This window comes from Nipponia nippon, unplaced genomic scaffold (genome assembly GCF_047370975.1).
Source record: "Nipponia nippon isolate SJK-2023a ecotype South Korea unplaced genomic scaffold, ASM4737097v1 scaffold_1, whole genome shotgun sequence".
Classification (NCBI taxonomy): Eukaryota; Metazoa; Chordata; class Aves; order Pelecaniformes; family Threskiornithidae; genus Nipponia; species Nipponia nippon.
In genome coordinates, this window is record NW_028262290.1 from 1,828,943 (window position 1) to 1,952,502 (window position 123,560).

Consider the following 123,560-nt stretch of genomic DNA (forward strand, 5'->3'; position numbering starts at 1 on the left):
CTGTGATCCCCTTAACACAATTACTGGTAATAAGCAACTGATGAAGAAAAGGATTAGACCAGTAATCTCTTGCTGTATGATGCTTTATTGGAAGTGCACCGAACATCACGTTTTGATTTTTAATAGATAACTTCTCTAAGTAATTGATTAATCATAAACTCACAGACTGCAAGAGCCAGAGATAATTTTATGGCACCTAAAAAAAGGAAAGGATCTAGATGATGTAATAACTAGCAATCTAGAGGCAAATAAAGGAGGGGAATGTTTGATTAAACATTCAATATATTTTTATCGCTTTGTGTGTTATGGAACTGCCTTCATTGGTTTATTGTGTGGGAAGGAACATCATAATAACAGCCAAGGCAGGTGGTCACAGAACCAGATGCACCCTTCTGTGAGCAGGGTGCAAGGCTGGCAAGAGGGTCAGAGGAGCGATTATGAGGATTATTTTAAATCACTCTGCCTCTGTAGCTGAGATAAGCTGTGAAAAACGAAGCCTACAGCAGGTTGTGGTGCTGTGTCACACCGCAGGTAACATTTCAATGCCTGGCTCCTAATGGTGATGTCCCCAGCCCAGAGCTAGGCAGCTAGGTGCCCTGCAGAGTGTCCTAACCAAGGTTTCCTGAATATTGGACTATGAGTATTACATCTTGGAGTTAAAGTGGCCCTGTTTTGACAATAATAATAGCAATAATAAATGGTGCCAGACATGACAGAAGTGCTTGGGCCTTTTCAGAAACATAATGTGAACTATCTTGAGAACATCAATACTGGAAATTATGGTGTCTCCAGAAAAATATGTTTCTTCTAGGCCAGGCAGGTGCAGGGCTGGGCTTTGGAGCCTACAGAAGTAATTTCTCCCAGGGTCTAACTCAAACCTTTCAAGCAGTGGAGAATCTCCCATTGACTTTAACAGGCCACAGGTGAATCCCTCTCCATGATTATACGGGTGTCCCACTGTTTTGTGTGGGACAGCAACAACAAAAAAACCATTACAGAGTTATTTGATGAAGGATAGTGCCAGAAATAGGAGAGAGAGGTTGCAACTATGAGCTCTGACATGAAACGTCTTGCTGCACATCAGTCCTGATAATTGGTCATGGATATACTGTTAGCTTATGTAAAACAGTTTTAATATTTTCAAACCAAGCTGCACAAGGCAAGGAAAATTGTAGTTTAGCCAACAGCCCTGCCCCTCACCTCTGCCCACTGCTGCTGCTGCTGCTGCTGTCTTGGCCCACAGGTCCTCAGTGACCACAGCTGGAGAGAGCAGGGAGCAGGGGTGGTGATGATGGAAATGGGGAAGCCCCAAAGGTATCATTTCACTGCCACTTTTCAGTGTTGCCAAACCCCATGTGCAGGACAAGGCAATCTCAGCATGAGCAGGCTTTGAACCCAAACCCCTTGTCTGCAACCCACCACAGCTTTTCTGCTGGAAATCATGTGCGCTGTCATCAACAGTCAGCCCTAGGACAGGCCATGTGGGTGATGGGATTGCCAGCATGATTTTGGTGGCTGCTTTCTGGTCCCCAGTGTGGTGACAGGGAATCGCACTGTGCTTGCACAGGACTGAGGAGAGCTGGAGTCTAACCTGTAACTGCCCTGCTCAGGTACAGAGGGTGATTCGTAGCTCCTGGCATAGTGGTGCGGTGCTTCAGCAGATGTACAAAGAAGAAAGGTGTAGGGGAAAGCAGGAGTTACTGCTTGAAAATTCAGTAGGAGCCCATAAGGTTGTAATACAGCTTGTGCTTCCTTTCTGCAATAGGGAGCACTTTGTGGTGTGCCTAGTCCTCCTCTGCAGTGAGCACCATGCCATGCAGAGTCTCCTCTGGTCCCTAGGAAGAGTTTTCTGGGCTCTGTGACCCGGCTGGTAGCTCCCTGCTGCTCCCTGCAGTCTCTCCATCTTCTAGCAGGAGCTGCAGGCCCCCAGCTGTGTGCTGTGGCTCTTCCTCTCTGCTTCCCAGGCTCAGGTGATCCCCAAAAGCAGCTCCTTCAAAGGGTCCCACTTCAGCTGTCTTTTTACAGAAACGTAAAATAAACAGGGAACAAACAAACAGCAGAGAAAATGCCCAGTGCATCTTATCACACCATCAAGGGTGAGTGTTTTCAAGGTGACAGAAGTCATTAGTTCAGGGAAGAACTGGGGAAGTCCTCCTCGTTGTGTATGCAGGTAGGCATGAATATGACTAGCACAGTGCAATTTATGTAGTGGCACATGGACTTTTGTTCTTTCTGTACCAAACTTCCTCCAAAAACTTGCTTGGAGGCTGCTCTGTACATGGAAAGGCACTTCAGAGCCAGGCTTGAGGGCTGGACATAAAACAGGTCCCAGGTTCTGCGGTCTCACCTTCCTAACCTTGCGCTGGGGCTGACGTGTCGTGGGTACCATCTGCTTTGCTTCAGCCTATTTCAGCTCTAGACAAAAGCCAAGGCTTATAAAGAGTATGTAAAAATCTATGTGCTGTCTCTGAGGGCTACAGGTAGGAAAACAACCTGAGGCAGAGGAAGAAGAGTTAATGATTGGGGTGCAGGGGAAGAGAAGAAGGGGCTTGGATTACAACACAAATAATAGATAAATCAAGCAGCAGGAGACAGTTTCTTCAGTGCCAGTTTATTTATCATTGTTTTCTCTGGGCACTGACAGGCCGAGGAAGATGGGGTGGGCAAACAACATCATCTGGCTTGATGGATGAGGTGTGGAGAGGGAGGGAACCTGTGCCAGACCTTGGAGAGGAGGCAGGCAGGAGGCAGCCTGGGGAGGGGTGCAGCGATGCAGTGGGGAGTGCATTGTGCTTGGCATTGGGTGGCCATTCTCCTTCCCAGCCTTGACCACCTCCTCAGAGAAAGGAGCAGCTGGTACAGCAGGCAGAAAACCAAGACCAGGTACCAGGTACTCATCATTTCTGGAGATCTCTTGCAGAGCCAGGTCTGAGATCAAAGCATCCTCAGAGCCAGGACCAGCATCCTCACTCCCTACTGCCAGGGACCTGGGCTTTACTTACATCTTTGCTGGACCCTAGAACTCTTTAGCCACTAAAATTCCTGTCTTTGTAATATATTATTTTGATGTTCCCAGGAAAAACTGTGCTGTATTCAGTCTTCTGGGTGCTGTATACACTGGGGAAAACACAAGAGCCCAGATTCCTAAAAGTCCTCATGTCCTCTGTGCCTTTTGTGGATATTCCTCCTAGTCAGGCTTTTCCAGAGCAGATGCTCAGCTGCCGTTCGCCCCCAGAAATGCTTAAATACCCAGTCTCCCAACACACTCTGTTTCTGAGCTGCTTAGAGCCCTGGCTCACCTAAAAACCTTGGAGATCCAAAATCTACAAACTCAGTCTAGGGATCAGGCACTGGCCTCATGTGAAGGGCTTAAAACTGGACCTGTTCTCCAGCGAGGAGCACTCACCCAGAAAGCCAGACATGGGAGCAGGGGCTGAAGGAAGGTAGGAGGGAGAGGAAAAGGCACATGGCTATATCTGCAAGGATCCTGGCTACTTAACTGTTTGGCCCAGAAAGTCTTGGAATGCATAGAGGTCTGTCTGCAAAAGATCATGGAGATTTCACCATCACCTACTGATGCCTTGAGTGTGCAGTTAATGCTGATATAACAAACCCACAAGATTGTGGCTGTTACTTGAGCACAACTTTTACTTGGTCAATGTTACTGTTGGCTTCTTCTGTCAGGCATTTGTATTTTCTCCTCTGACCCTTCTCCTCATTGCTTGAGTGCTGGCTGGTTTAGCTGGCCACCTTCCAGAAGCCCCTCATCAAGGATGAACATCCTGAGCAGGAGGCATTTAATGGCTTCTCATTGCTGTGTCAAACAAAGCAAGAAGTCAATGTAGCTCTGTTGGCCATGCTCCAGTCCCCATGGATGAAATGTTTAAAACTTACCTGTCTTGGTTGCAACTCATGCTCAGGACTCTCAAACTATGCTTGGGATATCTGTTAAGAAGAGGCTGTGTTTTATCTATCTGTGCCTATGATCATCTGCCCAAACCTTCCCAGGATAAATATGGCTCTTTTCCTTGACCCATTATGCTCTGGACATTGGGGTTCTTTGCTGGAGGGTTTCCCTTGAGGGGAACATCTGCCAGAAGACCTTGCAAGTCAGGTAGGGTAGCTTCATCCTCTACTGACAGGCTAAGTCCCATCTAGACTTCTCAAGGCAAGGAAAAAAGCAATTAAAAAAGATCCAGTTAAGAGTGCAACAGGAACGTGAGCCACTACGAAGATACTGTTCCCTTTTGAAAGAACCAGGGTTACTTCCTCATCTGCATTAAAGGAAAGCAAAATGGGTGTAGCAAGCTGAGTAACTTTCTGGAGAGTGAGCTGATACGCACCAAGTGGGGCCTCTTTCTGCTCACTGTGGACCAGGCTGGATCTACCTCCCCTAAACACAGAGGTAACGAGCCACGACTGTGGCCACAGATCCCAGTCTTACGATAATTTCCAAGGGGCTCACAGATCCCTGCATTGGCTTGGGCAAGCAAGGTCTCTGTGACCTTATAAACAATGACAATTTTGGTTCGGTTTCTGGGATTTTGTCACTATTATCAGAACCCACAGAAGAAAACCAATCCCTGTAAGGGATAAGGGGAAGGGATGGGCTGGGGGTTGTAGCAGTCTTATTGTCAAGCTTCCAGGCTCCTCCACAGCTGTGGGGGACTCATTTATTTAGAGAAATTCCCTTCCCCTGTAGCAGTGCTTGCCCCGTGCAGACTCTTGTTATGCATCGTTTGGCTGTGTTCGCCTTTCCCCATCACTGGGAACCAAGCAAATCAATGCAGTCCTTTGGCGGAATTAAAAATAAAGGAGAACTTTCTTTTAATGTCCCATTAAAGACCAAAGCAATGCGGCCTGGCTTACTCCTTTTTTTTCTAATTTTTTTTTGCTTTTTGGTCGGCTGCGAGGAAGCTTTCAGAGCGAAGAGGGATTTCAATAATTACCTTCCGATTCTGCCCCCGATACGGTACCCTATCCCCAAAGCGCAGGCCCTGCACGCCTGCCCTTCATCTGCAACTCCAAGGGAAGCAGTTTAACATGAAGCCACATTGATATTCAAATAGATTATCATGCAGGCAAATGGAGGTAGCATTCCAGCCAGCAGCGTGTGAAAGAGCAACTAATGGATTAGTATTTATGGTCGAGTATAATCCACATTTTAGGATACTGCATCTGCAAGGGACATATGATGAACTCCTTTTTTCCAGCCCCCCCTCTTCCATCCCCACCTCACCCACCCCTTCTCTTCTTCTTCTCCGCATCTCCCTCCTCCTCTCCGAACAGGATACAGCAGCCTCCTGGCACCGCTGAGCTTGGCAAAATTGATGACAGGACTTTAGGATCCATTAGAAAAACAAATTCTTAAACAGTGTCTTCTAAAATCAATCACTTTTACCTTTAGTGGGATTTATCGCTAGCCTGCCTGCCCCTTATTGCAAAGATTCATGTCTCCCAAGAAGAAAAAATGACCGAGTGGCTAAAATCAAGGCTAGAGGCACTGGCCTCTCCTCTTCTCCCCACGGAGGTGTTTTTGGGTGCGTGCAAGGGGGATGTCCGGGCTTGTAAGGGCTAGCAGTGGAGGCAGTAGATCTGGCTTTGTGGGGGCTGATCCAGCGCAGACCTCCTAATGGAGATGTGGCACATCCCTCAGCTAGTCTCTCCGGTGCAGAGCTGGTGACCAGCAGCGCTCAGGAATGAGGAGAAAGATGCTGCAAAAGTAATCAAAATAGAGAGATGGGGACATAACTACTGAACATTAAGGTGGGAGGATTAGGAGCATTTCTTCCAACCTAATGGGTTTCCTGAATTAATCCCTGCTTGCACCAGAGAATTTCTTTTATATCAAACATCTCCTGATGTGAAATTTGTAAGGGATGCACAAGACAACATGATAAATCCATGGGGAAGAAAAACAACCAGTTAACCAGAGTAGGAAGGGTCATAGCAGCAAGAAGGGGGTTCATGGCACTGGGTGCCATGTGTAGGTGTACGTGCACATAGTGGAAAACTTGCCAAACAGATAGACATACACAGGAGAGGGGAATAATCTCCCCAGGGAGCAACTTCAGCAGCACAGGGAACAGCCCTGGGTGGATTTTGAGCTGCAACTGAAGAGCTGATCATGCCTTGTACCCCTTGTGTGGGTACATTTCTTTAGGTTTTGGCTCTTATTTCACATTTATGTGGGCTGTATTTCCAGTGGCACATCTGGAGATAGGCTGGAAGAAAGGGGATTGTGGCCACCTAACACGAAGGCAACCAAGTCAGCATGAAAAATATCTTCTGAGGTCTCCTTCCAGCTAAATGTTGCGAAAGGTTTGAGATTTCACATCCCTGGGGAGGGAGAGAGTCTTGTTGGAGATACTCTCCTGGCTTTTCCCCCTGAACTGTTTCATTTAGTGATCAGAGAAGTATGGATAATGTCTCTCTCCAAGGACCTATTTTATGAAATGTGGAAAGTTTACCAAAAGTATGATCTATTCTTGCAAATTTTAAGGGGCTAGGTTGGTTTTGAGGGTCCCTGGATTTCATTTTGCATTGGACTCACTGGTAAGAGAAATGACAGGAAAAACTCTCAGGCATCTTTTTCCCAGGTGAGCCCTGCCTCCAGGCATCTAACCCAAGCTGGCATAGGCGAGAGGCAAATCCAGCCCTTGATTTTAACCTCATGATGCTTCTCAGGGTCTTTTCTTCTCAGCTTGCTCTTGTCCAGCCCAGCACAGGCAGGCTGGGCTTGTTGGGTGACTTGAAAGCCAAGGAGGTAGAAGAAGTATAAACCGGGAAGAAGGAGGGTAACAATGTAAGAGGCGAGACAGAGCCTGAGTATCCGCCCTGTCTTAGCTTCAGGGATGGGAGGGGATGATGCCAGAACATTAGTAAATTCAGAGAGGAGCTCATAATTCCTATCGATTCTCAACCAGCCAGTGCGAGGTGTATAAAAATGCTTGTTCTATCATTTAGAAAAATGGCAATGTTATGATAGAACTGATTGATTTTCCTCTTTAGGAATATTCATAAACACTGGTTCCAAGAACTGATAAATCTCCTTTCCCCTGCACAGAGTAAATCACTCCCCAGTGCTTCCCAGAGCACCAGGGGCAAGGGAGGTTGTTATTTCTAATCCCTTGCAAAGGAGCTGTAAATGGGAAGAGTCTGGGGGTACAGGGGCTTGGTGGAGAGGTCACCCACAGCCCATGAATGCCAGACCTTCTTTCTAGGGGGACTTCAAAAGCCAATCTCTCCCCTTATGTCCCTGGCTGGGGAAGGCTGGTGAAACAGGATTAAGAGCTCCCTCCTTGGCCCCCAGCTGGGAAGTGCCTCTCCCTCACACTTAATTAGCTGCATGCATTTTTGTTTTGGCTGCAGTTTCCAGTTTGTGCCGCCCCCCCCCACCCCCCGCCCCGCATGATAATATGCAAATTTGAACTCCAGCTGGGATGTAAATCCTCCTTCCTCAAGGAGCCTGCCCCATGGAGCATGCCATCTCATTGTGGTCTTCGTTCCTCCAGGCACAGGACACTTCAGCCATTCTCAGAGACGGGACCACTGCCTGCATGTCTGGTTTGAGCCACCCTGCCAACCCCTAATCTCCTTCTCAGAAAGGGCAGATAATAATGGTCCTGCCCATGGGAGCCTCCCTGAGCCCATCCAGAGGATCCTGGGTACAACTGGCCTCCACCTCCCACTCCCTGCTTGGGTTTAAGGTAGGCAGTTCTTCCACTCCATGGCTTTACAGGCCACCTGCAGGCAGCTGCCCCCATCCAAGACCCAGCATGGGGCCCTCTGAGATGGAAAAGGCATGATGGAGCCACACTGCAGGTGCATTCCCAGCTGAGCCTCCTCCCTGCTTAGGTCAGTGTTGTCTGGGAGCTCCCCAAGAAGAATATATCCCAATCAACCCCATAAGTGCCTGGTCCTGCTGGACAAAGTATGGTGGGCTAAATAAAATGTCTCCAACTGCGTTAGCCTGCTGTGGTTGAGGGAGGGCTTGTCCATCCTCTTCCCTGGGCTTGTGGTGGCATTGACTGGGCAGAGGATCTCCTGCCTGCTGATGTTTTCAGGCTGCTGCTGGCACAAGTGTCTCTGGATGTGATGGCTGTGCACACAGGCAGCCCTTTCAGACTGGCAGGAGACCACGTGCTGACACAAGTCACCACATTTATGCTGCTTGTCACTTTTCCGGTCAAGCACCTGTGGTTACAAGCCATCAAGCAATGCTCCTTGCATGCCCTGGAGGTAACCCCACGGGACACGTTTCTTATGGAAAGAAGAAAAAAACGCTGGGGAAAATTAAAAATTCTTGCATCTCTTTCATCAAGGTGAATATTTGGAGAGGTAATAGCTTTTATAGGGCTACTTGATATGATTAGAAAAAATAGGAACATTTTCAGGTTCATGAAGTCTCTCCCTAGAAACCCAGTCTTGCTTATAAGCTTTAGCTCATCTCAACTGCAGTCACATCACTACATCGCCTGTATAAATTACTAGAACTGCAAAAGAAGTAAAAGTAAATGCATTCTCACTTGTCCAGGTCACTACTAACATGTTGCGTAGAGGGTAATACTGAAAATGTGGATTTTCAGCAGCAGGCAGGATATTTTGATATCCAAAGAGGAGCTTTTTCCACTGAGATACAGAGGGGAAAAAAAAAAGAAAATACATGTGTGTCCCAGTAAAAAATATTGGCAATTTTTATTACCTTTTAGATTTTACTTCTGCAGTAATCTATTTTAATGAGGTCAGCCTGCCTGGCACCAGGTACCCAGTCTAAGTGGAGTAGTTTAATGTCAGGATCAGGGAGGAGAGGAGCGCTGGGGGGGGGGGGTCTGGCCGCCTGAGACACAAGGGCCCTATATCACACAAACTTACGGTGTAAAAATTGACTTGGTTTGCACATTTTTAACTGTATTTGAAATCGACAAAAAGTGTAATTATAAAAAAGGATATATCTGCTGGGATAGGTGGGGAATTTGATGAAGCCACTTTGAAAGCACTGGCTTTTCTGTAGGAAAAAATATGCTTATTAGTGCACAGTGAAGATTTATTAGATTATATGATTATTTATTAGAATATATGTTGCAGAGAAGGGACTATATTATCTATATATTTCCTGTATTATAGCTATAGATAGCCAATATTAATATTGCTGCAATTTAAGATTAGATTTTAGAAAGCCACTTTTAGCTATGTTGTTCCTGTCCTTTAAGGAGTAGCTACATGTATTGCAGTCAAAGATGGGAACATAAGGAAATTCTTCCTTTACATCTGCAAAACTAAATCTACACCAAAAAGGTCTCTCCTGCTGGAGACAGGGCTTGGGGCTGAGCCCAAAAGCTGTTCACCATGAGAGGCGTAGGGTCCAGCTTTCTCCAACCAGTCTTCTGATCTTCATCATGAAAAATGATTTTTGTCTACAGTGTCTGGAGGTATCCTGCACCCTCCCTATTGTAACCTTTCAGGTAGATGTGGACAGACCTTGAACTCTCAATGTGGACGGCCAGGCTACCCCAGGTAGGACACATTTGTCAGCATGCTGCCTTTCATGGTCAGCTGAAAAAGGACAGCTCCTTTGAGGGATGTTTCTGCTTCTCCTTCCTCACCTTTTGCACCCAGTTGTTGGCAATACAACTGCTCGGTGCAAGCTTGGCCCTGCTGTCCTGGGCTTCGGGGTCCACCTGGGGCTTTTCAAGTAGGGTGTTCCAGGCCATGCAGGACAGAAAAGAGGCTTTATTGCCATTACCAATATGATATATGCTAACACGTTGGACTGTTCCTTACCATTGTATGTCTGGTTGGTGTTATGTGCCTCGGGGACACGTAGAAGGGAGGGAGATTTACCGACATAAAATTTGATAGAGAAATTGATAGAGATCTATAGCGGAGATGGGCAAATGACTAGAGGGAGATTTGAGAATAGATAAATATGCTTGGGAGATAGATTTGGATGGATACTATCTGTCTCAGATAGAGATCAATATATCTATATCTCCTTTACACCCATTGGTTTACCATCAGTGGCTACCTGACTTATTTTATCTTTTCTGTTTTGCAGGTTGAAAGAAACATTTTACCTGCATCCACATACCCAAGAGACAGATGCTACAGAAGCCCTAACCTATGCATTTACCATCTCTCCTGCTTGCCCTACTCCCCGTCACCCTTTGCTGCCAACCTGGTGTTGACACCCATGAAGCCCCGCCAGCAGAGAGGTGCCCAGATCCTGGGACACCGAGTTTGAGAAGATGGGATCCATCTGTGCAGCAGTATTTTATCCAGGACTCTCACCCCTAACAGCAGCACCAAGTCTTGCTGTTACTGTAAAGTCCAAGTAATAAGCCCCTGGGAATTGTGCAACAAATTGCTTAACTTGCTGTTTCCACTCCATCCTCTCCCTCCCATTTCTCCCACCCCCAGCCCCCATATATGTGAGCCTCCCCCTGGGCTTGGCTGCTTATTGCCAGTGGAATCAATTACAGAGCGAAACCCTTCGGGATGGTTTCCTCCCCCTTCCCTCTGCCCCCATCTCATGCCCTCTCTTCTCGCTCCCATCACCTCTTCCAGCCCTCGTCAAACCCCCCTCCCACCTCCTCCCTCCCCACCTTCCTCAAGCTCTGGTGAGCCCGGTCAATTCATCACCCTGTCAGACCTGTGTGACAGCCCTTCATAAATGCACCACAATGAGCCGAAATAAGCAACGGAGCAGCCCTCAGCCCAGCCAATTTAGCAAAGCAGGCAACATCTGAGAAGCTGAGTCCCAGCATGCTGGAGATTGAAATTGGGAAATTGGTTCTACTCCTCTTTGGCAGTACATTTTTATTTTTTTTTAAGTATACCTATATATTCTCTCCCTATATAGATATGTATTTAAGGTAATTCTCTCCCACTTAAATCTCCAGTGCTTATTACACACGGACACTGCGGCCCAGTTGCTCTCTCTCTCTCTCTCTCTCTTCCCTGAACAGTGGTAGATTACGAGAGGGTTTTATTGGTAAACTTGCTTAGTCTGCAGAAACGTGCTGGCTTCAGCAGATTGAGTCTGTAAGCAGGGCTGGGCTCCTGGCTGCCACACTGAGCTCCCCCAAGCCGTCTCGGGCAGCAGGGAGGCAGGTTGCTGGTCTCTCCTTCTGGATGCTTGCAATCATGCGAGGCCATTTCTCCCAGCGCTGCTGAGCCTTGCAGGAACAGCCCATGTGGGGTGCAAGCACTTATTCCCACCCGGAGGGCAGAGGATGGAGCTAATGCACATCCTCTAGCCGTCTACAGTGAAGGCACGGATATCTGACCTCACTCTGGGACCACTCTGTAGTCAAAGGGCAGTGACTCAGTGGAGATCATGTCATCCTGAAGCACGACGTCTGCACTGCTCAGATGAATGATGACCCGAGCCCCATTGACTTGATCGCCATCAACCATAATGGGTTCAAAGATAACTGGCATGGATGGACATACCCCTTTTGTAGGCACTTAGGGGAGATGAATCCCACATGCAGTTTGAACTGAGAGCTTTTCAGAGCAGAGATGACCTTGTCAGAGTGTGTTTCTGCAGTGCTTGGCAGGAGGGAACTCTTGGTATTGCCTTCTGGTAGCTCGCTGGTGGGTGAAGCTGAGGGAATGAGTTTCATGGTAGCTAGATCCAAGCTGCCAGATGTACCTTGTCCATGGCATGGACAGGATGCAGACTTTTTTTTTCTGAGCTAGCAGAAAGATGAGGTGACAAAGGTGAGCTCACAGTGATGTTCTGACTCCAGTCTTGGAGGCTGAAGATTAACCTTTCCCCAGGGCTACAGCTATCCACGGCGTCTTCCAGTGGAGGGACTGTGGGACGTGGCATGAAATCAGGAGATGGCAGGGTTCAACCAAAACACAAAAGCAGTTGTCATGCTTCAGACAGAACACAGTTAAGCCATAGAAGTACTTGTCATGGGATGTTGTGGGTGCTACACCCTCACAAGGGTTAAAAAAATAGAAAAAAGAAAAGCTGGGTAGATAAAGCTGGGAAAAATCTGTAAAGGGCTGTGAAATACGAGACTGCCTCTGGCTCAGGAGTTGCAAGCTGTAGGTTTTTGAAAGCTAGGATGGTATTCTGGGGAGTTTTCACTAGGACCAGCTTGTGCTTATACCCTCTGTGAGGTCCTGCTGGGAGACAAGCTCTTAGTCTGAGCTGGTATGGCCTTTCTTATGAGCTAACCTGAATGCCATGAGATGCCTGAGCTGTTTAATGTGAGTTCACCTGAAAGGAGACCCTTTACTTTTACTAGTTCTTATGCTGTGACTCCTGGCAATGCCACCACGTCTGATGTGTGCAAATCTCCTCTTCAGCACTCAAGATAATTCTAGGTGGCCACTTCCCAGCCAGACAGGTTGCGGGACACCATTGACTTGTGTTCAAAACAGGAGTTAATCTGCATGGAAAAGGCTCCATCCATCCAGCTCTCCTCCCAGGTGCACAGCACCAGCTAAAAATTAAACCATGTGGAGCTGACCTCTCACCAGTGGAGAGCATGGACTTGGATCTCACTAGGTCCCGGCTGACACCTACGTACATATTTTCTGAACATTCATCTACCTACATGGGGTATGGGTGCTTTTCAAAGCATATAATGACCTGAATCAGTCGCTACCAGAGCAGTGTCATGCAAGGAAGCTCCTCACCAAAACTGCAGAATGTACTTCGTTCACCTCTTGCCATTTCAGCCATTACACTATCAGCTTCCCTAAGAGCCCAACGGCCTCTCCCTGGTGATCATTCATCCCAGCAAATTGTTAAGAGGCAGATAATTAATTGTTGCGAGTCACTAAAAAAATGATCATTCTTTTCAGAAAATTACCATGATGTTCTGCAGAAATGTTAATGCTTGCAGCCATAAAATGAATGGTGAGCTACAGCACCAGCTGCCAGGAGAGCCATGAGTTATAATTCCACAACTGGATGCAAAGAGGCAGAGCTTCCAGACGTTTCTGAAGAGAGGAAATACATATTCACTGGATAGCAGTTTAGTTTTATGATTATTTTTTTCTGCCCGAGTCCGCAATTGACTATTAATGACTGAATCAGGGATAAGATCTGTTTTGCTGATACCAGGTTGGTATAAGAGAGTCTTCATATTTATTTTCCATCTGACTATTGGGATTTTACTTCAAACAGTTGGAAAAGAGGACTTGGAAGGTCATGGCAATGCTGGTCAGACCATCAGGGATGTATTCCACTGCCTCCTGGGGCTAAATAGCTAAGAGTTTAAGAACAGCAGGGAGAGAAAATTGAAATTACCAGGTCTGAGAGTTAATTGCTGAGAGTTAACAATTTTTTGTATGCTTTCCAACAAATGTCTAGTTGAGGGAGCTGGAAAGGTGGTCTGAACACAGTCCTTGTCCTCATATTCCAATAAATCCTACCCAGTGAGGCTTAGGGAGCCAATCGGGTAGGTCTCCAAAGATTTGGCTTTGGAGTCAAGATGACTCCTGACTGCATCCAGCGGAGTTCTCATCATTCACAATGCTAATGCTGCTTATTCAAGAACCCAGATAAAGTGGTCAGTTGTAAAGAAGGACACAGGGTGTTTTTGGAAGGCATTTCTCTCATGCCTCTGCTAGATAAGACCTGACATATTTATTGATTTCCATTTGTTATGGACTAGCATTTGCATCACTTAGTGTTACTCTACAAATGGAATAAGGAGATGACTCAGGTCACAGCTGGTTTCCCAAATATGGGTTGTTTTTTGTTTAAGAAATGTGTAGTTTCCAAATGACTAGCTCTTGGCCTTCTCTTCCATGCTTGTATTCCAGTGACTTCACCTCCTAGCAATGAGGTGGGTTTCCTGGCTCTCAGAGCACTTGCCTGCACTCCTCTCTTCTCTTCCAAGCAGGGTTTTGTTTTCCCTGTTTTTCACACAGCTGGTTTTGAATCTATCTGTCGACAGCAGATCCAGGGTAGAAGGAAATGAACTATCTAACCCCACTCTTGCAGCAGGACTTCATGACCCAACATATCCTTGTCATATGCCAAGGAAAGCCACTAATCAGGATATGCCGTTGGTTAGATGAAATTTGCTGAATGGAGGTTGAAATTGCACATTTATGCCTGAGGTAAGAAAAGTACAGAGAACAGAAGTGTTTCTGCTTTAGATGAACATTTCCACATAAGGTTTTACCTCCCTTATGCCAGTACTAGCCTCTCTATCTCCAGTATCAACTGGCATCTTTCTAACAATGTGGGTACACCTTTTAGGAAATGCCCAACTCCACCCACTGGTGGATTGTCCAGTTTGGGGCCAAGGTGGTGAGTTCAGAGGCAAGCAACCAGTATGATCAGGGAGCTACAGGGCAGGAACTACAAGAAAAGACTGAAAGAATTAGGGCTGTTTCTCGCCAAGAGGAGACTGCCTTCAAATCAAATAAACAAAGCAGCAAGAGGGAGGGAATAGTTTGCTCTCTGTGTCCCTGGTGGGCAGGTTTAGAATACGATGCGGCAAGAAAGATTTAGGCTAGACATTAGGCAAAGCTCCCTAACTGGAAAGAGTGAAGCAATGTCTGGGGAGGAGGGGGATCTCAAAGACTGAAAGAGTTCAAGCCCAGGTCAGGCAAAACACCTCTCAAGAGCAATATGGGTCTCGCTACTCCTACCCTGAGGAGAAGGAATGACTACATGACCCTACAGTGCCCATCCCAGCCTTGTTTTCCAGGGATTACAGGCTATGTTTCCAGGTAACCAGAACCTCAACTAGGAAACAGCCTTCACACAGTCAGACCTTTGGTTTCTACTGATCAAAGCAGACTCAGAGGACGGATTGAGAGCTTACTGACTCCATGGCTGATCACTCTTCAATGCTTTCAGCTTTAATGAGCTGTCTGTGAGGAGGAAAGGGAGACATGAAGGTGCTCTGCCATATTGAGGTGACACAAACATGTCACTGATGCCTCCTTTGATGGCCTCTTACTTGGGGGATGTGCTGCAGGGAAGCCCAGCTTGTTTGGGGTTTGTATTTTCTGCCCCTCATCATTATCAGTCTTTGACATGTGACAGCAACAGGTATCACCCTATGGAAACAGAAATCATGCAAAGCCGCACCAGCAAAGAAGCAAGGATAAATGCAGCAGGAAGCCCACACAAGAAGGCCTTGTCTGCAACCCATCCACCTCTGTTCAGTGCAGGCAGGTGGCACTGAAGATGAATAGCAATGGCACGGCTGGCAGAGCAGGCAGAAATGCTCAAAGACAGTGACATCAACCGTCACAGCCAATTATAGCAGAGCCACCGAAAAGGAGCTTCTCTACTTACGCTGGTCTTCTCCAGATGGGGCAGTCAGCAGGTCCCAAGACTGTCTCCTCCACAACATGTCTAGATCTTTTCTCTGATGTGGCAACAATCCGTGCAGATGTCATATTCCTCTCTATGTATACAGATCCATCAATATTTTCAGTAATTTCCAGCCCAGGACCCAGAGTCCCTGTTACAGGCAGCCTAAGGAAGGACAGAGATATGTTTGGCAGTTGAGGTCATGTCTTCCATTAAGTCCAGGAGAGACACCACTCCCAGAAATCCACCCAGGGTACACCACGTGAAACTCCACCTATACACCTAAAGCATATTGGGATCGACTATGCTCCAGCCAGAATCCTGGAAGAGCTGAAAATAGGAAGCAACACAAGCTGAGTAGCAGGGTTGTGAGCCTGAGTGGAACCGTTTGATTGGAGACTGGCAGATGTAGTTGCTGGCTTAAGAATACACTAAATTGGGCAATTACAGGGCTGTTAGCCTGGTCTCAGGGGCATGCAAGGAGCCACTTATTGAAGAGCTGGAGCAAATGATAAATGAAAGGAAATACATTTATTAAAGATAGGTAGTGTCCTTCTCTCTTGAGATCTTCCTTGGATAACAGATTTTCCAGGATAAAACAGAATGCAGTAGGTCTCATCTATCTGTATTTAGCCAAGCATGTGATGTGGCACCTCATGGATAATTAGAGATGAAGCTGGAGAAGATAGGATCTGTATGAGAACCGTGAGATGGGTAAAGAACTTGCAGACAGTGAGAGAACAGTGGCTGAGAGGGGAAATATCAGGCTGAAGGGAAGCGAACTAGTGGAGTTCCTGAAAGCTTTCTTTGGAACCGCTTTTATTTCATAATTTCATGCATGACCTCATTTCAAAGAGGAGGAGTCCGCCGATGAAATCTGCTGATGATATGAGTTTAGGAGGCAAAACCCATACCCAGGAAAGTGCTGGATGACCTTGAGCAATTGCAAAAGGAGAAATGGGATGAAATGTAGTTATGCAAAGCACAAGATGATGCATATATGCACTTGCAACAAGATTCTCTGTTATAACCTGGCAAAAAAAAAGAAAAAGGAAAAGCTGAAGTTAGTCACTGGCCTGATGCTATGAGATGTCACTACATGCAACCATGAAAAAAGGTGAATGTGACTGTAAGATATACCACAGCAGAGATTTTTCTTAGAATTGGTCAATAAAGAATGCTTTTGCTTGAGATGACTATGGCAGAGCTGATACGAACTGGGACAGAAGGATGAGGTAGGGCTAGGGGAACGAACAACACAGCTTTAAGGAGTAAGCAAGAAGATTTTGGCTTGGTTAGTCAGCAAAGGGTGATCTGAGAGAACTTATGGCTGATTTCTCTCAATGTGCCAGGGATAAACATGAGGAAAGGAAAAGAATGATTTGGACTGAGCACTGTAAGTAACATAAAGAAATGTATATAAACCGTCCAGAGAGGTTACAGAGAAATTGGATTCAGATTCTTCTTGGATATGCACAGTGATAGAAGGAGAGGCAACAGATGGACGTTACAGTAGATGAAATTTTAACTTGATACTAGGATAAAAATTTGCTCGTGAGGGTGATCAGATGGTAAACTAGGGAATCACAGAAGGCGTGGGATCTCCATCCTTGGACGTATCCAGACCTCAGCTGGAGAAGGCCCTGAGCATCCTGCTCTAACTTTGAAATTGAATCTACCATCAACATTGATACGCTTTAAGCAAAGGTTTGGACAGGAGGTTGCCAGAGGTCCCTTCCAGCCTCCACTGTCTTTGTATTCTATGATTCCAAAAAAAAAAAAAAAAGCCTGAAAATTCAAAGCTGGCTTTTGTCAGATTAATGAAGATCTTGAGTACTGGGCCTTCATGGGTATCCTGCCTACCCCAGGTTAAAACATGTTTCTGAAATGCCTGCCCACCTCAACGTGTGATTCTGCTAATCAGTTTGCATTTCCTTAGGATGCAATCACATCTTATTAATTTTAAATTGCACGGATAGTCATTACCCTTGTAATTGTCTGCTTAGTAAATACACTGATCCCCAAGGGCTTATTGAGGCTTATCTATTCCTAGGTGACCTGCGTTCGTATTGATTATTTGCTTGTTAGTCTTCCTAAAGCATGGTTTTTAATAAACCACTGGAAGATAATCAAGAAGCAAGCAGAAGCTTTTCTTGGGAAACATTGCACACCTACTTCAGATGGTCCATCTGAATAAACAATCATGTTCATTTGCAGTTCTTCAAGGGAGAAAAACTGAATCTTGGATTTGATTTCCTGACTTTTTCATGACCTGGGCTTATTTCTGCTTTATGGTGTCCTCCAACAATGTCCCCCAAGCAGGAAAACGTCCTCAGAAATGGTACCTGAATCACAGAGTTTGCAGCCTCTTAGAAAATTCAACTCACTTTCAGTGGGATCCCTGGCCTTGCCAGGCTACATGTGACCAAAAGTCACTGACGCCCTGTGTCTAACAAGCTCTGCTCCGGGATTAAGGGAGTATCAGTGCTAATAAGGCCCTTTGTTCCAGGGATGTTGTTGTAATCACAGAGGATGTAGAAAAACCTCTGCCCTGGGAGAACAAGTGAGCTCTTCTTTTTGTCCTTTGCCTCGGTCACCAGCTGGTGGGACTGGACTAGCACCTCCTGAGTCTGCAGGACCCAGAGGCAATGATGGTGCTGGATGTGACTTGAGAGAAGTGAACTCAGCTCCTGCCTCTGCCTTTCCTCCCCAGAGCACCTCTCTCTTCTGCCCAGATGTTATGGGCTCAGTTTAGAAACATAGGGCATCATGTGTCATCTGAGTTGCCTCAAGGTATCTGGGGCACCCTCCTGAGGCCGGCAGATGTTTTATAGGATCTATAGGGAACCCTCTTGACCCTCTCTGGATCAGAAGCTGGAGGTCAAGCTGGGGAATGGAAATGCATAGACAGCTGAAAGGCCCATCATTCCTACCTCTTCTCCTCTTGCCTCTCTCCTTCTTATGATCAAGAGCAGTTCTACTACAGGCCAGCCTGCTGTAAATGCCCACCTCACTCAGAGAGAGTTTGTGTTTGGGGTGCACTTAGCTTGTGAAAGCACGAGGCATGAGGGATCTGTGCACAAGCTTTTTGGAGATGTATGGGTTGTGCAAAACAGGTGATGGGACTGGAAATGAGTGTGTGCACACGGGTGAGGGCTGGCAGGGTGCACATGGGCAGGCATAGAGGTGTCTGGGCATCTGCCTGTGCACCCATGTTGTGAAAGAGCCAGGGAAAGGACACAATACTCCGCTGCAAGTGGAGCTATGGCCTCTCATCAGAGCATTGCTGAGCAGGGGCAGTGCAGGGTTTCCTACCTGGAAGAGGCAAGGGGGGATTTCTGAATGTGAGTTTTCCACCTCTTCCTTCCCAATGGCACTGGGAAGAACTGACTTGCCTTGCTGTCCAGGGGTGCATTTAAAGACAGAATTATGAAGGAGTGGGGGAGAAAGAAACATTTCCCTTTTTTTTGGGCCAAATTAATGAAAAATCAATCTGGCCTCAAAAATCCATTAATGATGATAATGCACTAGTTACGTAGCAGGAGCAAGAACTGCAGCAAAATCCAATAGTACAAGTTAAAGTGGGCCTCTCACACCTTCCTGCAGTCATAGTAATTTGTGGGGGATCGTGCAAGGGGCAGCAGATTCAGAAGAACACAGCAGCTTCTTTGCCTCTTTCTAAGATGTTCTGGCTTCTCGCTGTGGCCATGAACAAGCCTCCCATGCCAGCTCCCTCCTTGCCCAGAGCATGATGCTGTTGTGTACGTGTGTTTGGAGGAGGAAAGTCCACATGTGAGTCCTTGTAATGTTGATGAGGGTGATGTCCCTGAGCAGAGGCAGGGCTACAACTCCCATCCTCAAATTAACTGCAAAAATTGTCTCACTCTTTACGCAGCAGGAATTACCAACTAACTCAATCCTTTCTTGCTCCTTACTCCTTCTCATCATGGCTGTTTCCATGCAAGCAGAGACACCTGATGACCAGTTAATGTTCACAAGCAGGCTAATCTCTGCCCCGTCTCCCTCCCTGATGGTGTAGAGAGACCTTTGCTTGGCTGGTGAAGATCCCTCAGGTGTGTTTGCTCTGCAAGACTTTCCTCCCCTAACCCAACAGCCAAGTGGTCCATGGGTCAATAAAGGGATGATGTGATTCATTTTCTAGAGATGCACTCTTACTGGATGTACCACGGTAGAGACAAGTCCACCCTGCCCTCAGTTTGGGGCACCCTGGAATCTGTCACAGGCTGGATCCAGGCTGTCCCAGAGTCCTAGGGTGTCCCAGACACCCTCAGGGAAACAGGTCATGGTCTGCTGCTGCTTCTCTGCTTGGCTGACTTCCCCGAGGGTAGGATACAACTTTTGGAAGGAATGAACCTCGGATGAGGGCTGCCCCTCTGCAAAGCATTTGAGACCATGCTTGGAGAAGTCATGAATCCTTGATGCTTAGCCATCAGAGCCTTTAACCAGGATGCCCTGGGCTAAACACAACATAGTGTTATGAGCTTTCACCCCTGTAGAGAACCTTCCACAGGTGCAAAATTTTGGGACAATGTGGGTCACACTCACCAGCTGAGCTAGGCACATGGGGTCTCTGAGTAGGTCCCAGCGTACCACACCACTGTCCTACATATGGATGTACAAGATCAAGGCTTGGGGAGACAAGGTGGGCTCTGGAGCCCATCATGGAGCCCATGATGGAGCCCATCAGCCTCTGAAGACCATCAGCCCCCACAAAATTGCACATCCATGTGTCCCCATCCTCTATCTTCCCTTCATTACTGATGGATCTTTCTGATTCCACATGCGATGAAAGCTGTCTGGCAGCTCCATCCAGACCCATGGAGGTTCCCCCTTTCCCTCCTCCTTCCCCCAGCCCAGTCGGCTCCCCCACACCCCACCTCACCAGATCACTGAGATTTATGAGCCAGACTTGCATTATGAGGTGAGTGACTTATCGGTCTGTCAGGGGGAGCGTTTTAAGACAGAATTATATGGGAGAGGGAAAAGATTTTTACCAAATTAATGAAAAATCAATCCAGCCTCAAAAATCCATTAATGGTCATAATGCACTGGTTACAGATAGAGAGATACCGCAGAATCCAATAGTGCCTGTTAAATACCTCTCCTGGAATGGAGTGTCTGGGATATAACTCATTCATTAGGCTGCCTATGTTTACTTTTTAAAGTGACACCAATCTCTGTCCCTGCAGGACTCCATGCAGCATTTATAAGCCACGTTCCCCCAGTGCCCATCTCCGGGGCCAGCCTGGCCTCTGCGCTGAAGGAATTGATCCTCCGTTCCCTTTCCTCCCCCTCCCCAGGACAATCCCTGCTGAGGCAGTGCTGGGCTGACTCCGTTCCTACGACTGATGGTTTCCACCCTTCCCTAAGCACTGGCTTTCACCCCAAACAGCTCTCTCGAGGTCCGACCTGCAGCTGAGTGTTTCTCTTCTTCACTTTCCAGGTCTTAGCTTAGTGCTTGACTTAATCTCTTCCCCCACCAGCCCAGCCAGCAGTAGCAATGCTGCTCATCCTGGGGACTGGCCCTGCTCCCAGCCCAGCGTCATCCAGCTGTGGAGATGGATGATGGCTCTGGGGAGACACAGTGATCTCCTGCCTGTGAACTGTTGCTGGCACTCCCTCATCTCTCAGCTCACTGAGATATGTGCTCAGCCTCTCAGCCAGATGAGCAACTTGACATCTGGTTTGAAGGGTCAATGTCGGCCACCTCATCTTTTGGAGAGCACCCTTGCTTCTGCATGTGGGGGCTGTTGTGTGCTCTTTGCCCTGCTCTGCCCCACACTTCAGACCTCTACCTACCCCAGTTGTTCTAGCCCCCATGGGAGGCAAAATACACAGCAACTCAGGGCCACAATCAAACTAGGAATTGCAGATGTCTGGAGGACATTACAACCTCTCTAACATAAGCTGCCCCTGCAGTGGTGAAGCTATGTGTCTAAGAGACCTTAACAGAGAGCAGTACATACCTTGAAAGAATGGTTCATATCATTCCTCCTCCATTATTGGATGTCCGTGGAGTGGTCCAGTCTTCTACATGCTGCAGAGGACGCTGCAGAGGGCCAAGTCTTGGAAAATGCATGGCACTGTGGTGTGTCATGGGAGCTTCAGGGTGTTGAACAGTCTTAGAGATGGAAAAGAAGGTGTCTTCCTTCTGCAGAGTGATTAATCTCCAGAGTAGACAACTTGTCTAAGAAGATAATTGCTCAGCCTGAGGGAGGTTGGATGAACCATTCCCACTCCCCAGCATGTCCTGACCGCAGGCTGGAATGGGGTGGGAATTCTGCTTTTCCCATGAAGCTGAACCACAGTGTGGCCAAAGATGTAAGTGCTAGGCAAAGTGAAGTCAGACAAGAAGGACTCTGAATCTACAGACTCAAAATGAAGATGTTTCCCTGGAGGGTGGTCTCAGTTGTATCTTGGCCTTTTGATCATGTTATGAGGATCCTCAGAGGTCACTTGATCAAATGCATCCAGCTCCAGTTGTGCACTGACATATCAGAGCATAGCTCTGTGCATTGAATGTGTATCGCGTGTGCATTGCTATTCTTTATCAGGCCTGGAAAAAATCTCTTCCTCCCACTGTCATGGAAAAGCGCAGAATGTTGAATCTTGACTTGTCTACAAGCCAGAGGTGAGTTGTGCATTTGATGCTACTCTGATCTCTCCTCCCTTTGCTTTACAGCCCTGGGATTCCTGCACCTGCCACATCCACTCCTGATTTATGCTGGACTGAGTAAAGGTGGGATCAGGACCCAGCATGTTTCGGTGTGATGCCTGGATAGAGTCAGATACAGATATCGACCCTGCTAAATGTCATAATGCACTAGGGTTTTGTTTCCTTTAAATCTTTTAAAAAGCAATAAAAGGACCCAGAATACTCGAAGCACCAAACATCTAGCAAAGTGACAGGCTGTCAAAGCTGCCTCACCAAGAAACCCTGGGCCAAGCAAATTTTAAGCAGGAAAATTTATTCCTGTGTCGCTCATCTCTCTGAGTGAAAAATGGCCAGGGCTCCTCTTTTGCATGAAGTCTTGAAACCACCACAGTGCTCAAACAAGCGGATCGGCCTGAAACAGAACCATTCATCATCTGGAACAGGCAGCCGCGACAAGCACCAACACCAAAAAGAAAAAAAAATTAAGTTGTGGGTTTTATCCAAGCTTAAGTGATCCTGTCCATTAATATGACACGATAGGCTGCAGAGCACGCTTCCTTGGCTTGACCGGTAAACGGCTTCACTGGTATCTAACGGAGGTCTCCAGGAGAGCGGCTCTATTAGGTAGTCACATTTGCTGCCGTGTACCTCTGCACGGGATTTCCCAATTCCAGTCCCCCACCAGGGAATTTTTCCAGGGGATTTTGGTGACAGACGTCTGCTGCCCAATGTCTGTGCTGAGTTTGTGTTGTGTTGACTTCTAGCATGGAGCTCAGAGCATGAGGGCAGGACAAGGAGTGGAGAACAAGAAGATGTGGAGGGAGCACTTTCAGAGCAGAACTTTCCACCCCTGGAGATGGGTTGGGAATTGGAAATGGATTTTGCTGCAGATGGTTTTGAGTAAGCAGGTTGACTCCAGATTGGCTTTTTTTTTTTTTTTTTTTTTTTTTGCACTGCCTGTGCCACACTTCCAGCTTGACTTTTGTTTGACTGCCTGTGCTTTGGGATGGACTGCTCTTCAGCTTGAAGGAGATGATCCTTGTAAAGCAACTAGCTCTCATGGACCCCTCTTCTTTTCAAGGCTGTATCCCATGGGATTCTTCCAAAGAGTCCTAGGTCTTCTCTCCACATGTTCAGGGCTGTGATGCTGCTTTTTGTCTTGTTCTCTTTCCTCAAGATCCTGAAGTTCACCATTTCATGGTCACTGAAATGCATGGTGCACTCTCCAGCTCCCTCAAGAGAAAAAACATTTACTCAGAGGCTGTGTGTGGCTTGTCCATCCACCAGATCTGAAGCTTAATCTTAGTTCAGGAAGGTGGAGACCAAACAAAACAGCTTTTGTTTCAAGTTCAGACTCCAGATGCCCTGCCAAGGCACCGAAAAAAGCCACATCATGTGCACGCTCTTGGTCTATGGGCACTGCATTGCTGGTGGTGATTCCTGAGCTAAGCTTACCATTCCCAGGACACTGGTCAGCGACACCGGTCAGCGACACCAGCCTTGTAACACAGCCTTAGTTGCCAATTGAAATGCTGAACTGGTGATACAGATCCCTGCCCAGTCTAATCTCAACCCCTAAGCCCAGCGGAAGGTTGCAAAGCAGTGTTTGAGGTGGGGACACCACACCTGGGACTTGCACAAGGTGTTTCTATCTATTCCCTGTTGTGTCCCTGCCAGTGAGCAAGAATAAGCTCCATAGAGATGGGCCAGTGGTAAAACCAGTTTGTTCTTGCTGGTGTTACAAGATGGTAGTGGTGGAGTTTGGCAAGGTGGACTTTTCCAGGAGGTGACAATGATGCAAGCAGATGGTCGCAGCTGCAGCCTGAACATCTGACCTTCGTTCCGGACAGGGGTGCGATGCTCTTTCCTCCTGCCCTGCTAGGACTTTGCCAGGTCCTCACATATGGACTCGTCGCGTGTAACACAACTGTGGCCACTTGCAGGGCAGTTCCACAAACTACACGTGGATGTGGATCATGTTTTAATTTAGAAATGCTGACAGGTAAGGAGCTTAGATCCAGCATCATGGGCAAGTATATCTTGTGGATCTTAATTCCCATGGCAGTTTCGAACGAAAAAAAAAAAAAGAAAGAAAAAAACCCCCTTCACTTTCTTCCCTAAGTCCCCTGCTCTCAGAGCTGTATTTAAAAGGTTGGGTTAAAAACTGTCTTTAAAAAACAGACTCCCCAAAGTATGCTATTGGTCCACCCAGTGTCAGTCACGCAAGATGAAAGGACTGCCATTTTTCACTCTGTTGTCTTCTCCATCTTTATTTGTGTAAGAAGCCCTCTGGAAGCACAAGGGAGGTGAGGAGATGGGTGTTTCTGGTCACTATGTGCCATCCTTGCCCAGCCAGTGCTGTGCAGGAGGTCAGCTGAGATCTCAATGTATCCTTCTGGCCTCAAAATCTACTACCCTGTCAGCATTATTTCTTGCCTCATGCAAGTCCCCTGCTAAAATCAGACCCCAGCTGTGCCTGACGTTGCACAAAACCCAGGTCCCAGCCTCACAAGCTGTCCTGTGTGTGATGACAGAGATCTGAGGGGGCTGGCAGGGGATTTGTCTCCTGTAGAGCTATGTGCAGTGGATCTGCGGTGACGTGGAGCTACCTGTGGCAGATCCACGGTGATGCTTTGTTCCCCAGCCGGCTGAAGCTGTCCCATGTTTGCAGCCCCATGTGGTGGCCTCTTTCCTCCTTGCAACGCCACATGCATGTATGATGCTCTCAGGAACTTGCACGATGATAAAAAGCCCAAACAGGAGCCTTACAACAAGTTTCCCCACTGTGATGTGACCCATGGGTGCAGACATATTCCCACCACCCCAACCACCCTGCTTTGGCCCTTCCTCAATCCTGGGGAGACCATGGAGAGGTGCAGGTGCTGCAGCCCAAACCCAGACATGCCACACAGCCCCACCACTCATGCAGGTAGAAACATCACAGGCTTCAACATCTGCAGGGCAGATCTTTCCCTCCCCTTCCCTAGGACTTTGCAGCTCAAACAGATGTAGGATCCTCTTCAGTTTATGGTCTTTTTCTTCTCTGCCCTGGTCTTTGCGAACCCAAGGATTCACTGATTGCAATGTGTTTTGGGCAGAGCCTGGCATCTTGCCCTTGGCTGCACTGTGCGGGGTAGAAATGCTGCTGGGAGAGGTGGACAGGGAGCATCAGCACTGGGAACGGCACCGCTGATGAGATTGCTTTTATCGTGTTCCTCTGCTGTGTTAAAGCACATAACAAAAAAACCAGTCCAACCTTTTATTTTAAAACAAAATCTATACGTTGGGCTTAGCCAGACCTGAGAGCACCTCTTAATTTTTCTTTAAATAACAAGTTGAGTGCTTGCCAAGACAAGAGGAGGAGAAAAGGGAAAAAATCAAAAGCATCTTCCTAACATGTTTGGGAAGCCGAGAAGTCCCCTATTACACAGTCGTGGTATCAAACAGCCTTTTTCCCCATGCAGATAAAATAATTCCCTAGATCTAATTTTAGACGATTTGCCGTTTTGTGTGGAAGCTTAAAAAAAATTTAACTGGTGTCTCATGAAAGTCAAATCGAGTTGGGTCTTTTTCTTTCTTTCTTTTTTTTTTTGTCCTTAAAGATGATTTTCCCCTTTAGATTTTAATACATCTTGGTGTTCTCACTAAGTGAAGCCGTGAACAAAGTCCTTCAGTGCAAACTGAGCTCCTCCTTGGCTGCTTTCATGCTGTGCTCAAATATGAGAAGGAAATACATATAGATATATGTATATGTGCATGTGTGTGAGCAAGAGATACTTAAGAGAGTGGTTTTCTTTTTTCAAATATTAATACTTAACCCGACCCACCTTTACAGTCCACCTCATTATTCATTTTATCCAATTTAGAGATGGGGAAACTGAGGCACACCGACTGCCTGCATTATGAGGGATCCTGCTTGCTCAGCTCATGGCCTTGCACCTTGGCTCTGCGTTTTGGGCTGGATCCTGGTCTCAAAGCACCCTTGACAGGACAAACATCCTCCAGTGACAAGGTACATGCCTGGACATCTGGGGAGTGTCATGAGGCAGAACCGCTCAATGACACTGGCCCCACACAGGGAGGTCCCCGTGGCTCCTGAAGTAATTTGTAAGCAATTGCTGACCAGTCAAGCATTTAAATACCTTGCAGACTCAATTAAAAGGTTTGGGGGAGTTGCTGGTTTTTGGGTTCTTTTTTCCTAAAAGCTTTTTAAATACCAATAAGAAAGTCTTTATTCATTTCCGCTTGCGTGATTGGCAGAGCAAGGATGCTGAAAGCCTGGGGTCATTCGGTGAGCCATTAATCCTGCTGGACATGAGCTTTGTTAGCAATATTTTCTTCTCCAGCTGGGTGAGATCCAACTATCACCGAGAGCCTGGTGGAGTCAGACCCACCTTTGGTCTCAAGCTGGGGCAGCAAGTGTTAAGGTCATAGGCACAACACCAAGTTGGGCATATCTTTATCTCTCCCTGTGAGAAACAGCGTAGAGCCAAGACACGAGGATTTTGTGACAGCAGTTTCTCCTTGCTGGGCATTTTCTTCACTTTTCAAGCACTGCTGCCCTCTCCATTTGGTAAAACACAAAGATCTGGGCAAGTCTTGGCTGTTGGTTGATGACAGACAAGACGTGCTTTGAAGAGCCCTGAAGATGGGCAAGGCTCTTCCAGTTGCTCTTTTAGCTGGCCCCATGAATTTGGGTCTTTCAAGTGACTGCTTCAGCTTTCCTTCCAGACCATTAGATCCACAGGGAGTATTTCATTTGCAGCATCATGTGTATTTCACTCTGTGTTGAACCCCCTGGCTTCATGGAAACTAAAAACTGAGGTGTCGCACCTCTCAGCAGCTGCCTACTGCAGGCGGAAGGCAGGACACGCTGTGTGATGGCTCATGCTGCTGAGGTCCTCGCAGCAGCCAAGAGGTTCTTGGCTGGCCAATCATCTCCTGGGCTGGAGAGGAAGGCAAAGCCTCCCCAGATCCTTGCCAATCTGCCCTGGTGAATGAGGTTGCGCCTCTGTCCCTCTCCTGGGATCAGTCAGTCTCTGAGCACCCGCCAAGTGGTGGGAGGATGCCCTGAGTTCACCTTCGCTTCCTCTCCACGACATCATCTTTTCCACTCGGGCTCGCTTCTTGCACTTCTGGCAGTTTTGGAGTATCTTTAGGAAAAGCAAAGCTTGCTCTTTGCCCTCCGCCACCCTCCACCACAGCCATCATCCCAATCAGTCCAGGATGCTGTCCATAGCAATATTCGTCATTGTCAATACTGTCTTTGATGGCTGGGTTCACCAGGGTCAATATGGTCAGAATTCACCCCAGAATATTTTACAGTGGTTGTTACAGATAAAATCAATCAATCCATGAATGACTCATTACCAGCAAGCATGGGTTGGGCCTTCTGCATCCCACTGTGATGTGAAATTGTGGGATAAATTAATTTTTCCTTTTTCTTGCCCCACCTCATTCCCCCTCCCTTCCTTCAAACATTCATATTTCTCATCCCAAGCCTTGGAAGGTGCCTCTAATGAGCCAGCTGGGATTCATAAGCTCTTAAGCAGCTCTGGACATGCCCACGTCACAGAAGCCATCGCTGTGATAGCAGAGGTGAGGAGGACAGATTTTCAGAGGAGCTCATCTTCCACCGTGATGCTCCAAGACTTGGGCAGACGTTGGATTAGGTTGTTATTATCCTTCCCCAGTTATAGCAATGCATAATCCAGGGATGATGCTTTTGACAGGCAGAGATGAGCGAGTAGACCCATCCCTCCTGCCACTAAGGCGCTTCCAGCAGCTCTGTAGCCAGCCAGGCTCCCCATAATCCATGGGGGATGCTGCCCCAACTCTGCCCCGGGTTTAGCTTGCTTCTGGTGAGGTTCACAAGGGTCTGCACCCTTGCTGCTGCTGGACCATCTCCCTAGCCTTCAGCTGGAGAAAATGAGCCCCTTTGACCCCCTATCAGAGTTGTGAAAGGGTTTCCAGTGGGACCAGAGGATTTCCAGCAAACAGGAGGGACCATATCTAAGCACCCTTATCTCGCACCCCTGGGGATGGTGGCTTTGGGACACAGCAGCAGGCCAGCAGCTCCTCAGATTTTTCCTCTAGTGCAGCAACTGACTTGGCACTTTTGCATCTGTGTACTAACGAAGCAGTGATTAATTTCACTGGGCCACGCTGGGATCTTATTAAAGAGAGAGCAAGCACATCCCGAACCTGTCCCCGGCTCCCCTAGAGCGGGGCTGGGCTCTCTCCTCCCCCCCTCCTTGCTTTTCCACTCTGCCTTCTCTCTCCTACTAAATTAATCTCCATTGCTCCAAAGGTCTCTCTCGCACACACCGCTGACCCAAGCTCAAATTGATTTTTTTCCCTTACCCCTCACCCCCTGCTGTTTTCTGCCAGCAAAGCAGAGAGAGGATTTTTTTTTATACTAGTATTATTTTTATTTTTTATTTTTGGAGTACTAAACTTTGACCTTCCGGGCTCTGGAAAAAAAATAATTTAGAAGTGAAAACCAATTATTTCAATGCAGGAACGTGGGGAAGGAGCCTGGAGGGTGGGGGCCCTTTTTACTGACTGCTTAAGGGGTGAAGTTATCAAGCCAGCTGCTGGGGTTTCATTCTTTCTTGGTTGCTCCCTGCCTGCCCCAATTCAGCTGGGGGCTGGGGCCATTTATTTCTTCTGTTTCAGACAGATTGGGGCAGCAGCGTCTTGCCCTGTGGCTCTGAGATGTTATGATGGTCCTGGCTTTGGTAAGCCCTTCAGATTCACCCTCTTTGGTGGATATGTGGTGATTTTCAGCAGAGGAGCCAAGCACAATGCTCTGAATTATAGTGATGCTGATTGCGGTGCCTTGGGAAAGTTCCTGCCTCTCTCCCCCGCTCTCCACCTCTCGTTAACAAAGAGGGCCATTGCAATTAGGTCATCAGCCTGGGAGCTGGGGATCTGCTGCGTGCCAGTCTCTGAGCTACCTGGGAGAAGTTTCTGGCAGGACTCAGCACCATCTGCAGTCCCGGCGCTTGTCGGTTTATCGGCTCAGTGGAGCTGGTCTCTTACCGCATCCCTCCTTAGCACCCCACTTCACTGGGGGCTTCTTGATGTGGCCAAGAGAGAAACGAGTGCTTCTGCAAAGCTCCCTTCAAGTGGAGATGCTCAGAAATTGCCATTCAAATCCTCTTGCTGACAATAAAGAAGGCTACCTTGGCAAGTGCCTGCTTTTGATGAAGTTTTTCAGGTCTCCAGAAAGAACCGGCAGTGGAAATGTTTCCTGCAAGAGGAAACCAAAAGTTCACATTTCTTTGTGACAAAAAGACATTTAAAGTTTTCTGTAAAAGAAGAAATCTTCATGCTAGTGTGTGGCAGGATGGTGGGGATGAGAGCTGGTCAGTCTCCACTTTCAGTCCTCTGCATAGAGAATTTACTGGCAGAGGCAGCAAATGCCTGCATGAAGGAGAAGGAAATATTAGCAGTCCTGTTCAATAAGTTCTGGCTGAATTAGGCAAGTAGCAGGCTCATGGCGTTTTAAGAAAATCCACAGGACCGAGGGAAGAAGAACTGGGCATGGGACGGGGAGCGGCAGCGGAGTGGTTATGTCGGTTAGGGTGTTTCGGATGATCTAAGACCGCCACCAGCCTGAAGGGGATGGCTTTGCTGATGGGGCAAAGCTGTTGGTGGTCCACAAGTTGGAGGAAACCCTGCAAGGGCCTTGTCCTGATGCATTGGGGCACCTGAAATGCAGGGTGTCCCTACAGCACCAGCCAACAACTCTGTCACTGTCCTTGGGTGTATGTTGTCTGCTGAGGGCAGGCACAGACTGGTGGCTGCAGAGAGCAGGAGGACAGAGGAAAATCAAGGGGTGACTCTGATCTACTGGTCTCCACCTTGGGGCTGAGGCACCAGGGAGTTTTGTCTCCTGGGAAGTCGGAAAGGGATGGAGGGATGGATGGGGCAGCTGAGATCAGTCAGCGCAGCTTCTCCTGGCTTGCTTTGTCAGCACAGCTGCATCTGCCCTACAAGTGTCCTCCCATGAATTCCCCATCTCCTGTGGGGTCAGGTGTAGCACAGGGTGTGCTGGATCCTCCCTCTCTCCTCTTCCTCCCACACCTGAGCCTAGAGGTGCTGCAGGAACCTGTCCCATGGAGAAGCACGTGGGAGCTTTGCTTTACTTCTTCATTGGGTAAAACATATCACTTGCCATGGCAGGGCCTCTTGCCTCCCTCCACAGCATCCCCATAAGGAGTTTGCAGGCTGCTCCTGGGCATGCAGCCAGGATGTTCTGGGGTCTGTTACATGCAATAAGAGGACCGTTCTCAGCCCAGTGCATGAAACAGTTGACTCACCTTGGCCAAAGAACAGAGGAAAATATGTGTCCATCTCTACTGGCCCTATGGGTCTTTCTTCTCGTTCCGATGATCGGACAAGGAGACAGTCATGCTCTTGGCAGGTGCACTGAGGGCAGTGTTAGTTAAACCGCATCAAGGCCCAAGGGGTTTTGTGCAGATGAGGGTCATTCTGCTCTTCCTTGGTATGAGTGGGTCTGAGAAATGAGTGGGAAAGTTTGAAAGCCTGGCCTGATCACACCACAGACAGAAGCTCTGGGAGCAGCATCCCGGTTCTCTGCAGCAAAAGTCCTCCCTGGCAGGGACAGGACAGTCAGCCTCCTTCCAAGGGTCAACCTGGTGTTGGATTTCAGCTCCAGGGCCCAGGTGGGGAAGCTGGCCCCAAAATGCCTCCGTGCGTGAGCACAGCCAATGCACCAAGTCAGCAGCTTTGGAACTGGCTCCTCAGCAGCTTCTGGGGGACGTCTCAAGGACGATGCTCCTGCAGTGGCCACATGGGGCTGGGACGCCAGGATGCCACACACGGAGTGGTATGGCCAGTGTGTGGCAGGGGTGGAGTGGAAGGAAGAGGGCAAGGAAGAAGTGCAAGGAGTTTGGGATGGACTCATCCCTGAATCTGGTGTACGAGCAAAGCTGGGATAGGTGGGTAATGGACGAGTGTATGCTCTGAAGTGCCTCCAGGCCATCTGTTCATCGGACAATTTGCCTTCCTGCTGAGCAGCACCTTGGTCAGGGAGTGAGAGGTTCAGGATACCCCTTACCACACCCATAAGGCAGGACTTCTGGGGACAGCCCTGCATGGGGACAGCCCCTGCTCCAGGGACTCCCAGTGCTCTTGAAAAAGTGGAGGGAGATGTGACCTTGAGGAGGGAGACAGAAGCGACCAACCCATCACACAGGGACTTTGAGGCACCAGGGATGACCACAGTCCCAGCCTGGCACATGAACAGATGGGGAAGAAAAAGGCACCAGGTTGATCCCAGGCAGCACTGCTATCCTTGACAGGAAGATTTGCCCTTCTTTTGCTGAGCACTAAAGCTCTGGTGCCACGATGTTGTCAAAGACAAAGACAGTCCAACAGGAGAATGAGACTGGACTTTCTAAATATTGAAAACAGCCCAAATTCCAGCCTCCTTTCTAGACTCAAATGCAGCTCAAACAGAACTTTTTCCTGCCCCTTCTCCCATCCCCAAAAAATCATGGGAAAACATTTCCTGATCGCCTTGGACACCAGACGTGTTATTCACAGCTTCTCTATCCTTCTTCCTTTAAAGAGGTCTCGTGGCCTGGAGGGCCTTTGCTCCTTGCACCCCACCAGAATCACCTCCCAGCCACCACCATCTTGCAGCAGCCCACGAGCAAGTACAGGAAGCCAAGGATAAGAAAAAGGAAGATATGGGAAGCAGCAGGGATGGGGTCAGCCATTCCTTGAGCTGGATAAAGGTCCTTGCTTGGAGCTGGAAGAAACCAGCTCCTTCTCCTGCGGTTCTTTACTGTTGGCACTTCACAGCCTGGAGGTCGGTGGTGTCAGAAAAGGGTTGAAGCATCCAGAAAGGAAGTGCTTTGGGGGCTCATCTGCTGGGTGAAACATATCCACGTGGTTATGTTGTGTCCTCAGAGGCTGCTCAGGTTTCTTCTGCTTTGCTGCGCAAAACAGCCTGGCGTTGGATGGCAGGGGAAGGGAGAGGTGGTAGCTGGGGAGGATGTTTCCCAGCAGAGCTGCTGGGGAACATGTCCAGCAGCTGAGCAATATGGGGATGCAAATGCCTGTGTGCTGCTGGCCCACAAATTAAGGGATCCACCAGCCAGCAGGGGAGTCTGCAAGGCAGGATGGAGGCCATGAGCTTCCCATGGGGCATGGTGGAGCCGGAGGAGTGGGTGTCAAGGTCAGTGTCTGAGGTGCATCAGGTCCTTTGGGATGTGTCCACATCACAGCCACGTGTATCAGTGCAGGCAGTGCGGGTGCAAAAATAGACACAGCCCCTTTGGCAGAGCCTTCAGAGAGGCTGGGAGACGGTAGGAAGGCAGTTGGTCATGCAAGGTTAGAGCCAGCTCAGGCACGCCAGAGTGATGCTGCAATCCTGGCAGATACATCAGTGTAGGCATGACCTTCGCCTGCCCATTTGCCCACATCTCTGCTGTGCATTGCAGCCAGGGCTCCCGGGAGGCCGGGTGAGAGCACGTATCTGATTGCCTCCACAGCATGTGAAGAGCAGTGGGATTTTGGGGTGGGGGTCCCTAGGTGTCAAGGCAAGGCTTTCCCGTTCCTTAGCAGAGCAGCTTGGTTTGAGTCGATGGGATCCACTCAGATGCCTGCAGCATGTGCAGAAAGGAGAAACAAAAGAAAAAAAAAAGAAAGAACAAACCAACACACCCAACAACACGTTTACCCAGATGAAACATTTATACGCCCATTTGATCTTGGAAATGTAATTACTGCCGCTTGCCCATTGATTGCAGCGAGGCGTATTGACCAGCCCCGGTGCTTGTGGAGTCCTTATCCGACTCCACTGAGATACGTATCGCTGAGGCCAAGCCCAGAGCCAACTCTCCCCATGGCTCCAGCCCTTTACGGTAACCCCACCTTCATGTGCATCACCCTAGGGGCAGCAAATGCCTTTTTGCTCTCAAAAAGCTTGTTTTAGGATGTGGTGGTGTTTTTCTTCCGTCACCAGCTTGGCTTCTCGGGGGGCTGGATGGATTGAACCTGCATCTCTCTGGGACAGGAGTGTCTGGGGTGAAGCTTGCTGTGAAGCTGCCCAGCTGGAACCAGGTCGAACCTGGAGAATGGCTAGTAAACAGCATGGGGTGCCAAGTGGACAAGCTGGGACCACTGGGCACTTGGGCTTTCCATCTGAGGAGAAGATGCCTATTGCTCTGGCCCCAAGGATTCAGGAAACACCAGCCTTCTTGAGGGCTGCCCACGCACCTATGGCATCCGCAAACGCACACAGGGATTCCATGCATGGGGATGTGTAGGGGACAGCTCTCTCGTGGGCACCAATGCTTTTGGGGCAAGTGGAGGCAATCACACCTCCATGTGCCTCCATCTCCCACTCACCGCCAGCAGCCCTGTGGGGTTTGTGCCCATTCTGCTGAGCTGGTTGCACTTGCAGCTGCGTGTTGGCAGGGAGAGCAGCAAGCTCACAAGCAGAAGGTGCTCATTTCCCTCTGGACGTATGGGTGCATCACTTCCCTTGGGTTTAGGATGGAAAAACCCAGAGTGAATTCATAAAACTCCCCTGCCCCAAGGCAGCCATCGTTTCTGCACTGACCTCTATAAGCTCTCAGCTGCCCAAGGGTGAATATGCACACGCATGCACACGTCCAGCGTGATTCCTATCCTCCGTGCAAAGTCACAGTGCAATCAGAAACAGGGAAAAGCCCTCTAATTTCAGCCTCAAAAACCCCAGAGTGGATCAGATCAGTCACTTTTTGCGCCCCGTTTGCACTAGTTTGTAAATTCGGTAATGAGGGCATGAAAATCTACAGTTTTAATGCAAGTGGTGTTTTCTCTCACCAATGTTTATTTTCACTGAAATTCTCCACGTTTTCCATGAGAAAACGAGACTGCAAAGCCTGAACTTCCAAGTTTTTGATAAATGAAAACACTTCTTAAAGCCAATTTGATAGTTTTAAACAAACATACCTAATCTTAAGGGTCTTTTCCAACCTTAACGATTCTATGATTCTATGATTCTATGAAATAATGCTTTGAAGGGGTCAGTGGGATTTGGGTTTTTAAAGAAGACCATCCAAACACCACTTTTGCTGGAAATTTTTCATAAGTAACAAACTCCATTTCCCAACTCCTTCTTCTTCAGGTGAAGGCTTATGCAGGCTCCAGAGGGTTTTCATCTTTTTTTTCCCTTTCCCTTTCTCTCTTTTTTTCTTAAAAAAACCCAATAATCTTTTCATTTAATATTTCTGAAGGAAACCTACTGTTAATCTGTCCAAATGCTTCAAGTAAGGGCCGCCCGGTGTGTGGTAACAGCCGTCTACCTTACAGCAATAATGCCGCAAATGGATCCCCGAGGGGAGGTGAAAATCCTGATATACTATCGGCTGCGGATCTCTTTCAGCGGAGACGTAACCGCTTTACAACCAGGTAGGATTGTGGAGAAAGGGGGGGATCAAATTGGAAAGGGATGAGTTTCGGGATGAGCGCATTGCTACTCCATAAATACAGGGTTGGGGCAGGGGACCAGGACCTCTCTGGCTGTGGGTTTTTGAGATTGCAAGGAATATGAGCAATTGCACTTGCATGGTGATGTTGGGGGACACCGTCCAGTCTCTTCTGGCTTAAATCCATGCAAATTTGGTCATGCCACAAAAAATATCCCTCCTGGTTTCCACCAGTGAGCCCTGCATTAAGCAGGAATGGACACAAGGTAAAGACCCTGTGGGGAAGGCTCACATGGAGGATAACGTGAGTGGGGTTGCTAACAGGGAGAGGGCAGGGTGCTGGGGTTCATTTTCCAGCAGGGCTCCCCCGAAAAAGACCCCCTTCTGCTACTGGACACTTTGGGAAAGTGGGTTCATCCCTACCCTGCACCTTGGTTGCAGAAAGGGGTTCACACCGCCGGCCCTTGGTGGTGATGCTGCAGTACATGGAGCTGTGTTGGATGTGCTCTGCAGATGCCTCTGGTTTCTGAAATCCTGAGTTTGCCCTCTCTGAAGCTGCTCCCAAAGCAAGGCAGCCCCATGGGGGCGCATGGGAAGGTCCGAGGATGTGCAGGTCTCTTAGGACCATTCCTGGTCACCACCACCCTGTTGAGCTGGACATCTCTGGTCTTACATTCTCTGGTCTGGGTCTGGCACAGGCACTTTATGCTCTCAGGATGCAGAGGGATGAGGAAAGGGTTAAGATGATTGAGGGCTGCTCAAGCGTCCCTGCTGTGGGGCTGGCAGCCCCCCACCGTGGTCTCAGGGTGGAAAAGAAGGCTGAGGGTTAAGGACACCCCAGGGAAGGCTGCCTCGCATGCAGCCCATTTCTAGAGGCTTTTTCCAAGCCGTGCTTTATTTACCTGTTCAATATCAGAGAGCAATTCCCACTGCAGCCTTAACATTACACGCTACAAAGTGCTAACTCTGCGAAACACGGCTTCCTCTTAAAGGAGCACATGCCGTAACACCCTGCACCCCACTGGCGCATGGGGCACCCGTGCACCCCCAAAAATGCCCCACGAGGGGCCCACAGGCTACACAAGAGCATCTGCATATGGATTTGCACACACAGCATCTTCCCACATTCACACAAATAGCGTGCATTTGCACGCTTGGAGATGGATGGCAGCTCCACGCGCACGCCTGCAGCAAAGCTCTGTTCACGGCATGTTGCAAGCATGTCCTGTGCACACACACACACACACAGAGCTGGAGGGGAATTTGCTCAGATGCTGCCTGGAATTTGCTCAGATGCTGCTGGGGGCTCTGGTGTGCTCGTCCTGTGCCCATCTGGCTCCGAACCTGTCCCTTGGAGGCTATCCAGGGAGGTATGGAAATAGGAGCCCACCGCAGCAACAGAGTGCAAGGTAACAGCAGAGGACAACGCATGAAGGGGCACGGAGATGCATCCCAGAGTTCTGTGTATTGCTATTTTATTTTCAGTGGGGTCTGGTTAAGCTCCAGTGAGAAAAGGGACTGAGAAACCACTGCCAGGATGAGAAGATACTACTACCACCAGCAACATGCCTGTGACCCACAAGGGCAAGACAAGTCTCAAAAGACCTTGCTGAGCCACAGGTCCCCCCTTAGGTGCACCAGCCTCAGAGCCCACGGTCAGCCCAGGAGGCCTTGAGCTACCAGCGGGCCCCATCTGCACTGCGACACCCCATCCCTCCCCAGCCCACTGATTTGCACCACTCTTGACTGAGTCTTCTGTGGTACTGGCTCGTGCGAAATCCCATCTCCATCCCCACTGTCAGCCTCGGTCATGTCCCAAGGTAAGGAGGAGGATGGAGGCTCAGGGGCATCACAAGCTGCGATCCCTTGCTGCAGCCCCATCCCCAAAGAAGTGCCACTCCCTGGGAACTAGGATATTGCCCAGGATTTTCTGGTACAGGGGAGGCCCTGGAGTCCCCCCTGCCCACTGATGACAGATGTGCTCATCTGCTGGTGGCTCGTGCTGCCGGTGACTCCCCTCCTTGTGCCGGGGTGATAAATGGATTTACCCTGCATGAAATTGCTGGCAGCAGCTTGGCCGATCCATCAGCTGCTCCTTGCTCACCACTTTTCAGTTCCCCAGGTGAGCTTGGTATCCACAGCCTTTCCCCGAGGCTTGGAAAGCCTGGGGATGGGGACAGGGACAGGAGGAGCTGGGGTCCAGGGGAGCTGGGACATCCTGCTGGGGTTCACCTCATGGGCTCCCCAGGGCTTGACATGTGGATTCAGTGCTTGCAAACCAGCCAGAAAGCATCTTCAGATCCATATTTTAAATTCCAGATTTTTAATTTGAAACTCCAGTGGGTATCACCCCAGTTGTGTGATGAGTCTTGTCCCCTTGGAGAGCCTGATCCAAGGGGGGTGGTCAGCTCTTCCGTCAATCCCTGAGGCTGGTAAAGGGGTGGGGAAACAGGCTGTGGGGTGATGGAGAGGGACGGTGGGGCTGGGGGCAGGCGACGGGTTGGGGATCATGCTGGGGAGCTGCTCCCTGCCTTGAGCTGATGCCTGTGCTTGGCAGAGCCCGACTCCGTGGAGCCCGAGGATTAATGCTTGTCCTTGCATTTCCGATGGAAACCCGTCTGCTCCGAAGGAGCCGGCTTGCCTGGTGCTTTTCCTGCTGAAGCCTGGATGCTGGGACAGGGAAAATCCTCCCTGGGAGAACGCTGCAAGGTGATGGGGAAGGTGGTGGGGCTCAAGGCAAGCCTGGTCTTGGGTTGTCCTCATGGCATGGGACAGCAGCTATGGATGTCAGCGCAGTGTGGACGTTGACCTGGATTTGGATGGGGACGTTCATTCAAAGGGATGGGGAGGGTTGACAGCAGGGTTGAAACCTGCAGCCACAGCCAGGAGAAACATGAAATAAGTCAGGTCCTGCTAAATCATGGATGCCCAAACCCCCAGCCAGGGCTTGAGGATATTATAAATGCCTCCACCGAGGATCCCCTTGATTCAGTTCCATCTCCTCTCACCCTAGACATGCATTCAGATGCTGCCTGCCAGGGCTGGGAGCTGTTTCTTTCTCACCTGCAGCAGCAGAAGGGAAGGAAGAGCAAGGACAGGACAAAAGGAAGATTAAGCTCATGGACCAAAGATTGTACAAAGTCCCAGCCCAGCTGTGAGCAAAGACTCTCAAGTTCCCTGTGGCTGAGGTTTAAGAGACCAACTGGGCTGTTCTGACAGCTCACAAAGAGCATCCTGGTGCTTCAACAAGGGTGGCCCTGGTGAGGGACCCCCCAGGGTGCTGCACCCACACAAGCATTGCTCTTTGCCACCGTAGCATGGTGTTGGGTCTCAATCAATAGCTCTGGATATAAAGAGCCGCAGCAACAGCATCGGCGTGGGCTTGGGCAGGGTAATGGATGGGAAAAGCCAGTTCACCGAGAGGAAAAAAAAAAAAAAAAAAGAAAGAAAAAATCAATGGGCAGGATTGAGATGACATCATATCGCCATTATTATATCATCAGCCCTGCGCTGTTGATTTATCGCTTGGGTAATCACTCTCCTTCCGCACCCGCTGGCCTCGGCTCGGCGTCTCCTGCCTTACTTACACCAGAGCTCTCAAAAAGCAGCTCTTGGGTTAAAAAGCAGGGACCAGGGCCATTACGGGCCCTGTGACATCCCTCTGGCCTCCTCATTCTCTGCAGATGTCCACAGAGGGATTTGGGGAAAACAACGCTGCTGGTTCTTCACTATTTGCCTTTTGCCAGGGCACGCTGGTGCATCCTTTGGGGATGAGCCTTTGCTCGAAGGCTTCCTGCGCCTGTGCTAATCTCTTTGCTCTAATCATGTTTTCATCATTTGCCTTTCTTTCTGCAGAGGGAAACACGGAAAGGAGAGCCCAGTCCCCTTTGAACAGCCAGATCCTCGGTGAGGGGATCAAAAACCTTCTTTCAAATCTTCTGATGCATCATCTGTTATACCTATCCTGGCACCAGGACAGAAATTCAGCTTGTTGACTTTCCCAACCTCCTTTTCCATCCCTTTCTGTTGAGTTTTGGTGGAGGTCACATCAGCACAGCACAAGGCCTGCAGCCTTTCACTGGGAATATGGAAGGGAAAAGGCCATGGTGAAGATACCACCTCCAGCTACAGTTTTCTCTTAAATCACAGAAGTAATCATGTTCGCCTCAGTCTGATTTAAATAAAAGACCAAAAAAAAAAGTCAGGAGAAATTAAACACGCCCCAAATCAGGTAATTTAGAAGTTCAGGTCTCTGTAGAAACATTAACTTAGTAGCATTACACATGTATGGCAATTTTTAATGGCTGTTCAAACAATTTAATATGCACTTTAATATATCTGTGTTCTCCACAATACGGGGCCTGGGCAGGGAGGCTGATTTGGGCTTAGCGAGGATTAAATGATTTGGTTATATCACATAAGCAGCTGAGGAGATGCCACCTCCCAGCCCTCAGCCTGGTGATTAGAGAAGATAAGGGCAGCAGCAGACCCAGCCCAGCCAGCTGACCCCACCTGCCTCAGTTTCCCCTCTCTGTAGAACAGACTGCTCCAAGGAAGCAACAGCACGGGAATTCTGGGGATCTGTCTGGAGGACCAAGCCAACTAGACATGGGAAAAGCCAAATTTTCATGCAGGGCTGAACTGAGTCCAAGCAAAGCATCCCTCCAGAGTCCTTGCAAGTCACGTAACCCTCCTCCTTTGTTTTCACAGAGCCCAGAAGCACCCTCCCAGCCTGACCGGCCATTCCCACTGGGGGGACAGGCACTGAACCCCCCAACCCTCCCAGTCCCGCCACCTGCTATCAATTTTTGAGCTTTGCCAGCCAGTGACTCACTGGTTTTGCTCACATCCCACTGTAGCCTTGCTGCAGCCATCGCTTTCCCTCTGCTGCTAATTTTGTTAACACTAAAAAGAAAACTGTGGCAATCATCACGTTCGTTTTGGCAGGACTGATTCCCCACAAAGCCCTCAGCCCTTTTTATTGCTGTGCTCCCGGTGTGGGAACAACCCCCCTGCCGATTATCCAATTCCCAAAGCTCGGCGCTCCGGGGCTGCAGCGGTGTTGAGGCCGCACGATCTCGTTGCACCTGACTCCCTCCCAGGCTGTGCAGCATCCAGATGTGCAGGGCTCAGCGTTCAGCTGTGCTGGATTTGGTATCCAGCTGTGCCAGGCTCCAGATCCCTGTGCAGAGCTCAGTATCCAGCTGTGCAGGATTCAATATCCAGCTGCGCAAAACTCCTGATCCCTGCATAGGACTCAGCACCAGCCCACGCAGAGCTCTCCACCAGGCTGAGCAGCATCCAGATGTGCAGAGTTCAGCATCCAGATGTGCTGCATTCACTATCCAGCTGTACGAGGCTCCTCATGCTTGTGTAAGACTCAGCACCAGCCCATGCACAGCTCAGAATCAGGCCTCACAACAACCAGATATGCAGAGCTCGGCATCCAGCCGCGCCAGAGTCATATCCAGCTGTGCAAGGCTCCTCATCCCTGTGTGGGACATACCACCAGCCTAGCACAGCTCAGCATCCAGCTGTGCAGCACCCAGCTGTGCAGAGCATCAGGGCACAGCATGCAGCTTGCAGGATTCAGCATCCAGCTGTGCAGGGCTCAGCACCAGGCTGCCCTGAGGCATCCTGGCCATGCAGGGGGATGGACTTGGATGTTTGTTGGACATCCCCACCAAGGCAGGAGTCCAGGGAGAGGCAGAGGTGATTCACAGCCGGCCAGCTTACAGCAGGGATTCGCTCCGGGGAAAGGGTAGGGAAAGATTTGGCAGGCTGGAAATATTTCATCACTGAGATATCATCAAGCTGAGATCTTTCCTCAGGGAAATTTTTTTTTTAACAAAACATTTCCAATAAGCATTTTCTTGTCTGAAAGAGTTACCTGCTTGTTATGGGGGGGTTGCAGTTTGGTTTTCTTTCAAAAAGTGGAGGACCCTATGTTCCTGGATATTACGGCATGAGAGGTGCTGCACATCAATGTGTTCATTGACCCTGGTTGCAGCATCCACGTGTCTCCTCTTGGCACCTTGCAGCGTCATCAAGGGGTTAATGAGGGATGCAGGGGAGGCAGAAGGGACCTTTGAGACCCCTTTGAGAGCCGGCAGCCTGGATCGTGCTCCCCAGCTGAGCTGGTGGCCGGAGGTGGCAGATGCCACCACCCTGCCCTGCCGTGTGGCTCTGGAGGCAGCAGTTTCACCGGGGCTTGGCAGCACAAGGTTATGGACTCTCTGATTTTTAATTAATGCGATTGACTCGGTGCGTGTTGGGAAAGGGGAGGGCCGGGGACGGGAAATTGTCCCTTCGAGGGACAAACCCTGACAACCTTGTCATCCCCAATTAGCAGGTAATTACCTCAATGACGTACATCTTTATTAATCCAATTAATAGAGCGGGTGGCATGACCTCGGCAGATCTGCTGACTCAGGGTGATGCTCGCCAGGAGGGGACGCAGGAAGGGGGTGGAGGAAGGAGTGAATTCCTCCTCTCCTGTCCCCTCTTCTTCATCACTAATTAGAGTGGCTGTTTGCGAGCCCACGGGCTGGCATGGTTCGAGCAGACAGGGATGTCTCCCAGCCTGATCCCAGCTGTTCCCTCTTTCGCTCCTCCTTTCCCTCCTCCTTTCCCTATCTGCCATCCATCTGCCTTCTTGTCCGTCCCCTTATTCATCCATCTTCCAACAGACACTTCTCTGGGGAGAAATAACCTATCTCAGGGTGTCTAGCCCCAAACGGTGGCGATCCAGGACATGGGGATGTCTTCCAGTCTGGAGCGCTGGGCTCATCCCTGGTGACTTCTTTAAAGACTGCAAAGGTCTCAGTGTACAAAGCTTCCCTGGATGGAGAAAAGCTCAGTGCTGGATGACAGAATAGATGGAGAGAGAGATGGATGGACAGATGGATCAATGGAAGGATAGAGAGGTGGATAGATATATAGATAGACTGATAGATGGATGAATAGATGGATAGGTAGATAGGTGGATAGATGGACTGGTAGGTAGATGAATGGATAGGTGGATGGAGAGATAGATGGATGGACAGACTGATGGATAGGTAGATGGATGGATAGATAGATGGATAAATAGGCAGGTAGACTGATAGAGGTGGATGGATGGATGGATGGATGGATGGATGGATATTGATGGGGCTGAGGCAAACAGATTGCTGATGCCGATGCATATGTGTACGTGTATGTGTATGTATGTCTACGTATATGGCACCAGGTGTCTAGGAACCTATGGGAACAGCTGGACAGACTGATGGGCGACTGGAGGGCCACATGCAGGTCAGATGGGTGGAAAGACAGTCAGATCTATCGCCCAGGCCATACCTCTGGCGAGGCCACTGTGGAGCGTGGGCAGCCAGTGCTGCCCAGTGGGATGGTGGTGCTGCCTGCACATGCTGATGGGCTTGTGGACCATCGCCACGTGTCCTAGCCGACTGTAAAGGGGACACCCTTGCAAAGCCAGAGGGGATGCATCACAAACGGGGGTGCCCCCTCCCTCTGCAACAGACGGTCTCGGGGTGCTGGTGGTCTCCCCTAGGAAGGAAACACTCTGAAGGTCCCACGTCCCCAGGGCCACCGGCTGGGGTGGCATTTGCTGCTGGGCACTAACCAGGCGGGGCAGGAGCGGGGGAAGGTGGAGAGAGCTCTTCTTTTTTCATAGCTCTCTTGTGGAGCGACCTCTCCTCTGTCTTTCCCCACAGATGGAGCCTCAATTAAATTCGGAAATACATTTTTTAATAGGACTTTCACCTCAGCTCCCTCCCGGGCTATTAAAGCCATTATGGCAGAGTTAAGTAAAGAACTAGCGGCCAGGCAATAAGCTTGAGAGCCTCTGTTGCTGTCATCATATGTTTATGGCCCAGGCAATGTTTGCTTTATTAAAGATTCAGGAGCCATTTCCGAACGGCTCAGTTCTGTCCTTCCCATTAAAGACTGGGCCCTGGCGAAGGAGGCCCTTCGTGAGGGCAGGGAAAAAGAGGAGGACTGCTCCAGAGATGGGAAAAAAATAGCCTGATTTTGTTGGGAGAGTCTGGGGGCATGGCAGGAGTCACTCCATGGCAGGAGAGAAAGAGGGAAGAGGCAGAGCAGGGAGATGCACCCCCACAGCACCGCTTTGCATTTATTGCCCCTGGGTGCTGCAGAGAAGGGCCTCTCCATATGCTGCAGGGTTTATTTGCCCCTGGTCCCCAGGAGTTGAGCAGGACCCACAGCTCCCAGACGGTCATGCAGGCTGCTGGCTTGGCCCAACGCAAGGGCACATCCCTGCCTGGCCCAGCCGCTGCATCCAGCCATGCAGAGCAAGGTGACACCAGCTGGGCTTTCTCCAAGCCATGAGGGTTCCCCATTGAGTACCAGGACTCTGAAAGTCCCTTTTCCTCACAGCATGACCCCCTTGCTCCATAGCACGACCCTCTTTCTCCATAGTGCAACACCCTTGACCCACAGCATGACCCTCTTGCTCAATCGCACAACCCCCTTGTGCTACAGCATGATGTCCTTGCCCAATAGCATGGCCCCCTTGCTCCACAGCATGACACGCTTGCCTTCTAGCATGATCCTCTTGCTCCACGGCATGACCCTCCTTCATCACAACATGACTTCCTTGCCCCGTAGCATGTCCACCTTGCTCCATAACATGACCTTCATTCATCACAGCGTGATCGCCTTGCCCCATAGCATGGACGTCTTGACCTCATTGCTTGTGTAGACCCAGACTGGCCTCCCAGCGCATCCTGTAGCCTGCGAAAGTCCTACATCCCTGGTCTGGCCTCAGTCTCCTATGCCAGCGGAGTTTGTGCCGCAGTGGAAACTTGCCCATCTCTTGTTGCTGCTACAGCAAAGAGGCGGTCGGGGGCAGCTCCTCGTATGGGGATGCAAATCCTGAAGCGGGGCAGCTTTGTACTCTAGGGTAAAAGTTTTGCAGATTAAAATAAGGAAGAGGGGGCTGTGCAAAAGCTACTAACTTAGAAAAGGTGACCCACAACACCTCAGGACAGGTTCTGTGGATGAATCCAGTAGAGGACCAGCATCCTCCCCCATCCTCTTTTGGACTACAGAGCACAGACCCTGCAGAAACACTCATGTCCCACAGAAAACAGGGTACAAGGGATCAAAGGAGGTTCCCTTTCCACCCCTGCCCTGATGCCAAATCAAGTCCACTGTGGGTGAGGTCTAACCCATTCCCACACGGCAGACGCTTGCTCCCATGCATGGGAAGGTGGCTGAGCGCTCCCCAGGGACCACACAGGGATGGAGGGGTGTCCCCAGCCGCCGCTTTTGTCCCTGGTAGGAAGCAGCTGAGGATGATGGGCCCTGGGGACAGGCAGGTGCCTGGCAGGTCCCTGCTCGTGGCAGCTCACCTTCCCTCCTCTCCCAGCAGCGCTTTGCCCACTGGGCAGATGCAAGATGACTTTCTGTCGGGCACCATCAAGGCAATTGCTAGAGCAAGAGCTGACTTGGGTGCGAGCATGTAGATCGGTTTGCACAGAGTTACGTGCATGGAGCTACATGCATAGGGGTATGTGACAATTTGGGACTCGAACACCATCCCACCCTGTGCTGGGGTGGCTTGGGGTGATGAAGGGCTGGCTGGGCTGTGGGGAGCAGGATTCAGCGTGTACCCACTCTGCCCTCTAGTGCAATGCTGCCAGCTCACAGCCCCACCAGCTCCTGAACCTGCTGGGCTCTTGCCTGCAGCCTCCAGCACCTTGACCTGAAGCCTTGACCCACCCAACTCTGCTGCCCTGGTGGCTTCACACCCCTCTGGCACAGCCCATCTCTTGTGGCCTCATGTCTGGTGAGCTTCCTAGTGCTGTTGGCTGCCGTGCAAGGCCACGCAGTACGGTTTGAGCACCTCCAAGGTGCTCAGGAGCCAGGGCCAAGAGGGAACCTTCTAAATCTCAGAGAGCACCTTGGCAAAGCTTTTAGGATCAGCCCAGGGGAGCAAGCCCCCCATTGCAGCCCCAGTGGGACCCGAGGGCTAGTTGGCAGGAGCAGGATGGGTGCTCCCAATGCTCCCAGCAAAATTTCAGCCCTTCCTTTACAGGATGGATGGAGCTTGCTATGAGCTCAGGGTGCTCTGCCCCAGAGGATGGTGCACTGCATGTGCGGCTTGATTTCTTGCACACTTGTCCCGTAAGGATCTTGCAGGATATATGGTTTAAAACAGCTTTTTAGGTCATGCTTTGCAATGCACTGGTCTCCAAAGCACCCCAGGGACACCTCTACTCACCCTTGGGTGGCAGTGTGCATCGAGGGGTGCCAGCCTCACTGGGCAGATGTGGGGTGCCGGTGCTGCGAGGAGCGGGCGCATCGGACAGGGTGCTGCTGCCCTCCAGTGGGCTCAGGCTGGAAAAGAGGGTGGCAGTGGGCACCCTGCTCTGCACCAAGCACATGGGTGCTCAGGAGGGCCAAGGTGGGGCGTGGGGCTGAAGGTGACACCTTCCACGGGATGGAGTGAGCACTGGACAAGGGACCAAGAGGGCACAGCATTGCTCCCCTTCCTGGGAGCAGGAGAAAGCCTGCTCTGCCCCATCCCTCTCCTGAGATGACCCTACTGATCTGCTCCTGGCCCAGGGCTGTTTGAAAGCAGCACCAGGTGCTGCTGAAGAGCCTGATCCCGCTAGCAAATTGCCAAATTCAGTGTAGCGAGCACCTTGCACGGGTGCATGTCCCAGCACCAAACCACGCCGGGGCCGGGGGCCCTCAGCCCAGTAGCTGCTTTCCTTCTGCTGTCCCCAGGGACAGGCAGGAGCATTAATTTGTAGCCGGCAACAGCTCCAGAGGAGCCATTATGGGTTACGGTGCCAATGAGCTGTGAAGCGAGGAGGCAGGCGCATAGCCGCGGCTCCCGACATCGCAGGTACCTTCTCGTCTTCTATTAAGAGAGCTGTTGTGTACTTAATGGAGGGGAAAATCAAAACACCTTCCCACCACGCTGGAAGGGCTGATATATGGGCTGGGACATTTTTACTATTGAGCATGAAGCTCTGAAAGGAGGAAAATTCAACCTCAAAGGCAGGAAACTTGGCTGAACCCCTATGGGTTTTTCAGGCTCTCCCTGATGGGGTTTCCAGGATGGTGGGCACCACTGATTTCTGTCTCAAGGGCCCAAGAAAATCAACAAGGGATAAAAATAAACCCTCTTTGCACCTCCCCTCTGGTCATAAGATGCTCCTAAGAATTGCATTAACCGGTCCCAGCCCAGTACGCCTGGACTGAGGAGCATTGTGCACGGCCTCAGCTCCCGAGCCCACCTGGAGCTCCTCTCCACAGGGACAGAAGTTGGAGAGACCTCAAGTTCTTGGTTACTGTAGAGCTGTTTTTGCAATGGTTCCTGTGTTTTCTACCCCTGTTGGCTCCCACCACCAGGATCCTACAGGGCCCCTCCACCTCCAGGTCCAGATGGAGAAGACAAGCACGGAGAAATCCAGCTCCATAGCCTCTCAGTAAAGAGGGAGGGAGCACCAGGCTCTTGCTGATGGAGCACACATCTCATCTGAAAACGTCATCAGAAGGGGAGGCGATCCCAGCTATGGAGTCATGAATTTCCTGCATCCACTGAACGTAGGTGGGAAAGGGATCTACTGCAGCAGAACTTCCGTGGGTGGCTTAAAACCCTCAGTAGGGCTTTAAGGTTGGTGCTGGGTACAGGAGGTCTGATGAAAGGGGAAACACCTTAAATTACAAAAATATGTCAAAGAAAATCAGATGCCATTTTAACCCTGGCTTGGTAGACAGGAGAAAAAGAGGCTCCCCACCACCCTTTTATGTATTAACCCGATGTTGAAAGCACTGACCCTGGTTCATTCCCATCTAAGGGGGTTTAAACCCACCTCTGTGTCTCTTGAAGGAGTTACCCTGTCCTTTAACCTCCTGTGGGGTGTGCAGTCCCTGAGCAAGGGACTCGTCCGGCTGCCAGGACCCCTGGTCCAGCCCCCCAGCCCTGGCCTTGGTCGCCCTCCCAGGATGGTGGGGACCAGTGAAACACAGACCCCCAAGGGAAAATGGGCTGGGGGTGGTCCCACGTTAAGGCTTTGCCGTTTACCAGCTACCAATGAGCTCCTCGAGCACGAGTGATCCCTTCGTTCCCATTGATGGGCTCTTCCAAAACCAAAGCGTTTGGAAACCCTTGTTGGAAATCCCCTTGGAAACCCTTTTTGGAAACCCAAAACCAGCAGATCAAAACATGCTGTGTGAAGCAAAGATGACTTTCTTGAGCGGTTTCCTTTTTTTTTTCCAGGAGAAAAGCCCCCGTGGGATCCAGCCTGAGCCCTGCTCTTCACCTCCTGCATTACTTCCATGAAATAACTCATGTGACAAAGCCACCACCTCTGATTTCACCACACTGGAGATGATGGCTCACCATGGGCTGTCGGGCTGATCTGGATGCTTAGGAGCTCTGTTTGCCTTGGATTAGGTCATACCAGAGCCAAACAACCTCTCCCAACCTCAACAGCTCCAGATTTATGTAAAAATGACCCAAAACCGACCCATTCAAAAGCCCAACCAGGGCTTGCTCCCCTCCATGGCTGGTGGACTCAGTCCACCTGTGACTCGCAACAGAGATGCACGCTATGAAGTGTTTTCGAATCAGTGCTTTTTAATCCATAAAAGGTGAGAGTCCATGTACAAATTAAAAAAAAAAAAACCCAAAAAACCAAAAAACCAAACCAAAATAAAACCACCGGTGTTAGGGAAATTATCCAACTCGCACAAAACGCAACGCCTCCGCCAACGGAGGAGTTGGGTGGCGCGGGTGGAAACGCGATGCGCAGGCTCGCCGCTTGTGCATGTTTCTTCTAAATAAATACATCTCCAGCTCGGAGACATCCATGTTGGCAACACATTTAGGATCGGGGGAAGATGCTGCCAGGATGGTTTAATGGCAAGGTGGCCTTTTCTGTGAACCTACCCCCCCGCTTCCTTACCACTCCCGCGCCAAGCAGCTGGCAAGATTACGTAGAAAAGCTGACTGCACCAGATGGCCTCGTGGTGGCAGCCGGATCTGTAATCCAGCCTGACGATGTCTCGGTCTACGGAAAGGCCTCTTGGTCAATAAGGAAGAGCTAGAAGCTCTCCTTTAGTTCTCCTTAAATAAAACCGGGGCACGTGGTCACTGAGCCACCTAGAAGCAGTCACGGTACAACCCCAGGGGGACGCTCTCGCGACGATATCCTGCCGCCGGCGCGCGTTCGCTTCATTAAAGTACCGCTACAAATTTGTCACGACTTAAAAAGTACAAAAATACAATTGCATCTCTGAAGGGTATTTTATACCTACCAAGATCATCCAAGCACTGAAGACCAGACAGCTCTTTAGCCTTCAGAAAAATAATGCACAAGGCAGAAATGGGATTGAGAAAATTTTGCCAATATATCTAAGCGCGTATTCGGAGTCTCCCAGCATTTCCAGTACAATTACCAAGATGTATGTATTCATCAGCCCAGCTCTGGTACGAATGCTGACAGCACAGTGTTAGGGTATTAGCAACGTGTGCAAGATCCAATACTAGCACAAATTTAGTAGTTTAATAATCTGGAGGAGCTATCTTCCTGGAATTTTAATCTCATACCAAGAAAAAAACCAAGGCTCTTAGCTATTAATCTACTCACATATTTAGGGCAATCCACCTCTACTGATTAAAAAAGTGAGACAACAAATGCACGGTAAGTCTTTCCCTTTTCTTCCAAAGCAGCAGGCGGTGCAGCTGGGCTGTATTTGCTGGGCCAGCCTAGGTTAAAAAAAAAACAAAAAGCACTAAAAAAAAAAAAATGGTCAAACCCATCCTAACTTCAACCCCGTTCACTGGGACATCCCTAACTGGTACCGCAGCAGAGATGCACAGCCCAGTGCTGCCTGGGCAGGTTTGCGCCGGACCCCGTGATGGGATCACCACAAGTCATCGATGCCCACGCTATCGCCTCTCGCGAAAAAGGGGAGTTGAAGGTGACCTGCAGCTGGAGCTGCTGAACGATTCAGCTCTGCCAGCAGCTCTCAGCGAGCGGCGGCAGCAGTGCCGTCTTCTACATTGCAGAGAAAGCCTAGGAGACGCTAAAGAAGGTTACAGCTTTTGCTTTAATGGCTGGGGCTTGGTTTGGCTGCTCCTCGCACTGAGCAGAAGACACAAACCAGTCCCTGCTTTGTACCGAAGCACAGCTCCCCCCGACCCCTTAAGAGAAAAAAAGAAAATTAAAAATTAAGAATAAATCGGTGTTTCCCCATATTGTTTAGCTGAGGATCGTTTAACGCAGGAGCTGGGAGATGGAGGAGTCTTGCGCTGTGAGTCGCTCGCCTCTTCGGAGAGGATCCGACCAGCGGCACGTCCCCGGGGCGGGGGGGTCCTTGCAGCACCGACAACAGCACAGCCTGGACAGGCCACCGGTGCTTGCGAGGGTTGACGGGCAGCCAGCCCCAGAGCTAGCAGGACACAACCTAGCCTGGTGGCCGCTTCAGTACATGGCCTCGTTGTCTCCCACCGCGGTGAAGGGGACGCCATAGGTGCTCTTCTTGCTCCGCTTGCTCTTCTTGCTCCAGACCAGCAGTGTGCTGGCGCTCTTGCTGTTCATCAGGCTCTTTCGGCTGTTCTCCTTGTTGCTCTTCAGCATCCCGCTGCCCGAGGACATCGCTGCTGACTTCTTGTCTGCCTGTTTGGGAAGGGGAGCAGAGAGGGGCGTGAAGCCAGGGCAGCACCTGGGCTGCAAATACGGTGCCTGGCTTCAGCCCTGCACCTCCATCTTGGGAGCAGGACACTGGGGAACCTCTGCCCACCTGCTTCGGTGCCTGGTTTGAGGCTAACAGTGAAAGAGCAAAGCTTTCCATCCCTGGAAATCCTCCTTCACATTTGCCAAGCCAGCTGCCATGCTGGAGACAGCGCAGAGCCTCGTTTAAGCAGACCACAGCCCGTCTCTCCCCCTAAGACCTGCAGTTTCCCACCTGAGGCTTGGGACGTGACTTACGGCTTTGGGTCCCTCTGAGCCCTGCAGGGTTATCACAGTGATCTCCACTCCCTCCTCCCCAGTGCTCTTCAGCAGCTGCACCACCTCGGCGTGCTTGGACCACTTGCAGTCCTTGCCGTTCACCGAGATGATGTAGTCTCCCTCCTTCAGCCCGGCTTCCTGCAGGGGAAGAAAGAAGGTGTACATGTTTGAGGTCGTGAATGCTGCTGCACAAAGTCTGCTGGGTTTCCACCCCACAGGTCCCAGTCCTGTGGAGACACGGGGCCAGTGGGAGGGTTGGAGTCCATCCTCCACCTACAGCACAAGACAGTCGATGCCTTCATCATCCTCAAGATTTTACATCTTCTTTGCTGTGTGCATGCAAAAGTGGGATGCTCTACAGTCTAAGGACCTCTTTCGCACCTGCCGGTGATGGCCACGCTTGACATCCAGCATGCTCTAAACTCCCAGCCCCGTGACTTTGCAAAAAGGTTGCAAAAAGTGCATCCATCTCTGACTCTTCAATAAAGGTTAAATGCTGCAGGTCTTCAGAAAAAAAAATATAAAAAAATATTGCCTGTAAGCCTTGATCCCTGAGAAAACAGAGCAGGCTCAGCAAGGTTCTTTGCACACCCTTCATCCATCAAGGCATCAACAAGGCTCTTGACATGACTGAAGGAAAGCACGTGCCAGCTCGGGGCTGTGGGGACAGCATCAGAGCTAGAAGCAACCCAGCGAGGACATGCTGGACCAGCTGCAATGGAGGTTTAGAAACTTGTCCACACAGGGACACCCGCATTTCGGTGTCCATCTGCAGGCCAATCCCACCCTAGCTGAGTGGAATGGATGTTAGTAGCCCAGCGGACACAACTGTGGTCTAGATATGGACTATGTATGGTCTTCAAGAAGATTTTAGTCTCCCAAAAAGGGCTGTGATTCTGCTGCTAAGGAGGGTGTTGTTACAGAGGTGCTGGGCTCTGGATGGCAGGGTTGATGCTGAACAGTGTTGAGGGAGGGGGGAGACCTTTTGGGTGTCCCACCAGGATGCTCCAGCAAGCTTCTGCTGGAAAACAAAGTTGCCCCTGATACATCAGAAAGCCCATACGCTGAGACAACTCGCATTTCAGACTTGCCATCTTGTTCTATGCACCGTCACATCCCAAAATGAGGGAGAAGGGAGCTGGGTGCTTGCCAAAGAGAGGCTGCCAGCAGTTAAAAACCAAGCTAACCTCCATATTTTTTCCTTAGCTGCCTCCTAAAAAAAAAAAAAAAAAAATCTTAATTCTTTTGACACCCATCTGCAAGCCCCGGGCTGAGATCTGGCGGGGATGTCTCCACCTGAGCACACCAATGCTGTTACCAACTGAGTGTTAAGACCTAAAACCAGCTGGTACCCCTCGAGGCAGCCCCTGACACCTCATTTCCAGCAGCCCCACGGGGACAGCAAGAGCCTGGGGTACTCACGGCAGCGCAGCCCCCTGGGATGACACCAGCAATGAGGACGGGGGAGTCTCCTCGCAGTGTGAACCCAAAACCGTTCTCTCCTCTCATCAGGTGGACTCTCCGCGCTGGGTACCACTTGTTTTTGGCTGAGAAAACTGAAAGAGGCCCCTGGGGTAAAGCAGAAACACGGAAAATTGCCTTGCAAAACACCCACTGATGGGGAGGAGGCAGAGCAAGAATGCCTGTCTTTTACATTTCTTTAAGGATGTGATTTTGAGCCTGCCTGGTGTTTTACCCTGCCTGCAGGCCCAAAATTGCAGATTTATGCACTATAAAGCTAGAGGTGCTTAAAAGCCCACGTCAGACTTATGAGCAGCAGTCTCGTGCAGGTTGGGAAGGACCTCAGGAGGTCTCTGGTCCCAACCGTCTGCCCAGAGCTTAGGTCTGGACATCCTCCTGGCACTGCCCTGCTCCTGCAAGGCAGGAGGAGGAGGTCTCGGCACAGTCAGCGAGCTGGCATCACTTTCAATGCTATAATCCTGGAGCAAACGAAACAGAAAGCTCCGGTGGGCAGAGCTGGCTCCTTAATTCCCCCCTTCAGGAAAAAAAAAACCAAAACATTACCCAAGGAGGGAGGATGGGGGTTGAGGTTTTTCACTGCTGCCTGGCTCTGGGGGACGCAGCCCGGCTGGGGTGCGAGGCGGTGGGACAGGTCACCTCTTCAGGGTCAGTTCCCCCCCCGATCTTTCTTTTCCTGTCTTTTTCTTACTTTTCTATTTCCGCAGGAGCAGAACATACCTGCCTGCCCTGGGGCTGTTTAAAAGCAGAGATGCCCAACCTCTCCCCGGGGTGCTATACAGCCCTTGGAGTGCCTGGGGGATGCGGCACAGCCGGGTCCCTCAGCACCCCCAAAGCTCAGCCCTGCTCCCCGGGACCCTGTAAGCCTAAAGAGGGTAGAGATGAAGGTCCAGTGGGATTTTCCTGGTGCCTCCCAGCTGGCACCATCCGGCTCTGCTCCCCCAAAAAGCTTCCTCTAAAGGGTCCCTTCAGTCCTTCTCAGGTAAAGCCCACCCGAAATGCCTGTGCCCGCTCCCCCATGCACCGGAGGAGCTTTGCGACCCATTCAGGTCTTGCAGAGACAGATCTGTGCCCTCCCACCCCTCTTCCTGCATGGGTCCCTGCCTGCGAGGAGGCAGCTCATCCTCCTTGGAAACCCGCCCGGGAGCGCAGCGGCTGCACCAGGAGAGGGAGAGGAGGCTGTGGGGAGGAAGGAAACCAGGCAAGCAGAGCATGCAACGGAGGAGGAGGAGATGTCTGCTCCCTTGGGGCAACCTCCATCCCATAGCTGTACGTACCAGCCTGTGGAAGAGGTCGGTCACCTTCACCTGGGAGAAGTTGGGGGATTTTATCTCTGGTTTCTGGTGCGTTTTGGCTAGTGGTAGGGAGAGAAAAGCACATATGCCGGGGTCAGGTAATTGCAGCAGCTGCTGCCTCTACATCGTGCTCCCTGAGAAGGGATGGTGTGACCCATAAGAGCTGGGACCTCCTCAGGCAGCTGCCAGCCACGCAGCCTGGAGCCCCCACTCCCACCCGTGATGCTCCACCGCCGTGCAGGGAGCTCTGGTCCACAGCGACACGCCACAAACTCACACCATGAAGTTTGCCCACCCCATGTAACCTGCCACAAATCACCTCCATAGCTGCACCCCAAAAAAACACTTACGGTGAATGTCTGGGGCATCTCCTGTTTCAAAGAAGTCCTCCTCGTGGTCGATTTCTGAGTATTTGCTCAGCGAGCGTTTGTGAGCAAAGGAGAGGACCTCCTGGAGGATATCCATCTTCCGCAGGATCTTGCACAAGCCATGGATCCTCATGGCTTCTTCATGCTTCATGATGGCTTTCTTCAGATGAGCTTTGCCTGCAAGGGAGCAGAGAGATCGTAGCCCGAGCGGAGCAGAGCAGCCCCGCCGCCACCGCCGTTCCCTCTCCGCTCGCTCGGCTGCCCACGGATGACAGCAGCCTCCGCGGCTGTGTCACCCGACGTGACTCAGGGACAGCCCAGTCACGTTTGCAGCCTGCCAGGCGTTCAACGTGCGCTAAATGGAGTAGGTCCCAGCCGTCAGCTCGAGCCCCCGATGTAGGGCTGGAAAGGGACCTTGAAGGGTGACCTACTTCACTCCCCTGGCGCCGGCAGCAGAGCTGGCAGATGTTCCCGAAAACCATCGGCGAAGGAGCCGCCACCACGTTGCACCGCCCCCCGAAGTCCCTCCTAATGCTTAACCTCAATCTCCTCCGCAAATTAACTTCTCTCCATCGCCTTGTGTCCCCCGGGAGGGGGACATGGAGGACAATTGAGCCCCATCCTCCTGGTGACAGCCTTTTAGCTTCGGGAAGATGCAATGCATCTCCCTCTTTTCTAGGCTAAGCAAAGCCTTCTCCCTGCCCTGCAGGTCCTGCTTTCCACCCTCTTCGGCATCTGCTCTCGCTTTGCTCCTCTCAACTTGCCTTCAATGTATTTCCACCCTCGTGAAAATGGAGCGGCCGAAAAATGGCCAGAAGAGACGAAATCACGATGACCCATCATGGGTATCAATGCAAACATCTCCCTTCCAAGAGACTGCAACCAAGACACCCGTATCCAACGCTAAACTACCGAAAAAGCTATATATATATACACACACACACACACACACACACGTATCATAGAAACACGTGTGCCTGCAGCATTTCCAGTTTTAGGACACACGGTGGCAACATAACCCAGGGAGATGGTTGGAGTTTGCTCCAGATTTATGAGGACCACAGCTAGTGGCCTGAAGACCTCTGCTTTCCCCCATGAGAAGTTGCAATCGAGGAAATATATTGAGGCTGGACGGAAACTAGAGAAAAAGCGACTCTCCAAAATAATTGTATCGAATGCAATCAATCATATTTTATCAAAGCACCCACAGCCAGCCCCATCCATGGGCAAGAAAACAACTACGTTTTATTGAATATCATCAACTCCTGCTATTTTCAAGAGATCACTGGGAACAGACGTTGAGCACGGAAGTCATGTAAGCTTTTAGCTCCACTCTGTTGAAGATGGTTGAATATACCATGTCTGATAAAACATAACTTTTTAGACTAGGAGATAAGGGATGTGGAAAAAAAATATCCTTTCAAGGAGATGGTTTTAATGCTGCAAGTTTCTTCCCTTCCTGTAAACCAAAACCAGAGCTGAGGCTGGCGTCCGCACGTTCATTTTTCACCGGCGGATGTTGAAGGGAGCCCGTTCCCCCCAGGAAAGGCAGGCAGAGCTGGAAGCTGGGTTGATGCAAATCGGGAAGCCAGATGACAGCAGCTGAGGGTGTTGGGGTGGTGTTACCACAACGCTCTGGTTTTGGGGTTCATTTAAGGAGTCTCCACCTCCCATCCCCAGCAGTGAAATCTGGCCGAGCAGCCAGGGAGGACTTTGCTGGGGCCGGTGACATGACAAACTCATTCCTGGTGGGACTGGTCTCCTTTCACCCGTGTGCAACGAGGGGAAAGAGCACCAAGAGGCAGCTTGTGGGGGAGGCAAACAGGAGACGACACCCCAAAATCAGGGCGCTGAGCTTGCTCTCGTTGCAGCATTGCTGGGGAGGGGCTGCCAAAACACGACTTCAGCTGAATAAGCAACGCTCTGTTTTTCCCCTGAAGCTGAAAATCCGCATGGGAGGAAGCTCTCGTCTCCCAGCCCTTTTGAAGCAGCTAAAAAAGCCACCCCCTGGCATCTGCTGTGTCTTCTTATCATCAAGCCAAGTCAGCGGCAAGACCAAGCCAAGCAGCTTCCAGGATCTTTGTGTCCCTACGGATTTCTCCATGCTGCGTTGGGTGACGTTACCTGGCTCAGGACACCTTGGTACCCGAGGTTTTACTGTCGAACTCGGCTGAACAGGTCGGTGCAAGCACTATGAGTTGGTCCTCAACACCCTAATAGGGAACCGTGACACCTTCCTGCCTTCCCAGGAAAGCCTCTTTTCAAAGAGAGCCCCAAAAAATATGTCTTTGCATGGAGAGACCTCCCCCAACAACTCATCACATGCCTTCGTGGAGACTATGCCTACATGGGTAGGGTTACAGTGGGGCTCACTGCGCATGCATCGAGGTTTCATTGCAAGAACTGGGGGCTTTGCCCCCATGGATGCACTTACCCAGCTTCCTCCTCTCCTCGGGGTCCTGCAGCAGGATGCGGAGCGATGGTCCCTCTGGCATGGTGACATGGAACTGGATAAAAGCCTTCTCCTGCTCTGGAAGTTCCGCGTCAGATGCCGCTGTGTGAAAAAATTGCACGGGGATGGGCTTAGAGAGAAGTCAAGGTGCTGCTCGGCCACCCGGGCCCCCGTGGCGGTGGGGACAAGGGATCCAGGAAGCCACATCCATGTTCACGTGGCCCTGATAACTTCAGCAGCAGCTTCCTCTCACCCAACCACAGCCTGCAACAACCACCAAGACATCACTGACGGGGAGAGCGATGAGTTATCACATTCAAGGCTGCACCAGGCTTTGAAGCTAAGTGCAGGATCTGTCCTATACACAGCACAAGTATCCGATTCTTTTGCCTCCTTTCCTCCGGTCTGGAAGCAGGATTGGAAATAAAGGGTTTTCCCCACCTGGAGGTTAGTGCCACGGAGCCAAGTCAGACAACAACTAAAGCACAAGAGCAGGGCAGATTAAAGTGTAATTTGGGAGCTGAGCCCTCCTTGCTGTGCCTGGGACCCTTGCGTGGGCAGAGAGCTTGCAGTGCAACCAAGGGAGTCCTCCGACGCAGAAACCGAGATGGATAGAGCTTGCAGAGATGCTCCAAGCACCACGCTGGGCTCTGTACTCATGATTTTTACACCCTTATTTCCAGCCAAAGCTGTTCCTAATCCCCTTTGGTTCATAGGGAACTCTGGGTTGGATGGCAGCCTCCTCGCCTGGGCGCAGGGTGTGATAGGAAGCAGCCCAAAGGGCTCCAGGGAGCCTTGTGGACTTGCTGGTCTGAACGTTAGGAGATCTCAAAGCCTGGTGAGCACTCCCAGCATAGGCACCCAGCGGGCTGGGAACCGGCAGCTCCAGGGCTGGCTCTCCCCATGCCAACCCTCTCTGTGCCAGCATTCCTGGGGGATTAAACTGCAGCATGTGTTTATTGCCAGCTGGTTACGGGAGCAAAAGATTTATTATTCTGAACAAGGGGGTCAGGGAGAAGCAGTGAGCAGGCACGTGAGATCTCAACAGCATGCTCTGGATGGGAAAAAAAAAAATAAAATCCTCAAACACCCAAATTAGGCATCTCCTGCAAATTTGCATTTCCCTCAGCACCTAAGGTTATTAGGCCAAGCAAACAGCCTCAAAATTTTAGGGGAAAGGTTTGCCCTGTCCCTTGTAACCCCATGCAAACCCAGCCCCATCACCGTCCTCTGCCGTTTCTGTCTTTAAGCCGCTCCAGCCCCACAGTACTCCACTCTTTCCCGTCTCTGCCTCAGCAGGTCTCCTTGCTCAATCCTGCTTCTGCAACACCCACGCAGCACAAGCTCGGCAGCAAGATTTTGGGCAGGCTCCGAAGCGGGGGAGGATGCTGGGACAGTCTGGCAGGCATTGCCGTCACCGGCATGGCACTGCTTTCAGCAGCCATCCCCCAAGAAGTCCCCCAGCCTGTCCTCAGCCACCCCACCAAGTGATGGGTCAGCACCACAGGTCACAGCGTGCATCGGCTGCCCGCCCCCAGATTCTCTGCCTGACCCGAAATTGCTTGCACGGGTGTCGGTGATGGCGCGGATGGAGATCACGGGTCGCATCCTATGTCCACGCTCCAGCTGGCTCCACGGAGCCGCATCAGCCCGGCTCCGGCACAGCCACGCGTACCCTGCTGCCAGCACCCCACCACCCTGGGATTCCCAGGGCAGCCAGCCACAAGGCTGGCAATTAAATTTGAGGGTTTTTTGGTTTTATTTTTATTTTTTCAAGCCCCCAGCTGGCCCGCCACGTGGAGCAGGTTGCCTCTGGAGGATGCCTGGCCGAGGACACCGGCACACATGTAGTCAGCAGGCAGCTGACCCTCCCATTTACCCACCCAGCCCCAAAGGGGACAGCAGGTGCCATCCCTACAGCACCTTTTTGCTCACCTTCTTAGGAGGACTTTGCAAGCACTGTGCAAACCAGAAATATGGGGGAAATCTGCCCTGTGCATGAATCGCTGAGTCAATAAGCGAGATCAACAGCTCAGAGCACCCCAAAATCTCTAGGTTTTGTATCCATCTACCCCGTGCATATCTCCCTTCACCTCATTTTTTGCAATCCCTCCCAAACACCAGGCTACCACGTAGAGCCAGTACTTGGCTGAGCAGGCAGCTGCCTCCAAGCTGTAACACTCACCGGGGCAGTCGCAGAGAGCAATGGCAGCGAAGTAGTGGGAGAGGGCTTTGAAATGCTCCGACTTGACGTGGACCATGGTGGTCCAAGAGAATGGAACGTAATCCTTCACATGGGCCTGGGTCATCGTCTGGTGCACCAGCGAATAGACGTCTTCCACCTGTGGAGTGTCAAGAGACAAGCTGCTAAGCCATGGGTTGAGATGTAGGACATCCATCAGGAGACAGTGACAGCAGGCTGTCATCTCCTGGGGGGTTATGCTGACCACAGAAGGAGCCTCTCCAGCGGTGAGAGCCCCACCAAGTCCTCTCCTCCCCAAGGCACTCACCCTTGCTGCCTCCTGGGCAAGCTGCAGCCGGGTGAGGAAGTCATGCTGGGCACGGAGCAAGGTCATCTTCTCAAAGACGCACTCCTGGACCTGGGCGACCATCAGCCGCACCAGCATGTTCAAGGAGGCAGCACTCATATCCAGGCTGGGAGCATTGGAAAAGTTTTCCTTCAAGTAGTTAAAGGCACCTGCACGAGGGAGAAGCTCCTGGTAGCAGCCGGGCTTGCAAGCAGGAGGGTCAGGCTTTCGGAGCATGAAGGTTTCCCCACTAGCGGTGTAGAAGAGCCTCCAACCCAGCTCAAACCTCAAACATCTCACCATAACCAGCAATGATATCCCAGGGAAAAAGGCCCAGGGGTCCCTCCTTTGCTACCTAAACCATCCTTGTGCCCACAGCTTTCTTCTCCAATGCCCTGGGTGATCACAGTCCTAGCGTCCCTTTTTTCTCAGCTGCTCGCAGATGGATCAGCATCTCTCCTCGCCCCAGCTGGGACATCCCTACCGCTCTGTGTGGCAAAAGAGAGGCTTTTGGGTGGCTGTTGGGTCATGTCAGCTCCTCTTCTTAACCCACAGAAGCAGCGTGGTGCCAACTTGTGCTTGGTTTATGGTCCCTTGGAGATGCCCTGTCCCCACCCCTCTTTGCACAACTGCTCCCTCCCCTTCTTGCACTCATGAGGATTATTCCCACCCTGTGGAAATACTGCCTGCATGCTCCTGGGGAGCCAGGGAAGGAGGGAAACCCACGTACCGGCTGCCTTCTGAAAGGCATCGATGGCCTGGTTGAGCCCCGGCAGGGATGCGCGGTCCTGCCGCGCTCCGATCTGGGTGTGCAGGGCTCCGATGTTGAAGAGCACACTGCCCTTCTCGAAGGCCAGCGCTCGCTGGTGGGATGGGACCCCCGTCAAGGAGTCGTACCTGGGGAAGGGAACAGTCAACGGCTGCCCATCCCCAGGTCCTTGCCCATGGATGCAGGAGGAGCCTGGAGGGTTTTCAGCACTCTGCGTGGGCTCGCAGCCACCATGGGTCATCCCCGTGGGGCACGCACTTTCCTCTGCCTCCCCTACAACCCACCCAGGGCAACAGCAAGCCTAGAGCAAGGGAAAAACCCAGCTCCCCGCATTTGCCAGCCCCAGCTTTTCTGCTGAGGCAGCGATCCCATCGTGGAAGCTTGGTCCTGACTCCCTCCCCACTTGTGATGCCCCAGGTGGGATGGGGAAAGCTGCACCAACCAGTGGAAGAAGACACCCAGGCTTTTGGTGGGAGGGAAGAAACGGCTGTCGAGGAAGTAGAGCTGGTTGTAATACTCCATCAAGAGCTCGAGCCCAGCTTCGTTGCGGCTCGGGGTGCGCATCGCCTGCAGGGACAGGAGAGAAGACACGTGGGTGGGAAGAGAGGGGGAAAACGGGAAGAAAACATCGGATTTATGGAGCTGCACATGCTGGCTAGACCGGGGGGAGAAGCTGCACCTGAGTTATTAGATCAAGAGGATGAGATCAATAAGATTAGATCAATAGCGGACAAGAGGCTGCGCAGCAGCGGGAGGCAGCCCTCCTGGCACAGGTTCAGTTGCGGGAAAAGTCAGGGAGGCACCAATTCGGTGCTGGGACACCCAAATCCAGAGCCAGCAGCCTGGGAGCCGTGCTGATGGCAACACTTGCCTAAACCAAGCTGGGATTATTATTTTTTTTTAAGAGAGAAACTCATGCAAAGTCTGCTGAAATAAATGCCAGGGAAGAAATAGGACTTTTTGCTCTTAATAAAAAAGCCCTTGAACTTTTGAGCTGACTCAGGGAGCAGGGGCAGAGCTCTCCTAATGCCTAGTTTTAACCACGGGGCTTTTCCCAGCTTCTGGATTTGCAGGGCTCCTCTCCCACAGCCTGAAGAGGAGGATCAGGCCCTTCACAAGGACTTGAGCAAGCCTCTTTCCGTTCTCCCAAATCAAAGTTTCACAGTAAGGCAAAACTTGAAGCTACTTATGAGACCTGTTTCATAGGAGAGGAGAAAATTCACCTTTACATTTCCTCTTCTCCAAGCGGTAGCTGGAGAGAGAGCAGTTGTTTAGCATTGCCGGGGTGAACTAATATTCACAAACCAGTAATGAGTTGCATTATAACTCTTATTGCTGTTCAGTTCTAGGTTAGCAGGGCGTTAAAGGACAGGGAACGAAAACAATTACCGAATGGTCCGTAATATTTTGTAACGTAGGAACCGAAGCCAAGGTGCTCTAGCGTGGGAATCCTGCACCCCAAGACACAAGGATAAGGGTGCAGTTTGGAGAGAGGATGAGGGGACCCCTGGAGCAAAACGTGGCACCTCCAACGAGCGTTTCTGGACAAGCCAAAGCAAGACTTTGCAACTCAAGGGACACCGACCTGCCGCAGCTCCATGAACTCTTTGATTTCTTTTTCAAACAAGACACTCTCCTCTCCATAGTGTTCACTGATGAAATCCTGGGTGGGAAAACAAGAGAAAAGAAAACCCTGAGTCACCCTTGGAAACAGATATTCAAGATTTAAAGGGTGACTTTGGGCGATTCTGTATAGGCAATTTGCAAGCTCTCTCTGCAAGGGAACTTGTGCCAGGGAAAGTCATCTCCTCCCCTGCCTGGCTCTTGCTCTCCAGCATCTCCAGACCCTCACCTCCCACTTTCCCATGTTTTAAGTCCAGTTCCTCCCATAAACTTATTTTTTTACAACTGTTCCAAAACAGAAAATGTTTTGCAGCTGCTGCTGCATCTCCTCTACAGCGCCCAACCGTACCCATGTGCTGAAATATCCCTCAAAGTGCGTGGCCACTCCCCTCCATCGTCTTGCATCGCATCGAGCATGCAAAACCCTCATGCTCACCTTCAGCGGCACCAGCAAATCCAGCTCCTTCGTCTCCTTCAGGCCCAAAGGGATCATGGGGACGCTGATGGACTCGCTGGAAGAAGACAGCAACCTATTTGGTGGTTGGTTTAAAAGCCTCGGAGAGACCCTATGTGTCAGGGACTAAAATGAAGTAGCTCTTTGCCCTGGGCTTGTGCTGTTCCTGTTAAAAGTAAAGCTAGAAGAGGACCCAACTCTGCACAGCAGAAGGATGCTCGTTCCAGCGTGATGTCGGGAACGGCAGCGCAAGAGGAGGGGTGGATGGAAAATAACCTGAAACCATCACCCTTATTCCTCCAGCTTCTGCTTTTCTCTCCATAAGAAGTATAATAGCAACAAAATAGGTTCCAGTAACGAAGCAGCTTTAATTACCAGCCCTTGGGAGTGATGCAAGCACAGGTCATGGATTCACCTACTCCTACGTGCTAATCTGGGCTTTGGTGCTGATAAGGACTTGCTCAGGCTGCAGCGCTGTTCCTGATATTGAAATTTTCTACCTCCATTAAAAGCAGTTGTCTAATAATAGCCCTTATCGCAGAGCCCGTTCGATATCGTAAAACACCGAAGATGACGACGGCTCTGGGAACACCCAGTTGGGGAGTGGTTTGTGTTTGAACGTTAAAACATGGCAGTTGCACTGCAGGGTGAGAGCCAGGAAGGATCATCTTTTGGGGGATTTAGTAGCTATTTTAATTTTCTGCTGTCAAGAAGTAAAGAAATGGTCTGTATAAGCAGCAGAACCTGGAGCATGCAGAAAATTACAGCCCTGCAAAGAACCCCAAAGCTGGACCCATCATCCGGCTCCTGTATACAGAGATGGGGGTTGGGAACCCATGGTGGCACCTGCAACTCACATCGGCTCCGCAAATGCTTTGCCCGATACCCATCTATCCCTCGGGGATGTCCTCAACCCTGGCATCGAGCCATGTTACCGCATCCCTGGACCCTTGGCTTCCCAGGGGACTGGTTTAAAGAGATGAGAAAGGTTCAAGAGAGTGAGAAATGGGAAGCGGGTAGGGCAGGATCAAGCCCTCGCCAGCCCAGGTTTGCACAACAGCCCCCTCTTGTTACCTCCAGAAACCGCTGATAACTCGTTAGTGCATCACTCATTAGTCCAGGGAGGAAAAGAGACAAAGAAAGTTGCGAAAACCTGGGGAGCAGGGCAGGGAGGTCGCACCCACATTTTTATCGGTTCATACTGAATAAACAGCTTCAAGAGCTATAATTAGTGCAGAAAAGCCATTATTGTTACTTCCCTAACGAGACTTCCACTTGAATCCAGTGCCTGGAGCAAACAAAGGGGCTTTTGTTTGGCCTGGGAAGGGTTTTGGGGTTGCTGCTGCTGCTGGTTTTTTGTTTTTTTTTTTTTTTTTTTTAAATCAGGGCAAACAAGTGGCGGGTTGGAAAAGCCGAGCATCCCTGATAGGGAAGAACTTGGGGAGGATGCACGCAACACAGGAGATCCCTAGCACAGAAGAAGGACCAACATCCAGGATTATATTCAGAGACTGCAACAGACCCTCTGAGTGCAGCAAACACCCAAGGGTGGTGGAGATATGGAGTCCCTTGGCTTTCTCCCCACAGGAGACCCCACGACCCTAACACAATCCTGCACCCAGATCATCCTGGTCCTACATTTAATATTATTGCAGCAACCTGCAGGATGGAGTCACTGATGCTCTCCTGGTCTTTGCACCTCTCTCTGGCCCCAGCAGCACAGCAATCCTCCCCTGAGGAGGAACATGCACTGGGAAAAGCATGGGGATGGACATAGAATCGTAGAATCATAGAATAGTTTGGGTTGGAATGGACCTTTAAAGGTCATCTAGTCCAACCCCCCTGCAATAAGCAGGGGCATCTTCAACTAGATCATAGAATCGTTTAGGTTGGAAAAGACTTTTAAGATCATCAAGTCCAACTGTTAACCTAACACTGCCAAGTCCACCACTAAACCATGTCCCTAAGCACCACATCTACCTGGCTTTTAAATACCTTCAGGGATGGGGACTCAACCCCTGCCCTGGGCAGCCTGTGCCAGGGCCTGACAGCCCTTTCAGTAAAGAGGTTTTTTCCTAATATCCAACCTAAACCTGCCCTGGCGCAGCTTGAGGCCGTTTCCACTCATCCTATCACTTGTTCCTGGGGAGAAGAGACCGACCCCCCCGGCTCCAGCCTCCTTTCAGGCAGTTACAGAGAGCGATGAGGGCTCCCCTCAGCCTCCTCTTCTCCAGGCTGAGCCCCCCCAGCTCCCCCAGCCGCTCCTCATAAGACTTGTGCTCTCAGGTTGCTCAGAGCCCTGACCAACCTGACCTTGAATGTTTCCAGGGAGGGGGCATCTACCACTGCTCTGGGCAACCTGGGCCAGTGTTTCACCACCCTCGTTGTAAAAACTTTCTTCCTTAGATCTAGTCTGAATCTACCCTCTTTTAGCTTAAAACCTTTACCCCTTGTCCTATTGCTACAGGCCCTACTAAAACATCGCTCCCTGTCTGTCTTATCAGCCCCCTTTCTATATTGAAAGGCCGCAAGAAGGTCTCCCCTCAGCCTTCTCTTCTCCAGGCTGCACAACCCCAACTCTCCCAGCCTTTCTCCATAGCAGAGGGGTTCCAGCCCTCGGACCATTTCCGTGGCCTCCTCTGGCCCCGCTCCAACAGGTCCATGTCTGTCTGGTGCTGGGGACCCCAGAGCTGGACGCAGGGCTCCAGGGGGTCTCCCCAGAGCGGAGCAGAGGGGCAGAATCCCCTCCCTCGCCCCGCTGCCCACGCTGCTCTGGGTGCAGCCCAGGATACGCTTGGCTTTCTGGGCTGTGAGCACACATTGCCGGCTCACGTCCAGCTTTTCATCCCCCAGCACCCCCAAGTCCTTCTCCTCAGGGCTGCTCTCCATCCCTTCATCCCCCAGCCTGTGCTGATACTGGGGATTGCCCCGACCCAGGTGCAGGACCTTGCCCTTGTCCTTGTTGAACCTCACGAGGTTCACATGGGCACACTTCTCCAGCCTGTCCAGGTCCCTCTGAATGGCATCCCATCCCTCAGGCGCGTCAACCGCACCACTCAGCTTGGTGTCATCAAACGCCATCCACCCACCTGTCTTGGGAAGGGAAGGAGCGGCAGTGGCTCCCACATAGCGTCCCCGGTCTGTTCTGCCTCAGGGATTTCTGCTTTTCTCACCCAGCAAAACGGTGCTGCCGAGCCGCCCCGGCACGTCAGTTTGCTGCTGGTGAGCGTGCTAGGATTACCGCTCAGGTGAGTCAAGCCCGAGGTGGCTGGGTAAGCGTTTCAAAGAAACAGAGCGTTTCAATTAACAAAAGGTCTCACCTCGGAAAGAGAGAAAAATAACCCAATACCCTTGATGGGAAAATAAATCAGCGAGTAATCTGCTCTGTGAACAACCAGAACAGGAGGCTGGACACCTGAGCAGCCGTGCTTTTCATTTCTCCTGCTAAATACCCTATTTCACTTGCTGGAAAAAACCCATGGTCTAGTGGGATGCTCAGGAAAGGGGGCCGATGCAAGCGGAGATGGTTGTTTCTGACGTATCCAGCCTGCTTTGGGGCACTGGTGTCAAAAGGATGCACCATCCATCCCCAAATGCCTCCTAAGTATCTCCTAGGAAAAGCTGTTGAGTTTGCTCTTCTTGCAGCTCTATAGATGAAACATGGATGTTCCCAGGATGAAAAACTGTTTCCAGCAAATCTGGTCTATGCCCAAGTCCTCCCTTATTCTCCAGCCGCCACCTTGTGGTCCCTGTCAGAGGGCCAAACTCTGCGCAGAGCAGGGTGGCAGAGCAATGGGTACAGGCAAGAGGCTGCCTTGCTCCCAGAAAAAGCAAAAGTGAAATAATAATAATAATAAAACCCCAACTGAGCAAGCTGCTTTTCCCACACCACAGGCACTGCCTGCCTGGCTCGGCTGCCTGGCGTACCTGTCGTTCTGGTACACGTCCACACTGCTGTTCAGCTCCTCCAGCTCCTCCTTCAGCAGCTGCAGGTTGGAGTTCACGTAGCTCAGCTCCAGGGCGACCGTCTCTTTGACCTTGTGGTTACTGGTAGCCCTGCAAGACACCACCACGTGGATCAAACCTCCCCCATTTCATCAGTGCTTTTATTTATCAACGCTTGGTCGCATTGATAGAGATTAAGTTATCCAGCGGCGCAAGACCACGTGCATCCATCCAAACCTTCCCGCAGAACCGTGCGTGCCTCTTGCTCTGCACATGATTATAGAATCATCGAATGGTTTGGGTTGGAAGGGACCTTTAGAGGTCATCTCATCCATCCCCCCTGCAATGAGCAGGGACATCTTCAAGCAGATCAGGTTGCTCAGAGCCCTGTCCAAGCTGGCTTTGAATGTTTCCAGGGATGGGGCATCTACCACCGCTCTGGGCAACCTGGGCCCTTTTAAATACCTTCAGGGATGGAGACTCAACCCCTGCCCTGGGCAGCCTGTGCCAGGGCCTGACAGCCCTTTCAGTAAAGAGGTTTTTCCTAATATCCAACCTAAATCTGCCCTAGCGCAGCTTGAGGCCGTTCCCTCTCATCCTATCGCTTACTGCCTTGGAGAAGAGACCAACCCCCCCCGGCTCCAGCCTCCTTTCAGGCAGTTGCAGAGAGCGATGAGGGCTCCCCTCAGCCTCCTCTTCTCCAGGCTGAGCACCCCCAGCCGCTCCTCATATGACTTGTGCTCTCAGGTTGCTCAGAGCCCCGTCCAACCTGACCTTGAATGTTTCCAGGAATGGGGCATCTACCACCTCTCTGGGCAACCTGGGCCAGTGTTTCACCACCCTCAGCATCAAAAATTTCTTCCTTAGATCTAGTCTGAATCTACCGTCTTTTAGTTTAAAACCATTACTCCTTGTCTGTCGCTCCCTGTCTTTCTTATCGGCCCCCTTTAAGTATTGAAAGGCCACAAGAAGGTCTCCCCTCAGCCTTCTCTTCTCCAGGCTGAACAACCCCAACTCTCTCAGCCTTTTGGGACCGGGGAAGCCAGAGCATCCAGACCACTGTGCCGTGGAGGTTGAGGCCAGGCAAAACTCATTACAGTGTTGCACCCTGCTCAGATGAACCTGCTGTTTCTTCCCCAGAGCAACCTTTCCCTTGCCCATCCATGCTCCCACCTCCAGTGCAGTTTCAGATTTAGCTATGAGCCCACACCAAATAAAAACGCTTTATGGTTGGGTTTGAGGAGGAAAAACTTATTTTTGGGTGCAAAGAAGCCTTCTGCAAGAGAAGAGGCTTGCTGTGCTCGCCCATTAGCAGAGCCAGACCCTGCCCTCCCTTCCCTGCTTGTGCACGTCAGGAGATGTAAACACCAAGGATTGATTTCAGCTGCCTACTCCCAGCAAGACAAGCTCCCAGGCTGATAACAACCTTCTTATCGGCTCCAAAGGAAAGAGGAAAGCGGGGAGAGATAACCCAGAGCTGGCAGCGTGCAGTCCAGTTGTCAGCTGAAAGGGGCTCTGGCTGCTCGTGCGAAATCACGCCGGGCTCCAGGAAAAACAACACGTGCACGAGCTCCGCTTGGCCAGGGCACTGCTTTCCCCCAGCTTTTGCAGAGCGTGTTGCCTTCGACTTGTGTTTTTTGTGGATACCGTCCTTCAGGGGCCTTGCCCTGACCTGGCTCAGGGCAGTAGAAGGAGCTATGCTGTTTTTCTTCTAAGATGCTGGTCCTTCAGTGTCTCCTCCGACACCCCTTTGCCAGGCTTTCCCAAGACCAACACATTTTTTTTTTTTTTCAATTCTAAACAAAGCAAAACCACAGCAGGTCCACAGATCTCCGCGGACGCTTCCATTTAAACATCCTCCAGTGTTTCCGCAATTCCCCATACAGCATCAGCACAGTAATCATCTTCATTCCATACAAACCAGTATTTAGTTGCTGTTTTAGTCCTCCACGCATCGCGACACCTCCAGGACACAGGTGCATCACTGCTGTCACTACAATTTTCTTTCAATATGAATTAGAGTTTCCCCTTCTCGCTCTTAGCCGGTAAGAATATGTTTTATTTCATTTCTTGTATTACCAATAGCTGGTTTGTACTGATTTGCAACCCAGCAACACCAGGATAACATTTGCATATACACAATATATTTCTGACCTGTGCTTTCACCCCTGCTCTGCAGCAGAAAGGATATATCACCCTGCAAAGCCTGATTTCGGACGCACGTGCAAGTTCCTCAAGGATTTGTCATCAGGTTAAGGTTTTAAAGTCCAATGTCGCTGTGGGGCACTTCAGCTTGCACTCTGCAAGTGCCACATTCAGCAATTAAGAGCACAGTACCTCTCAGAGAGGTAATTTAGATGAGCACTTGATGATTTCCGTGAGCAAACCTGCACCGAGGGACTTTGTGCTCCCTGTCCAGGGCAAGCGCTGATCTCCACCTGAGCACGCAGAGCCTACGTGTCTCCATCAGCCTCCTCAGTGAAGTTATCAACTGTTTGCTTAGTTAACACCAAAGACTTTTGATTATATTTTTTTTTATTTCTTTTTAAGAAACTGGTTTATTGGCGGCACCTTTATCTCCCGATTGCTTCGCTCAGCTCTAGTATTTGAACAAGAAAGGAAAAGGTTTCCACTGCCTCTGCCCATTTATTTATCCAGCAAACAAACCCTCTTAACACCACTGAGTGAACACCACTGTGTTTTTTCCAACACACCATTCATGGCAACCGCTCCAGGAAAGAGGACCGATAGGCTGAACGGAACAGTTCAGAAGACTTTTTTTTTTTTTAAAATCATTAAGGTTTGTTTTTTTGTTTTTTTTTTTTTTTTTTTGCAAAGAAACCAGCAAGTTAAGCTGCAAACTCTGCTCCAAGCTGGGCAACGTACAGCTTTTTCTAGCCCTAGCCTAGAGAGACGCAAAGGAAGTTTCTCTGTGCAACTCACGTCTATAATTCCTAAGCAATAACCTTTAGACTTACAACATAATCCCCCCCTCAGCCTTTAATTTCAGGCACAAGCTTGATTTCCCCCCCACCAGATTTCCCCATGTTTCATAAAGCTCTGAGCACCGTAGCACCCAAAAAACCCACATTATTACTCAGCTGCAAAGGGGACTTGTGGGAGGGAGGAAAAGTGGCAGCTCCCAAAGGACACTCAAATTGCTGATCCAACAAAAAAAGAAAAATAAAGAAAGAGCCCCATCAGTGCATTTCCCTGGCCGAGTAATTAAGATGTGTTTTGCATCACATTTTTGCTCACTCCCCTGCACGCAGCTCCGATTCCCGCTGTTTGTACCAAACCCCCGGCCAGGCACGTTTCTGCTGAGCCAGCACATTTTCCCCTTATTTTTTTATTTTTAATAATAAAGGGGAGTCGCACGGAGCAGCACACGTTGAGATTTCATGGCCTTTTTTTAATTAGATGAGGCATGGCAGCCTGGTTGGAGCAGCAGGGTGTGGGGCTGTAACCTCACCTCCCCCGGGAAGCCCTGCTGTCCTCGTCCACCGGTAAAATACCACTTCTTCCTATAGTTTGGTGGAGCAACTATTACTCCCTTCTTCCAGGTGCAACAGGCACACACCACCGATGTTCAATCATTCAAGTTCAGAAGTGAAAAGTCAATCTTATTTTAACGAGGGAAAAAAAAAAATCAACCAACTGGCAAAATATGAAAAAAAAAGCTATTTTAGGGCAGCCTTATGGTATTTTCTTATATTAACAGACCTGCTCACCCTGCACATGTGCTCCAATATCCTACAGAACCATGACATATAGACAAGAGCTGCAAAAAAGGTCATCCTCGGGTTAAAAAAAAAAGATAAAATAGCTGCAAAAAATCATGCAATTGCATCATGAACACTCTACATCAGTAGTAGCAATGCGCTGGCTCTACTTGTGCCGGACCGGCTGCAATCTGAAAGCCATGCAAAGGTACCAACTTCTGCACCATCCATAAATGCATCCTCCAACAGGGTTAAGTGCCCATCTGCAAAGACATACCTGAATTTTCACATTCTGCTCTGGTGGAAGCAATGGGATGGGGATTTTTGGAACTAAAGCTGGATTTGACCCACTTGCAGGGGCTATCAGGCAGGAGATCCTGCACTCCAAGCTCAATCCCAGTTCAACATTTGTTCCCATTATTCCATTTGCTCACACCCTGCTTTGTACCAGGCTTCCAGGACATTAAAATGATAATTTTTCATTAAAATGCATAGCATTAGCAATCCACTGAACGGAGGGCAGGCATTTCTAGGACGAATGCTGCAAAGTCAAGGGAAGACTGAGCAAACCCCAACCAGAGCCAAGGGAGCACCAGCATCAGTTGCCTCCGAGACATCAAGACCATATTCCCACCCCCAGCCAAATCCCTGGGCCAGAGGGATGCTCTGGGGATCAGGACTCACCTGAAGAGGTTTTCTGCTCCCGCTCGCATCCTCATCTCCTTGTTGATCTGCTGGTTAATCCGTGCCCGGCGATGCTGCAGTTTGCTGCGCTGGGTCTGGGCGAAGGGGTCGCAGCCCTGCTGAGAGAGAGGGGCAGGGTCTCACCAAAAAACCCCACCACTTTGAGATTAAAAATGGCACTTTCAGAGCCCGGCATTGCACTTGAAATAGAAGTTTTATCTGATACCACATGTTGCTTACAGCAATTTATTTTCTAAGCAATTCAGAAAAGGCTTCCCAAATACAACCATGAAGGGATACAGAAACTAAGCATCTCCTTTCCAGGGTCTCACCATCTGGACACAAAAACAAGACCCGGGGGGCTGCAGATGAGTTCATTATAACCCTCGAGCTTGGGAACAGATGTGACCCTATGTCTATAAGTGCTCCCCTCTCCTGCCGGCTATAGGGGATGGAGTGCAGGCAGCAAGTCAAGAGTTCATGAGGGTGGAGAAATGAGTTGCACAAAGCAGTAAATTAAATCCATCCCTGCCTCCTTCTTTGGCTTCGGCTCCGACTTTCTGCAGACAGGGAAACATGTTTAATCTCAGACTTCAGGAAATAACAGACGGCAATATCCCTCCGTCTCGTGGGGGCAAGAGGTTATTATGGGATGCCCCAGGCAGAGAGGTTGCCATGCGGAGGGTCTCTGAATCCCGGGCCACAAAAGCTCTGTCCAAGCAGAGGTGATTTCCATTGTGCGAGGAGGGGTTCAGATAGATGAAATGAGCCACTAAAAGACCCCTGGATAAAAGAAAAAAAACCTGTTTGGGGAAGCACAAGACTGGGCAGTTTAAGAGGATGGAAACCTCCAAGCCTGCTTTTCATACACCAGCGCAAAGCACAGGCAGATCCCCCCAAGAACATATTAAGATCCTCTGTAGCACTACAAGAAATTCCTCAAAGCCACTATTTCACCCTCTTGCTTCCCTTAGAAAACCTCTGTTTGCTGCGCACATCAGTCTCCCCCTGCTCCCCACCGCTCTACATCCACCACTGCTAGTGGACCCCTTCCCTCCACATCAAGAAGGGGTTTTGCTGCCCAAGAGGCTCTACAGAACTCCAGCAGTGCCCACTCTTGTCCTGTCCCAAACACTTTCTCAGCTAATTTCTTCCATGTAGAGGCCTTGGTGGGCTTCACCAGGTTTCAACTCATCCTCCAGGATGGGTTGCAACAGTCTCAAATCCAACAAGCCAGGGCAACGCTTGGTTACCTCTCCAGAAGACACTGTAGGTCCCAGTGGGAAAACTTACTTCTAACAAATTATTGATTTTTCTGGGGAAGTAGAAAAGGAAAAAAAAAGGAATCTTTGCTCAAAAAAAGTATGAGACTAGCTTTGATTAGTAAGTAGGGAATGGAAAATTTTGCATTTTCATGGACTTCAGCTTTCTGAGAATTAATTTAGTCCACTGAGTGGTGCCCCCTTTGAAAAGGGTCCGGGATTAATATTGGCATTTTCATTTAAGTGAAAGATTTGAGCTCCTAATTGGTACATTTGAGACTGTGGAATCAGAGTCACTCCATCTGGTCCATAAATCCGCAAGCTTAGTGCTTTACAGTAATCCATGAATTTGTTGAAATTACTGAAGGAATAAGCTGGAAGCAGGAGGCCCCGATTATTCTGGAAAAGCAATTAAGTGGGACTTTAAGGAAAACACCCCAACAGCTGCACAAATCTTAAGTCAGGAGCAAATGCAGGAAAGGCTGATCCAGAAGTGTCCCTTCTGGATTTGCCCTGGGGAACCCACCCATCCTGCACACACCATTAGCTCCCCAGGGGAAAATCCAGAAATTGGAAGAAAAAAGGAAAAGGATGAGTAATCCCACACCACGGAGACCAACAAGGGACCATGCCAGGTTTTGTCCAGCAAGAAGGAGCTGGGTCATCGCTGAATGTGGCCCTTAAAAAAAAAAAAAAACCACAAACCCAACCATGCAGGCACTACTCAAATCTGAGCACCCAGAGGCTCCCAAAGCAAAGAAGACAGCACCAAACTCTTGTCTAGAAAGTAGCTGCTCACGCAGACGTAGTCCAAGACATTGCACGAGTATTTCTTTTATTAATTAAAGGCTGATTACAAACATCGTGCCTTCAATGATGTTTCTTCATACAGTGCAAGACATTAACCTATATATGGAAGTTAAAGCTTAAGGGAGGGAAAAAGAGCCATAAGGAGAAGCTGGTGCTCATTAAAATTTCAACAGGTTTACAGACGAGAGCTGTGTGCGCTTGTCAGCTCCAGAGACATGCAAGCCAAAAGTGTATGCAAATATATTAAAATACACAGAAGTGAGCAGGATCCGGGCCCCTGTCTCTGCCTTCAGAGCCATAAAAACCCATCCAAAATTCAACAGCTCTGGCAGCAACTGTTGGGGGTGGAAAGCACCTCTATTCTGCCTCCAGCTCTTCCTACAGGAGCGTTCATCACCTTTGAGACCTCTCCACTTCTTGCAAAGGTTTGCTTGAAAGCAGTCGGAGGTTTTTAAGATTTTTTCAGGGCAAAGACAAGCAAAGACTACCTGAATACATGGGCAGGAGGCCAGAAGAACTGCAGGTGAGAGACAATGGAAGAGGCACAAGTGGAAGGACTATCCAAAACCACAGAGGACCATGAATGCCTCCTTGTCTGGAGGCGAGGCAAAAAGAAACTAATTAAGAAAAGAAGCGAGAGGCAGACTGGCATGAGAAGACACTAGGATGGCTCTACAAGACGTTCAAAACCAGCACTAAAAACCTCTTCACTGCAAAAGCAATTAAGGAGTTTAGCGAATTGACTTGGCAGCTCCCCACTTCTCCCATGCCCAGCTTGAGACAACACCAAGGGGCAAAATTCCAGTGGCTACGATGTCAAACCTGATGACCAAGACTCCCCTCAAGCACGCAAACAAGGCAGCACTGATAATCATTAATCACTTTAGCTTTCCCCAAGGGCACAAAGGAGCTGCCCTCCAGGAACGCTTGCAAACCCTGCTGCAGCTGAGGACCAAACACGGTTCAACAACATCCAGGACATCACAGCATTTGGATTTGCTTAAACTTGGAGAGGGAGGTGCTGAGCTCTTCTCCCTAGGATCCCGTGATAGGACTTGTGGGAATGGTTCAAAGCTGCACCAGAGGAGGTGTAGACTGGACCAGAGGAGGTGTAGACTGGACATTAGAAAGCATTTCTTTACAGAAAGGGTGGTCCAACACTGGAACAGGCGTCCTAGAGGGGTGGTTGATGCCCCAAGCTTGTCAGTGTTTAAGAGGTGTTTGGACAATGCCCTTAACACGCTTTAACTTTTGGTCAGCGCTGAATTGGTCAGGCAGTTGGACTAGGTGATCATTGTAGCTCCCTTCCAACTGAAGTAGTCTATTCCAGTCTCCCTCTGAGAGACACTAAGCCATTTGTAGAGCTGCAAAGCTTTTTTTTTTTGCCCCCATCTGAACACTGGGTGTCTTTTCAATCTGATTTAGTGAGATAATTATCAATTCCCATGCAGGCTCCTAAGCCAACAGCAAAAAGGTACCGGAAAGTCAGGTACTGGAGCACCTGATGCAACACCAAAGCCTTGTGAGGATGTCGAGTCAGGACCTCGAGACTTGCTGCCCTTAGGGACTTCACGTGATCTCCCCGCACTTTACTTGCCTCCTCACACTTCATGAAGTTGGGTAACTGCAGTATCCCATGGTATTGCAGCACATCTTGCCTCAAGAGGATCTGCCCTTGGTCCCAAAGCATCATCCCTGGATGGCATGGACCAATACAAGCATTATGCTAAGACCACCGTGGGGAACGACCAAGCCCAGTCTGCTGCTGCTCCTGGAACAGTGCAGAAATGACATTATTTCACAAATATTGGAGCAAGAAGGAAATCGAGCTCCAGAATAAGATGCGCAGCCCAGGTTAACTTACATTTGAAAGGAAACACCATCACAAGCAAAAAAGGCCATATTTAATTCAAAAGGTAGATAGGGGAGGCAGTCAAGAAGAGAGCATGCCCATCCTCCAACAGCTTGTGTCCAAAGGAACCCAACGTTCTGCCTGTGCTCATACTCTCCAAGTTGCAACCTAAAGCTAAAAACTGCAGCACGGAGTTTCTAAAGTGGTGATGGATTTAAGCATGCCTTACATAAGGGGGGCATAGGGAACAAAACGCCACCAACACGCACTGTTAGGTTATAAAAGGGATTTTCCTTGCTTAATTCTTCTTTGTACAAGCTCTTGAGGTCAACCCTTTAAGATCAGAAGAAAGATGTGTTATTTCAACCAGCCTCTTCAGCTTTGGGGTGCACCTAGGGACATCAATAGAAAAGCTGGGTGCTTAAGAAGTGGCTATGTTGAACATGAGATTTCTTAGCCTTCCTAGTTTAAAGCTTTTGCAAAGGAGAAGCAAGCACATAACTCTTCCAGTAAGAGGCCATAAGTTGTGTAGCAACCAGGGAACAGCACAGCTTGTATGTACACAGAGGACAGTGTATGTTAAGAAAGCCATGAAAATGAATGAGGTCATTAAGTTATACGAGTTGTGTCCAGCTCTGAAGTTTATCGCCTCTGACAAAGCAGGATTAGAGCTAGTATTATTGTAGCAAGGCCATTTTATGTGCGGAAGACATCTGCCAACTAACACTGCGTTCAACCCTCGGCATGGAAAGACGACAGTGATACAGAAAGTGCTCAGCCAATGCCTCCACATAAGGAATAAAAGCAAAGAGGTAGAAGACCCCTTCCAGAGGAGGCCAAGACAAACAGATCCCCTTTGAGAGGTGTCAAGGCTTCTGCCAGCTCAAACCCTATCTTTGCAGGGAACATATACGATGATGTAATGCTGGTGTTAACTCCCCAACACCTCTTCCAGTTCAAGAGCACCCATCTGGGGTGTTAAATAGGGCAATTACATGGTTAGGTTCCCTTCTCTAAGCAAGTCCTTAGGGAATGTTTGTTTAGAGATGATCACCAAGTGTACTTTGCACTTCACATCTCCAGTAAACAGAAGGAGATGAAGCTTAGATACGGCCTTGGTGACAAGACACACCTAGAGTGTTATTTGTGACCCTGGTGCCAAAACAAGGCCACCGCCTCCCAGCCTTCCCAGCACTAATGAGAGGAAAAACCTAATCACCTGTAGGAAGAGGTGGATGCCAGCAAGTCCAAAGGGCAAAGCCACACACAAAGGGACTAATTTCTGCTCTTTCGTTTCTGCTATTAAAAACAGGAGCTCAGTCACTGGAAGCAACTGAGCAAAAGCAAAACTTAAGGATATGAAGCAATCAAAGGATGACTGTGAGCTGTTACTGTGACAGCTGTGAGAAGGGAAAACACAACCCTAGGACATGCTGTTAAAGTTATAAGCAAGAGAAATGGAGATGCAGATGTGGTTGCTTAAGGGGCTTCTGCATCCCTGTCTGGAGCAACAGGCACAGATCAGGAGCGTGCTAGCAAAAGCAAGGCATGGATCTCTCCAGAGAGATGAGGAAAGGGTCTGCAGCTGGGAGCTGAGTTACAGACCCAACAGGTATCACAGCAAAAGCTCCCAGCCACTTGCAGAGCTGGGCTGGATCACAGGAGGAGCTCCACAGCCTACCTTCTGAAACATGGACCAAGCCATGCCGTCTCCAAGACCAGCTTTAGCCACGAAACAGTCACCACCAGGATTATTGCCAATTAGAGCAGCCGGAGAGCACCCACAGAATAGTAGGAGAAACTAAAGCAGTTTAATTTGCACATAGACTGGAGACATCCATAATACAGCAGTGGTGAGATGAGTCATCACTTTGTGCTGACCTAGGCTACAGAGCCAGCCCCACCACCGAGCAGACGACCTTCACATCCCCAAGGACAGGGAAGTTCAAGGAGAAAGCTGCAAGGGGAGCAGGGCACCAGCCAGCCTTGTATCACTGCCATTGGGTATACAAACATATGAAGATGCTTGGTGCCAGACAATGCAACATATAAGGGATGAGCTGCTGCTTCAGGGAAGTCAGGAATTTTTCCCTGACAATTCTGTCTTCTTTTTCAATGAGGGAATCACCTGGTTTCATGGAAATCAAAATTATTTGCCCTAAAATTTGTTGTTAGGGTCACGCGCTACACATGGTCAGCAGCACAGCTGCACCGCAGTCCTGGTACCCCATGTCAGATAACACAGGCCTGCATCCAGTCTCACAAGGAGGAGCGATGTGGTCAATATCGGAGCTCAGGGACACAGCTGAGAACTAACAGCAGATTAGGCCCATCTCAGCTTCCACTGCTCTGACCAACTCAGCAGATGGTGCGTACCATGAACGTTAAGCATAGCCCAGCTGCGTTTAGCAAAGGAACCAATGATGCTTATCTGCTACATCCCCTGAAGCCTCAACTGCCTTCAGCATTTCCATTATCCCAGACTGTTGTATATGTTCCTTAAAGCCTTAAGGATTATTTTGTTTTAATTTTATAATTTATCCCTCCCAGGGAATAGACAGCCTATTGTTTTTTTTAAGGGAGGGAATCAAAAGGCATCAAGAGTGTTACCCTTCAACCCTCCCCCAGGGAAGGAAGAGGACATGGTTCAACTCTTCTGTTGGTCAATCCATTGGGATTTCACTCATTTGACCTCTCCAGTGCTGCCTTGTTCCCTCCTCACACCAGGTAGTTGCTGAGATTGGTTGCTCAGGGCATAGATACCCCCCTCAGACAAAATGACAGGAGGTCTGCTGGAGCCTGGCTCACCATGACTCACCTCCACCTCATCTCCTCCTACCCTGGCAGTTCCCACAAAAGTCACCCCAGGTGCTCCTTCTACACACACACAGAACTGGCAGTCAGAATAAAATAAATAATAAAAACAACCCTTTGGAGCCAAAGGCAAAGCCAAACAGGGCTACGAAACAAGCCTGAGATATCTCGGTTTGACACCTGATAACCACAAGGGCTCCAGATAAAGCCACAGCAACCTTTGGACATCATGAGTCATCCCATCTGCAAACTGTCCTCTCATCCAGAGGAGGAATTCCTTTAGGTAGGACTGGAATTCATGGGCAATGGCAGAGCCGTGCCAGGTTCTGTTGATTGCTAACCCTAGAGGTCCCCAGTCTTCAGAGGTGACTCCTTCGTGAGTCCTGGCTGGTGAGCTCCTACAGCATTCACCACCACCAAGTGAGCGACCAACCAACCTTTCCAGCAGTACCAGTCTGCCCTCACAACACAGTTAAAGAAAACGGCGCACGAAGAAGCACAAGGTGCTAAAGCAGAAGTGAAACCAGATGGCTTTTGCCCAGGAAGCCTCCAACCCCAGCAGGGATGGTGAATGAAGAGCCAAAGATCAGTGCTTGGGAGGGTCAAGCACCAACCATCAAGTGTAATTCAGGCAGAGGTGGGGCACCACCATGAGAGTAGGTCAAGTCCAAGCTGCGTTTGCTCTCCACTGATTCACCCAGCTTGCATCGAGGCACATGACAGAATATCTACATTTGCTCCATAGTTAAAACTAGAGTAAAATACCTGCACAGAGACAGGGAACAGCCAAAAATGACAACAGCTCTAGCAAGCGCTGACACACAAGCTATTGCTGTCGTTAACAAAGGTAACCTTGATCCATGACCCCAACCCTGTGCATTGAGCGCAGTCTCCAGCTACAGCCTCAACCCTACAGGTTTTACCCAGCAATTGCTTATAATCTCTCCCACTGAAAAAAAAAAAAAATAGGCAGGTACTCACTTTCATCCACTCCCAGGAGCAATAATATTTCCTACCACAGAGTTTTGTCCCCAAAAAGGAATGTCTCCAAGTACACAGATGATCCAGCAGCTGGATGTAGAAACTTGCTGTAGAAATAGGGTAACTGGAGCATCAAGCTCTCAGCACCTATTTTATTTCCAGAACCACACTGGTCTAAAAGCTATTTTGATAGAGTCAGAGCTGTCAACTGAGGTTATTATTCCTCTTTGCAACCCACAAGTTTGAGTCAGGCCAGCACAGGACAAGTGGCCCAGTGACCCCGGTTTAGCCACATTAGCCTGTGGGACAGAGAGCAAAACAAAAGCCAGAGAACCACTCCACACACAAAAGCAGGCTTTAAAATTATCTTTTTAAAAAGATTATCAATAATTTGCTTCTCCTCCCAGCCAAGAGCATTTCAGGAAGTAATATGGGCTGTTACTACAAGACAACCAGTAGGTCACAACAAATGTTTTTGCTCCCTGAACATCTATTTACATATAAAAAGTCCCTATCACAAAACTAATCTCATGAAGCACTCCAGCTGAAAGCTGTTTTTCTGTGGGAGACATTACCAACTAAAACCTCTAAAACCTTTTATTGAGAATATGGTTACATCACACAGCCTTTTAACAAATGAGTGGAGGATTAAGGTTTTAAATTTCCCAAAGAAGTGTCCTCCCTGTTGGCTAATGCACTTAGCAAGAGGAAGGAAAAATAGTAAGGGGGGGGGGGAATAAAAATATGGGGGACTGGGGTTTTTAAACAGCAAAACCTGCATCCAGAGCTTGAATTTTAGGAGCGTGAAACTGCTCTGGGGAGCTGGGGGAGGCACAGGGCATCACGAGAGCCAGGGCAGGGCGCCAGCAGGAAACAGATGTATTAAATCATCAGCCCCAGTACGTGAACCCTGGCAAAAATCACCATCGCAGCAGCATTCAGGACCCCCTGCAAGGGAGCAAACATGCAGTGGCCCCATCCAGAGCCCCTGATGCTGTCAGGGTGAAAAAAAAAAAACTAGAAGAAGCTATATTGACAGTTTCTTTTAAATAAAAAACTGATGTAATTAATAGAAAATCTCATCAGGTGTTTTGTTTTTTTTAATTAAAAAAATAATCATGTTATGACAGATGCTGCATATTCCCTGCCAGTTTCCCCCCCACACACAAAGCTTCGCAATATTTTCCTATGTTATTCTCCTCTGTGCTACTGTCCGACAAATCCAAACAGGGTAAACCAATTGCTCATTTAAGGGAAACAGTGTGTCCTCACACAGAATAAACTGGAAAAAAACCTCCTGCCTATCTTCCCTTACAAGCAGCACCTGCTATTTAGACAAGCTCTGGGTAAACTCTAACCTGGTTTAAGGTTGCAACCTCTTTTCAGAGGCCAGGCTCAATGACTCAAGATCAGATTGATCCTTGTTCAGCCGAGGTTGCAATCTCAACCCTCACTCAGGGAAAAAAAAACACCTCTAGAGCCTGAGTTTTGCTTTTTTGGTTGCTGGGGTTTTCTTAATTTTGTTTTTCAGGTGTTTCTTTTTTTGCCAAAGGGCTGCAGAAACACAGCTCTCTGCTGAAGAACAAGTTTTGAAAATTATACACTTGCAAGAAGAGATCAGATTACAGGGCAAACTCACTGTAGGTTTATAAAGCTCGCTCCCAGGGGACAGACCTAACGGGAGACTCGCTTAAACAGCCCCAAAAACTAACGTTCACCCATCTTTTCTCACAACAAGCAGTACTCTTTAAAGCCTCCTCGACCCCAGGAGCATGCATTGATGACCAAGGGATGGCGGGGAAAGTCGAGCCGCGGGGTCGGTGGCAGCCTGAGGACAACCCCCGTTGGTTTCACCCCGCTGTTATTAATTAAATGAGTGACGCCAGCGGAGTTATCGGCCCCATCTCGCACGCATAGCCAAGCTGCTGGTGCACCGACTTTCCTTACGGGCAGCTCCTGGGGGAAGAAGCATGTCAGCAAGCAACACCCTGCCCAGTGCCCCTGATGGTGAGTGGGAGGACAGGCAGTACTCGGCTGGACCATCTTCCTATGGGCAGGAAGGAGAAAAAGCCAAAATATAGGAGAATTTGGTTAAGTCACTGGGAAGCTTGCAGATGGAGCCAGTGGAGGAAGATGCGATAGGAGTGGAGTTTAAGAGAGAGTTGTACAGATAGTTGTGAGAGAGAGCTATAGAATAGTTGTGTAGGTCTGCTTATGGATGAGCTACTGGACACATTTCTATCCCACATCAAGCCCTTCCCCAGCTAGTCTGCCGCCCCGACACCCCCAGCATGGTTTGATGGCCAGGATGGACCTGCACGCCCACCCATGCCCTGCAGCACCCCTGGGGACCACCACCACCACAGGGATACCCAGTCCCACGGAGCATCAGTTGGGTGCTTTGCCATCCTGCCCCCACCCACGGCACCCCACCGCCGTGCCTCACCTTCCGGGTGCTGCCGCTCTTCAGGGCTTGCAGGAGGACAAGGCCACTGTCCCCGTCCCCCTCTCCGCCGCCGGCCGGGCTCTCCTCCTCGGGGGGCATCATCTCCAGGGGCGAAGCATCCACGGGCTGAGAGGGGTGGGCCCGCAGCTGGGGGCTCCTGCCTGACCCCTCTGGGGCTCAGTGTCCCCTCCTTGGGCTGCTCTGGTTCTCCTGGCCTAACCCCACACTCTGCTAGCCCCTGGGCGGGGTTCAGAGCCCAGCCCTGTCCTGTCCTGGGTGGGGGGGTTAAACTAGCCCCCGTCCTCCGATGCTGCAAACCCCCATGCACCTAACAGCTGCCTAGATGCAAGCCCACAGCCTGCTTCCCCCCTTACAGAGCCACCCCAGCTGGGGGGCAAACCCCCACAGACCCCCTTGCAAGAGCTACCCCAAATGGGGGGGGGGGGGGGGTGAACCCTACAGACCCCCTTGCAAGAGCTACCCCAAATGGGTGGGAACCCCCCAAATCCCCTTTGTAGTGCTACCCCAGCTCTGGGGGGGGGGAACCCCAACAGACCCCCCTGCAGAAATACCCTAAATGGGCGGGGGGGGGGGGGGGGGGGCAAACCCCACAGACCCCCCTTGCAGACCTACCCCACTTGGGGAGGAGCACAGCCCAACAGACCCCCCCCTGCAGAGCTACCCCAAATGGCGGGAGGGGGGCAACCCCCCCAAGCTCCCTCACACAGACGCCCCAGCCAGGGAGCAAACCCCACAGCCCTACGAACCCCCCTCCCCCCGCACTGCCAGGGCAAACCCCGCGCCCCCCGGGTGAATCAAGCCCCGACCCCTCCGGCAGACGAGGCCCCCGCTCACCCCTCGGTGCCCCGCACGGCCCCGCCACTGAGGCGCTGCCGGCCAAAAGCGAACGCGGCGCCGGCCCCGCCGCCGAGCGGGGCATAAGCAGGGCGGCGGGGAGGGGCGAAGCGCGGTGAGGACCAATGGAAGAGGGGGACGGCGGGGATCGGCGGCGGCGCTGCCCAATGGGAGCGCGGGACAGGGAGAGGCGGGGGGGAGGAGCGCAGCGGCTCGGAGAGGGGAGGGGCGGGGGGAGGCTGTCGCCCGTGGCAACGGTGGGAATTAGAACGCCGACGACGTCACGGGCGGGGCGGGGCCTCGCGGGGCGCCGCGCCCCTCCCACCGCCACAGCTGGGCGCGCCCCACCCCCCGTACCACATCTGGGTGCGCGTCCGCTCCGCCCCCAGCCACATCTGGATGACCTCTCCTCCAACCAGGCGCCCCCCCCGTCCCCATCTGGGCGCTCCCCGCCCCCCCCCGCCCACATCTGGGCGCTCCCCTCCTTCAGACCCGACAATTCCAACCCCCCGCAACATCTGGGCTGCTGTGGCGGAGGAGTGCAATGAGGCAGCTCCCATCGTGCACCCCCCACCCAGCCAGCTCCAGCTGCCCTTCTGCCCCAGCGCTGTGCCCCAGGCGCTCCCCTCCCTGTGGGGGCCCACACCGTATCCCCCCCTCCCCCCCCCCAAATAAAAAAAACATCTGGATGGTGACACTGCAGCTCGCACAGCTGCCGGAGCAATTCTGCAACACCTGGGCCTGCCGTGCCTTGCCCTGCGATAGCCATTAAACGCTGCTCCTGTACAGCCCTGTACAAAATACAATATAGCATAAAAAATAATACAAAAGTAAATTAAAAAAATAAAATAAACCCCACTTTCTTACTGTTTCCAGCCAGATGCAGGCAAATCCTGCCCCACTTTCCCCACTCTGACCTGTCTTCTTAAGCCAGACCAGGAATTTTACTTTCGAGAACGGTCATAAAATAAGAGCCGGACCAGGCAACAGCGTCAAAGCCAGCAAAATTTTACGGAAAAGCGACCAGCGGTTGGAAAATTCCGACTCCCAAGATGCACATGGGACCCTAACATGGGATGCTGAGCTGGGCTGTCACCGGCGTGCGTCACCACAAAAATGTCCCTTAGTTTTTACCGGGGCCTGGCTTCATTTCTATAATGACATTAATGAGACCACGCTTGTGCATGATGAATCCTATTCACGTCAATAGGGCACGGGGAACACGGTGCAGATTCAGCTGTTTGAGGGGAAAAAAAATTAGCCTGGCATACATTAAACCTTTTATATTGCATGAATTTATTTTACAACTGCCTGAATGTATTAAAACATTTCCACTTTTCCCAGACGATTTTTCCTTGTCGGGGCTTCGAGGATTGCACGCGATCCCAGGGAAGGGAGTACGTTAGGAAGGACTTTTCTTTCCCTCTTGGAATTCCCAATCTGACAGGAGCCACTGGACTAGAAAAGCAAAATTACTATTTAATCCACGGTGTCACCAAACTGTGCAGGGACCCCATTTGCAGTCTGGTTTTCCCCAAGGATGAGCCAGACCTGCTTTGTGGTCCTCGTTTCCCCACTGCAGAGCCCTGGATGGAGCCATCCTGCTCCCATCTCTCCCATTCAGAAGAACACCTGCAAAGGGAAAATGTATAAAAATATATAAAACTTATTATTAAGAGGTTTAACCCAGGCTGTGCTTGGGCAGGACGTATAGACAAACTGGAGCTGGTTTAGGTCAGGAAAGGTTTCTCCCAGCTCACTCACCCTGCAAACCCCGTCGTTTCCCATCATGGACATCCCAACTGGTGCGGAGAGCTTGAGAGAAGCCTTCACCAAGCATCAGTGCTGAATAAATCTATATGGGACATAGGGTGAAAATAAAAGAAAATCAAATATACACCAGTCCCTGGCTTGGCAGAAGGCAGCTGAGAGCAAACAAGCCCCGACACGACAACGTTGTCCTCTCCTGCTCCCTGCCCCGGGGCAGGCTCCCATCCCTTGACAACTTTTACTCATCCAGCCAGAAAGGCGGCTTGGATGCCTTTTCCCCGGGTGGCGCAACGGGGATCAAAGAGGTTTTCCCCGGAGCCAGCCCTGCCTCCAAGGGTTTCCGCTCCCGGCCGCAAACTGGGTGGCACCTTCCCAGGGGAATGCGTGGCCCCGCTACTTGTCCCGGCCGGGGATCTCTGCATAGAGCAATCCCTTTTTTTGCTCCAAAATGCAGCCTTTTTGGGGAAAGCTCATGTTTCTTCCTACTGTGTAAAGCCCCCACAGACCCTTTGCACCAGCTCCTTCCCAGCAGCGCTGCTTGCACCAGGTTGAGGATGCTTGAGATGGTTTTGAGGCTCAGCTGCGTTGAGGTTCTTTGATGGCAACGGGGGCAGGTGAAAGCAATAGACTCACCTGCACGAATAGGGCTGGAGAGGAGTGGGTGAGTGCTTCAGGATGAGGGCTATAGACAGCAGTATCCAGCACCCTGCAGGATCTGGCCTCTGCACCCAGAGTCTTGGCTCAAAGACTTCTCTAAATCCAACCATGGGGCTCTGCTGGGTAAGAGGCAGCTGAGAAAGACTGAATTTTAGGACTAATGTTGTCATATGATTTAAGAGGGGATATCTCCTGGAAGGTAGATTTCCCTAAGCAGTTTTTAAAGCGATGTGTTTGGCCCAGTCTGCCACCTGAGCAGTGCAAAGTATTTTCCCCCTAGCAGGTCTCTGTGCCAAGGAGATGCTGGCTAGGGGTTCTCCTCAAATTCAGCTTTTGGGCTAAAACTTCATTTCCCAGGGTGCATCTTGGGCTGGGAGCCTCCAATTAGGGCTGAGGGAGTCTTTAAATAAGCTGCCTGTAGGGGGGTATTGCCCTTAGGGAGGCAGCTGGGAAAGGACTGAGGTCTTCTCCAGTCTGGGTGGCTTTGAGGGAGCATGCCACCCTTCACTGAGTGAGTGTGGTCCCACTGGCAGCTGTAAGTGCTTACGGCTCGGCAAAGGCTGGTAAAATATGGAAGTTTTCAATATGTTTTCTACTCCTTGCAAAGTTTGCAGGATGTTTTGTGGTGTTTTGTAGCTTCTCTCCTTGAAAAGTCCCCTTTTCTTTCCTCAGTGGTGAAGGTTCCCCATGGATGGGGACCACCTTGGCGTTGTTTGAATATGATGTTTATTTCTTGCATTTTCTGAGGCCTTGAGTTTCCAGGGGGAGCAGGGATCTGAGGGGGTCTGGCTGCTCCAGCCATGAGAAGGAGAGGAGAGGTGATAGCTGGGTGATGGTGGCCCAGCTGCCTGCTTTGGTGGGGGGAGTCAATATCTCAATTTTGCTTTTGTCTCTTTGCTGTGTTTTATTATTTCCCATTGTAGTGGCTTTCTGGGTGTAATTAGGACCTGGATAATGTGTGCTGCATACTCTGGGCTGCTCTGAGGGTGCAAATCCAACCCAGCACATGACCCTCATCTACCTATATGGACCTATGAATTCCTATGCTATTTGGGGGGGCTTTCCTTTTGTTTTAGCAACAATTTTATTTTTACCACCCCCAAGTGAGCTCAAGACTTTTCCATTTGATGTTCTGCTTGGGTCCTTGTTAAAGCTGAGCTTAATGCTGTGGCTATCTGCAAACTTCAGGGTTGAGCTGTGGACTGAGCATCTATTGGGGTTTCCCTGAGTGCAAAACTGGTGTGCTACTGGCCATATGTTGTCTCCATCTTGTTGCAGTGGCCATCCTCAGGGACATTGCCTTAACCCCGTGCCATATATCGAAGACCTAGTAGGTGACGCAGCCATGGGGGTCTCAAGGGCCGGTGGGGTGAAGAACAGCAGCAGCAGGTGGGTACTATGAGGCATGGCAGGGGATTTGGGGGGGCCTCTAGCATTATGTTATCGCACTTATTGCAGCTGGCTCTTATGGGCAGCTCAGCCCTAAAATGGTCAGCAGGGAAATCCCTCCAAATTTCCTTTTGGAAGCCCTTTTTTTTTGGTGCTGCTGGACATAAGGGTTAGGCAGTGCAGCAGCATGCTATGGCTTATTTTCCCCACCAAGAGGTTTGCTGCAGGTGTTGCCTGCTTGGCCTCGGTGGGATGAATTTGCTCTTGCCCCCAGGAAGCGAAAGAGCGAGTCAGAAAAGGGGCAGGAGGTGCCAAAGGTGCCGAGGGGAAAGGCTGTGAAGAAGGAGCCAGAGGAAACACCATGCACGGTGCAGGTACCAGCCAGCTCTCTCCATGCCTGGGCATTGGGGTGACCCTTGTGACTGTCCCCAATGTTTTTTTGGGCATCAGATTCACTCCATGAACTTCCTTCTCTCTTATACCACTCTGTACTGATGTGCAGCCCCCTGTGGTAAAAGGGAAGAAGAAATTGCCCAAAGTCAAGGAGAAGCCACTGCAGGAAAACATCATCAGCAGGTAACTCCTTGGCTGGATGGGGGGGCTGATGGTGGCAGCCAGGGAGGAGATGGCATCAGTGGGGCTTTGCCCCTGCTATGCTGGGGTTCCCCATCTGGGTTCACTCCAGGAACACCATGTCCAACTCTGCTCTCCTTGTGCTGCTTTGATTATCAAAAAGGTTTTTTAATTGGGAAAAACTTGTGTTCCTTCTCTGTCTCCTTTTTGGCCAAGAAGCTCTCTAAAGCAAGAGGGTGCAGAAGGGAAAGGTCTCGGCGCGAGCCTGCGGGATGGGATCCCAGCAGAGGAGGGAGCTGCATCTGGGTTGGTACGTAGCAGTCTCTGCACTGAAGGGTTAAGGAGCACTCGTGGTTTGTTCTCAGAGGAGCTGTGAGGATGGTGTCCTACAACTTGTGGTTGTGTGTGAGCCCCTAAAAGGGATCCTTTGAGCATCTTGAATTAAATTAAAGAGTAAATTGCCTAAAGCTCATGTGCCCCACTAGCAGATAGATGCATGTGGCATTGGGGTTGAACCAGTCATATTTTGGTCTTGAACCAAGAGTGCAAGCTGGCGTTAACAGGGAGTACCAGGACACAGGTGACTCCATTGCTTCCCAAGCACAAGGTTGGGATTGGTTTCATCCTGACAGCATTCCTTTCTGAAGCATTTGGTCTTCACTGCTGTTCTTGGGATGGTGCTGGAGAGCACAGATCCTGGCTGATTCCCTGTATATTGTGCTTTGCCCACGCTGACATATTGCACTCGTCCTCTTAGCGTGTAAAACCAGCAGAGGTGCATTTTCCCTTCCCCATGGTGAATCTCCATCCCTCTTGCAAAGAGTGTCCAAAATGTCAGCAAACTCTCTTGGATGGATGTTATCGGAGCTCCAATCTTGAAACCCCCCGAGGGTGCCTGTGGTCGGTGTCCTGGTATTGCTGGCGTTCCTGGTGTAAGTGCCAGGCATTTGCATGCAGGATTTTTTTTTTTAAGATCATGGCTGGCTGCTCCTGAATTTACCAACCTGATTTTTGACAGCAGCTGAAGGATTGTGAATTGAAGAGCAGGCGTATTCCCAGGGAACGAAAGTATATATTGTCATAACCAACCTATAATTAACTCAGTTTTTTTCCCCCTTAATGAGTTAACCTAGCAGCTTTTTAGCAGCAGGTTTCAAGAAAAATCCCTGTGTGGTTTTGGCCTCCCTTGAAAGCCTTTGAAAGAGAAACTTGGGGAAGTCAGAATTTATAACGAGAACCTCGATGCCTGGCAAGTGTTGGGTGAAGCTGGGATGGGTTTCAGGGTGCTGCGTGGTTAGACGTAGCCTTGCACGCCCAGGAGCAGAAGAGCCTGGCTTCAGCTTTGAAAACAAGTGTGCAGTGTGATAATATTTCTGGTGACCACCATAGGTTAGCTCTTGGGGCTTTGTTTGAGTCCCCTCTGAGCTAATTTTCTCCTAAGTCCTGTCCCCATTTTCCCTGTGCTTTGCTTTTTCTTTCTCCTTGCTCTTCTCTTCCTTGCCCTCTGTTCACCCTTGTTGTATTTCCCACCCCGTGGCTTTGCCCCACACCTCTCTTTCCCCCTTGCCATCTGCTACAAGGGTTACTTAATCTTCTAAGGACCAAGCTGGTGCGGATGCATATAAGCTGTCATTTGATCCACCTTTGTGTTGGAGCGCTCCCATCCCTTCTGCTGTTCTGGACTGCTGTCCCCAATAGCAGCAATGCAACTAATGAGCAGGTGGTTGAGGAGGGGTAATAGTTTTCATGTGTTTGCTCTGTAAAATACCTTTTCAGTGTTGTCAGAAGTAAGACAGGGATTTCCTAACCCCATAAAACCTCAAAGCTTTCCTCATGCTTGGAAAAGCCTGCTGTTTTGAGCTCCTGGTTTCTAGCCAAGGTGGCTGAGGAAGGGGAAGGCGATGTCAATTGAACATAGGTACTGTGGCCTGGCTGGCTGCCATCGGGGGGCTGAGTGGTTGCTTGGGGGTGATGCTCCTGTTGGGGTACCCGTGCCAGCTAACCTCTCCCAGATCAACACTGTTAAAATCTTTCAGGAAGAGACTGAATCAACCCTCCACCAAGGGCCATCAGTGGGGCTGAAAGATTCTTCAAGGTAAGTTGGGCCACTTTCTGAATGCTTTTTGCTCAGAGAGCTGGAAATTTGTCCTTTCTCTTCTTGCCATGGGGTTGCACAGCCCTGGTTTTCCCTCCTGTATCACTGAGACCACCCTGCTGCTCACGCCTTCACTGGGCAGCTTGGCCACGTCCTGGTGTCTTCAGTGACCTTAAAGCTTGCCAAAAACATCACAAGTGGAATTTGGGGCTCCATCCTGGGATTTGAGGGTGGAGAGGGAGGATCCTGATCCCTTCCAACCTCCCCAAGGATGCTCGAGTCAGCAGGACGCGATCGCTCAGATGCACATACCTACATAAATGCAGAGGTAGGCGGTGGGGAAATGCTAGTGGGGACAACCAGCCTTGCAAAGCCTGGGAAAAGGGTGTTTCTTTTCCTCACCCCATGCTAGATCTGAGCAGAGATAGGAAGCTGAATTCATAAAGCTGTCCCTTAGCAGGCTAATCCTCTCTGTGTCTTAGAGGCAGGGGCTTTCATGTCCGGTGAGAGGCCTCTAATAAGACCTTTTGGGGAAGGAGCCGATCCCAAAAGGTGGTAGGACTTGACCTTCTGAGTCATGAATCTGCTGGTGCTTCGCTGCTAATGAGATTGGAGGGGCTCAGCATGTTTTGCTGGGCCGTTTGCCCTAATGAGTTTAGTGAAGATTGTGTAATGTGTGCTCCGGCTGTGCGGAAAAAGCATCCAGCCCCTGTTTTTTTGGGAACTTGCTGCCTCCATCCCAAAGAGGCTCGAAGGCTTTCTGAGCCCTGCATTGCTCCGATGTCCCACAGCCTGATAACTTAGCATCAGCCTAAACGATCTGTTAGAAAAGGGCCAAAATCTCCCCTTCTGTTGTAGGAATATTGCCTGTGGGATGTTTTGGCTAAAAGCAGAAATTGTGGCTCTCCTCTCTTTGTGCTTACCTGGACATGCAGGAGAGCCATCGCCACCATCCTTGGGAGGAGAAACGTGGCTTCCCAGCTCCTTCCTAGGTGGCATCAGGGCAGCTGACCACGCTTTCAAACTGATCCTGTGGAGGGGTGCCAGGAGGGGGGAAAGGCAGGCAATGGGCCTGACCCATGGGCTGGTGCAAGGACCTGAGCTCAGCTCCAAGCTTGTCTGGCATGGGCTGGAGGAATGTGGCTCTGGTTGCTTTTTCACCTGCTGTCCTGACCTGCTGGCCTGGATAAGTTTGGGGTTTTTTTGTGGTGGTGCTGATTGCAAGCTGGGGATGTGATGCTCTGCAGCCTAGTGGGCATCTCAGTTGGGAGGTGGCAATGACCAAGCAGGGACAGCCCCAAGTTTCCCTGTGGGCAAGGGGACACCATCACTTCAACCCTGTGGAGATGTAAGCTCAACCTACAAGATGTAGGCTTGGTTTAGGCTGTGCATACTACTCCCTTGTTCATCTCTTGCTTTGCTTTTCTGGAACATGAGCAACTCAAAGATGAGGTTCCCAACTCCATGCCTGGCTTGGAGAAGCCTTGAGAGAAAGTATTTTATAGAGCAGGTTGGTGCTTTATAATGTTGCATGTCCCACAGAGCTCTGACCACCTTGCTGACCAAGGAAACATTCCTGTGTTCCCCACCCATAATCCTGGTGGCGGAGGTCATGGATCTGGATGTTTCTGGTCCTGCAGCTTGTTGGGGAAGGACACAGCTTCATCATCACATCACGCCAATGCTCAGGCTGCCTCCTTGAGAGAGGAGAGTGGGGGACCTTGTCCCCACAGTCCTAGGAGATGTGTCTCATCACAAGGTTTCTTCCTCCAGTGTGTCCACGATGCTCAGCCTGATGCAATCACTGTCCTGCTTTCTGTTGGTGCTGCCAAACCTTGCAAACCTGTCCCCTTCTCTGGGCAGAGGTGTCCCTGGGGACGTTTTCCTTGAGGACTTCCCCATTTGGTCTGGAGACCTTGTGGTCCTGCTCATTTGAGCTTCATCATCCCATAAATTGCAACGTGGGGCCAGTTCCTATGGGGGCCGGTCACTGCTGCTTTGGGGTGTTTCCATCCATTGCAGGACCTGGAGTGCTACCATCCTTGAAGGGAAACATGGGATCATTTTGGGGCGATCCCCTAATTTTACATGTAAGAGGTGGAGGCTGCTGCTCACCCATGCAGTAAGAAGTGGCTGTGCTTTTGTTGTAGGTCACAGCACAAACCCCAGAGAGCAGGACCTGCAGTGGGATGTCTGCTCTCAGCAACCAAGGCTGAAGTTGAGGTAGGAAACCCAGGGGGGACTGTCACCCCCTGGACCCGACCCTGCATGGGGCACATCCCTTAACACCTTCTCCATGTGCCTGGGCTTTGGGATAATTGCTCTCCTTTCCCAGCTTCAACCTTTCTTCCCTTCTGGCTGCTTCCCACAGGTCCCAAAGCCAAGTGATGGTGTTGCTGGTGGAGCTGCATCCCTTTCTGGAGAGCCTGGGGCTTTGGAGATGGATGTGGCCACCACTGCTATGAGGGAGGGTGAGGAGAAGGAGCTGGACCCCCCTGTCCCACAGCAGCGAGGGGATGCTCAAGACCTGAAAAGGAAAAAGGACAGAGAGAAGAAGCAAGAGCAAAGGAAGCAGCAGGAAAAGAGATTGCTGAGAAAAGGAGGGAGCAAGAAGGATGAATTTGAGGAAAGTCCTGGGGATGTGATGGAGGGCATCGAGGAGGAAAGTGCTGATGGGGGCAGGAATCGGGCAGCGGGACGTTGCAGAGCCAAGCGAGGGAGCAGCAGCACCCAGGGACAGGGTGATGGGAGGCAAAAGCAGAAGGGGAAAGCAGAGAAGCGCAAGAAGGTGAAAACAGAGGGGGAGGAGAAGATGGGGAAGAAAAAAATAAAGAAGGAAAAAATGTTGGAAGAGGAGCAAGAGCTGGAGAAGACAGATGAGAAGGAAGGAGAGAAAGGAGTGGGAGATGAAGTGGAGGAGAGAGATGGGGTGGGAAAGGAAAGCAAAGATGGGAAAGGAGTAAAGGAGGAGGAAGAGGAGGTAGATGAGAAAGGGGATGAAAGATGGGGAGAGACCCAGAGCACAGAGATTGGGCAGAAGGTGAAGGAGGAGGAGGAGGCAGGGAAGGGAGATGTGCCAGGAAAAGAGAAAAAGCGGAAAATGAAGGAGAAAGAGCCAGAGAGGGAAATGAAAGAGAAGAGGAAGAAGAGCAAAGAGAAGAGTGAAGAGGAGAAGACCCCGGGGAAAACCCACAAAAGGAAACCTAAGGAAGAAGGAAAAGAAAAGAACAACAAAAAGGCTAAAAAGGAGGATAAAGAGGAAGAAAAAAGGGAGGCGGAAAACAAGTGGAAATGGTAAGTGTCCTGTGTGCCTGTGGGCAGGTCTAACACTAAAGCAATTGGGGTTTTACTTTTATTTCTTAGGGTAAAACTGTGAATATTCTTTTTTTTTTATTACTACTTTTTAACTACTCGGCTGTATTTTCTGAAGCCTTGAACTCAGCACTCTCGTCAGGAGGAAGTGGATGAGAGATAACAGGAGGTCCTGAATACACAATAGTATTTGTACAATTTTTTTTATTCTTGTAACAGTATATACAATATATATTCCTCCTGAACTGGCTTTGCTGGTGCCTAGCCAGGGAAGGGAGATGCTTATGGCTGGTGGAAGGAGATGATCTGCACAACCCCCTGTAATAAAACAGTTTCCAAGACAGCGAGAGTTGAAGAGGATATAAAAGGGCTGTATTTTTCCCCCGCTTTGCAGCAGTTTTTGGATGATCCAGGCAAGCTTTTTGGCAGGAGAGCATTGGGAAAGGATGTATAAGTGGGGCTGATGGATGTTGTATTTTTTTTTTGAGGTGGCAGGGAACAGTGGCTTTAGCCACGCGGTGTCACTCTCTCCCGGAGCACCCCAATATTTGGGGCAGAGAAGGAGCATTTAGGGGGCTGGATGCTTTGGAGCCTGTTGCAAACCTGGGCTGCAGGGAGCTGCTAGGGTGTTATCCCAGCCGGGGATGCCCATGGGTGCCTGGGCCTTTCGGACAGCTCTTGTGGGGTACAGGGTGGCACGAAAAGTGGGACTATGCAGCTTTTTTGCTATATAACACCTTGTCTGGGGGGCCGGAGACTGGCATGGAGGCGAGAGGCCGGTACATAGCATCAGCTCCATTTGCAGCAATTTTGCCCCGAAACACGTGCAGGACTACATTTCCCATGAGGCTGCACTGCCTTGGCACGTGGGGAGTGCCACAATCTGGACTGCTCGGATGCAGTGGTGGCTCCTCATGGCAATGCCTTGGGCATCACCACCACCATGCCCTGGTGGGTAGCGGGGTGCCGGGGCAAGATGGTTGGGGTGACCTGGGCATCCACCAGCCTCGCTGTCTCTGTGGGTGGTCGGTGGCATGTACCGGCGTCTCTCCTCGTTGCTTAGCCGCAGGGTCTATCATCCCCAGCTCATCCCCATTTGCCTCCGACCAGGTTCGGGGGGCTGCAGCAGGTGAGTGCGAGCGATGCTCTGCCGGGATGGGACAGCGCATGGGTTTGGGAGGAGAGACGGAGCCCTCGCAGCACCCTGCGGATCACCCTTGCATCTCGGAGACAGGCAGCTGCTTTCAGCCAAGTTTTCTGTAGCTTGTTGATTTTCCTTTAATACCTTTTTTCTATGTTTTTCTGGCACAATGAACCTTTTGATGCGATTGATTTATTCCACCCCGCTTCCCATGGGGAGGAGGAAGGTCAGAAATACTTCCGGGGCACTGCTGAGCAAGAAACACAAGGGTTTTCTTCTCTTGGGTGAAATCTTGCTGTGTTTTCCCAGCAATCCCCATTCTCCCGGTGATGCTGGGATTAAGGGGCCAGTGCCAGCCTGGCTGGTGCTGAGCCACAGGATGCAGATCTCTTGCCTGTCCCATGTACTGCCATCAGTAAACACTTCTCCAGTGGGCTTCTTGTGCCCCTGACCTGGGTTATTTTTTTTAATGTTATTCCTTTGCTCTTCAGGGTGGGTGTCTTCATTATTTTATTACTTTTTTTCCTTTTAAATTTTTTTAAAATCATCGTTTCTCAGCTAAGGCTTGTGGTGACTTTAAAATCCTAATTGCTCTGCAAGGAGGAGAGGTGCTTTAAGATTTTATTTGCATTAAGATCATAGGTATAAGTAGTATGGGGTGGTGGTCTCCTAGCCATGAATGTGCTGTGTTGTGAGCTCCTCCTCTGGAATATGCACGTGAGCTTTTCTTGTGTGCTTTTAAAATTAAAAAAAAAAAAATGCCGTGAGGTCTGGGGAGGAAAGGGGGGAGTGTTTTAGCCCTTGCAGCCTCTTTGGTGTGAACTGAGAAACCTTTGCGGCTGTCCCCATGGATTTGGCTGACCCATCCATCCTTTTGCTCTCCCCCTGTGTTCCTCCATGTCACTGCACTGAGAATGTCCCCCTTCTCAAGACACCTCTCCCTGGGTTGCATTGCAGTCTTCCTTGTTTGAAAGAATGGGGAAACTGAGGCAGTAGCAGACACAATAGGATTTCACCTGGGTTTTGTGGCAACCCTTGCTGCTCAAAGGGTATCCTCCTGGTGTGACCTTGGGAGAAGGTCCCAGTGCCCAGGGTGGGGATGGTCTCACGAGTCCCTGTGCATCTGTCCCAGGTGGGAAGAGGAGAAGAAAGAAGACGGGGTAAAGTGGATGCAACTGGAGCACCGAGGACCCTACTTTGCCCCCCTCTATGAGCCGCTGCCTGATGATGTGCAGTTTTATTACGATGGTATGTCTGCCTTGTGATGGGACCTGGGGCATGTGGAGTTGTCCTCTGCACAGCTGAAGAGCCAGTGTCTCCTCTTGTATGAAGGGGGAAGTATTGCAGACTACAAATTATTAAAGGGCCTAAATATCCCATTGGATAAAGCCTGAACTGTGGGTTAAAGCTGGAGGGTTTTGCACATTGTAGGAGTTATGGGGTTACTGGGGAGCTAATGAGCCCCTGACAGTTGCAGGGTGCTTCATGCATCCCATCCATGCAGAGCACCCTGGGCAGGGTGACAGCTCCCGTGTGGCTGCCTGCAGCTGGTTTTAGGATGCTGTAATGCAACCACGTGTGGATCTGGGACTTGCACCTCTGCTCACAGCCTCTCTTGGCCATGGGGCATGCAGTGGTCGGGCTGGACCCTAAGTTTCTCAAGGGGAAGAAATGCATCTTGACGCTGTTGCCTGAAGTCCCTGTGTACCTCTTGCAAAGATGGACTGGGGGAAGAGGGGAAAGAAACATTTTTTTTTTTTTTTTTTTCCTCATTAAGATGCTTTGGGGTTTGAGCTTTAAGTCAGCTTATGCACAGTTTCACTGCAAGCTGGGAAAATGCAGTTTTACTTTTGATGAGAGGTACAGTTTGCCTGTCCCATGGCCTCAGTGACTGATGTGTTGCTTGTCCTCTAAGACATTGTAGGCTTTGGCTGGATTGCTCCAAGCTTTTGGTCACAGCTCCCCATGTTGTCCCCACAGCCACCACACATTGCCTTACAGCAACTCAGTGCAGCAGTGAACGGGCTGAGAGATTGGCAGGGCAGGGCAGGTCTCTGCTGTCCTTGGTTCCCCACCATGCCTGCTGGGCTCTTTTCTCCTCCCACTCTCGGCTGCATCCCTGAACTGTTTTCTGATAGATCAAGGGAAAGGAGGAAAGAAGGACCATGGGGCTTGACCAAGGGATGCTGGAGGTGGAAGAGGACTGCAGTCCCATGGGGTCTTGGTCCTCCTCAGCCCCCTCAGTGGAGCTTCCTATACCTTGTGGGTTTTTTACAGTAGAAAAAAAAAGGCTAATTTGGGGAAATGAGGTGTCTGGCAATGCTGTCACCAGAGGGCACTGCTGGGACATCGATGGGGATATTTGAGAATTTTTTTGGCTCAGTGAGGAGGAGCCCTAGCAGCTCTATGTAGTCCTGCATAGGGTTTGGACTTTCTCTGTGGCCTCTGAGCTGTTGGAGACCCATCTGTGTGTTGTGTGCGTCTAGGGTGGTGGCTTTGGCCTGGGATCTTGGGTGAAGTTGGCTTGATTGCTAAAAGGTGTCACCGTTCCTGGATGAAAAAGTGTTTGTGGACAGGCAACAACCTCAAGTAGGAAGGGACCATGGCTGAGCTGGTGTATGTAGGCTGTCATGGGGTTGCTATAAGGCTGTGACCCACCATGCCCTGTAGTTCAGGTGGAGATCAGGAACCCCAAAAACCAGAGCAGCTGGTGCAGGTAGGATTGAACCACCCCCTGGAGCTCTGCAGGGTGCTCTTCCTGAAGCTTGCCTAGAAAAGCTCTTTCAAAGTATTGGTTTCCTAGGAAAAGCCAAGATGTTCCTTGGATTCACTAGACTTCATTGCTTTAGCCAAAGAGCTCAGGAGAGGATGGTGGCTTTGCCACCTCCAAGAAATGAGCCAAGATCTACTGGACAACCATGAGAAGCTCTTGGATCTGTATCTGTTGCACAAATCTCAGCTTTGAGCTTCCCCTGATTGTTCCATCTGAAGGGAAAGTATTTGAGATGAAACCTCTCCAAGTGGCATCCTGGCTACTCAGCATGGTCCCGGAAGTGATCGTGGTCAGAAAACAAACCTTTCTGTGTTGTCCTGTGGAGCCAGAAGTTTGGGACTCATCATGGCATGGTGGCTGCTGAAAGCCCTGTGGGTCAGTGACCTTAACATAAATCAGGATTTCCACTCTCCTGGAAAAGAAAATTAAGCATGTGATTGCAGGTGGGCTGCAGCAACATCCTGCTGTGCAAGTGCTGTGGGTATTGATCCTCAGATGAGGCTGTGCCTGGTGCAGGGGGGTGCTGAAGTCTTGCTAGTGTCTGTTCTGACCCTTTGTCCCTGTTTTGGCACTGCGTTGAGCATGGGGACTTGCCAAACAACTGCCTGGGGCTGCGGGGTTGGGCTGTCCACATAACTGATGCTAAAGGTCCTCTCCCCCTTCCTAGGCAAACCCCTGAAGCTGAGCCTGGCCACGGAGGAAATTGCCACCTTCTATGCCAAAATGCTCGATCATGAATACACAACCAAGGAGATCTTCCAGAACAACTTCTTCAATGACTGGAGGAAGGTACCTTCCCTGTGAGGGCTTCCTTGCTGCCTGTCTGCATTAAACACTCAGCATAAAACTGTCATGCCCAGGCAGACCCTAGGCTGCTGTGTGGGACGGAGAGGATGAGGTTTTTTGTGGCTTAGTTCTTTATTTATAATAATATAATTATGAGTTTCTAAGTTATATGATTTATTTCCTTGCTGCTTGTGGGTTTGGACTGGGGCTCGCTGTCTGCAGCATCCTTGAGGGCTTCGTGTTGGCACTTGTGCTCCCTAGGAAAGCAGGTGCTGGCTCTTGCGAAGAGCTTCCCAAATGGTTTGGGGCACGTGTCCCTCTGAAGGATTAACCTCATGGTCCCATAGCACCACGGCTCAGTCCCCAAACAAAAGCAAGACCCCTACTAGGCCAAGTTTACATGCTCCCAAATACCTTTGGTGCTGCTTCTGCAGTCCCTGCAAGCTGCTTGCAGCCATGCTTGGGGACCGCTTGTTTCCACAGCAGAGGTTAGAGGTTGCTCCACTGCAGAGCTGGCTTTGTTTTGCTTCTCTGTGGGTGCAGGCTCAGGTGTCCAGAGGTAGCCTGGCCTCCTACCATGGCAGCTTTGTCTGCCCTTGGGTGGATGTGGCTAGGATAGCTGGGGTGGCTGCTTCCTTCTGATTTTTCTGAAGAACTGGCATGTGGGTCTCTATTTCCTTTTCTGTGAAGGACAGGCATAGGTAGCAGCCCTGTGCAGAGTCAGTTTTGCCTCCTGGCTTTACCCAGCCTCTCTCATCTCTTGCTCAGGAGATGACCTTAGAGGAGCAGAAGATAATCAAGGACCTGGACAAGTGTGACTTCACGGAGATCCACAAGTACTTTGTGGACAAAAGTGAGGCACGGAAAGCACTCTCCAAAGAGGAGAAGCAGGTGAGGACTGTTTCTTATGATGCCTGGGGCTGGCTGATAATTTTTGAGACCAACTTGGGGTATTTTGGCTACTGCTTGTCGTCTTTCCTGGTGTTATGCCCTGACCTGGGACCTCTTTGGCCTTTGGACCAGCTCTGTCTCCTTGACCATCACACCCCTCTTCATTAAGTTTATCTGCAGATGCTGCGTGTTTCATGGCTTTGCAGGATACCAGTCATCCTTGGACCACAGTTTGGGGTCCTGCCCTGTCCAGGGGATGGTGGACCTTGCTAAGGGTCTGGTGGCATCCAGGCTTGTTCTGTCAGCATATCATGCTGCGACAGCATCACTATTTGTAAAGTGGGTGGAGATGAGCCATTTGTTGGGAGTGGACTTGGACCGATGCTCACCTCTTCCCCCAACCCTTTGAGCTCTGCCTTTCCAGCCTTGCTTTCTCCATGGAAAGGAGGGTAGTGATGGGCAGACACAAGTCATAGGGTTTTGGTTTAATCCTGTGGGGTGATGGTGGGATGGTGCTCATTTCAGAAACTGAAGGAAGAGGCAGATAAGATCCAGGAGGAGTATGGGTACTGCATCCTGGATGGGCACCGGGAGAAGATAGGCAACTTCAAAACTGAGCCACCGGGGCTGTTCCGTGGACGTGGTGACCACCCCAAAATGGGCATGCTGAAGAAGAGGATCATGCCAGAAGATGTTATCATCAACTGCAGCAAGTGAGTTGCCACGGGAAGAGCTGAGCTGCTTTCGGGACTGGGGTAAACACCACATCTCCTCTGCCCCAAGTTGCTGTGGGGTTTTGTTATCTCCTACAGTCACTGCTTTGCACGCTCTCAGGCTTGAACTCACTGGAGCCCTTCTATCACCTCCTGGTGACCTCCAAATAACTGCTTTGCAGATAGGTCTGACTTTCAGTTTCTCTGTGGATGTACAGTGGCCAGGGAGGCTGTTCAGCAGCTACCATATCTCACTGGTGCCTGCGCTGTTCACCTAACATCAACTGCAAACACTGCAGTACTCCTATGGCTGCTCTGAAGAAGGGACAACTGTACTCCTTCTCCTGTGCTCCTCTTCCAAACAAGCCATTGCTCCTCATTTTATGGGTTCCCCATGCTGGCTGGAAGCATCAGGATCCTCACTGGAGGGAGGAAAAGCAGTGACTGGGTTAAGAGCATTTGCTCTCTAAGTTACGTGAGTTGGCTTGGTCTTAAACCATCCATATGGAGACCTTGTGGGCTTGATTCAAAACATTCCCCACCAGCCCACCAGGTTCTCCCACTGTCCCCAGCATCTGAAGGATAAAGACCTGATCATGTTGTGGAGCAATTTTGGGCGGGCTGTATGTTTTCTGTAAGTAATGCTGCAATGCGTTGTCCGTCCTTGGCTCACTGTGAAGAAGCAGTTGAGCTGATGACCTGTTCCTTCTCCTTCATGGTCTGAGGGCTGTAACCCTGCTCTGTCCGCAGGGACTCCAAGATCCCTGAGCCACCAGAAGGGCACAAGTGGAAGGAGGTGCGCTTTGACAACACTGTTACCTGGCTGGCCTCATGGACGGAAAACATCCAGAACACTTTGAAGTACATCATGCTGAACCCCAGCTCCAAGCTGAAGGTTGGAGTGATGCTGTTGTTCAGGCAGAGCTGTTGCTTGTTGGGCCGCTGGCTTTTTGCCAAGTGGAAAGATCAGGGGAAAGCAGAGATGTGGATGTCAACAAAAATGTACTTCCCCCCCTCCCCCCCCCCCAAAAGGCGGTAAACTAAATTAATTGGTACGCCATTGGGTGGTGAGGGGAAAGACAGATGATTGTTAAGCATCGAGCCTATTCCAGGGGATGGATTGCTACTGGCAGAGCCATGCCTGTGCCGTGCTGCTCGCTTGTGTCCAGGGAAGGCTGTTGAAAGCCAGGCAGGGGCAGAGAGGGTCCACAGGGATCAGAGTCTGTGGGCTTGAATTCATTTCTGCAGGGGGAGGTGGGATCACCATCTGTAGTACCATGGGAGGGAGGGAGGGAGTGAACACTGTGGGGAGGGAAAGGTGATTTAAAGCTATTTCCAATCCTCAAAGAAAATAAGGAAACTGTGTGCAAGTTGGGCACAACTGAGCAACTGCATCGTGTCAGTCCACGTTGGTAGCATCCAAGCAGCAATGACCATGGTTGTGCAGTGCTTGACTACTTGACTCCTCACTTGCTGTGTACTGGCTGCTAGCTGGTGGGGGACACTCCCAGACTATGAGCAGCTCAGACTGGTCCAGGATCCCAGGTCCAGCACAGCCAGCAGAGGGCACAGAAACCCTAGATGAGCTGCTTCTGCTCTGATTTTTCCACTTCATGGATTTTTCTCAAGAAAACAATGGGGTTCGAGCAGTATTTAGATGCTGGAGGTGTTCCCAGAATAGGGTTTGACTGGTAGGGGTGGAAGGAAGATGAGGCACTAAGTCTTGGCCCCTTTTTCCAGGGGGAGAAGGACTGGCAGAAGTATGAGGTAGCCCGGCGCTTAAAGGGTGTTGTCCATAAAATCCGTGCTCAGTACCAAGCTGACTGGAAATCCAAGGAGATGAAGAAGCGGCAAAGAGCAGTGGCCCTCTACTTCATTGATAAGGTACCTGCGGCCTCACCCTGGCCCACACGTCCCCCATCCCTGTTGAGGCTGGGACTTAGCTTATCTGATCCACCCCACCCTGTAGGTTTTTTTTGGTGTCCAGTGGTTTTACTAGCCAGGGTTGCTCCTTATGAGGCATCTGGCAATGATCATGGAGGATGGTGACTCCTATCTGCTGATGCTCCTGTGAAGACACAGTTGTGCGGCAGTGCAGGAGCTGTACTGTCTTTCCTGGACTTTACCAGCGTGTGTCTGTCTATGTGATGGCAAAGGCCCCAGTGGAGAGCTGGGTAACTGTATTCTGTGGGGAGGATATTTTAGGGTTTCTTAGAGCAGTGAAGTAATCTTCTGCTGGAGCCAGTTAGTTCTTGGTTTCTACCAGGGTCCCAGCAGCCATTCAGTGAGGCACTGTCTCTTTTTTTCTCCCTGATGTCCATGTCCACATTGACCTTGGAAAGGGGGATTCTGGTGGGCTGGGATGGATGACTCGTTGTCTCCTTCCAGCTGGCCCTGCGAGCTGGCAATGAGAAGGAGGAAGGGGAGACTGCGGACACAGTTGGCTGCTGCTCCCTGCGTGTGGAGCACATCAAGCTGCACCCCGAGCTGGATGGGCAGGAGCATGTGGTGGAGTTCGACTTCCTTGGGAAAGACTCGATCCGTTACTACAACAAAGTGTCAGTGGAGAAGCTGGTGAGTGGGGCAGAAATGGAGGCTGTGGCCAGCATGGCCATTTAGTGCAGGGTTAGGCTCGGTTCACTTGGTGGTCATCAGTCCCAAATCTGTATCTGAAATCCATTGCAAAGATACCTTCTGTGCTTTAACACCACGGTGGCAGCACATATGTGAGACGCAATGGTGCTGGGTGATGAGGACACATATGTGCTGACCCTGGCCTGGAGAAGGGGGAGAAACTTTGGGATAGGGCTTTCAAGGTTGTTCTAGCCCATGAACCATGAGAGAGAAGTTCAGCCTCCTGCTGGAGCATCCTTAGTTGTCTGGTGGGCATTAGGACTTGAACTGTCCTCACTGATACTTTATTTTTCGTTTTGCTCATGGGATAGATGATTTTAATGGTGTTTGTGGGGAAACTGGAGTGCCAGGGATAGCAGAGATGGGGGGGGGGGGGAAACAGCCTGTGGCACCAGTGGCTTTGAGGTCCCAGTGGCAGCCCTTGAAGTTGAGAAGGTTGGTGGTGTGGTAGGATGTGTACTACATGAGCCTGAATCAGAGTCCGTCTGGACAAGGAGGAAGATGGAGATGAGGGAGATGTCTGGGAGCAATTTGCTCCTTGTCCCTGACCAGGGCCATCCTTTCCTCATCTTTAGGTGTTCAAGAACCTGCAGCTGTTCATGAAGAACAAGGACCCAGCAGATGACCTCTTTGACAGGCTCAATGTGAGTTGTCACTTCTAAGCTTTTGAAACAGCACTGATGGCCAAGAGGGAGTAGAAATTAACCCATGACATCCCTGTCCAGCTTGCAGGCTCCCACTGATGGTGTCATCCCTTACTCTGGTTTTTACTCTCTCCCTTCCAGAGACACCACAGTAACTACTTGAACACCCTGTTGGGAGGCTGTGATATTTTTTTCCATCTTCTTTCTGTACTGGTAGCATCTCTGCTTCTCTGAATGCAGGCTTGGCTGCCTGCCTACACCCACAAGTAACCCATGTCCCTGCTTAGCGAGGTGACTTTCTGCTCCTTCCCTCCTCTAAGTCATCTGCTTGGGCTTTTTTTTAGCCTGGGAAGGCCTGCCCACGCACATGTTGCTCAGGGCATTGCTGGAGGTGTCAAACCTCAGTCGTTTGATGCTTTTGCACCTCGCCGGGACTCGGTAGAAGCATGAGAGGCTGCTGGAGCACAGGGATGCTGGAGAGGTGTGCTGCAGCCTTCCCTCCTGAGCTACTCCCTTACAAAAACCTCTTCCTTCCTCTTCCTCGGTGTAGGATACGGGGTGCTACCACCCATGCTCCCCCTGTTCCTGCATCCCCTACAGAGCCCCTTGCCCATCTTTCCTCTGAAGAGGCTGCTCCTCTCTGGTTATACAGGATTTATCTGTGATAGGCTTTCTTGGTATAAATAAGGCTTCCTCCAAACCCCGGATGACTCTTCTTAGCATCTTCTGTTTCCAGTCCAACTGCAGCCCCATGTGCTCTGTAGAACAGATATTGGATGGGATATATGTGAGATGTGATATTGGATATGAGATATGTCCTCTTGGATACAGATGGGCAGAAACTGTTGACTTCCAGGGAAATTCTTTGTGGGTTTAGGTGGAATTTGTGCCAGTTTTTGGTAGATGAGGGCCTGACCCAAAAGTAGATCTGCAAGCTACAGGAGACTTTTTTTAATGCCTAATTCAGTAGCTTAGGAAGAAGATAGTCTGAAAAAAAAGTGCTTTATTGTCCTGGCTTCTGCTTGTTCTCTTCCTTTTTTCTCCCCCCACTTTGTCCTATCTTCCTTCTTCCAGACATCCATCTTGAACAGACACCTCCAGAGTCTGATGGATGGTTTGACTGCCAAAGTGTTCAGGACCTACAATGCCTCCATCACCCTGCAGGAGCAGCTCAAGGCACTCACTAACTGTGAGTTACTAACAGTGTTCATGGTATCACCAGCTGAATTGTGCGGCCAGTGGGCTCAGTGTTGTCCATCCATTGCCTTGGGGTCCCTATAACTGCCTGCCCCTCCTCGGCAGGTGATGCACCATGTTGTAGAGTGGGATGTAACTTACGGGGGCATACAGCAGGTTGGGAACCGTGCTACGTGAGAAATAGTTACCTGCTCAGCGATAGTCTGACTCACTGATAGCCAAGATGGGAGTATTTCTTTTTCCTCCTTCCTTGCGTTACTGGTTGGTTGCATTATTTTTGTCTGCCTTGGATACGTGAGTGATGAGGCACAGTACCAGATTCAGTGATGCTCAAGTGTCCTTCACCAACTTCCACAACCAGTATTATTCTTCCCTAAGAAAGGATGGGAAAGGCAAACAAGTTGCTGTTGTTCTGGTCTGTTCCCTGCCTTCCCCAGCTCCCAGAAAGGAGACATAGTGATGCTTCCATTTATTTCCAGCTGAAGACAACGTTGCGGGAAAGCTTCTCTCCTACAACCGAGCTAACCGAGCTGTGGCCATCCTGTGCAACCATCAGAGGTCTACACCGAAAACCTTTGCGAAGTCAATGCAAAATCTCCAGGCCAAGGTGAGACAGATCAAACTGAGAGCCCCCAGACCTGATCTCACCTGATCTTGTTTGCTTTTTTTTTTGGGGGGGGGGGAAGGGGGCAGGCGATGGGGAGAGGGTGAATAACCTGATGCCTGAAGAGATTGCATTGATCAAGTGTGGCAGGGAATAAACCAGGAACAGTGGCTTTTTTAATCAGTACAGAGACATCAGCAACCCAGGGTGGACAGGGATGGGGTAAGCTCAAATGCTGGCTGAAGCACACTTGGCACAGAGTTTGTTTTTTTCATCACTTTGTTTCTTCAAACCAAGCTGGGTGCCTTTTGTGATGGCACAGTTTCAACACATTTGGCTTGGGACCAGGGAAATAGGTTTTCCTGTCTGGCTGTTTGCAGGAGGACCAGCTGAAGTTTCATGGGTCTGCTATGAAAATACCTCAAAGTACCACTTTTAATGGTCCTCAGCTTTTGTTCATGCTCTGCTGGTGAGCTTGGGAGTTTTGCAGTGTGCCGCAGCACTGTCGCAAGCCAGTCAGTCTTGGGCAGTTGCACAAGACTAACAGATAAGAGCTGCAAATGTTTCTGCCATCAGTATGGTGAGGAACTTTTGCAAGATGCTAAGAAAAGTTTAATCTCCAGCAGGTGCTGCAGGGGCAAGTTGTTGGGATTGGAGTAGGACTGGTGAGAAATTTGAGGAGTGGTGTGGCAAAGGAAAGGGAAAGAGGGAGCTGAAACCTCCAGGGAGGACAGGAGCATGGGCTGACTTTGTATTTACCTTCCCAGATTGATGCCAAGAAGAAACAAGTGGAGGAAGCCCAGCAAGAGTTGAAAAAAGCTGAAGAGGAGTTTGAAGATGCAAAAGATGCCAAAGCAGCAGCGTGAGTGACTCTTTCTTACAATACTCTTTTGCAGAGGGACTGTGGATGGGGGTGGTATGGCCCAACACCCTACGTGCAGCTCAGGAGAACTGACATGCCCTTGTTCGGTACCAGGTGCCTCCTGTCCTGTGGCAGCCTGGCAGATGGGTGGAGGTCTTGTGGATGGTTCCTTGCAACAGCAGGATTGGAAGGAGCTCCTGCAGGGAGATTTCTTTGGGATAGGTCGCATCTCTCTGAATACTCAGACTTCAACTGAAGCTGCTGGCTTGGAGTTATCCTAAAATGCTGAGGTGCAAAGGATGCCTAGCTTGGGGCTGGTGCTGGGGATACACAGACTAGCCCTGATGCATGGTTTTCTTGTGGGACACTTGAGTGGTGGATTGTGGCTTGTCTGATCTTTGCAGCAGTCATTGCAAGGGGTCTGTTCAAATTTGCTCCCCCCTCCCAGAGCCCAAACGGGGCTTCCTGCCCAAAGAAGGCTGGAAGAGAGAAACAAGTCTTGTATTTTGTTGTACTCTGGGGTTTCTTGTTTTCTGCTCGTGCCCTGTGTTGCTGAGATGCAGAGCAGGTTGTCATGCAGGTTGTTGCTTGTGGAGCCTGAATTTGAGGAGGTGGTCTCTGCTGGGTGCTGGTTTTTGTGCTTGCCCAACTTTGGTGGTAATAATTTAAAAACCAAAAGTGTCTTATCAGGTTAAAGTACTTCAAATAGGCTAGTGCTGAATGGCATCTTCCATTTTTGCCATTTTGGAGTATTTCTAGGCTCAGGCCTTATAGGACTTAAGGTGAGTGTAGAGACTACTCTGAGCTGAAGCTCATTGGCTTCACACCATCCTCCCAGGCAGCAGCAGATAAGGAGAACTGCTCTGTATTTCACCTCTGCTTCTTCTTTTCCCCTTTAACACGCTGTCTGTGTTGCTCTTCCTCTGACCTCAGCAATGTGGAGAAGAAAAAGAAGCTGTTGAAGCGGCTGGAAGAGCAGCTGGCCAAGCTGAATGTCCAGGCCACAGACAAGGAGGAGAACAAGCAGATAGCTCTGGGCACATCCAAGCTGAATTACCTGGACCCCAGGATTAGCATAGCCTGGTAAGTCCTGGGCCTGCTATGGGGCAGATGGTCCTCTGAGATGTGCAGATCACCTAGCCCTGCCTGGGGAGGGGGATAAACGCACACCTGAGCCTTTGGGGGAAAGGAATAAGTTTTGGCCAGAGAAACCCGCCTAAGCCCTGAATGTGTTGGGGGAGACGAGTAAAGTCTAAAGCTTGAGGCTTCCCTTGCTGCAAATAACTGTTTGCAGATGTCCCTTCTGGGTTCAGGGCACAAAGGGATCACTTTGCACATCATTATCGAGAGTGGCACAAAGGTAATTTCTTAAGGCGCTTGGGGCTAGGGAGTTTGCATGGGTAGAAGATGCTGCACCCTGAGCAGAGAAGACCTGTGGTGGGAGCAGAGCGGGATGGGGAGCACATCCCCACTGCTGTCTTGTGGTCTGTGCAGGTGCAAGAAGTTTGGCGTGCCCATTGAGAAGATCTACAACAAGACACAGAGGGAGAAGTTTGCCTGGGCGATTGACATGGCCAGTGAGGACTTTGAATTCTGAGAAAGTGCCTTTCATGTTATGTCATGCTCCTTTGGTGCTGTTGGAAAGCTTTTTTTTTATGTGCTGCTGCAGTCATTGCAGGGGTAGGGCTGGGGTGTTGCCTAATGAAAGAGTTTGATACGGGTATTTTGTGCCTTTTTTGTATACAAAATAAAACACACAGTTTCTAGTTGAAACAAGTATTGCTGACTTGCGACACTCATCCTGACAGCAGTGACTTCGATGTGAACTTCTAATTCCCCTTCAGAGTTGCCAAGTGCTTTGGATCTTTTCTTTCCTCCTCCGGAGTCTAGGAAGAAGATTGAATGAGAACCTTAATTGTGCTGATAAAGAAGATTAGATCTAATCCTGTCTCCTTGATGTAGTGGAGCTGTGCTGCCCTTTTGAGACTCTCTGAATTGGCTTGATGGGGAAACATAAGGCAATAACAGCACTGAAACAGGCAGCTGCAGTATAAGACCCGGGCTTGGGTCAGGGATGCACTGGGAGGAAGGGAAAAATCTCAGGGTTTTACGTGTCAGGGTATTTTGTGCCCTTTCACCTCCAGGAGAGGAGAAAATTGTGCAATTGCTCAAACGTAATCAAAATGGAAAAACGTGGGAGGGAGCAAATATCATGGCAGGAGAAGGAGGGAGGGGAAGAAGCTGGATTAAAAAGCAGGTTTCACATTGGAGGGATGAAATTCACCTTGGCACGAGCAAAGTGTACTTTAGATCACCCCCACGTGGTTAAACCGTGGTCTGGGAAAGGACATCTCATTTGGGGCCATACTTTTCCCCCTACTTATTTCAGTTCACTCTGGCTCAGCTCACTGTATCCGTAGCAGAAACTAAACTGTCCAGCCACAGATTTAGCAAGGGGAAGGGATGATGCTGACGGTGGGGCTGGACCAGGCTCCGGTGGGCTGTGAAGCGTGCTGAGGAGTGGTACCAAGCTTGCTGGAGCTGTGCCTGTGTTGGGATGACAGCTTCGTCATCAGCCTGCATCCTCCCCAGTCTGCTCCCGCTGGGCATGGAGCAGGCAGGGACTGACAGCATAAACTGCCAGTGCTTGCTGCCTAATTGGCTGCTTTTCAGAAGAAGAAAAAAAAGTGATATCAGCATGTACCTGGCAACAGTTAGCCTACATGCCAGTAAATCTCAGGTGTAAGCAAGCTGTTGCATTGGCAGCAAAGCCTTCTGGCATCTCAGGGCTGATGTTCAGGTTGTTATAGTCCAAAGCTCTTGGTGCTTCCCATGTGCTCATTTACAGCCACTTGTTCTTGTGTTTAAACTATTGCTATTTTGGTTAGAAGTCAGGTACTTGAAATGCATTTCATTAAAACTGGAAGTGATTTTTCTGAGTATTGGTGACTGGAGGCTTTTTACAACTCATCCAAGATGTGCTTCTCCTGTGAGCTGATGTGCAGAAGTCTGAGGCAGGGCCCAGTCTCTATAATGGGGTCTGCATGCTTGTTTGTCTGCAGGGGATTAGGTTTAATAGGAAATCTTTTGCCTTCAAGCAAAGAGTCTGCCTGCAGATCTCAAAAACCATTTGTGCTTGGTCCCTAAGGGCCTGTGTACAAAACTGAGCCACTGAACTTGAATTGCTGCATGATAGCAGAGTTGTCACAAATGTATGGGGAAAATTCACGGGTGAAGCCAATGCTGTTTTACCTGCGCTGGGGTGCGCTCCACCACTTGGCTGACATGTGGTAGCTTGTGAAACTCTTAACCGGACTGTTTCTGCAAGCCCCAAAAGCTCATGTTAGTTTTAATGAGGCAACTGAATCCTAAAACAGGGATCTAAATCAATCTGAATGGTGGCAAAATTTATTTTTCTGGCAAAGGTAGACCAGTTGTCAGCTGCACAAGCAACAGGCAGGCGCTGCCAAGCATGCTTTGACCCCTGTGTTGGATATGTACCTGTGAAACAGAGGTAGCCAGTTTGGTCCCAATGGATGGAGATGTTTTTCTGCCCACCCTGCTAAATGCTTTCTGGCTTTCAAAAGAGGTTAAAGAGAATATTTGCCACTAACTGTCACGGAAAGTTTGTTCCATCCCAAATAAAGCAGTAATTCTAGCCAAGCCCCTAGTGAAACAGTGCTCCTGTTTTCCAATAGCAGAAAAAAGGAGCAAGATGCAATTGGATGAGCACTATGGGTGTTTCCATTAAACCAATAGATTTAAAGTATTTCCTAGAGGAAAAAAGTCTCTCAAGCACCATGTGAGAGAAAGGATCTGAATTAGTAAGAGCAGCTGCAGCAGTTTGAACAGCTGCTGGGGGAGCAGTGGAAAAATCACCCCAGAAAGCAAATTCTACTGCAGTTTTGGGGGGAAATGAGTAACTTGGTCCTTGGCCTCTCCTCCAGCAGGTTCCCATCAGTGCTGTGATCCTCAGCTGGGTTACTGGGGTGGAAAGAGTGGGTAATTGCTGTCCTGCATGGTCTTGTCCATCCTCACCCTGTTTCTGCTGGGGTGGTGGATCTACAAAGTGGGTGCTGGCAATATGTGATGCTTACAGGGCTGTGCTTTTCTCAGTACTCATTGGCCATGCTCAGATGCTCTGGATGTCAGAGCTGCAAAGACCTGCCAGTGTCAGCTAAATAGTAATTATTGCCTGTTCTGTAGGAGCTTAAATGAAGCGTCCTTTCCCCAAAGGGTGTTACCCTGGATTGTGTTGCCCTATAAACCAGTTCTATGGGGCTTAACCATTTCTGTCAAAAAGGTTAGTGAAACCAAGATTGGAAATCCAAGTGCATGGGAGGTATGAAGCAAAAGCAAGGTGGAGACTTCATGTGTTTTGCCAGGTGTCAAATAACGCGTACTGGGGTGAGTAACACACTGTGTTTGAAGTGGCTAAGCCTTAAAGAGAGGCTGATAAGTCTGGGGAGTGTTCTCCTGGCCCTTGGCCATAAGTGAGATACAGGTTGGAGAAGTTGAGGTACTTGCCATTGACATCGCGGTGGCACGAAGCAGCAGTCTGGCCTAATGCCCAATCCGACAGGGATTTTCCGCTGCTCAGGACCCTGTAGAGCAGGGTCATGGCCCATCGTAGACCCCTATGAGAGCAGGATCCCTCTTCCAGCCCAATGGTGTGGGGTTATTTGGTGACTTCAAGCAATACTGGCATACTTAGATAAACCCTACCTGCCTTGGCCCTTCCAGGGATGTTTTCAACTCAGCTTCTCCAATGAAGTGCCTTTTCTGTAGGCATACAAAAACCTGTGCTTTGATGCCTAGGACACTTGGTAGCCCAAAGCCAAGATACTAGCATTTTTGCCGGTATTTGACTAGCAAAATGCGAAGTCAAAAGTTTAGCGTCTTTCCTTCACAATTTCTGCCGCCTTTTTTTTTTTTTTATTTTAAAGCAAAAAAAAAAAAAATTGCAAAAAGGGAAGATCTGGTCTTAGGCAAAACCAGAAGTGGGATCTTCCCCTGTAACTTCTTGACTTACTAACGTGCTTTTCATAAAAGCTTGTTGTTCATATTGGTTGGGAGGAGACCTGAAGGCAAATTTACCAGGAACAAAGCTGACTGCTCACTGATACTGGGATGAGCTCAGGGCTGCTCTAGTTACATAATGATGCCTTAAAAAAAAACTTCTGGGGGCTGGAGAATGTCTCCCTGCCTGCAGGCTGGAGATGTCCTGCACTGGGTGATGGCACAAGGACAGCACTGATACTGTGGCTGTTTGATAAGATAAACCTCTGTGTGGTAGGAGGTAGTGAGAAGTTCCTCTTACCTTGCTTTGGCATTTGCTGCCGATGTCAAGCCGCTTCCCAGAAATGCTGAGGTTGGGAGGGTCTCTGGAAGGCTCAAGTCCAACCTCCTGGTGAAAGGAGGGACAACTTTGATTGGGTTGCTCAGGGCCTTCTCCAGCCAAACTTCAATATCTCCAGGGAGGGAGATTCCTCCGCCATATCTCAGGGTCCCTGTTTTGGCAGTTCATGACTGCAAACTTTTTTTTTTTTCTTCCTTATATCTATCTGGTTGGAATTTCCCTTGTTGCATCTTAGAATCATAGAACCGTTTAGGTTGGAAAAGACCCTTAAGATCATCGAGTCCCATCGTTAACGTATCACTGCCCAGTCCACCACTAAACCATGTCCCTAAGCACCACATCTACACATCTTTTAAATACCTCCAGGGATGGAGACTCAACCCCTGCCCTGGGCAGCCTCTTCCAGTGCCTGACTACGCTTTCGGTGAAGAAGTTTTTCCTAATATCCAACCTAAACTTCCCCTAGCGCAGCCTGAGGCTGTAACCAGCTGCTTGTCCTTTCTCTGTGCACCTCCAAGGAGAGTCTGGCTCTGGCCTCTCCATAGCCACTCCCCATTAAATAGCTGAAGGCAACAACTTGATCCCCCTTAGCCTGCTCCCCTCTAGCCTGCTCTGTTGCATGGGGTCATTCAGCCCCGCATCTGGGACTTCGCTGAATTTCACGAGCTTCTCTGAACTTTGCCTTGCACTGAACGCCAGCCTGCTGAGCCTCGGAGCGATGTGGTAGAAGCTTGTGGCTGAAGGAGGTAGGACCGTCTCAATCTATAGCTCGGGGGTGGGTACAAGCAATGCCTCTCTCAGCATAGGAAGTTGTTTGAGCATCTGGAGGCTCTGATGGGGCTCCGTCCCTGCCTGTTGCTTCTGCATCAGCATCCTGGAGAGACAGGAACATAAAGCCTGCATGCTGGCACCTTTTGCAGGCACTAAAACCTTTGGACCAAGCCGTGCTTATCAGAAACCTTCTCACGTCGTCCTTTCTCCTGGGGATGAGTCAAACTCTTGATGCATGGCCAACAGTTTATTGATCCTCATTGATGAAAAAAGTGCATCAGTCTCCTGTTTCCTAGATCCACTTTCCATAGTGGTCAGGGCTGGCAGCGGGGTTGGCAGCACTGCTCCCCTGCCCATCAGGGCCATGGCGGGTGGAGAAGGGGTCCTGGCGGGTGATCTGAGGAAGAGCAGCCATCAAAGCTGCTTAACCGCTCTTTCATCTGCTTAATGACAGGGCCTTTGCTCACCCGTAGGTGGTTCAGAGATGGGCTTTTGGCTGATTCATCTTAATTGGTGCAGAGAGGGAAGTGGGCGTGATGAAAACTCCTCAGCGAGGTGCATTTGCTGTTGAGCTGCTGCTTATGCTCTGCATCTGCTCCCTGGTGAGCGATCAGACTAAGGGGAAAACAAACCAGCTGTAGTCTGGCAGATATGTGAGAGGCGGGAAATCCCTGTGGGGATGTGAGGAAGAGAAATGCAAAGGGTTTCCAGAGGGTTTTTCCTCCCCTCCCTTCTTCCCTTGAGGTCTGATGTTGCAAAAATAAAAAAAAAAAATAGGAAAAATAGAACAGAAGCTTTAAAGGGAAATGCTTTTGTCAGTATGAGAGGAAAGGGGTAGGACAACATTTAAGTTGACACTATCACTGCTGTGCTTGAGACCCTCTGTCTCTGAATACAACAAATGGAGGTGGTTCCTTTTTCAATGCAGTTTAGTGAGAGAGAAGATCACATCTGTGGTTTGGCGTAAATAAAACATGTGCTTAAGGAGCTCCCTGGGTTTACACAGTTGTACTCTGTGTCTGTCAACAGTCAGCCAAGTTCAGACTGCTGTAAGATAAGCTCAAATTGGACGCCTTTGCCATGTGTTTGTAAATGCAGCACTGCTGGTGCCAAGGAGAGTGGCTGCAAAGGAAAGCAAATGATTAACCTCTGAGAAATTGGATCCTTGTGATAAAATGAAGGGCGGTCTAATGAGGGGCAGAGGAAAGGCTTCCAAGGCAAGGATAATATTCCAGGATATCAGGTTTGTGCCCTGCGAAGGAGAACTGGTACTTGCTCCCTGCAGCTGTGGAAGGGGGACAGCTGCCCATCGTGGGTGTCCCACAGGGAATGAGTAGATGACCCATAGGCTGGTTCTTCCTACAGCTTCTTTTTAGCCATAGTAGTGATATTTTTGGCCAGCTGAGCACATGTGTTATTCAAAAGAAAATAAAGAATCAGGAAGAGCTCAGCTCAGCTGAGCTTGTCCCAAGCTCTGAGGAAGGCTTCTCCAGACCTTAATCCTGAGCCACTGCAAGATGGAGCATGAGGAATTTCAATAAATTACTTACTTAATGTTCTTAATCTAAGTCTGGATTAAGCTGCAATTATGAGTGATTGGCTTGACTCAGAAATAAGCCTTTGAATAACTGCTTTCACAGCTGCAGGAGGTCTCATAAGTTCCTTCTGCTGCCACGAGCCTGAGAAGAGCATGATGCGAGGTCTCTGCAAACTGAGGTAGCTTCCAGTGGTCCCCTGGGGTTGCCCTGTAGTGCCGGAGGGATGGTGGGGCAGATAGCTGATGCCTTTCAAAAAAAATGCTGTGTTTCTAGCTTGGTGGATTGCATCCAGACTGCCCCATCTCTTGGAAACAGGGCAGATTATTTATTTACCAAGCTGGGTCAGACAAGGAAGTCTCTAATCCCTTCCCACAGGTCACCTATGCACGAATGAGCTCTTTGGTTGTTTTTTTTAAAGCTGTTCTGTGTAATCTCTTTCGTCTATTTCTCAAGCTATAGCTGGACTCTTGAACTCCTGAAGGTTTAGTTTGCCAAAGCGGAGGACAATGGGGTGGCAGTTATATCCACCAGCTTTAATTAGGGTTTGTGTTTCCTTCTTGGTAGTCTCCCAAGCAAAAACAGTTCCTGACTTCCCATAGTTCATTCCTGGTGCTGCAAACCCCACTTTTGACAGAAACAGGACCTGGGGGAGTTAAATCTCCACCACCTGCTCTCCTGTGTATCCTTGGACCCAGCACTGTCCCCATTTCTGCATGCACAAGGATTCTCCACAAAAACAATCACGGGATGTGACCTCAAGTGCCTGCAAAAGTAAATTCTGTTGGCTGCCTTTCCAGGGGTGGTGAGATTTGAAGGTGGTGAGGGGAGGTGACCCAGCGGGGTCTCTCTTCCTAGCCCAGGCATATGGCACAATCCCATTATTTTTGTATTATGCTTCTCTTCCTTCTCCCTTGGGACCCTGTACTGGATGGCTACGGCCTCACATCTTATCCAGCTTTCTGGTTCATCCCCATGTCTTTCATGGGGTGTCACCAACCCCAGCTTTGTCCTGATGTAGCGATGTGTGCCATGTGAGCCTGCAATGGGGTCTTGGCAACGCTGGCAAAGAGCCGAGCATCTTTACAATTTGGCGTGTGGTCTGTGCTGTAACAGGCTGTGGTTCAGTCACGACCCCCTCCATGATGTCCTCCTTTATTGCTTTTAGTTATGTTTGATTTAGTTTCATTTTCCCTACAGGTAGGCTTTGCAGTGTGACCCCTTTAGCAAGCAATGTGACTGGACTGTGGCTGCACAACCCCTGGCTCCCTTGCTGTGCAAATAGGGTTCCCCTCCCCCCCTTTTTTCCCCCCTTTCTCCTCTTTTATATTGTCACCTTTGAAAGAGCTTTGACATGGGGCTGTGCAGGATTGTCCTCATAGTGCCTTATTGTGTGCTAGAAAAGAAAAAAAAATAAACAGGAGCTATAATTCTATAAATAAAACAAAATAGCTCAGTCCAGTTTTTCCTCTTTGAGAGTCTAAGACAAGATGGTTTGTTATCCTTTAGCACTTTAATTTGGTATCGCTATTGCTAGTAACAAAGCCGTAAGCTTTGTGCTGAGTTTGCAAGACCTCAGGATTGAGGCTTGTTAGGTTTGCTCTGACTGAGCTTGTCTTGACCTGCCCGAGGCTGCTTTTTTTAACTTGGCTGAGTGGTAAGAGCAATTTTTCTAATTGACCAAGTGGCTATGGCTAATTTGTTTTACTTTTGTATATCATTGTACAGCGCAGCTGTAGGTTTATATAGATAGCAGTAACAAGCCACTATGCTGTGTAGATAAGGTATTTATGACTCTGACCCAAGATATAGTGTAGAGAAATGCAGGCTTGGTACAACAGCAAAGGTCTTGAGAAGTGGAGATGTGGGATGTGGTGCAGAGGAGTGCAGGTATGGGGTGATGAGGTGGGACCTGGGCTGGAACTGGAGACTCCTTGGCTATAAACCATTCACTCAGCTGAAGAAATGCAGACCAGGAGCTGGACCAGGCTGGTTTTAGGGGTAACAAACAGTACAAAAGTAGTACCTAGCGTATGTAAAACGCACTGCATATAGTAAATTGAGATGTAGCTGCAGACCAATGAAAAAAGCGTGTTAAAAAAAAAAAAGATACTAAACATAATTGAAATGGCTCAGTGGATCCTGGGGAGAGGAACAAGGAACCATCAAAATGAACATCTTATTTTTCCTGGCACAGGGCTCCAGATGCTGACAACTCACCATAATGCCACCAGCATGGAAACCCCCAAGAGTGGGAAGGGTGACCCTAACACCAAGAAAAGGGATAGAAACCACTAAGTGTGTGTAATAATTTTCATAATAATATCATTCTGTATAGGATTATTCTTTGTTTTCCTATAGTAGTCAATCTAGACCAACAATCATTCTTGGATGAGACTGTTAAGATTTCAATTATACTAATGATACACACACACACACACACGGTGGGCTTTCTCCTTGCCCATAAGATGAGATTTTGAGGTTGTAGCAGTAGCATGGCATCTTTCTCCTGGTCTTTCTCTGGTTCTCTTGGGCTCCTCTCATCTTACTGGTACCATGCCAAGCTTAGAGTTGTGGTAACAGAGCAGGCAGAGCAGCACGTGGGCCAAGTCACGGAAGGGAAATTCGCATAGCCACAGGGGGAACAAGCCTTCCCAGTGCTAACCCAAGGCTCTGGGCTTGGCCCCAATTGGGCAACCAAAGATGGAGGTCCCGGTCCTCAAAGAGTCGCTCCTCCTTGCGGACCCAGCATGCATATCCCCTTTTCTCTAGGACCAAAGCACAGCGTGCAAGTCCAAGAGTCCCCATCCCCCTTCTTGGGTGGCCTTGCTTCCTCCTAGGTTGGTCACCACTTCCTACCCACTTTTTATCTCCTGTCTTCTTTCAAAGAGGAACTGCTGCTATCAGTAGCAACTGCTTTCCTTTTGGCTTATTTTGAGCTATTAAGTAACATGCACTCAGGCAAATGCAGCGCACAAAACTCGGACAGCAGATGTGAGCACTGGGCTCCTGCAAGGCTCTGCAAGTACTTGTCAGCCCCCTGGTCTGGGCTGTGGACACTGTGCAACACGTGGGTTGACCTGTGTCAGCCTTTGCATTGGCCCCCCTTCTGGCTAGGACTCCACGGAGGGCTGGGAGCTGCTTCCCCCGAAGACCGTGCAGGCAAAGAAGAGCAAACGGAGATGAGGGCTCTCCTGGTGGCATGTCTGGCTGCTGTCCTCTACATGGACATCAGTGAGTTGCTCAGGATTCCTGCAAGGCTTGGGCTGGGATGGAAAGAGCTGGCATTTTGGGGGGAGAAGTCACATGTATAACTTCTAAGTCCAGTGGTCTTTAAGAAGTCAGTAGATGGTGATAGATAAAGAGCTGGTCTGCACAGTCAGCTTTGCTTCTCCTTTGTGCTGTCACAGCTGCCAAAAGACTTGTCCTGCAGACACCCTGCAGCCTTGGGCTTCCCACAGAGCAAGCCAAAATCTGTCACCTTCCCTTATTCTCACGATCTGCCACTGGAAAGAGTCCTTTGGGTTTTGTCTGCAAACCCAATCGTATCTTGAGATCTGCAGCTAATGCTATGCTTCTTGGGCAGGGGTGCAATTAAGCTTTGAGATAAAAATTGAGTACAACCTTCACTGCTCTTCTGGCCCTGTAACCATTTGCTAAATGCTGTAATAAGGTAGTTCAATACCAATGTCTGCAGAAAGCCTCTGCTGCCCACTCACCTGGAAGGAGGGGCTTTCTACAGGGAAGCGTGTGCTTAGCAGTTTTGGGTGTGGGATAGTAGAAGGGTAGAATTGGCTCAGCCAAATCCTCTATGTCTTATTCTATGTCCTGTGTCCTGCATGAGGATGGGAAGAGGTCCAGCTGGGAAGGGATTTCTTGCTTTGACCTCATGCAAATCATTTATGTTCTCTTCCTGTAGCCAGCTCGCTGATGTGCTACACCTGCACCCAGAAGACCAGCAATGATGAGTGCTTGACGACTTCCCGATGTGTCAAAAATGAGACAGCCTGCATCACTACGATTGTGGACACAACTGTTGGTGAGTCCCACTGCCATGAACTGCCTGGGTTGTGATCTCCCAACCCTGCTGCCTAATGCTCCTGTGTGTCCCAACCCCAGCGCTGCTCTCGGTGGGTCTGTGTCCTTCCCCACTTTCTGCTCCAGTGCACTTGGGTCTAAAATGTTTCCCTTCCATGGGGCTTTGGGAGAACTTGAATAGTGTTGGGTTACAGGTTAAGCCCAATTATTTCTTTGCTTAAACAGCGAGGCAGAGGGTAGTTAATGAACATCATAACCCACATAGACTTGGGTGATCTCTCAGGCTGCTTACACAGTAAAGTCAGGATTTGCCCTTGGAAGAAAGATTCATGGGTTGATTTTATTTGACTTTTATCCAGGCACTCAACAACAGAAGTTGATCAACAAAAGCTGCGTTTCAAATTGCAGTATGTTTCAAGACTTTTATAATTGCTGCAATTCGGACAACTGCAATCACAACAAGGCATCTGGGATGGGACCTCCCATAGCGGTGCTGGGAACTGCAGTTCTGGTCAGTGTTACCAGCCCCCTTCTCTGGACTGGACTATGATGAGATCCCTGTCGAATAACCTGTGCAAGCTTCTTAACTCATCCTGGTCCCCTAGCACCTGCAGTCATTTTGCCCGTCTGTCCCCAGAACGTCTTCTGAACATCAGATGTTCAGGCATGGAAAGGGCAGTCTGAAGCTAGCTTGAGCTTGATGGAGAAGAGATCCCTCAGTTTTTCTTTTATAGCTTCTCATGCAACAGGGCTCTGCAGCCACCATTAAAAAAAAATTCCAAGATTATTTTTTTTTTTTTTTAATTGAGTGTTGACTCACAGCAGGGCTGGGGTTTTGCAAGCAGCATGGTCAGGTGGTTCATGCACGTACACAGAGAGCTAAACAAATGGAGGTGAGTAAGAGGAGGATGCAATCCTGATCAGCACAGCCCCAGATCAGAGTGTGTCTCTTGCTGTTTCAGCCAGGCAGTAATTTCTGAAGGCTTATAGAAAAAGGTCTGGAAAAATAATGAATTTGCATCTCTGATGGTATTGTTCTAGTATGCTGCCAAGACTCTGGTCTTGACAAGGTCTGGGACAGCACGGGGAGGGCATATTAGCAAATGAAACGCCCTGTGTCAGTTCCTGGCCGTGGCGTCAGCTGGTGCCCATTTCTTAAAGCCAAGCTCTCTCCCTCCAAAATAAGGTGTCTGAATCCAAAATACCAATTGGAAAGTAGATATGGAATTGCCAGGGATAGTCCTAGTTGGTCAGGCCAAAACCGTGCTAGCAATTAAACAGCGTGGACAACTGTGGGACAACCCTTGAAACTGTGCATGGGCCCTCCATGTGTTATTGGTATAGACATAGCTGCTTCCATGACAGCTCTTCTGCAGTGTGGTTCCAGCCCCAGGGCAGCTGGAAGGGTGGTGACCTCCTCTGGAGCTTGTGACACCTGGACATCACTGCTGGATATCCCTATTAATGCCCCCAAGTACAGGTACGATCCTGTAACTTAATCCAGACCCAGCTAGGCTTTGGGCAATACAGGAGTCCCACAGACACCATAAAGACAGGTAATACTGGCAAACAGATTTGGGATGCCCCTGGGGCACCATTTCCCTGACCTGCTTGAAAGCGAGGAAGCCAAAGGGCAGGTTCTCAGAAGGATTTCAACACCTTGGTGTAATCTGGCCCCAGGCTGCCCACACTGTGTTCTTGAACTCGCATATCTCTGCCCCATGGCGAGGCTCCCACGGCGAGTACCTGGCCACCTTCACAGCATCCAGGAACAGGAACTGCATGAAAGGTTGGGTAGGAGCAGCCACAGGGTCTAAGTCCTTCAGCGATTTGGCATGCAAAGGGTTTAAGCCCATGTTAGTTTGCAGTAAACCCATGGGTGGGATTAGCTCTGAGCTCCTCTTGGCTTCCCTGGGAGTTAAGCACTGAAACATCTGTGAAGGTCTGAGGTGGGGACGGATCTGCGTCAGGGGAATGGTGATGGCAACCCACCTTGTTGTCCTGATTTTGGACAGGTCGCAACCAGGAAGGATACAAAGAATGAGCCTTGCAGGACCAAGCACAAGTAAATCCCTGGGGAGGAGGAGAAAGATGGAAGGAAAGAGCCGGAAGGAAAGAGCCAGAAGGAAAAAATCACTCTTCAGCCACTGTCATTAGACCCAAGGGTGGGAGGAGCTGGAGCTTACCCTCACCCAGGAGGTGCTCAACACACACAGCTGCCTCTTCTTCCAGGGCAATGTGTGCTTCAAAATGTAGTCTTCCCTGCCAAAAAACCCAAGTGGCACCATGTTGACCTGCCCCCTTCCTCCACCACAACCCTACCCAAAATGAAGGATGGGGAACAAGACAGGGTTAGATTCTGCAATTGCTTCAATGGGTTTTATTGAGGGCTGAAAAATCCCTGGTGGTGCATTCATACCTGGTGCTGAGAACCTCTTCTGTCCTGTAGCCCCTGGTCTACTAGCAAATGGGTGGGAAATGGCAATATGTACAGACTGGGATGATGCTGTGATAGATGGAAATATTTGGGAACCTTCTGAGATGCCACCTAAAAAGCGATGAGGGCAGGAGGGCCTTGCAGACATCACACTGACTACAGGGAAGCTGAATAGTTAAAAACTTCAGGACAAATAAAAGGAAGAGATGCCATGAGACCAAGCCATGATGTTTCTGTTCCTTCTTGTCGTTGTGGTTCTATATGTGGTCACTTGCCCGAGGCCTTTTGTGAGCAGAGCCCAGTATGAGGCTCCTAAAAGATGAGCAGATGCCTGGTTGACTTCTGTTCATTGACTTCTGATCTCTGTTCTCCATCCAGGAAGACTCAACAGCCAGAACATTGCAGAGGGCAGCCGAATAAAGCTGTGTTTGCTAGCCAGCTCCAACACAATTGTGTAGCGCGGTGCGGCACAGCCAAGAGTAAAATCAGGCACCAAGCTCTCATCCTGAAGGATGTGATTCACTTGCCTGCATGGGTCTGATCTCCAAGGCTGAACCTAAGCAAGGGAAATAAACCGTTCCTGGGAACATTCCCTGATCTGTAATGCCATCGTCCACGACATTTAATTAATCATTTAAATTGCTAGCACATTCCCTGGCAAGGTTTTAACATGGACCAACCACCATGGTCCCATGCAAGAAAACAAAGTAGAGAGCACAAAGGCAGGACTATTCACAAGAGGCCCTGTTGATGTCCATCTCTTGGCTTCCGTCCTGGAGATGGTCCTGGACACATTTAATTTGCTGATATAGCTGCAGTCTGGTTTCTGCTCTGTGATGCTGGATACTGGGATACCTTTTGTGGAGCTCTCTGCCCTGACCCAGCCAAGCACTGCCTTCCGTGCTGCAGTCATGCTTCTTCCATGTGTTGACCACCCAGGGTGACACCACCATCCTGAGTCTCGCATGTGCCTCTGAGGAAATGCCAGCCATGGCAGTCTCATACCTCACACACATGCATCAGACATACCTGAGGCCAGGATGGTAACTTCCCAACTATCTGGCTCAATGGGCCACTGGCAACCCTCAAAACGCCAAGTGGCCCGTTGTGCACCCTTGCCCATCATCACAGTGGTCCATCAGACCACTCCTGTTGGTGGACCAGTGGTGGACCACTTCCCGTGGCCTTGCAGATCATCTTCCTGTTGTCAGTGAGGAGCAGATTTGAATCCCTGGACCAGGTGACTCCTCTCCAGCTCTGTGTCAGAGAGAAGATGTTCACGCCATCAGTCCTTGGAAGTGAGGGAATAAACTGAGTCAGCAACATTTCTTTGTTTAAAAAAAAATCAAGAATGTACCTTGTTAATCATATTGAAGAGTAACACAATTATTTTTCCCTTCTTCCTCAAAAAAAAGAGTCAAATCTGCTTAAAGCAAACTGCTTCTTTATCAGTGCAGACCTTTGCCAGGGTGCTTCCACTGCTGCAGGACACTGAGCGTTGGCTGTCCAGGCTGATATCCAGACTCCCCCAAGGACTCATCGCTGCAGGAGCACACCACGCAATGAATCACGCTGGGCAATCCTTATTCCCTGGAATAGGTCTAGCTCTTCAGTTGCTGCCTCGTGACGTCTGGGAAGACTGACACACCTTCTCCGGCATCCATGGTGGCACGCAGTCCCTGAGTCTGGCAGAACTTCATCTGTTGGGCAAGTGATGTGGCTTATCCTCTCCACACCCAGAAGGTGTATGTCCACCAGAGAGGAATGGTTAGTGCTCATGGGGTTATCAGGGCTGACTTCACCATCCTGTTGATCCTGTTTTATGTCAGCTGTATTGGCAGACCCAGTGGTTTAACAGCAGTGTCAGAAACCTCAAAAATATCTGCAAATAATCTCACCTCAATAATCCCCCCCTTTTTTTTTTCTGAAAAAGGAAGATGCTATGGGTTTTGGTGTCCCTTTGAACTTCCTCTGGCCATGCCTTCACTGTGATGAGCAATGATTAGTCCCATCAGATGCTCTAAATGTCTCTGATGAGCATGACCCCTGATTCAGGGATGCTTCTTCATCTGACTGATCTCCTGCCCAGAACTAATGTTGGCCCCCAATCATTTTAGCCTTCCCCTCAACCATTTAAGCTCTTTCTTCCACATGTTTTCTGAGCCTCTGCCTCTTCTCCTTCTGTATCTCCGTCTTCTAAACCCCAGGCTGTTTAGCTACAGCTGGATCCCAGTTCTCTTCCCTGCAGACTAAGTCTTGCAGGGTGGAGAAGGAAGGGGTGAACAGGCAGCTGATTGCCCAAGTGGCTTTATTCAAAGGGGCTGCTCCTGCTTCGTCCTCTCTACTCTTTGGTGGCCAGGCACGTGGTGACTCATGGAGATGCCTGCTGATATTCAGAACCAAACTTCCTGGTAACTCTTTTCTTGGAAGTGTGACAGGCAGTCAAATGGAGGCCCCAGAAGGGCTGAAATTATTAGCTCCAGCTCCACCCAGATTGTGAGCATGCAGAGAAATCATAAAGGCTGAGAACATTATATCTGACCGGTATCTAGCAGGACTCTGAATCAGATGCTCCATGTAGAATGGGGGCAAAGATATTTTTACCCTTTGCACAGATGTAGCAAAGGAAAGCTGTTGCAAAGCTGGAAATCAGCCTCCAGTGTCCCAGCTTCTGCATTTGAACCCCAAAGCCATTGCTCTCTTGTGGCAGCTGCTCTCAAAACCAAGATGCAGAGCACTTATGACTTTGTAGATAACCAGCAGCTTTTATAGGCAAACAGGAAATTATAAGACATTTCCTGTTGATATTGCCAACCATGAATATACAGCTAGATCTACCCTGATTCTAGATATTGGGAGTTCTCCAGGTCTAACCCTGGAAACGCACTTGGCAATAATCCACCCAGATGAAGCCATTAATTTATGCCATTTATTACCATTTTGCTTTGAGTAGCTGCCTTCACTGAACTATCTGGCCACAGATGTGATGATCAGATTGGAGCTAAACAGTACAAAAACCCCATCAGACATCAGGAGCACTGCTAGCCTGACCATAGATAAATTAAAGTATTAAATGCAACAAATGGAATGAATTGCCTTAGTGCTTTCACTCCTCTCCGGACCCATCAGACCAGCCTGAAGGCAATGCCAAGGTGAGAAAACAACCCACACGCATTCCTAGCCTGCCAAATAATGCATGATCCCTGCCCACTCTTTCAAAATTGTTGTCTTCATCATCACTCGGTCCAAACGCAGGGAAGATATATATCCTGTCCCCAGGTGAGGGTGCTTTTCCTGGGCTGCGGAGACGACTGAGAGAAGATGAAGGCCTCCCTCCTTGCCGTGCTGGCTTTGATCCTATGCGCAGTTCAAGGTGAGGTACCACAGTTCGCTACTAGACAAAAAAAAGTTGCGTGTTTTAAAGTCAGGGAGGTCTCGTAGCCAGGGAAAGAAATCATGGGAGAGGGTGCCTTAGCTCTTGCAGTGGTGCAGCTGAAGGACACAGTGGGTTTCTTATCTGTAGTCTCAGCCTGGATGTGTGAAAGGTTTGTTTTCTGCAGGGAAATTTCCCTATAGACTCATGCACTACTGGATTTTTATGAAAGCAAGACAGAAAAAAGGAAGCAGCTGCCACTGTTCTGCCTTTGTTAAGAGACTTTCCAGTGAGTTTGGCTGTTGAAATGATGCAAAACTGTGGTTATTTCTAAATCGCGAAGAAGTGCTTCAGCCTATGATAGCACAATACATCAGCAACTCTGTGCACCCGGTTCCTACTGCAGTCAGTGACGCCGTTTCTAGCAGCAGCAGTGGAACAGGGCCAGACCTACAACATCTGGCCTTGTGCAGCCGCCTGCCGAATGCCCCTGATTTCTGCCCATCTCAGAGACCCGACAAGCTTGCTGATTTCAGAGATTTTGGGACAAAGTTGGGGAATTAAGAACAAATTGGGTTGTGGACTAAATGGGTTAAGCAGCCTGATGCTGGGATATTGGGTGGAGATGTATATTTGCATATTATTTGCATTATAGATTAGATATTTTATTTCACACAGAGATTGCAAATGAAATCAGAACCCTCTTAAAGTATATGATCTTATAGCCTCTGTGGACAGTTAAGAAACCAAAGAGAATAAATGTTATCCTCATTTTGTAAGGAGGAACAGGGTTTGCCAGCACTTGGAAATTTGCCACATTGTCTGGTGCAGAAAAATAATTTCTTGGAATAGTTATTTCTGTGTCATTGTGGCCTAAGAATACCTTTCTGCTATTTAGCTTTGTTCACTTAGCAGAATAGTGATTCTGACAAATTTCCAAGTGTTAACAAGGCCCGGGGGACAGAGGGATTGTCTTCAGTGCCAAAATGAAGACTGCCCTAATCCGTGTTAGATAACCTAGACAGTAAAAATGAAGCATTAGACTGCACTTGCCTTAGGGCTGAATTCACACAGTGAAGAGTTAAAAACCTTTCTCCTTGCCTTTTTTTTTTTTAACCCAGGTAATGGACATATGTTTGAGGGCACTGAAGTCCTACCCAAAGATACAGGCATGGGAGACTGACCTATTTAAGCTATGAAGGTCCCAATTCACCCTATTCAACTGCCAACGCTTACTGCCCAATTAGGCTATAGTCTCTATATATTGTATATTATAGTGTCTCCAGCAACTAGAAAGGGTGACCCCAAGCCTTGGGACATCTCTGTAGACTCTTACAGAGGACCCTGTCCTGCCCAGCTCCCTGCATCACATCAAACCCAGTACCCTTGGCCCAGCGTGCTATTATTTTGAGTGCAGGGCAGGAAGGGCAGACTTGTACCATCGGTGCATGCATGCACAGATGTGTGCGCCTGAGTGCATGTGTTGGGTGTAAATGTGCAAGTGTGCAGATGGCAGAGTGGGTTGGGTCTGGCCAGGTCTTGCAGCCCCATTGCTTTCAGCCAACCTGCACCTTATGCATTCAAGAGTCAATGGAAAGCAGGTGGTAATTTTTGCTGCCGGGACTAGCAGCATTTTGTCTCCATCTTCCATATCCTCTGTCTTCTCTTGCAGCAAATGCCCTGTATTGCTACACCTGTGACTGGGAACAAAGCAATTGGAGCTGTCTGAAGGCCAAGAAGTGCTCGGACAAGGATGAGTACTGTGTGACCAATGTTGCCTCTGTAGGAATTGGTATGTGCTGGCTGTGTATCCTCTGATGGGAACTCAGGAATGGGATGTGGGGTTTTGATTGGATTGGTTATGGTTGACCTTTGCTGATGGATGGGCTGAGAAGTCATGGGGTAGCACATGTGGGAGGTGGAGCCCTTGCTAGCCCAGCCTGGCAGTGCTGAAGTTTGCACGGTTTGAAATCCTCCTCCCCATCACACACTGAGATTGTCCTCTTTAGCCTTTGTTTTATGCCTGCGTGGAAAAGGCAGGGGACACTGGGAGAAGAGGAAGGACAAAGAGAGGATCCTTCAGAGGAAGAATAAATAAATTTGAACCTTGATTAGACAAGGAGTTGAAAAAAATCATAGAATCATAGATCATAGAATGCTTTGGGATGGAAGGGACCTTTAAAGGTCGTCTAGTCCATCACCCCTGCAATTGGCAGGGACATCTACAACCAGATCAGGTTGCTCACAGCCCCGTCCAACCTGGCCTTGAACGTTTCCAGGGATGGGGCATCTACCACCTCTCTGGGCAACCTCTGCCAGTGTTTCACTACCCTCATTGTAAAAAATTTCTTCCTTATATCTAGTCTGAATCTACCCTCTTTTAGTTTAAAACCATCACCCCTTGTCCTGTCACTATTGGCACTACTAAAAAGTCTGTCCCCATCTTTCTTATAAGCCCCCTTTAAGTATTGAAAGGCTGCAATAAGATCTCCTCATAGCCTTCTCTTCTCCAGGCTGAACAACCCCAGCTCTCTCAGCCTTTCCTCATAAGAGAGGCGTTCCAATAGAAGCAGGTAGCCAGGGTGGATGAGAAGGTCTACAGAGACATAGAGGGGAATAGAATTATTTCCTTTGAGCAGAGAAGCTTGGAAATGTCTTTTCAGTCCAGGCATGAACATTGTCTCATAAATGCCATCGTACACCTAAGAAAGCCTTGACATGAGAGTCCATGGGATGTGCCAGATGCCCAGCAGGGATATTGAATGCCTTGTGTAGCTGGTCACCAGCAATTATTGGGCTGTGGTGGGATCGGGGTTGGTCTCATTGGCCATGCTGGTCCTTGGGGTTATGGGGGACAGTGGGACTCATTAGCCCATCTCCCTCCTGTACAAGATCAAGGAGCAGTTAACAAACTCTCATTGCTCATACTGCTCTCCCTTCTTTGGGCAAGGCTTTTTGTCTTTATGGAAGAGGATCACCAAGAAGTGCTCCGAGACCTGCCCACACCACAACTTCAGCCTGGGCCTGGCTTCCTACACCTCATATTGCTGCCAAACCTTCTTGTGCAACCTGAGCGCGTGCCCAGGACCCAGGCTAGCTCGGGACTGAGACGGCAGGGAGTCCCATGCCAGTGTCCTTCTTCATCTGCTCAGTGGTGGTGGGAGAAAGGGGCTCCTGAAGGCCTGAAGAGCACGGTCAGATTCCCCCAGGAGGGTATGGACATCAAACACACCACAAAATAGATAAAGTATTATGGTCACCACCTCCTGCCCTGTGTTGCCTCCCAACGCGTAGCTTCTCACTTGCTTCTCATGCCTGAGCTCTGTCGCCCCAGCAGCTTGATGGAGAAGCGGCTGTGCTATGTCCTGCAACCTGGGGGAGAGAGATGTTGCTTCTGCATGCCCTGCAAATCTCTAGAGGGGTTTCTCCTGCAATCTTCCCTTATCTTGGGTGCAGCTGGGAGCCACACAGTGGCAGCTTCCAGACTCGGGGCGGGAGGGGTGGGGTGGGCAAAAATAACCCCTTTGCACCAACTCAGAAGGAAAACTGTGGAAACTCACAGGGTTGCTGCTGGGGAAGGAAAAAAAGGCAGTCCTGGGTATAAAAGCCTGAGCCTGCGATGAGTGCTAACCGCAACTCTCCTTCCTTGCACCCTTCACCCCCTCCGCCCAGCCTCTCACTCCTAGCCCCCAGCTACGGACAATGACATCCCCCCATGCCCCATCAACAGACACATCAGCCACATACCTCTTCCTGTTGGTTCTGCCTGCGGTGCCACATTTTTATCAAAACGATGCTTATCTGCACATCTGCGCACATCTGCACACATCTGCGCACATCTGCTCATCTGCGGTCTTTGTCCCCACCTCCACTTCCAGCAGCTGTCCTTGGTCATCCCTTTCTTTATGTTGCCTTGCTTGCTTGTGGCTGTTGTTCGAGCCAAGCGACCTTACCCAGCGCTAGCACTGCCTTGGACCTACCACTTGGCATTGTGTCTTCCAGCAAGCTGTTCATTTACCTGTCCCTCCGACATCCCCCAAAGCAGCCGCAGGGTAATAAAATGTATTTGCAGCATTTGGGTCGAGCTGCTGAGGAACAGTAGAGGGGTTTATAAGAGAAGATTACAGATTTGAGAGAGCCCAAATATTTCATGTAGATGTTTCCAGAGGCTGCAGAGAAACGAGGGTAAAAGGAAGCAGAAAAAATGAACGATGATAAGAGCTCAGAGATTTTTCATTGCCAGAGGTG

At 50.0% G+C, this 123,560-nt stretch overlaps 2 protein-coding genes across 10 annotated transcripts; one reads left to right on the forward strand and one right to left on the reverse strand.

Annotated features, from left to right (window-relative positions):
• Positions 1–48,498: 48,498 nt before the first annotated feature.
• RHPN1 (rhophilin Rho GTPase binding protein 1) lies at positions 48,499–79,727 on the reverse strand. Of its 2 annotated transcripts, none has more exons than XM_087738251.1 (15): positions 78,904–79,727; positions 68,739–68,857; positions 64,315–64,443; positions 60,370–60,445; positions 59,896–59,973; positions 58,753–58,877; positions 58,272–58,438; positions 57,524–57,711; positions 57,199–57,355; positions 54,996–55,115; positions 52,544–52,738; positions 52,176–52,252; positions 50,842–50,988; positions 49,399–49,557; positions 48,499–49,086 (listed from the first exon to the last, which is right to left on the reverse strand). In XM_087738251.1, exons 1-15 carry the CDS (start codon positions 79,003–79,005, stop codon positions 48,892–48,894), a joined length of 2,034 nt encoding a protein of 677 aa, XP_087594377.1. In that variant the 5' UTR covers positions 79,006–79,727; the 3' UTR covers positions 48,499–48,891. The 2 variants fall into 2 exon arrangements, with proteins under 2 accessions (XP_087594377.1, XP_087594430.1); XM_087738304.1 differs by having other exon boundaries at positions 68,739–68,854; positions 78,904–79,726.
• A 2,492-nt stretch (positions 79,728–82,219) lies between these two features.
• Positions 82,220–116,446, forward strand: TOP1MT (DNA topoisomerase I mitochondrial). Of its 8 annotated transcripts, none has more exons than XM_087738699.1 (23): positions 82,220–82,308; positions 83,464–83,574; positions 83,849–83,948; positions 84,077–84,150; positions 84,367–84,457; positions 86,160–86,242; positions 88,393–88,465; positions 88,614–89,536; positions 91,828–91,943; positions 94,136–94,257; positions 95,023–95,145; positions 95,671–95,858; positions 96,609–96,753; positions 97,599–97,742; positions 98,247–98,432; positions 99,068–99,136; positions 100,211–100,325; positions 100,813–100,940; positions 101,705–101,799; positions 102,733–102,882; positions 103,294–103,376; positions 113,384–113,503; positions 113,862–116,446. In XM_087738699.1, exons 2-23 carry the CDS (start codon positions 83,531–83,533, stop codon positions 114,050–114,052), a joined length of 3,363 nt encoding a protein of 1,120 aa, XP_087594825.1. In that variant the 5' UTR covers positions 82,220–82,308; positions 83,464–83,530; the 3' UTR covers positions 114,053–116,446. The 8 variants fall into 8 exon arrangements, with proteins under 8 accessions (XP_087594825.1, XP_087594746.1, XP_087594665.1 ...); XM_087738620.1 differs by lacking the exon at positions 82,220–82,308 and adding an exon at positions 82,635–82,720; XM_087738539.1 differs by lacking the exon at positions 82,220–82,308 and adding an exon at positions 82,642–82,748.
• Positions 116,447–123,560: the final 7,114 nt, after the last annotated feature.

What these genes read in the sequence shown, in the direction of transcription:
- TOP1MT (XM_087738381.1), top strand. An exon ending in TCTCCAAAGAGGAGAAGCAG is followed by an intron (nt 95,146 to 95,670) that starts GTGAGGACTGTT and finishes TGCTCATTTCAG; the next exon opens with AAACTGAAGGAAGAGGCAGA. An exon ending in CCCAGGATTAGCATAGCCTG is followed by an intron (nt 102,883 to 103,293) that starts GTAAGTCCTGGG and finishes TGGTCTGTGCAG; the next exon opens with GTGCAAGAAGTTTGGCGTGC.
- RHPN1 (XM_087738251.1), bottom strand. Translation starts at nt 79,005, where the DNA reads ATGATGCCCCCCGAGGAGGAGAGCCCGGCCGGCGGCGGAGAGGGGGAC. An exon ending in AGTTCATGGAGCTGCGGCAG is followed by an intron (nt 58,878 to 59,895) that starts GTCGGTGTCCCT and finishes CTGTCCCTGCAG; the next exon opens with GCGATGCGCACCCCGAGCCG. An exon ending in AGATGCCCCAGACATTCACC is followed by an intron (nt 52,253 to 52,543) that starts GTAAGTGTTTTT and finishes CCCTACCACTAG; the next exon opens with CCAAAACGCACCAGAAACCA.